Source organism: Hippopotamus amphibius, chromosome 7 (genome assembly GCF_030028045.1).
Source record: "Hippopotamus amphibius kiboko isolate mHipAmp2 chromosome 7, mHipAmp2.hap2, whole genome shotgun sequence".
Lineage (NCBI taxonomy): Eukaryota > Metazoa > Chordata > Mammalia > Artiodactyla > Hippopotamidae > Hippopotamus > Hippopotamus amphibius.
The window spans coordinates 71900801-72021974 of NC_080192.1; the positions used below are offsets into that span (position 1 = coordinate 71900801).

The 121174-nt window shown below is 42.4% G+C and overlaps 4 protein-coding genes across 10 annotated transcripts; all 4 read right to left on the bottom strand.

Moving 5' to 3' along the window:
* Positions 1-14867: 14867 nt before the first annotated feature.
* On the bottom strand, positions 14868-22509 carry IL1F10 (interleukin 1 family member 10). The gene is made up of 5 exons (XM_057743662.1): positions 22502-22509; positions 17708-17767; positions 15782-15867; positions 15369-15496; positions 14868-15080 (listed from the first exon to the last, which is right to left on the bottom strand). Exons 2-5 carry the CDS (start codon positions 17737-17739, stop codon positions 14868-14870), a joined length of 459 nt encoding a protein of 152 aa, XP_057599645.1. The 5' UTR covers positions 17740-17767; positions 22502-22509.
* Positions 22510-26812: 4303 nt separating this feature from the next.
* Positions 26813-31017, bottom strand: IL36RN (interleukin 36 receptor antagonist). The gene is made up of 5 exons (XM_057743273.1): positions 30934-31017; positions 30714-30767; positions 29262-29347; positions 28113-28240; positions 26813-27945 (listed from the first exon to the last, which is right to left on the bottom strand). Exons 2-5 carry the CDS (start codon positions 30740-30742, stop codon positions 27721-27723), a joined length of 468 nt encoding a protein of 155 aa, XP_057599256.1. The 5' UTR covers positions 30743-30767; positions 30934-31017; the 3' UTR covers positions 26813-27720.
* A 20521-nt stretch (positions 31018-51538) lies between these two features.
* Positions 51539-101333, bottom strand: LOC130857317 (interleukin-36 alpha-like). 4 transcript variants are annotated; one of them, XM_057742870.1, is made up of 6 exons: positions 101196-101333; positions 62228-64328; positions 62004-62133; positions 61789-61902; positions 61479-61618; positions 51539-52698 (listed from the first exon to the last, which is right to left on the bottom strand). In XM_057742870.1, the coding sequence occupies exons 3-6, from the start codon at positions 62014-62016 to the stop codon at positions 52483-52485; spliced, it is 483 nt and encodes a 160-aa protein (XP_057598853.1). In that variant the 5' UTR covers positions 62017-62133; positions 62228-64328; positions 101196-101333; the 3' UTR covers positions 51539-52482. The 4 variants fall into 4 exon arrangements, with proteins under 4 accessions (XP_057598853.1, XP_057598854.1, XP_057598852.1 ...); XM_057742871.1 differs by having other exon boundaries at positions 51539-51793; positions 52482-52698; positions 62004-64328; XM_057742869.1 differs by having other exon boundaries at positions 62004-64328.
* Positions 93965-112128, bottom strand: LOC130857316 (interleukin-36 gamma-like). Of its 4 annotated transcripts, none has more exons than XM_057742865.1 (5): positions 112063-112128; positions 102591-102652; positions 102015-102122; positions 101196-101335; positions 93965-97278 (listed from the first exon to the last, which is right to left on the bottom strand). In XM_057742865.1, the coding sequence occupies exons 2-5, from the start codon at positions 102631-102633 to the stop codon at positions 97069-97071; spliced, it is 501 nt and encodes a 166-aa protein (XP_057598848.1). In that variant the 5' UTR covers positions 102634-102652; positions 112063-112128; the 3' UTR covers positions 93965-97068. The 4 variants fall into 4 exon arrangements, with proteins under 4 accessions (XP_057598848.1, XP_057598850.1, XP_057598851.1 ...); XM_057742867.1 differs by lacking the exon at positions 112063-112128 and adding an exon at positions 111872-111959; XM_057742868.1 differs by lacking the exon at positions 112063-112128 and adding an exon at positions 103187-103207.
* Positions 112129-121174: the final 9046 nt, after the last annotated feature.

Sequence of the window (121174 nt, forward strand, 5' to 3'; positions counted from 1 at the left end):
AAAAGATTTCTTAAGACTGAAGAAGGTCATTGGCACTTTTGTTTCAATGGCATCATGGAAAGATAAAAGCGTATGACTCTGTGACATTTATCATTTTAAAAGGAATTTGAATGTGTCTGTTTCATTCAATTTACTCGGATGAGAAATAGCAAAGTAGAAATTTCAAGTCAGATAGATTTTCTCCAGAACCTGTGCCTTTACCCAACAACCCATAATGTATCCCCACCCTGGTTGTTTTCCAGCCTGTCTTTCTCCATTAGCTCCTTCCTATAAGCTTTTACACTTGTTTAGACCTGTCACATCTTGAAAATTCTTCCCTTAGACCCATATCTCACTCTAGCTACACCCGAATCTCTCTCTTCCCCTGCACAACCAAATTTATTGCAAAATTGTTTCTACTCACTGTCTACTTATTCTCACCTTCCACTCACTCCTGAAGACCCTTCATTTTAATTTTTGCTCAGCCCCCTTCCAGGGTGTCCTAGCTCCTAGATCCGTTGGACACTTTTTAAACATGACCAGACTTGATGTGCTGTTAGTGTTTGACACTGTTGATTCTCACCTCAAACCCCTCTTTTCTCTACACGTCCATACTCTATATCTCATGGTCTTCCTTCTACCTCTGAAGCCCTCTCCTCCAAAGCCTCCAGGGAAGCTTCTGCATCTTCTGCCTGATTCTCAAATATCTCTCTGTCCTGACCATCTTCTCTGTTAGTTTTTCACTTATTATTTATTTATTTATCTATCTATTTATTTATTTGGCTGTGTTGGGTCTTCATTCCTGCGTGCGGGCTTTCTCTGGATGTGGCAAGCTGGGGCTACTCTTCGTTGTGGTGCACAGCCTTCTCAGTGCAGTGGCTTCTCTTGTTGAGGAGCATTGGCTCTAGGCGCACAGACATCAGTAGTTGTGGCACACAGGCTCAGTAGTTGTGGCACCCGGGCTCTAGAGCACAGCGTAGTTGTGGTGCATGGGTGTAGTCGCTCCTTGGCATGTGGGATCTTCTCGGACCAGAGATCGAACCCATGTCCCCTGCATTGGGAGGTGGATCCTTAACCACTGCCCTTCCAGGGAAGTCCCATCTTCTCTTTTAAACTAATCTCTCTCCCCATTTCATTCAACCCCTCAATTCCATTATCTTCTTTATGTTTAAAATTCTGAAATTTATATCCCCATCCCCATTCCTCTCCTGAACTCCAGATCTGCCCACTGCACACTTTTATCTGGATATTGATATACACCTGAAAATTCAACATGGTCAAAAGCAGATCTTATTCTCTTTTTTTTGGAAGAAAGCAACACTGGAGCAGGGAAAAACCACTTGAGAGGTTGTTGCCAACATCTGTTCTCCAGTCAGCAGCCAGAGCGACTATTTCAGGAGGCAAATCTGGTCATGTCATTCCCCTGCTTGAAATCCTCCATAGGGACCCCACGTTGCCCTCCTGTTGAAGACCAGGCTTTTCACATGTCTCATTGAGTTTCATAATCTGGTCCCTGTTTTCCTTTGAACCACATCCTTGCCTCATCCCCTTTCTTTATACACTTTGGTCCAGCCCCTTGTGGCTCCTTGAAGCTAATTAGCTAAAGGTTTCCTTTCCTGACTTTATTTTCATCAACTGGAAAGCCACTAGAGATACTGGATTTCTTTAGTACAAGGCACTTTATTGCCAGCTGCCCTAACATTGTCATAACAAAAATTAAAGAGTATGATATTAAAATGTGGGTAGTGCCCCCTGGAGCCAAGGGATAAAACCTGCATAACTGTATACAGTGATCCTAGCAGCTTTGTACTCAGTTATGAGCATATGGAAATGAAAATACCAGTCTTCATCCTTAGGAGCTCACATTCTGGTGCTATGTAATAAGAATGTTGATGAGGGCTTCCCTGGTGGCGCAGTAGTTAAGAATCCACCTGCCAATGCAGGGGACACAGTTTCGATCCCTGGTTCGGGAAGATCCCACATACCTCGGAGCGACTAAACCCGTGCACCACAGCTACTGAGCCTGTGCTCTAGAGCCCGCGAGCCACAACTGTTGAACCCACGTGCCACAACTACTAAAGTCTGCATGCCTAGAGCCCGTGCTCTGCAACAAGAGAAGCCCACGCACCACAATGAAGGGTAGCCCCCACTCACTGTAACTAGAGAAAGCCCAGGCACAGCAATGAAGGCCCAACACAGCAATAAATAAATAAATATTAAAGAAAAAAGAATGTTGATGAAAGGGGCAAGTGGCCACCTGCTGCCAGCAGAGTACTGGAGGTGAGTAAGAATGGGCTCAGCCACACCCGTATTCCCTTGCCAGGATGTCTTCAGGGCAGGAGTTCCCATCCCTTCGGTTACATGGTTGTCCAGGCCTAAGAAGTGCCACCTACAAGGTACAACAGAAGTGTACCCAAGGACAACAGAGTAAGGAGAGATACCTGACCTCCAGAACAGGAAGGGATATAACATCAGCCATGAACCATCACCCAAAAAACCATGACCCTGCCCAGCACTAGTCAATCCCAGGCAAAGCACCCCCTGCCCCTAGTGGAGTCTGTTCTAGTGAATTCTCAGACCCAAGCTTCCCTGAATTTCCATGCTGGTCACCCCCTTCGCCTCTCTCGCAGGGCATATGGGGAAGTAGTGACTGCTGAGCAGCCTCTCACAATGAGGATGATTTTCCATCTTCTGTGACTAATGAGCCCAAGCAGAGAATGACATATTGGGTCACATTTGAGGCACATATTTTTGTATAGGAGAGTTATGTTTTGATTCTCAACTTCCTATTTTAGTTATTCCTTTTTTGTCATGGAAACATACACATACAGTGTCGTGTACTCTGCGATCTAATTTCTGTGGAGCTGATGCTGAAGGAAGTTCAGCACACACTGGGGAACCAACTAGAGGCTTCCTAGAAATTCCGGGTTCCTCAGCTCAGCCGCATAGTTTTGTACCAGCCAATTGGAGGTGGGGACCCGGGAATCATTTTTAACTAGCTGATCCTGACATAAGTGGTCAAGAGAATTTGAGAACTTCTGGTGCTCTGAGGACAAGTTATAATGTAGCATAGGAAACGAACCCAAACTGTCTACAATGTGAACAGCATCCTTGGAGCTGTACAATGTGCAGGGGAGATGGTCTTGGATGAGGGTCAGGCTACTCTTGAGGATACTGGTGAAAATGTTCTTTGCATCTGTGGTTTGTTAGGATCATTCAAAGCCATTGATTAAGCTCTTACTGTTGTGCTCAACACTGAATTCAGGGTTTTGGAGAGTGAAAAAGAAGTAAGAATTTGAGGAGTCTGGTGTCAGGGAGGAAGGAATTTTCCTCAACTCTTCTAGGTTCTTCTGGCTGGTCTAAGAATTAAATTGACATGAGACTGATTAAGAGGAGAAAATCGTACAAAAGTTTGACAACATGTACACATGGGAGAGATCCAGGAAACCTGTGTAACTCACCAAAATGGCCAAAACTCTCACCCTAAATACCATCTTCAGCCAAAGACAAAAGAGGATGTTGAGAGTAGTGGTTCGGAAGTTCAAAGATGAGAGAGGCAATTGACATGGAGATGGAAAAGCAAATGTTTGGTAAATAAATGTTTGCTGGTCCTGCAGAGACAATGGGACACAGAGAGGAATTTTAACAAACAGACTTTGCTCAGTTCCTCCCTGTCTGTACCCCTAGTTCATACTCTAGTTATGTCACTATGGTGATGGCTCCCTTTATGGAACAGGTCCTTTTCCTACATTCTTTTAGGCAGCTAGGGGGAAGGTCAAAGTTTCTTCCAGAAGCTTTTTGGCCTTGATTGTTTTCAGCTCAAAATAATCCACATGCCCAAGAGACATTTGGGGGTGGTAAATTTGGCTCTCCTATGCCAGGAAGTCAAACCTTACACACATCTCCTAGCACAGAATGTAAAGCAGGATTCAGTAAATACACATGAAGGAAGAAAAGGAAAGGCGGGGGGCGGGAAGGAAGGAAACATCAGAAGAATAGCATAAGTACCTTTATTGCAATAAATGTGGCTGGGGCAACACACAGAATTGTGAAAAATAATAAATTGTTTTAAGTTAGTAAGTTTGGGATTGGTTGTTATACAGCAAGAGATAACTGAGACACCATGTAAAAGGCTTCAGATGTTGTCTGGGAGTCCTGGGTCCCCATCCACCCCCACTAGCCCTCCTCCTGGAAACTAGACCCTTCTCCACTACTCCCTCTCACTGCCACAGTCCTTCCGGACAAATCTAGATGGGTGTCCTGGTGCTATTCTCCATAGAGCCTGATGTCCAAATCAGATCATTGGGGACTATTATTTGAGTTTTCTGGGACTGCTCTCTATGGTGACCTGACTAAACCAGTAGCTTCTCAAACTTACTTGTGCATTTATTCCCATATCTGTTCAGAAATTGTTGGTGAGTGCCTGACACATCATAAAAACTTTTGCATGCTCATGAAATATGTGTACAAAACAGGCAAAAACCTGTTCCGCCTTGTGGAACTTGCATTCTAGTGGAAGGAGAAGGGGAAAAGTACTGATGAAATTCAGTACTTTTGGCAAGACAAGAAAAATTTTAACATTTTTAACAGAATATTTTCCTCTGCTCATTTTGGCCTCCTCCCTTCCCTTTAACGTGTATTATCCATCTGGATTAACCAGACCTCCTTAGGAGATAACATTCTTTCTTAATCTCATAAGCGGGCAGGTGACCCACTACTTGCTTTGTACGTGCAGATCTGGATTGTGTAAACTGTCAATGACGTGCAACCCTTTATCTCAAAAACATGTATCACTGTGCTTTGACCTGTGATGGGTGGAACAGTCCTCAGAACTTTCTGAAAGACTGTCTCCTAGATTATAATCTTCAGGTTGACCAGAGTAAAAGTTTCCATTTCTCTCTTAGATTGACTACTGATTAATTTTCGGTCAACAGAACAATAAATAAATAATAAATCATAGTTGTGTTAGAATGTGATAGGAGACTCAGGAGAGCTGAGGTTCAGAGAGGGGTCCATGTTGCAGTTTTAAATGAGGTGATCAGAGGAGGCTTCACTGAGGAAGTGAGACTTCCAGACAGAAGGCTAGTACAAAGGCCCTGGGGTGGTATCAAGTGAGGAGTGTGATGTGGCTGAAGCAGAGTAAATGGGGAGAAGTATATAGAATAGAACAGAGATAACTGTATTAGGGTTCTCCAGAAAGCTAGCTAGCTAGCTAGACAAATATATATATATATATATATATATATATATATGAAGATGAGTCAAAAATTATCCTCACTCTGGCTGTAGTATTTACAGAAGTTCTAACATAACTGGAGTGTGGATAATTTTTGACTAACCCTTGTAGATCTATATATCTATATTTATGTATCTATATATCTCTGTATCTATCTATATATCTATGGCTCCTCAAACAGTTGAGGAAGCCAAGGAGCCCCACAATCTGCTGGAGGACCAGGAAAGCTAATGGTATAATTTAATTTGAGTACAAAGCCCTGAGAACCATGGAGCCTGGAGTGGGGGTAGGGGGGACACACTGGACTCCAAAGGCCCTAGAATCAGGAGCTCCAAAGTTCAAGGACAGGGGAAGATGGACATCCCAGCTCAAGAGCAGGGACAGAAAATTCACCCTTCCTCAGCTTTTCTGTTGCATCCATGGCCTCAGTGGATGGGGTGATGCATGCCCACATTGGTGAGAGCATCTCCTTTACCCATTCTGCTGATTCAAGTGTTAATCTCTTCTAGAAACGCTCTCACTGACACAACCAGAAATAATGTTTAACCAGCTCTCTGGGCATCCCTTAATCCAGCGAAAGTTGACATATAAATTAACTGTCACAATAACCCATTTTCCCCATAAACCCATGAACATTCATTGGAATAGTGTCCCTGGAACCAGTCTGAGAAAAATTTATCTTGGAGACACCCGAGTCTGCAGTCTTGTGAGCAGACAGGCTCACGTGACTGTGCTATTTTGTGTCTTGGGTCCTATGAGTGATGAGCACTCAGAAAACATCTGCAGAAAATTGTCCAGTGTAGAAGAGCCTGGGCTAAAACTCCAGGCTGCCGGCCTCCTCTGTCACTCTAATTCTATGACCAGAGTCTGGGCAACGGTGTCCCAAGGGAGTTGGAGGGGATGAGTGTAGGAGGGGATGATTCATTGCAGTGTCTCTGTCACAGGGAGACAGGCTGACCCACAGTAGATACGAAATGCTGGAGGGATTAATTTAGTTGCTCACACAACTCCAGATCCAAAAGGTATTGCGGGGGAAATTGATCTTTGTCGCCACCTGCAGCCCAGAGGCCCCACTGCAGGCTCCCAGCCTCAGAAACGGGTCCATGGGGTGCAGATCCTGGAGTGCTGGAGTCTGTGCCTATTGAGGGGGTGGAGATTGGAATTTATTTAGGGGATAGATAGACTTTCTGTTTTGGTCAAATCACTAGCAAACCCTTTTAATTATACAAATGTAAAATCTGACCGGAAATGTAGTCAAATAACTCAAATGCCAGTGCTTCTAAGACATTAACTTTTCTGCCTATGTTCAGCATGTTCCTTTCCATCATGTGCATTTATGAAATGGTTGCATATTGTCGCAGAATGCTGTGACTGAGCAGGACGTTATGGGGCCTTCCCTGGACAGATGACCACCCCTACCCCCCGATGTCCTCCGCTTGCTTCTTTCTTTCTTTCTTTTTTAAATTATTTATTTATTTTATTTTTTACTTATTGGCTGCATTGGGTCTTCATTGCAGTGCACGGGCTTTCTGTAGTTGTAGAGAGCAGGGGCTACTCTTCATTGCAGTGCACGGGCTTCTTATTGAGGGGGCTTCTCATTGTGGCGCACAGGCTCTAAGTACGTGGGCTTCAGTAGTTGCAGCACATGGGCTCAGTAGTTGTGGCTCACAGGCTCCAGAGTGCAGGCTCAGTTGTTGTGGCACACAAGCTTAGTTGCTCCATTGCTTGTGGGATCTTCCTGGACCAGGGCTTGAACCTATGTCCCCTGAATTGACAGGTAGATTCTTAACCACTGTGCCACCAGGGAAGCCCTGCTTTCTTCTTGTTTGTGAGAAAAACTTTAGCCTCCTAGGCTTTCCCCAAGTTCCAAGCAATAAATTTAATTGAGAAGTGAGAAAATGCAGAACACAAAGGAAAACAGTCAAGCAAGACAAATAATAATAGTTTAGCCATTAAATAAAATCAAGGATTTTATTTCCTCTTTAAGGGCTACAGATAATATTTTAAGCCATATCCTTTGAGCTGTTTTGCAGATACTGAAACCCCCACCAGGCGAAAGACATTAACTGCATGCTGACCACAGGCACATGGACCCCAGAACCATTGGAATCAGAAGATCATGTTGACTCCCAGTTGCCTCACCACCAACAAATCAGAAGAATGTCCACAAGCTGGTCATGTACCCTGTAACCCCCTTCCTCACTCAACCTTTAAAAACTTTTCCCTGAAAGCCTTCAGGGAGTTCAAGCCTTTTGAGCATTAGCTACCTGGACTCCTTGCTTGGCACCCTGCAATAAACACTGCATTTTGCTTCACCACAACCTGGTGTCAATAGATTGGCTTTACTATGCACTGGTGAGCGGGCCTAATACGATCTAGGAAAATTCGGTTTCCACTAGAGTGTTCTTTTCCACTTTTTCCTCCCTAAATCTGGGTTTAGACAGCCCCAGGACTGCCATGTGTTGTGTAGTCTGAGTTCTGTGTGTGATGTTTGTTTGTTTTTAATTTTTATTAGAATACAGTTGGTTTACAATGTTGTGTTAGTTTCAAGTGTACAGTGAAGTGAATCATATACATATATCCACTCTTTTTTTTTTTAGATTCTTTTCCTATATAGGACATTACAGAGTATTGAGTAGAGTTCCCTGTGCTGTACAGCAGATTCTTATTAGTTATCTATTTTGTATATAGTAGCATATATGTCAGTCCCAATCTCCCAATCTATCCCTCCCCTCTCCCTTATACCCTGGTAACCATAAGTTTGTTTTCTCCATCTGTGACTCTACTTCTGTTTTGTAAATAAGTTCATTTGTGCCCCCCCTTTTTTTAGATTCCACATATAAGCAATATCATATGATATTTGTCTTTCTGTGTCTGACTTACTTCACTTGGTATGACAATCTCTAGGTCCATCCATGTTGCTGCAAATGGTATTATGTTTTTTCATTTTTTGTTTTTTATGGTTGAATAATATTCCAATGTATATATGTACCACATCTTCTTTATGCATTCCTCTATCCATGGACATTTAGGTTGCTTCCTGTGTGTGATGTTTTTAGCACTTGTTTGTAAGGGCTATAGTAATATGGGGCAATATTGTGTGCATGGGATGACAAGATGAAAATTTGGGTCACAAAAGAAGTGTAATAGATTGTCAACCCATGTGGCTTAGGACATACAAGTTACAGGAGACCCTGAACACATCACCCTCTTGTGTAAAGTTGCTTCAGATCTTCTCAGAATAAAGATAAATTCCTCTATGCATCAGCCACTGCCTGTATCTGGAGCTTTTTGTCAACACACATAGGCATACATGCAGACACAGGTTCACGAATGCATACATGCACATCATACACAGGCACACATGTATGTGCATGTGTATACACTCATGCCCTAACACACACAGCTATGCTCAGGACTTCCTTCAAGCCTATGTGTGGTTGTCTCCTCTGCCTGCCCCCACACCCCACCCCTGCCCCTCACTTGGCTGGCCCCCATACATACCTCACTTCCTCTAAACACTCACCTGACCCTCTGGGATGGGACCACCCAGTAACCCAGCTCCCTCATGCTACTTTCATGAGAGGTTACCACACTGTGTTCTACTCACCTGTTTACTAGTTTCTGGCTCAGGACCTACCAGTTCAGTTCACTCTGAGATGTAAATAGTGGATAAGACCTAAAGTGTGCCTCTCTCAGGAATTTACATAATAACAGCTCTGATGGGCTGGTTATGGAATGAAGCCTTTGGCATCGTCATCAGGAAGGAGGAAGAATTTCAGGGACAAGACTTGGGAGGGGGGAGAATATATTCCTGGCATCCCTGAACTGTGTCTATCAGAAGCTGCTTCCATTTCTTACTCTTAAATCCCCAGGGTCAGAACATCCCATTGTTATTTCTACCCGAGCCCTACAGAATTTCAATGCAAGGCTCCATGAGTGCTGTTTGGAGTGTTTTCCAGTCATTCCATAGAAAGCAGTCAATGGATATTGACTTTTATTCATAATGTCTGGTCTCCCTGACTATACCATGTGTCTTTAAAGGGCAGGGACTGTGTCTTCTAAATCTCTTGTATCCTCTTCCTCTCTGAAGCATTCACACAGAATTGACACATATTAGATGCCCCAAGTGTTTTTTACTTAAATAGAGAAAGTGATCCAACTTATCTTTGCTAGCCCTTCTCTTGTGAACTGTGTTCACCACCCACCCAGGCATACCCAGGCCTCCTCCTGCTCCTGGTCCTGCTCCAAGCTGGGGGAGTTGAGTTACCCCCGGTGAAAGAGATGAGCTGCTCTGGGAAAATGTAGCAGGGTTCAAGACAACCTTGGAACCACAGCATCAAAGCTGATCCCAGGGCAGGGATAACAGGAGGCAGGTAGCACGAGAGGCAGAGCAAAGAGGAGGCTGAGATGAACAGAAGCCCTAGTAACAGCTGGATCGGTCCAGTGTTGACTTCAGGGGCCCAGGCTTAAAATCTGGGTCCTATTTGAAATACTTGGATGATTCCTACAGGCCTCCTACTTCACTCCTTTACCAGGCATCTACAATCAAGCCCCACCTATCTTCCCACCTTAATTTTTGGCAACTTCTCAGCCACTAGCCTTGGGTCCCTGCAAGTGGATGACTCATCATGCCCCATGTGTACTCGGAGCTCTCCTGCATCACACCTTCCCTGGCTGCTCCCTCTGCTTAGAAATGCCCATCCACACATTCTGTGTCTGGAAATTATTTTTTTTTTAGGCCCAGATTATATGTTCCTTCCTTTTTGAAGGCCCATCCAGCCCTCTCTACCAGCTGCACCTCCATGCCGCAGTGGCGTCCGTCTACCTTGCTGCCATAGTTGTCCTCACACTGTATCCCAAATGTCCAACAAGAACCAAGTGATCGTCCACTAATTTGTCCAATACTTTGCACTTACTCAGCACCTTCGATGTACCAGCAGCTGCTCTGGGCACTGGTGACCCAAAATTGAACAGAACATGCCCCCCAAAGCATAGAGTAGTCCCAGTACATAAATACGTAATTATGATGTGATAGCCAAGTGATAAAGTAATGGGGCACATGCACGCCATGGAGAGGCTGGGAAAGAATCTAAATTTGTTAGAGCCATAAAGCTCAGCATGTCTCTCCTTTGCTTAAAATCTCCCCATAACATTGCTTTGTGTTAAAAAATAAATAGAAAAAAATAAATAAATAGAAACCTTTATTTGCCTTCAGCACCTGCCCCCCATGATCCAACCCCTGTTCCTCTTGCCCACCTCCTAACCTGCTCCAGGCTCCAGCCCCCCAGCCTTCCTCTGTCACTCCAAAAATTCAGAGTCACCTCCCCTGACTGCCCTCTCTAATGTTGCCATTGCATACCTACTGCTCTCACCCTCTCTCATGTAAATTGCCCTTGTTTGTTTTCTTATTCTTGTATTTGCTTGTTTAGTGTTTCTCCCACTCAATTATGAGCTCCAAGGAAGCTTAGTTTTGTTGCTCCTAGAATAAGAGTGGAATAAAAATTTGTGGAATGATCTTGCCACTACTATTCAACATAGTTTTGGAAGTCCTTGCCACAGCAATCAGAGAAGAAAAGGAAATAAAAGGAACCCAAATTGGAAAAGAAGTAAAACTGTCACTGTTCACAGATGACATGATACTACACATAGAAAATCCTAAAGATACTACCAGAAAACTACTTGAGCTAATCAATGAATTTGGTAAAGTTACAGTATACAAAATTAACACACAGAAACCTCTTGTATTTCTATACACTAACAATGAAAGATCAGAAAGAGAAATTAAGGAAACAATGCTATTCACCACTGCAACAAAAAGAATAAAATACCTAGGAATAAACCTAACTAAGGAAGTAAAAGACCTGTCCTCAGAAAACTATAAGACGCTAATGAAAGAAATCAAAGAGGACACAAACAGATGGAGAGATATACCATGTTCTTGGATTGGAAGAATCAACATTGTGAAAATTATACTACTCAAAGAAATCTACACATTCAATGCAATCCCTATCAAATTACCAATGGCATTTTTCACACAACTAGAACAAGAGATTTTACAATTTGTATGGAAATGCAAAAGACCACAAATAGCCAAAGAAATCTTGAGGGGAAAAAATGGAGCTGGAGGAAGTAGACTCCCTGACTTCAGACTATACTACAAATCTACAGTGATCAAGACAGTATGGTACTGGCACAAAAACAGAAATATAGATCTATGTAATAGGATAGAAAGCCCAGAGATATACACAGGTCAACTAATCTATGACAAAGGAGGCAAAGATATACAATGAAGAAAAGACAGCCTCTTCAGTAAGTGGTACTGGGAAAACTGGACAGCTACAAATAAAAGAATGAAATTAGAACACTCCCTAACACCATACACAAAAATAAACTCAAAATGGATTAAAGACCTAAATGTAAGGCCAGACACTATAAAACTCCTAGAGGAAAACATAGGAAGAACACTCTTTGACATAAATCACAGCAAGATCTTTTTTGACCCACCTCCTAGAGTAATGGAAATAAAAACAAAAATAAATAAGTGGGACCTAATGAAACTTATAAGCTTTTGCACAGCAAAAGAAACTATAAGCAAGATGAAAAGACAACCCTCAGAATGGGAGAAAATATTTGCAAACAAAGCAACTGACAAAGGATTAATCTCCAAAATATATAAAGTTCATGCAGCTCAATATCAAAAAAACAAACAACTCAATCAAAAAATGGGCAGAAGACCTAAATAGGCATTTCTCCAAAGAAGACATATGAATGGCCAAGAAGCACATGAAAAGCTGCTCAACATCACTAATTATTAGAGAAATGCAAATCAAAACTACAATGAGGTATCACCTCACACCAGTGAGAATGGGCATCATCAGAAAATCTACAACAGTAAATGCTGGAGAGGGTGTAGAGAAAAGGGAACGCTCTTGCACTGTTGGTGGGAATGTAAATTGATACAGCCACTATGGAGAACAGTATGGAGGTTCCATTAAAAACTAAAAATAGAGTTACCATATGATCCAACAATCCCACCACTGGGCATATACCCAGAGAACCCCATAATGCAAAAAGACGCATGCACTCCAATGTTCATTGCAGCACTATTTACAATAGCCAGGACATGGAAGCAACCTAAATGTCCAAAAGATGAATGGGTAAAGAAGATGTGGTATGTATATACAATGAAATACTACTCAGCTGTAAAAAGGAACGAAGTTGGGACATTTGTAGAGTCATGGATGGACCTAGAGACTGTCATACAGAGTGAAGTGAGTCAGAAAGAGGAAAACAAATATCATATATTAACACATGTATGCGGAATATAGAAAAATGGTACAAATCAACCAGTTTGCAAGGCAGAAATAGAGACCCAGATGTAGAGAACAAACATATGGACACCAAGTGGGAAAAGTGGGGGTGTTGGGGTGGGATGAATTGGGAGATTGGGATTACCATACATACATTACTAATAAGAAAACAAATATCAAATTGTACACTTTAAATATTGTTTATTGTATGTCAATTATATCTCAATAAAAGTTCTTAAAGAAAAAAAGAAAGGAATATGTATTTGAAAGGAAAAAAATGTGTTATGAGTGGTTCATTGTGACAAATATCTTTGAAAATTCAGGGTTTTTTTCCTGAAGTTAGTTTTGACATTAGCATCTTAGCTACTACATATGCTTCTAAACATTAGAAATTCCTGACACTTTCAATCCTCTCAGCACTCCTAATATATTACTGGGTAGGGAAGGATTGATTTTCTTTTTTTCTGTCATAATCTTATTTAATTTTAAATATTTTAAAACTAGTGCTGGAATATGAACTCATAAGCCTCTTTTCTTCTCACTGTGGATAGTATTTAATTTATAAATTCTTTAGTAATCAGTTTACTTTACTCAGTGTTTCAAATATTTTCCAAAATTTCAAAAATAAAAGATTTTAAAAATTATATTGTAATTATTAATGGACAAGTCATTCTCAGTAGAGTAATATACAATAAAGATAAATTAAAAGTTAGTTTTATCATCAAGGGACAACTGCTTTTAAAGGTGTTTACAAATAATTCCTGTTGTATCTTGTATATATGCATATATACTTGTGACACAAACACAAAATCAATAAATTTGTATACTCTTTTTTCTCTTTATTTATTTATTTATTTTAAAAATTTATTTATTTATTTATTTATTTTGGGGGGGTACACCAAGTTCAATCAACTGTTTTTATACACATATCCCCGTATTCCCTCCCTCCCTTGTCTCCCCCCACCCTCCCTCAAGTCCCCCCGACCCTCCCCGTCCCAGTCCTCTAAGGCATCTTCCATCCTCGAGTTGAAAAAAAGAAAAATTTGTGAAACGACATTAAGGTCAAATAGACCACGTGTACATGGACAACCTACGTGACCTTCAGCAAGTTAAGTATGTCACTTCTTTTAGTCCAGTCTCCTTACCTGTCAAATGCAGGTAAGAATACTTGCCTTGCAGGGTCATTGTGAGGGTGAAGACACACTGTTCTTAACTGTCCTGGCCCACAGTAGATATTGGACAGATGCTGATACCACAGGCTGATACCACAGCAGAGGTACCACAGGCTCTCTGCTCTAGCTTGTCTGACCATAGATCCTCTATGAAATGGAGAGGGATTTGGGACTCTGAGGAGTATCAGTTCTAACTACAAACTCTCAGTTGAAGTCCAACCCTGAATTCCCAACTGTAACCAGTCAGCTCACCCATTCCCCAGTAACCTTAAACTCAGTACATCCAGTCCAAACTCACTGCCTTACCATCACTGCTCCTCCTTGGTCCTCACACATCAACACTAGGCGGCAATGGTACCGGTCAATTGGTTGGATGACTGATTCATTGTGACGTATCTTGCAGGAAAATCATGACCTGAACTAAAACTGAAATTGTAAGCAGCTCAAGGCATTGTCCCTAGACAGAGGAGGAGAGCTGGGTTCTGCCTGGAGCTTCTTGGTTGTTTCTAGAAGCTCTGGAGCAGAGGGACCAGAGGAGAAGCCATAGCCAGGCTTCCAAAATTGACTCACCAAGTTACCCAGTCCCTTTGCATTGAATACTGCACACAGAGGTCCACTAAGTCCCTTTATTAGTTGCCTACAGCTGCTATAACAAATTACCACAAACGAAATGGCTTAGAACAATGCAAATTTATTATTTTACTGTTCTAGAGATCAGAAGTCTGAAATGGGTTTCACTGGACTAAAGTCAAGTTGTTGGCAGGGCTGTGTTCCTTCTGGAAGCTCTAGGGGAGAACCCATCCCCTGCACTTTCCCAGCTTCTAGGAACCACATTCATTGGCATTCATTGGCTCACAGCCCTTTCCTCTATCTTCAAATTTAGCAGCATAACATCTTCCAATGTCTCTCTGACTCTTACCTCTGGACTCCCTCATATGAGAACACTGGTGACTGGTTACCTTGGGCCCTCTGGGATAATCCAAGATGGATCAGCCTTGACTTAAGCACATTTGCAAAGTCCCTTTTGCCATACAAGGTATCATATTCACGGGTTCTGGGGATTAGGATGTGGACTTCTTTGGGGGGCCATTATTTTGCTTACCACAGACCCTGAGCAGGATGAGCTTGGCTTGGGGGCACCAGGCTGGAATCCAGTTTCCTGCCTCTCTACCTACTCTGTTCAAAGTAGAACTCGGTGCAGGCTGAGGGCTCACTCTCCTTGGTGAGTCGTAAGGGTTTATGGGGCTCAGCCGAGCCACAGAGAAACCAGCCAGGCCAGGCAGCGGCCTCGAGCCTGAAGGCAGGGCCCGAGCTTCTCTGGAAGAAGGTGAAGCAGGTGGCCTGTTCACCACCCTTGTACAGGTCCTCGATGTTCACGTCCTGTGGGGGCAATGCAGGGGCTGCTGGCTGAGGCTGCTAACTGAGTGTCACCCCTCGAGGTTTGGCCAGCAAGGGACTTGATAGGGTGGTTCTTTCCCTGGGGAATTACCCTCTGAAGGTTCTGGAGGGAAGGGTCTGGGCACTGGGTGCAAGAAAAGATGGTGGAAACCTGAGCAAGAGGGACGTGTGGATCTGGCCAAAATCCACAGATAAGCACAGAGATGCCAGAGCACTCTGGAGGCCAGGCCAGGTCTGCAGGGTCCCCCAGAACAGGGTGCGGTCTCTCACCTCCAGCTGCAGGGAAGGCCCCTCCCCTGTCTCCACACATGCCAGGCAATGACTGCCTCCCTGGATCTCCAGGAAGATGGGGAAATTGGTGTGGTCCAGGCCTCTATTGGGGAGTATGCAGATCGTCTCTGGGAGGGAGGAGAGAAGAGAGCCAGGAGATGAGGGGACCCTAGATCGCAGGCTCTTGAGTGAGCCAAGCCTCGGACAGGAAGGACCTGGGCCAAGGCACAGCTGGCCTGGCTCCTGCACACAGGCTTCAGGGCAAGCTGGGACTCTTGCAGGGGTCCTGACCCCTCAGTAGGAGAGGTCTTCCTGCCTTTCCTTTTGCCATCACTGGAGGCAGGAGAGGAGGAAGAGTCTGGGGTAGATGGGGCTTGCGTGAGTCTCAGGGGGTCAAGGCCCCAGATACTCGCCTGCACGGCAGTTGTGTTCACTGGGATCTCCCACCAGGAGCTGGCCGTATCTCGTGTACAGAGCCTTCTGATCTGCATCCTTAATTCTGGAACAGGAAGCAACGCTGACGCCTGCCCCCTGCATGCACCACTGAGCCCCACAGCTCTTCCGCCCCACACTGTGAATGACCACACAGAGCACTGGGAGCTCTTCTCCTTCTGCAGGTGAGAAGTGGGGGTGCTACTCCACCCAAGAGCAGGTTAAGACCAGGTCAGCCAGGTCTCTGATTTTTCAGAGACCGCACCTCTGTCTTTACCAGGCTTGGCCCCTGTTGGGCCCTTGGGGGTGGTGACAGGAACCTGCGTCTTTTCACTGAGATGTAGAGTTTTCCTGATGCTCCAGCCCTTTTCTGTGCCCCTCTTGGGAAATGTCCTAATGAGGTTCCAAGGTCTTTGGGATACGGTGAACCTTATCCCAGATTTTCTGGGCCCATCCAATTTTTCACATGTTTGTTCTCTTCATTAAAGTGATTCATTGAGTGTATAATAAAGCATGATTTGTTTTTCAGATATTTTAAAGGCTTTTTATAGAAGAAAATCCACAAATGAGGGGGGAAAATTCCTATGTGACGGTAAGTGTGCCAGCCTGGCCACCCTGCTCCGGTGAGTGTGCACGTGTCTGTGGGCCGGGGTGGGCCAAGCTATGGGTGCCAAATACAGGTGGTCAGCAGAGAGCCAGAGCAGGGCCCGATGACAGCCACTGGGGTTGCCCGTGATTCTAATGATCTGCCTGGGAGCGTAGACACGTGCCAGGGAGGCTGAGAAGAAACTGTGATGAGTCTGGGCAGCCTCAAAGCCACGCCCATGCTGTTAGCCCATTGCTGGTTGGTTTCAGAGATGGTCATCAGCTGCTCTCAGGCCTGGGGAGCCCTCCTTACGTTCAAGGGCAGAACCTCCTGGTCAACACCACCACCTCCAGGAGATACTTCTCTCTCAATAACAGCTAATTTATAATATCCTTAGCTAATGACTGTATGTGGTTAAAGCAGGTCCCCTTGTACAATAAAAATGAAGATCTGAAAAGAGCCTGGGTTGCCAGCTGCCCTTCTCCCTCCAACCTGGACAACCAGAAACTGTGGGTAACTCACCTGCCAGCAATATTCTGTTTAGGGACCAGAACCCAGGCTAGATACCCCAGAGAGTTGACATCTGTTTTGTCATTTGCGTGCTCCATGCCCTTGTGTCTTGTCTTCCCAGCCACCTTGTACCTTCCCGGAGGCCCTGACTTCCCCCCAACCCCCACTCCACCATGTCTAGGAGAGGATGGGCCCATGGAGAAGCTTTGGAAATGCATCCCAGGTGTCAATCCTATTTTATTTTTATTATGGCTTAACTCATTCCCTGAAAGGCTTGAGATAGTTTACAACAAAAAATCACAGACAATAAAGTGGTAAACTAAAAGTAAAGACTCAAATGTCAAATGAGATAAAATGCAAGTAAGAGTTGGAAGTCCAGAACGGGAGTAAAAGGCACAGAAGCTAACACATAAAGATGCTGTCCCTGAGATTTGAAATTATCTCTGAGCTTTTAGAGAGAGGAGGCTGGAGTACCCCAGAGAATGCGGAGTCTGAGTCCTGGTCCTGTGTGACATCAGGTACTTTATAACCTCTTTGAGCCTCAGTTTCCAAATCTATAAAATGGGCTTAGTAATAATGTTCCCTCTGTAGACTTCTCAGGATGCAGGCAAGGCAGTAGAATAGCTGGCATCTTGCAGAAGCTCAGGAAAGAAAGCTATTGTGATTATGATGATGATTAAGCTTAATTATGGGATACTTGAGCTTTCTGGGGTGAGAAGGAAACTCATCTCTCTGACTCAGCCTTCTTTTCTCTTCCTCTGCCATCTCCAGACTCCCTGATTAGGAAAGAAAGGACTCCAGGAAGACTTACATGTAGTATCTTGCCATGGGGAGGGAGCACATTCCTGCAATCGGGGGTGACTGGTCCTTGCTAAGAAGGAAGGAGAAAACAGCTGTCAGAGGATGAATAGAAGATGTGGTGTATATACACAATGGAATATTACTCAGCCGTAAAAGAATGGAATAATGCCATTTGCAGCAACATGGATGAACCTAGAGATTATCATACTAAGTAAGCCAGACAGAGAAATACAAATGTCACATAATATCACCTATATGTGGAGTCTTAAAAAATGATACAAATGAACTTATTTACAAAACAGAAATAGACTCACAAACATAGAAAACAAACTTATGGTTACCAAAGGGGAAAGGAGGGGCATATATTAGGAGTCTGGGGTTAAAATATACACACTACTATGTATAAAATAGGTAACCAACATGGTAGATAATCTACTGTATGACACAGGGAACTACATTCAATATCTCAATATTGGTGATATATATTTAACCAATATTGATTGGTTAAAAGAAAGAAAAGTTTAAAAGAAGAAAAAGAAAAAGGCTGTCAGATAAGGAGGGCGTGGAGCTGGGAAGCAGACGCCCTAAGAGCCCAAATTACCCAATCACAGGGTGGAAAGTTCTCACAAGATTCTTATCTATAAGTGGCCTGCCAGAATCCACCAAGGGCTCCCCAGCCCGGCAAGCTCCAGGAGGCTGTGAGTCGCCCGCGTTTGGGGCCATCTAGGAACAAGTCGAGCTGGCAGAGGTGTGAGCTGTGACTGTGCGTTGGTGCTGGTTCTGGCAAACAGGATGACAGATTTCCCAAAGAGTTTAGCCAGGAGTCCTTCCTGGGGCTGAGACGGGGGTGGATGCGCTCTAGACTCACAGTTTGAGGATGAACCTGGCTGAAACCCTGTCCCACTCCCCAGCCTGGCCTTAGAGTCAAAATCCTGCCCTCTTCTAAACAGCGCTACTAGGAGGAACCTCCAGTCTGCAGCTGGGGCGGGCAGGGTCTCCCTTCAGTTAGCATCATCTAAGGAACGGACCGTTCCGCCAAGACGGTGTTCTATGAGAGACCATGCATACTCCCCCATTTTGTTCCAGATGGAAAAGAGCGCAGGCTTGAGATATACAGACTTGTGTTTTGGGGAAGGAATGATGTAAAAACTGAAGCCAGTGTCCCTATACAGACCCCAGATCACAGAGCTTCACAGGGCTCTGCTCTTTCCGGTTGGATCATCTGGCCCTAGAGCTATTCCCTGAAATGATCCAGCATGGAAAGAAACCCAGAGGTTTCAGGGCATGAGGGTAGTAGGAGTTGAAGAATAGCCCAGAAAATAAATACAAGCATGGCTAGGGCTGAGGCTTACAGAGTAGACCTGATTCTCTCACCAAGGAAGAAGAGAAAGAGAAAAGATAAAGCAGAAAAGAAGAGGAAGTGGGAGAAAGGGAGGAATGAAGAAGCAGGGCTCAGAGAGGGAGAGAGTGACACTGAGGGACATTTTGGGAAGCAGGTAAGGAGGAGCAGATTGATGCTGATGGCAGGACTTCCAGCCATCTCAGTATCCCTGAGCAACATGGCCTGGATCTTAGAAGAAGGATGACTGTAGCCAAAGTGGCTTTTAGTACTGGATCTGCCACTTGATCACCTTGGACAAGTCATTTCCTATTCCTCAGCTTTGCAGTGGGAATTTAAGGGTTGGTGAGAGCAAAGGATCACAGGACACCGACAGCAGTACAAATTCTGGATGGATGTTAAAACATTCTATGCACTTTGTAGTTTCATTTGTCGCCCTTATTCTAATGGAAAATAATAAATTGCCCAAATGAAATAAGATGTTCATGGCATCATTTTTTTATAATACCAAGAAGTTGGAAATAATCTACCTGCCCAATAATAGGTGTTTGGTTAAAAAATTATGGCAAACTTTGTAAATAAGAAAGTATGTGTACATTAAAGACAATATTGTAGAAGAACATTTTATGATATAAAAATGGTCAAAAGCACAGGTTATAAATAACGTGTGCATTATGATTCTGTTTATATCTACCCACATACATAGAAACAAAAATGCTCAATATTTTATAGCACTTATCTATGGCTGACATGATTATGGGTGGTTTTTATTTATTTTAACATTTCAACATTTTTCCTTATATGAATATGATTTTCCTTTGCAGCATATGGTAAGTTTTAATTTTTTTTAAGTGAAGTGTTCAGGGGCTTCCTAGGTGGTGCAGTGGTTAAGAATCTGCCTGCCAATGCAGGGGACACGGGTTCGATCTCTGCTCCAGAAAGATCCCACATGCTGCGGAGCAACTAAGCCCATGCATCACAACTATTGAGCCTGGACTTTAGAGCCCATGAACCACAACTATTGAGCCCATGTGCCGCAACTACTGAAGCCCACATGGCTAGAGCCCGTGGGGCAACAAGAGAAGGGCAACAAGAGAAGCCAAGGCAATGAGGAGCCCGTGCACCACAACAAAGATTAGTCCCCGCTCGCCACAACTAGAGAAAGCCCGCATGCAGCAACGAAGACCCAACACAGCCAATAAATAAATAAATAAATTTATAAAAATAAATAAATAAATAAACTAACAGTGAAAAGATAGACTATGTTAAAAAAAAAATGAAGTATTCGATTAAAGTCATTGGCTTTCCAACATGTGCCTGACCATCGAATAACCTGGGGAACTCTTGAGAAGTACTATTTCCTGGGCTGAAGGTTCTTGAAATGACTCAGTGATCAACTGGGCTTGGGATCACTCTCTGATGAACTCATGTATCACCTGCAGCTCTTGTTAAAATACAGATTCTGATTCCCTAGGTCTGGGGTGGGACCTCATGAAGCTGCAGTCCATTCATTTCCACAGCTGCAATGATCATCTTTCTCTAATGCCTTCCAAGTCCAGACTGAACATCCTCCTTTACTTCCAGCAGCCTACAGGACACCACCCTTTGGATATCCTGCATCATACCCAACCAAATGCATCTAATGTCAAGTTCATCTTCTCCTCCTCCCAGCCCATTCATCCCTCCCAGTTTCATTTCTCTCACTGCCATAATCTTCCTCTAGACAGTGAGATTCAAAACCCAAGAACTGTTGACAACTTCTCCCATTTTTCCTGACTCTATGTCAGATTTATCAACAGGTCTCCATAAATTGCTTCTTTAAAATATAACTTTGTTTCTTCATAACCATTAGAATTGTACCTGTATTCCAGCCCAACCTATGTGAGGCTCCTGGACCCATATTCTAAGTACTGCTTTCATCACATCCCCACCCAGTTGTAGAATCTACATTGGCTTCGCATTGTATGATACACTCATCTAAGTGTATCTCACTTCTCTGTGGACACCAAACCACCTCCCAGGCAATGAAACTTCTTTCCTATCTTCTCAGTGGGCATACTCAAAGTCATCTTTGATTTCCCTACTCAAAAGTCATCCCTCCTCATCATTGTCCATTCAGATCTTTTGGCATTAAGGTCACTGGACAGGGCATTATTATCTATAGGTTCAGTATCTAGTTCTGACAAGTTAATTATCAGCTCAGAGAAACAGCTCAGACATACAAGGTCATGCCACTTAACCTCTGATCTTCAGTTTCAACATCAGTAAAATCATGCAATTAGAGTATGTGGTTATTAAGATTCTTTCAAGATCAGACTATCAAAGATTCCATGACTCAGAGTTTAAAGACTCTTTTCTTTACCATTACAACCCTACTCTGAACTCCCATTAAATTTCACTGTGTTATTTATTGTTTTACATATAGACACTTGTTTCCCTTATAAAAATTAACAAGCTCTTGAAGCCACAAAGCATAGATTATAACTCTCTCCAGTTGCCCCAACTGAGACACATTGGTGCTTATGAGCAGGACATAGAAACACACACCGCAAATTCGGATGGCAAGGTTGGTTTTAGACCTAACTCTGCTACCAATTTGTTTTGCCACCTTGGAAAGTGCCTTTTTTTGTCCTTAGGCCTCTAATTTCTTGTCATTAGAATGAGAGTTTGGACAAGGTCAATATTTTTCAAACCTATTTTAAGTTTCACAAGGAAATTTTACCCAGAAACCTAATGAAAGTTAAATGGATAAAAGGCACCTGCTTTTGCAGAAGCAGAGAATGATGGTGACACAGGCACCCAGCTAGCACTGAGTCCTGAACCAGGCACTGGGTGTGTGTGCCAATCCCAATCTCCCAATTCATCCCTACCCCTCTTCCCCCTTCGTAACCAAACACTCTACTATATATAAAATAAATAACTAATAAGAACCTACTGTAGAGCACAGGGAACTCTACTCAGTACTCTGTAATGACCTATATGGGAAAAGAATCTAAAAAAGAGTGTATGTATGAATACGTGTAACTCACTTTGCTGTACAGCAGAAACTAACACAGCAATGTGAATCAATTACACTCCAATAAAAATTAATTTAAAAAATTTCTTAATTAAAAAATAAAGTAGAAATAATGTACACTGAAAAAATAAAGTCACTGGAGCATCTCTAAAAAAGCTCAAGCTTCACCAAACATTGTTGAATACCACTGGGCTAGATGATTTCTTCTGACATTACTTTCTAAAATCTGTGGTCCTAAATATTTAAAAATCTTGACTTAACCTATACCTCCTCCTCAAATTTCTTCTATGTGTCCCTAGACTTTTTTAGCATCCCATGGTGATCTATGTAGAAGATACCTTGCTAACTAGAGAGCTTGCCAGGAGGAGTTAAAGGGAGGTGGCCTATCAAAGCTATTGACAGAGGGAGAAGAAAAGAGAGAAAGAGAGAATACTGTCTCCACCACTGACCTGCAGATCCTGGGCCCCTGGAATCTCCAAATGATTTCTGCAGGGCATCTGCACAGAGTTTATATTGCCTGGTAAGGGTGGGTCAGCCTGCAGCAATCTTTATAATTGGCTCCAGGAGATGGGGAAGAAGGGCCTTTGGCACAGTATTGATAATAAGAAGGTAGAGAGCTTTGATGAGTATTGAAAGGGGAGAGAGTCACCCATAAAGCCTTGGTAGAAGCCAGGGGCTAGGGCCCCACCCATAGGTATTGTCATTGATACTGTTATTGGTGGTTTTGGCAGCCAGATAAATGATGCTGAGGTCAGACATCTTCACATCATCTTCCCTTTGGTGACCCATGGAGCTCCATCCTAGTCACAGGGAGGCAGAAGAGGCAAGAGTGAGTGTGTCTGAAGGGCCTAAGGATAGCCTGTTTTCTGTAGTCAGCCTGTAGCCAGCAAGGCAATGTAAGAATGGGAATTGATGGGGTTGTGAGTATGGCCCTGTTTGAAAAGATGAGAGGTACATCTCTGTTTTTCAACAGGTTCTATTAGTTGATACCAGCTTGATGAGATGGAATGTCTAAGGAAACCCACTACAAACAGAAGACATTGACCTTATATTCATCCTGGGACTGATCATGTGCCCTGTGCCCTGGACTATGAGGGCACATGGCACAGTGGCATCAGGGCAGGGCTGAAGAACACTCAGGCATCTGGTTGACATTACTTAATTCAGTCCACCCATCCACCCATCTGTCCACCCATCCACCCATCTGTCCATCCATCCATCTACCCATCCATCCATCAGTGCACCCATCAGTGCATCCATCCATCCATCCATCCATCCATCCACCTACTCACAAGGGGCAGAGACACTTGGGCATAGTATTCTCTGGGGACCAACTGCCTTATTGTAATTCTCCCTCACAGATCATATACAAAGTTCCATAAAGGGCTTGGTGAGGATGTGGGAGAGGTCAGTCCAATACCCAGATGTCTGCAGAGTGAGAGATGAGAAAAGATGGACAGAGATGGGAACAGATTTCTGTTTTCTAAAGCCAATAGTCATTCTTCACCCCCCTCCCAATCTCTTGTCCCCTCAATGGAAAAGGCCAAAGCATAGAGCACTATACCAGGTAATCAATGAGTGTTTACTGAGCATTTACAAGGCCCTGTGACAAAGGCACACAACACTGTGGTCCCTGTTGTTAAGTAGCTTTACAGCCCAGCTGGGGAGCTAAGTCATAAACACTTGAAAAGACCAGACTCTCTAATCAGTGGGCCAAGGGAATATTGGAGATGATAGAGACAGAGAACCTCACTGAGTAAAAAGATAAATTCCTAGAACTGAGAGGGCCTTAGCCCTTTACATGGTTCCTCCTTTTTCAACTACTCATGTCAGCTTATCCCTGCTAAAGCCCTTTTGAATTCTCTCATCCTACAAATGTTGAAGCAATAACTTCAGGCTAGAGACATCTTCAAGAATGAGGTAAAATTTCAGCTGCTCCCTGCAGGGTGGGTCCACTGACATGGGCGGAGGAGACAGAAAGAATATTCCAAGGTGGAGGAAGAATTTCCGCATTCGACACTCACTGGATTCCAATTATTTGCCAAACATTATTCGAGGTGCTTGGAAACAAAACTGATACAGCCTTGACCTTCAGGTGATTTTATGGGCCTCAGACTCCAAGTCAGTTTATCACAAGGAGGGGGAGTTAGAGGTGAGCACAAAGTACTGTCAGAGCAGGTGACCAGGGATCTCCACTTGGCAAAACCTCCTCAGAGGAGGTGACAATATGAGACGAAGGCTGGGCCTGTAGGCAGAAGGATAGTGTGAACTGGGTCTGTTTTCGGCAGCCCCTAGAGGCCCGTGGTAGCAGCTGTGCTGACTGCTGCCCAAGGACTAGAACTGCATCTGGGCTGCAGCTGCTGACGTCCCCAGAGACAGACCCTCTGGCCTGGCTTCTCCCTTGATGGTCCTTCAGCAGTAGCTGAACCTGCCAGGCTGGTTGGACTGGTGAGGTGCAGGAATTCCTGAGGCTTCAATTTGGGTCCCTCCTCTGGCTTCTGCTCTCATTCTCCAGGGTTTAGGCAGAGACCCTGGAGTCATTGTCCCTGGCACATGTGTCTGAAGGTGCAAACGTAGCCAAGGAAGATCTAAACCTTGTGAGAACAAAGAATATTCAACCAACTTGGCATGATCAGCTTTTATTTAATTTTTTTTTTTAAGCTCTATTTGGAATAGAATTGCTTTACACTGTTGTGTCAGTTTTTGCTGTACACCAAAGTGAATCAGCTGTATTTATGCACATATCCCCATATCCCCTCCCTCCCGCGACTTCCTCCCACCCTCCCTATCCCAGCCCTCTAAGTCATCACCCATCATCGAGTTGATTTCCCTGTGTTATGCAGCAGCTTCCCACTAGCTATCTATTCTACAGTTGGTAGTGTATATATGTCAATGCTACTCTCTCACTTGGTCCCAGCTTCCCCTTCGCTCCCCCCACTGCCGTGTCCTCAAGTCCATTCTCTACACCTGCATCTTTATTCTTGCCCTGTCACTGGGTTCAGCTTTTAAATCGGATGTTTGGGGAAATAGAAGGGCTGGTGTTCATTTTGAGAAGAACTGGAGAAAACTGCAATCATAATAAAATAAATAATTTCTTTCTCTTCCCCTGCATACTAATTATCTATTGCTGTACAACAAGTGACCCCAAACCTTAACAGCTTAACACAGGAACACTTACTTTCTCACAGTTTCTGAGGCCTGGGAGTCTAGAGCAGCTGAGCTGGGTGATTCTGCTTCCAAGTCTCTCACTAGGTTGCAGTCAGCCAGGGCTGCATCACCTGAAGGCCTGCCCGGGCTGGAGGAGCTACCTCTAAGCTCACTCGTGTGGCAGTTGGCAGGAGGCTTCATTTTTCACCAACAGGTCTCCTTACAGGGCAGCTTACACATGGTAGCTGGCTTCCCTCCCCCCACCCCCGAGCCAGTGAACAAAGAAACAGACCGAGACAGAAGCCACAGTGTCTTTTATAACCTAATCTCAGAAGGGGCATAATGTCACTTCTGCCGTATTCTATTGGTCACAGAGACAGCTCTGGTCCAGTGTGGGTGGGGGCACACAGGGGGTGTGAATACCAAGAGGTGACGATCGCTGGCTGCCGTCTTCATCCCCTAGGGCTGCCCTAACCTATTTCCACAAGCCCGGTGTCTTAAAACAACAGAAATTTATTTTCTCACAGTTCGGGTGATAAGAAGGCCCCCGTACTCCCTCTGAAGGCTCTGGGGAAGAACTTGTCTCCTCACTTCTGATGGTGCCCCAATTACCGGCACACCTTGTCTGGCGTCACCATGCTCAGCTTCCGTCTTCTCATGGCCTCCTTCTCTGGGTTTCTCTCTTCTTTACAAGGGCAGCATCCCTACCGGATTTAGGGTTCCCCCTCATACAGCATGACCTCTTAACTAATTGCAGCTATGAAGACCCTACCTCCAAACAAGGTGTGAATGAAAAATATCGCCTGTCATATCAGTAAACAAAGGATGCTGCAGGCATCCAGCCATCACATGACAGCTTCCCCGACAGTGAGCCCTGAAAGAACTCAGGATGGAGACAGAGGGCCCACAGCTGCAGCCACCCCTGACAGTACACCCTGAGGAAACGCTGGATGAGAAAACACAGGATACTGGGCCAGAGGGCTGAGGTGCACATCAAAGGAATGATTTCCGTGAGCCCGGCCTCTGGCATCTTCCCATACATAGAAAAGCACTAAATTCCTTAACTTGAGATGTCTGATTTTCTTTAATTAACAGTAATCTTTTGATGTTCCGACTACCTGGTCTTTCTTGCAAAACCTCTTATGTATTCTGGCTCCCCCTTGCCTCTTTGGAGCAGTCCCACAGAGCTATCTGAGAGTCCTGGGTCCCCGGCGTGAAGCCCTTAGAATGCCCACTGAATAAAACTCTCAACTTTAGGTTGTGCATTTTTTTCAGTCAACAAAGGTCACAGTCTGAGGTTCCCAGAAGGACATGAATTGTGAGCAATACTATTCAACCAGCCCACGAGACCCCTGGGAGGCTGGATCCCATCTCTTGGAACCTCAGAAGACTGTGACCAATCCAGATCAAAGCACAGGACTGTTCTTTCTATAAATTCCTCCCCCAGGAGATTCCAGCCACACTAACCCATCGCTAACTCCTCCGTAGCTCGGCTGAGATCTGTTTTCTGATTCCTGCTGCCACCAACCAGAGCAATAGAAATTCAGTTCAATTCCAAGTTCATTCCGGGGGAGTGGAAGCTGAGCACGATCAGAAATAATGTCCGCTTCCGCTTATTCAAACTTAACTTTTTTTTATTATTACAAGTACTCCGTCTTTATTGTGGAACACTTACAAAATACAGATAAATAAAAAGAACTAAAAGAAAAATCATGTCCAATACCACCAGGCTGACATTGCTAAAATGGAAGTAAACTCTTTCAGACTTTTGTTTCTATGCAGAAATATATAAATAGGTTTTTTGTTGTTGTTAAAACGAATTATAATTTGTAACTTGTTCTTCTCACTCAATATGTCATGAACATCTTTCCATGTGAATAGGCATCAGCATCTTGGGTTTTAATTGTACTGGGTTTCAAAAGGTATGACACGTCCATCTTCCATATTCTGAGTTGGAGCCATTTCCTCCGAAACCACCACCCTCTCCTGCCTGTGGCTACAGCATGAGGGCAGAAATGGAAAAGGTACCATATCATGGCAGCCGAATTAAAGAGAAGGTGGAGGGTCTGGGTCTTGGGTCCCTAACTCTGACCACTCTCCCTCTTCTGCACTGTGCGGACCTCATGTGGATGGCTGGTGGCCCTAATAGGCTCCACTAGGGATGGGTTGGCCTGTGGGGCTCAGGGCCACCAGGTAAGTTACCACAAAACATGAAGGATTCCCACTGCTCTCCTGACCCTGACCCCTTCAGGGGTTTATCTTAGAGGTTTTACCTTTTTGCAAGGTTTCACACCAGTAGTGCCACTCAACAGAAAAGGAAACTGTGGACTAAGCCCCAAATCTCAGAGGGATTTACCCAAACTGGGAAACAGGTGGAGGAAAAGTGGCCATGTGCCCAGCCCCTCCAAGCGGGGGGGGGGGGGCCTGAGAGCAGAGGCGGGGTGATCACCACGGGTGTCCTCCTACACTTCCCGCCCCTGCCTGAGCTGGCTGGCCCCAGGAGCCCTCAGGGCATGTGGCCCTAGTCACACTGCTGGAAGTAGAAGTCGGTGATGGGGTTGTCCCAGCTGCTGTCCTTCGGGAGCTGGGTGAGTCGGAGAGGCTGGTCTGCCTCGGGCACAGTGCAGAGAAACCAGCCTGGGTAGGCAGCCGACTCGAAGTTGGAGGTGAGCCCCGTGTCCCGCCGGTAGAAGGTGAATCTCTTGGACTCCTCGGCACTGTGGTAGAGCTCCATGATATTCACCGGCTGCAAGCAGAGAGTACCGCAGGTGAAGGGCAGGAGCTGGCCCCAAGGCACAGGCAGGCAGAGCCACAATCAACAGAACCCTGGAGGGAGAGACGCCCAGACTGCCGTGGAATCAGTATCTTTGACTTAGTGAAGCCACGTGGTGAAAATGCCCCAACAGGACCCACCTCTAGTTTCAGAGTTGGTTCCTGCCCCATCCCACACGACAGGCACTGGCTCCCGCCCTGGACGCCCAGGATGACTGGAGAGAGGTTGGCATCCAGAGACCGATTGGGAACAACGCTGATCTCCTCACCTAGAGGAAGAAAGCGGATGCAGGGATCTTGGCCACCCTTCCTTCCATCATCCACATCAGGCATCCTGTCCCCAGGCTGGACAGAAGGGGAACCTCGTAGCAGCCGTCTAGTAGGGAAGGGTGGTCTCCTGCCAGGTGGCCCAGTGGACATCAAGGCACATAGCACACGATACCACCTCCTACTCCCATGCCCACTCCCTTATCCAGGGTCAAAACTTCAAGTGTTCTCCAAGCCTCAAGGGAGCTTTGACCATCTCTTTTAATGCCTCTCAACCCCCAGCCTCTTTTCTGTAACCTGTCTTGATAAGCCTCCCATTAGAGTTAGTTGGTATCTTTCTACCCGCTGTGAGATTCCTGAGAACAGACAAGGGTCTTATTCCTCTCTGTCATACACACAATCCCTCCATCACACACACATGTGCATGCACACACACACACACACACACTCAACCTCACAGAGGGCTCTGCCTGGCCCCAGCACCCAGGAAGGATGTTCCAGGTGAGAAGCTGTGTGCTGCTTTAGAGAGCAGGTCCAGTCACGCTCTGTGGGGCAGAGTCAACGAGCGCAAGGCCAGACGGTGCCGCCTGCTCCTCTGCCTCCCACCACGCTGGGACCAAGGACCCTCCGAGCACTGAGGGCACCCAGAGTAAAGGGGCAGAAACCCACTCCCACGTGGGACTAAAGGTGTAAAGAGCTTGCGTCCATGCTCTACTCAGCACTGGCTCCCAGAAAAAAGGATTTGGACCCATGTCCATCTATGAGGAAATGACAAAACAACCATCTTGGAAAATAATCCCACCCTCTTGCCTAGCGGGTTCTGGTGGTCCTGGGGCAAAGCACCATGCTGGAAGGTGTGGTATTTCATTTGTCCTTGCTCATAGTCAGGTTTTATGATGCCCCATCTACCGTGTCACACCCAGGGTTTGTTGGCTTATGTCAATGTTTTTAAGCCCTCTACAGGCCCCCTCCTCTCAGAGTGTACAGAGATCTAGGGAAATAGGATCTTGTCTTGCCACCAACCTTTAATGACCTTCCCTGCTTGCAGCCCTCCGGCTAGAAGCTGGTTATCATGCAGGTAAAGCACCTTCAGGGCTGCATCCTTCATTCTGAAACATCAGGACACTAAGTTAGGGGAGGACGGTGCTCCTTCTTGCCTGGGCTCTGGAGAGTCCCCCCAGTCTCAGGTACTGTCGCTCTCTCTTCCCACTGAGCTGGAAGTAATGGCACAACCTTCTCTCACAGGCCTGCGGCTCCTGCGTACCACCGAGACAACCCCACGGCCTCCCATCTGAGGCTGGGATTTGCCCCTTCACCCTATTCAATCTTTTCTACACTAACCAGACTCTTCCATGTGTCATGTTGGAAAAGAAACTGAACTGTGAGTCAGAGTCCTGGGTTCTCGTCCTGGCTCTGCCACCATCATTGCTGAGTCACAACAGACAAGTCATTCACTTTCTCTGGGCCTGAGTCTACACATTGCTAGACTAAGAAGATAGATGGGATAGATGCTGCCCAGGCCTCTTCAGGATTAAAATGCTCCTTGGTTGACTTCCGCCTTGACTTCCGCTTGGTGCCTTTACCTCCACTTGGCCATATGGTCCCTACTATGTGAGGAATTTCTTTACATTTAAAATTCTTTCATTTTGCTTTTCAAATTTATTTCAACTTTATGACCTCAGTTGATTTTCTGACATCCTGTGAAGTGAAAGATTTATTCTAAAGGGGGTTCCTCCAGATGTTATATGGAAAAAAAGTACTCTGTATACAAACTGGTTCAACGTTGGCTAAGCACAATTAAATCTCGACTTTAAAGTGACCAATATGCTGAGTTGTGCTATGGTCCTCTTTTAAGGAGATCTAGAAACCAGTATTTCCCACATTTCCTTGACCGAAGAGCACCACTGTATAAAGCCACTTGTAGGACTGGGGTTCCACAGAACACACTTTGGGAAAAGCTGTACTAGACTCTGAGCTCAGTGAGAGCAAGACACCTTTCATTCACTGTTGTAAAAGTCCAGATCATTGCAGAGTGTGTGGCTCAGCACATGCCAGTGGACAGACAGACTGACTGACAGCAGAGTTTTGTTTGCTGCTGCTGTTTTTTCCAAAAGGGCAGCAATGAGGTAGCGGCTGGACTGACATCATGTCACTGCAGTGGGTGGTAACCGCAGGGCTCCAAGCTGGGCCTCCTAACTCCGGTTCTCGCTAGGATGGACGAGGCCACAGACCCATCTCATCAGGGAAGCCCCAGGAGGGGGCCTGCCCCTGTCTGAGGAGGCTGGCAGGACTTCTGGAAGGGCGGGGAGTTGCCCTTCACACCTTCTCAGCTGCCCACCCCACCTGTGAGAGCCCCAGCTTGGGACAATCACAGCCCCCCTCCCCAGAAACGCTGGACAACAGGTCTCCCTGGAACTTGTCCTCCCCCCCCCCGCCCCCAGAGGACACGGCCCAATCAGAGGCTCAGATACTCACCGGAAGCACAGCGCCCCGCTCAGGACCATCTCGAGCTTCAGTGCGTAGACTCTCCTATTTTGAGACAACAGAAAATCTTAGGTGGAGATAGAGGCTGAGCTGGCAGGGGCCAGGGTAGCAAGCAGCCTCCTGAGCCCCCCAGCGTGTGAACAGCCCCCACGGAGCAGGGGATTCTAGGCCTGGGGTCAGGAGAGGTGAAGCCCAGCTCCCCAGAGGACACCTCAGAATGCTCCTTTCTCCTGGCAGGGCCCGTGCTGTCTGCCTGCTCTGCCGAGGTTGCCTCAGCCCTTTTAATGATGCCCTAGGGAGGGGCCCCTGAAACTGCCTCAGCCAGCAGGAGGAGCAGGACTTCCAGAGTGACTTCACACCCCTGTAAGCTTCCAGAAACACCTGCTGCTCACTGTCTCCCTCAGGGAGGGAAGCTTCTGGAGGCAGTCCGCTTCCAGCAATTCTGAAGGACGTCCAGGGGCTTTCCAGCTCTTAGTGATCACTCAGCTCCTGGACATCTGACCCTTCCAGACCCAAGGGTAGCATGCAGAGAGCAGCTCAAGGAAAGCAGCTTTTAGAACAACCCCCTTTCCTCCTTCCTCCTTTTCCTCCTTCCCTCTCTCCCTCTTTTGTTCCTTCCCTCCTTCCTTTCCCTCTTTCCTGCCTTCTTTCCTCCCTCCCTCTCTTCCTTCCTTCCTTGTTTCCTTCCTTTCTGCCTTTGCCAGGACTATGGGAAATGCTGGAGGTGGAGCTCTCCTGCTTAGGGGATGTTCAGTCTACGCATTCATTGTCGAAAAACCTGAAAATCCAGATTGACAAACAAAACAAAACACGTGAATACTTATCTCCATTGCTCACTTCATCAGCAAACCAAGGACAACAGTTTTTCCTGCACACATACACACCTGTAACAATCACAGCTTCACACATGACTGCATCCCAGAACCTACACTCATTTCAACATGCTTTTTTCATGTGGTCACATAACAAAATCTCTTTGCCTACCAAGTATAATGATGTCAGAACATTGTCTAGCCTTACAGTATTTCATTCTACAAATGCAACACTATTTATTTATAGCAATCAGTTATTATTAGTCCTTACTGTTATTATTATTATGTGTTATTGAAAATTATGTTGTGACAAACATCTTTGTATCAGCATCTTTGTTGGTGTGGCTCATCCTTTCCCTTGGAAATAAAACCTAGCTTGGGCCATCTATGATTGCTCTTTCTTCAGTACCTAACTGGTAAAATAATGATTGTGTAGCAATTCGTGCAGTTTCTATCCATCCATACAGTCTCTGTGATGGATCTAAATGAAAGGTGAGGGTCAGTGCCTAATAATACTTTAATTATGTCTCGAGCACCACTGATCATCACTTACTGTTAAGGCATACATTTTAAAGAAATTGTGTTCAGGCTCATGGGCTAAAATGTCCTTAAAGTGTTCAAAAATAAATAAAATATCAAGCTGTTCAAAGGGTGGAAAAATAACTCATCCCTCATAATGCCACTAATGTGATAAACACCTTTCAAAAAATGTAGAGGCTTATGCAAAGTTGCTGAATTGGCCATAAACTGACCATACAGAAATGACACTATTTGTGCAAATAGTTACAACAGAGAACAAAGCAAAAAAGAAACTCCAGAAATTGGCTAATAGGCATCGTGGCTTTAAGCAAACAGGCTTTCATTTGCAAAATGATAATAGAGAAGTAGACGTTGTTTCCCCTAAAAAGGTAAAATGCCATCTGCCCAGGTTGCCCTCTCTGATTCCCTGACCCCAGTGAATTGCACCTGTGTGACCACAGGATGCTGCCGTGGTGCTTCATCAAGCTGTGTTCTCATTCTGCTAATAAAGAATGAAGCCAGTATGTGGCCCAACCCCCTGAGGTACTGGGGATGTCTCCACCAGCTTCATCTACTCTGCGATGTGCATAGCAGGGGATGGATACAGAGCGGATGGACAGGACAATGAATGGATGAACCAAGAAGGTGAAAGTGAGAAAAATAAAACAAACACCTGTTAAGAAAAGTTCTCCAAACTTGAAAATAAAACACAATGACATCATGTACTCTCAATGTCATACTGGAGCATCCTGAAAGTAGTCCCACCAACAATTGCTCAGTTCTCTGGGGAACGTCTGTCTTTGTTTGATTTATTAATTACCATGGATTAGATATCAAACTCTGTGAAGTTATATGTGAACTAAGAGAAGATTGATAAATTGCAAGTTATTTCTGCCTGATAGAAAAGATAGCCCCAAAGGGTCCAATTGTATTGCCTTGAAATTCATTAAGCAGTTTTTTTTTTCTATCTAAGCCAATCTATTCCATCATTTCTTTCCTGACTGATCATATAAGCCTCTGTTCCTTGACTTATCTTTGGAACCAGCTTTATCATCCTGCCAGTTCCTTCATTTATTAATAAAGATAAATCATTGACACATGCTCCCTATGTGTTAGTATGAGTCATGGTTTGGGTTTTTTGAAAATTAAACTGGCATTACCTAAAATAATATTATTTTGCCCCAGACTCACACACCATATGCGGTGGTTTTAAAATATGTCCACAGATTCTTTGATACTCTCCTTCCTTTGAGTGTGGCTGGACTTCGTGACTTGTTTCTAAATCATATACTATATGGTGGAAGTGGTAGCACGCCACTTCTGAGGCTAGACGGTAGAAGGCATTGTAGCTTCCCCCGAATCTTTCTTGAGCCACTCACCTGGGAGAAGCCAGCTACTGTGTCATAAGCAGCCAGTGGAGTGGCCCACGTGGTGAGGAACTCAGACCTCTTGCCAATAGCTCACTTGCAGACCTTCCAGCCCCACTGGAGCCTTCAGACAATGCAGCCCTGGCTGACATCGTGACAGCAACTCCATGAGAAACCCTGAGTCAGACCACCCAGCCATCGCCACTTTTCAGATTCCCGATTCTGAGGATCTATGTGAAATAATAGATGTTTGTTGTTTTAAGCTGCTAAGTTTGGGGATAATTTCTTACGCAGCAAAACGTAACTAATACACCTTGTCATCACGACTGGCAGTTTCTACTCCTGTTGTTTTTTCTTTCTCCAGTCTTCAGTGAGTACCCTCCCTTCTGAGGAAACAGCTCAATTCTTCATGGACTTTATATGACCACGGAGGTGCCCAGGAGCTGCCCCAGCCTGCAGAGGGATAATGTTCCCCTAGATGACCTCTCACCACCCTTGGGAGAGTAGCAGTGCCCTGGAGGTGAGTGTGGCTCCTGATCTTGATGAAGAGTTGGGGGTTAAATAGCACAAGTGTACACACCTGTATCAGCACATAAGCACACATTCACAAGTGGTTTATTATAGTAAAATGGTAGTTTTTTATTAAGAAGATAAATTTAACAATAATTAAAATAACCAGTATTCATTTGGTGTTCACTATGTCCCCAGAACTATGTTTAGTGGTTGGCCTGAATTTTCTAATTTTGTGCTCAGAACTTTCCTGGGTGGTAAATACCATTATTATGTCTCACTTAAGGATGTGGAAACCAAGCATAGAATGTTTAACTGTTGCCTGATATTGGACCTATACTTGGGGTCCCAGTATAGGAGTCAGAACCAAACCCAGGAAACCCAAGTCCAAAGCCATTGACCCCAAGACACAACTCAGCAGTCAGAGTGATCCTTTCATAATCTGAGTCAGATCGCATCACCCCTCTGCTCCCCGAGTCTCTGGGAGTAAAAGGCAAGTCTTCCCCACACTTCCAAAGCCCCACAAAATCAGGCTCTTATTAACTCTTGATCTCATCCTTTTACCACCCCATGCAGTACGTTCAAGCCACGTGAACCTCTTGCTCTTTCTTGAACAAGTGAGGCATGCCCCTATCTCAGGGCCTTTGCACTGGCTGTTCTCTCAGCCTGGAAAGCTCTTCTCCAAGATATCAACATGGCTCACTCCCTTACTCCTTAAAGTCTTTGCTAAACTGTCACCTTCTCAATGAGACCTACACTCACCCTCCCATGCTTCTCTATCCTGCTCCCACATTCCCCTTTCCACGCTCCATTTCTTTGCAAAGCACTCACCACTTGTAAGCACACTGAATAATTCAGGTGTGTTTTATGTGCATCATTTATCAGCTGCCCTGCCAATCCTGCTGGAAGATAAGCTCATTCAAAGGCAGGTGTTTTCTGTTTATTTTGTTCATTGGCATATTCTAGGCACTTAAGGTGGTGCCTAGTATACAGTAAGCCTTCAGTAAATAATGTTGCATTGACATTGACACTGAATGGATTACATGCTGTGTCACATAGGAAAGGCCAGAGAATGGTCTAACATTCTGTTCTCAGTTACGATCTAATTTCTCAGAGAGTTTTGATACTTCTGACTCTTCTTCTTCCTCCTCTTCTTCTGACTCTTCATTTTTTTGACTCAGCAGTTAAGACCATGGTGGACGAACTTTGGCCTGTGGGCTAAGATGAGCCCACCATTCGTTTTATTGGAACACAGCCTTACTCATTTGTTTACACAGTGTATGAACGCCTCTGTACTACAATAACAGCAATGAATATTTGCGACAGAAACTGCATAGTTTGCAAAACCTAAGATATTTAGTACCTTGCCCTTGAGAGAAAAAGTTTGCTGAACTCTGGTCAAGACTGTCTGGATTCAAGTCCTAAATCTGTCACTTACTAGCATGTGTCTTTGGTCAAGTTATTTAACCTTTCTCTGTTTTGAAGTCCTCATCTGTGAAATGGGGATAAAAATAGCACTACTTATTACTCAGCCATAAAAAGGAATGAAATTGGGTCATTTGTAGAGACGTGGATGGGCCTAGGGACTGTCAATACAGAGTGAAGTGAGTCAGAAAGAGAAAAACACATGTGGAATCTAGAAAAATGGTACAGATGAGCCTGTTTGCAAGGCAGAAATAGAGACACAGATGTAGAGGACAAACGTGTGGACACCAAGGAGGGGAAGGGAGAGGTGAGATGAGCTGGGAGATTGGGATTGACATATGTACACCAATACGTGCAAAATAGATAACTAATGAGGACCTGTTGTATCGCACAGGGAACTCTACCCAGTGCTTTGTGGTGGCCTAAATGGGAAAGAAATTCAAAAAAGAGGGGCTATATGTGTACATGTAGCTGATTCACTTCACTGTACAGTAGAAACTAACACAACACTGTAAAACAACTATATCCCAATTAAAAAAAAATCAGTGCTTACTCAGGGGTGGTTGTTAAGAGTAAATGAGTTAATGTACGTGAGGTGTTTAGAACAGTGCCAGGCACATAGTAGGCGCTTAAATGTCAGCTCTGTCATCACCAGCCACAGCAGCAGCAGCAGCTACATGGCCTTGGGAAATTTGCTTCATCTCTCTGATGTGATGATTCATCTCACCTCCTTTCTGTTTCTCTACAAAGACGAGAGTAATAGCCACCTCACTGGGTTGTCACGAGGACTGACTGAGACAGAGTCTGTGAAGAGCACGGTGGGCACGTGGCACAAACCCACAGACACCGGCTTCCTGCCCTCTCTGTGTTTCCCTGTCTCCTGCATTCCTCCCCAGGTACTTAGAGAGGAAACTGGGAACATAGCAGAGGCCAAGTTCACATTCACCTAAATCTGAGGCTGGTTCAAGACCCAGCACTTCCTTGCATGCGCTAATCTGCTTAGCTGGGCCAGTGAGGGAGAAAGCCCTTCCAAGCTACTTACAAGAAGGTTAACATTTGCTGCAAATTCCCTGTGCCCGGCACCATCTCAAAAGCAGTGCAGGCATTGTGCCAGGGCTCCTGTGAGAAAAGGGCTATTATTCTTATTCGCATCTGGCTGATAAGACAAAATGAGGCTTAGAGAGTTTGGGTCACAAGGTCACAAACTAGTAAGAGTTGGAGCCAGTATTGGTACCTTGGCAGTTCGATTCCAGACTAACTCACCCGATCCCCCACAGTGAACAAAGAAACCAGGGAATTCGTACAGATTCAAGCAATAGAGGAAAGGAGGGCAGAGCAGGAGGCTAGGGGACCTCCCTACCAGGGGTCTGTTTGCAGGAAGGACCAAGTCTCGAGAACAGCAGGGGCTTCAGAAAAGACAATGGAAACCACTGGTCCAGAGACAAAGGGCTCCACCGATACAGATAATACAGTGGCAGACATCAAGATGGCAGGGATTCCTCACTCCTTGGGGTGATTTCTGGCTTAGAACATCCATGAAGGCCCCGCCTGGCACAGGAGAGACCGTGGTGATGGACAGACACAGTCTCCAGGGAGCCCTGAGCAGAGAGGAATCTCAGACATGACTTGGGACTCCCACCCCAACTCCAGCCACATCCTGCGGTCACCGTGGGAGCGACAGGGGGGAAGGTGCCCCAGGGCTCTCAGCACATCTGAGGAACACTGGGCTCCTGTGAAATCACAGGGAGGTTTGAGGTCCGGGCACTGCAGCTGAGTGCTGAGCCAGAGCCGTGTCACTTTGCTTTTCCCCGCTTAGTCCTGTGTAATCTTCCAGGGTGGGCGGGCTGGGGACTGGCCCGTTCTACAAGCTGGGATCAGAGAGTGTGTGGGTGACCCACGCACGAGGCAGGGTGAGGCCCAGGACCTGTGTGTGTCACACCCACAGGCAGTTTCTCCCGACTGAGTCAGCGAGGGCAGGGCCAGAGCCACTGGCAACCTCCTTACCTCAACGTCAGGGGAGACCCTCCCGAGCAGGTCCAGGTTCTTCCCTCGTCTGTACCGCAGAGGCTTCCAGGGGACTCCCCTCCTGCGGGTTGTGTGGTTTGGCCACTGCTGGACTGCTATCTGCGGAACAGCTAGGACTTGAGCCAGATTCTGGACCCGAGTGTGAAACTGGAATTAAACCAAAAACATGGACGGGAGAAGCCAGCAGTTCAGGAAGAGTGCTGGTCTGGCCGCATTCTCCCTGCTCCCTGGGCCCTCCCCTCCTCCTGCGTATCAGCAGCGAGGCTCTGTGTGCATGGCTATGACCTCACCAGAGAGGGCGCTCTCGGCCAGGCTGGATCAGGCAGGCCACACTTGGATGCCTTTTTTTTTTAATAAATGTATGTTTAGTTTTTTTTAAGATGAATTAATTAATTTATTTATTAATGTATGTATGTATGTATGTATGTATGTATTTAATTTTGGCTGCAATGGGTCTTCGTTGCTGTGCACCGGCTTTCTCTAGTTGTGGTGAGCAGGGCTACTCTTTGTTGTGGTGCGTCGGCTTCTCATTGCAGTGGTTTCTCTTGCTGCAGAGCACGGGCTCTAGGCATGTGGGCTTCAGTAGTTGTGGCATGAAGGCTCAATAGTTGTGGCTCTCGGGCTTAGTTGCTCCACGGCACATGGGATCTTCACGGACTAGGGCTCAAACCCCTGTCCCCTGCATTGGCAGGTGGATTCTTAACCGCTGCGCCACCAGGGAAGCCCTGCTCCACACTTTCAGACATCCTGCGACCAATCCATGTAGTCTTTGCTCCTTTACAGCAAGGACTTGGAGCAGTGAGCACCCACAGCAAAACTAGGCAGGGCAAGGGGAGCTGCATGAGGGCTCCCCGGGAGGAAGCCCTAAGACCTCCTTAGCTCTGTCAGTGATGCTTGGCACACAGAGGGTAAAATTATCCCCTTTCTGAGCTCCTCAAGAACGGGGAATATTTCTTTTCTCTCCCCACCCCCCCATATATATATATATATAATCATATATATATATATATATATATTTGCTGTTGTGGTAACAATTATTACATAGGTTTTGAACATTGTCTTTTCTAATTTTTAAAAATTATTATTATATTTAATTGTGACGACATACACATAACAGAATGTATCATCTTAACTACTTTTAAGTGTACAGCTCAGTGGCATTAAACACATTCACACTGTTGTGCAACCATCATCACCCTCCATCTCCAGAATTTTTCATCTTGCAAAACTGAACCTTTGTGTTCAGTAACTCAGTAACTCCCCATTTCTCCCTCCCCTCAGCCCCTGGCCCCCACCATTCTACATCTGTCTCTGAATCTGACTACCCTAAGTACCTTATTTAAGCGGAATCATACGGTGTTTGTCCTTTTGTGACTGGCTTATTTCACTTACCACAATGTCCTCAACCATGTTGTAGCATGTGTGAGAATTTCCTCTTTTATTTTGTATTTTTTCAGACATTTTTAGAACCGTTGTTTTGTTTGTTTGTTTGGCCGTGCCACACGGCATGTGGGATCTTTATTCCCCAACCAGGGATCGAACCCATGTCCCCTGCAGTAGAAGCTCAGAGTCTTAACCACTGGACTGCAAGGGAAGTCCCCCACTCCTTCCTTTTTAAGACTAAATAATATTCCATTGTATGGATACACCACACCTTATTTATCCATTTATCAATAGATGGACACTGGGGTTTCCTCCATTTTTTGGCTACTGTGAGTAATACTGCTACGAACATGGGTATTCAAATATCTATTCAAGTCCCTGCTTTCAGTTTTTTGGGGGTATATTCCCAGAAGTGAATTGTTGGTTCATATAGTAATTCTATTTTTCATTTTTTGAGGAAATGCCATACTGTTTTCCACAGTGGCTGCATTTTACAATCCCACCAAAAGTACACAAGTGTTCCAATTTCTCCACATCCTCACCTATACTTGTTATTTTCTGTTGTGTAAGTTGTTTTTAATAGCCATCCTGACAAGTGTGAGATGGTATCTTGTGATTTTGATTTGCATTTCCCTAGTAACTAGATGCTGAGCATTTTTTTTCAAGTTCTTACTGGCCATTTGTATATCTTCAGAGAAATTCAAAAGACAATATAAATCCTTTTTAATCAGATTTTTTTTTGGTAGTTGAGTTGTAGTTATATATTCTGGATATTAAACTCTAATCAAATATATGATTCCCAATCAGTGGATTTCCTTTTCATTCTTTTAGTCAAAGGGCATTTGATAGTGTTCTTTGATGTACATAAGGTGTTTGTGTGTATTTTTATGTAGCCCCATTTATCTATTTTTTCTTTTATTGTCTTTTGGTCTCATATCCAAGATATCATTGCCAAATCCAACATCATGAAGCTTCCCCCTGTGTCTTCTTCTAAGTGTTTTATAGTTTAGCTCTTACATTCTAGTCTTTGATCCATTTTGAGTTAATTTTTGTATATGGTGTAAGGAATGGATCCAATTTCATTCTTTTGCAATGTAGACATCTAGTTTTCCCATCACCATTTGCTGAAATGATTGTCCTTTCCCCACGGAATGGTCTTGGCACCCTTGTGAAAATCATTTGACCATCTATACGAGGGTTTGTTTCTCTTCTATTCCATTTGTTTATATGTCTATCTTTATGCCAGTACCACACTTTTGATTACTGCAACTTTACTGTAAGTTTTGAAATTAGGAAATGTGAGGCTTCTTTCTTCTTTTCAAGATTGTTTTGTATGACTATCACTTTTATCAGAAAGATAATAGAAGCTCATTGTTGAAAATTGAAAAAATTCTTGTACCAGGGTATCCAACAATGAGACTTATTTTACTTCACTGTAATTTATTATATTTCATTTCATTGCATTTCATTAAGTATAAGAAATTGACACATTAGCAAATTGACAAGCACTTTTGTTTCTGATGATGAGAAAACCGATCTGCCCTGCAGATATTGAGCATTTATTTATTTTTTAATTTATTTATTTTATTTTTTATTTATTGGCTGCATTGGGTCTTCGTTGCTGTGCACGGGCTTTCTCTAGTTGCAGCGAGCGGGGGCTACTCTTCATTGCAGTGCTTGGGCTTCTTATTGCAGTGGCTTCTCTTATTGCAGAGCATGGGGTCTAGGCACACAGGCTTCAGCAGTTGTGGCATGTGGGCTCAACAGTTGTGGCTCATGGCTCTAGAGCACAGGCTCAGTAGTTGTGGCTCATGGGTTTAGCTGCTGTGCAGCACATGGGATCTTCCTGGCCCAGGGCTCGAACCCGTGTCCCATGCATTGGCAGGTGGATTCTTAACCACTGTGCCGCTAGGGAAGATAGTCCTGGCTATCTGCCTTTTAATATGCCCCAATTTGCTGGGAACTGTTTAGTTTTACTCCTGTTACTTCAGTATAAGTATTAATAGTATGTCTTTATGTGTGCTTTTTTAGTGTCCTGGTGTGGATAATAAATTTAATACATTTCCTTTCATCAGGATTACAAATGTATTTTGTTGGGTCTATCCTGTGGTTTTATTTTAGGTTTTCTGCCTACCATAATTTTTGTTATGCTACATTCATGCTTTTTGTTTGCTTTATTTTTTGTTTGTTTGTTTCATTTAATTTTTTTAATGTGTTAGAAGTATATAATCCTATTTTTATTTTTATACTAGCTAACAAATTTTTGATACACATATTTAAACTTACTTTTCAATTGCTCTAAAAATTTACATTTACTTAACAATTCAGCATGTTATATTCTACAAGACCTAACTGAGGACTAATTTTATGTGCTTTAAATAAATTAGATTTTTATTTCTTTTAAGAAAGTGAGGGATTAAGATATTCAGGCCAATTGAGACCACAGGTCAGAAAACTATGGCCCGAGGACCAAATCTGGCTCACTAGTTATTTTAATACAGTCTATGAGCTAAGAACATTTTTCACATTTTTAAATGAGTGAAATAAATTTTTAAAAGAATATTTCATAACAGTAAAATGTATATGAATTTCAATTTTCAGTGTTCATAAAAAAGGTTTATTGTAACACAGCATTGTTCATTGACTTATGCATTGTCTATGCCTATTTTGTGATGCTACTTTAACGGGGTTGAGTAGCTGTCATGTGGCTGACAAAGCCTAAAATATTTACTATTTGGCCCTTCACAGAAAAAGTTTGCTCATCCCTAGACCCCAGTCAAATGTTGCCTCTCTGTGCTTCCTTAGCTCGGGTACACATTGTCCACTTTTTATGTAGTGGGGAACCTAGGCCTGCTTCCCCCCACCAGGTTGATAACAGACAAAGGGCAAGAAATGATCTTAGTGATTTCGTTTCTCTCCATACCTGAGCACCACCCTCTACATTCAGACTATATCATGCTATAGACATCTATTTGAATTATCACCTACCAGCATTCCAACTTTGATCTGGTGTTTCTGATAACACTTTCATCTGCATGTGAATTCTCTCTCCAGATACGCAGTAAAATCTTAAGACTACATCGTGTACAATGAAAGGCTGAATCATACTGCATTACATAGTGGCTAATCTGAGGCTCTGTCTATAAATGTAAATGCGGCTTCTGTAGTATTAAAATGTACTGAGTTCTGCTTCCAGCAAGATGGTGTAACAAAAACCAAATTTAACTTCCCACCTGAATCAACTTAAAAAAAAAAAAAAGAACAAAATCTATGAAACAATAGTTTTAAAACACTGAACATCAGCTAGTGAAGGACAGTGATCCCTGAGAGGAAACAAATGAGGTGACTCAATAATTATCCCAGCTTTGGAGGAGAAACCCAGGCAGGGCCCTGCATTCTTTCTGAGTAGAGAAGATGGAATTTTTCAGTCCATGCAGATAAAGGTAGTTAGAGATCATAAAATAGAGTAGGGAAGGGCTGTATAGAAAAAGAATCCAGAAGATCCAGAGGGGGTCCCCATTGCATAGTCACCAGAGTGCTGATGAGTGCGTGTAGGTGAGGAACCTAACCAAGACTGGAGATTAAAACATTCTGAAAGATTAGTGGGAACAATACCTGTTCCTACTAACAAGGAGGGACAAAAATATATATGTAAAAAAATAATGGCGAACTGTTTTCCAAATTTGATGAAAGCTATGAACCCACAAATCCAATGAACCCATGCACATAAAACATAAAGAAAACTACACCAGGAACATCATAATTAAGTTTCAGAAAAAAACAGTGATAGTGAGAAAATCTTAAATGCAGCCAGAGGAGAAAAGATATGTTACATACCTAGAAACAATAATAAGGATGACAGCAGATTTTCTTGTGTCAGAAAGAATGCAAATGAGAAGGCAAGAGAGCAACATATTTGAAGTATTAAAAGAAAAACTGTCAACTATATTTTTACAGTTGTATACTTATAACTAGCAAAGATATTTTCCAAAAATAAAGGTGAAGTAAAGATCTCTTCATACACACACAGAAATGAAAGGGTACCCATGTGGGAATGTGGATATTCCCAAGAAATGAAAAACACTGAAAATTGTAACTACATTTATAAATATACAAGATTTTTAACTTAAGATTTAAATTTACTTATTTAAATTTATTTAAAATTTATTTATTTATTTAAAAATTTTAATGTCAGATTATAACATAGGTATTAATAAAATGGATGATAAGAAATAGCATTAAGTCTAGGAGAAACAAATGGAAGTATGTTATCTACTTGAAGGTAGGCTGGTAAATTAAGGACGGATAGTATAAACCATAAAGCAACCACTAAAATAACAATAATGTGGGATCATCTTATTATTGCAAATATTTTCTGTGTTTCTATACAAACATATGAGCATAGTAATTTACTAAACTAATCATTTCATTTATCTAAACCAAAAATCTAAATAATAAGATAAAATCTCGATTAGATTTGAAAAGTAAAGTCTATTATTTGGTTAATTGAATTTTTTTTCAATTTTTAAATTCTGAGTTTTATTTTTATTTTTTTTAAGTTCTTTATTGGGATATAATTGCTTTACACTCTTGTACCAGCTTTTGAGGTACACCAAAGTGAATCAGCTGTATTTATACATATATCCCCATATCCCCTCCCTCCTGCAATTCCCTCCCACCCTCCCTGTCCTGGCCTTCTAAGGCATCACCCATCATCAAGTTGATCTCCCTTTGTTAATAGAGCAACTTCCCACTAGCTATCTATTTTACAGTTGGTAGTGTAAATATGTCTGTGCTACTCTCTCACTTCATCACAGCTTCCCCTTCACCCCCTGCCCCCCCAACCCCATGTCCTCCAGGATCATAAACCTATTACTTTTATTCAGTAACATAGTAAACGAAATTGAAATTTCATCTCATTGTACTTCTCTCATTAGCTGTACAACCACTCACCTTAAGCGCCAAAGTAGTCTGGCCCTGGATTTCTGTGCAGCAGAGACAGAGATTTTGGTCCTTGATTCCCAGGTAATACGGAGTACTGTTTCCTTTATTGTAGAAGTCCGTGTCTGTACATTCTATTAAGGTAACAGTGACCGGAAACAGAGGGAAAATGGAAATAGGTGCCAGGCCCCAAGCAGTGGAGAGGCCAGTCCTTCTGGTCTGACACTCAGTTAGTCCTCCTGCCAGGGGGGTTGCTAAGCAGCTGGGACTTCCCCCCAGAAGGCTCCCCCCACTAGCCACGTGTCAGAGACCCTTCATCATTGTCTGAAACCCATTTCCTTTTTCTTCCTTAATATCGGAACTCCAGCTGTCACCAGGGCACATTACCTCCCCAAAATAAAAACAAATTTCCCACCACACTTACAGCTAACTTTAACCATATGCTTTAAGTTGTAGCCCATGTGATAGGAGTGGAACTGTGGTGTGAGATTTCTAAAAATGTTCTCTAAAAGTAGTTGACTTGGCTGGGAGGAACTTTTTTTCTTATACCTTGTGTCTTCATACTTAGATGAGGTAGAGGTGACCTTGAAGTTGGTAAAGCAGAATGCTAGAATCCTTGGACTCTGGTGGGATCAAGAAGGCACCATACTGGCCTCGGCCTGCCTTCTCAGGCTTCCTTTTCATGAGAAAGAAAGAAACGTCTATCGTATTTAAGTCCCAGTTGGATAGATATTCTGTCACTATCAGTTGAATTTAATTCCCAATTAATTTAGTAGATGATTCCCAAGAGCCTGGGTATTCTACATCTATCCTTCTGGGCAGGGGACAGGGAATTTATCCATTCAACTTTCTTTATCAGAGTGTTCACTCGAGACAAGGCCCTGGAGATTTAGCTGAGAACAAGAGAGACGTCATTATTGTTGCCATGGAAAATGAGACTAAATCATGTAAGCAGAGAAATGACCAGAACCACGATAAATGGCAACACCGCTTTGGGGAAAGTGACCAAGGCCTGGAACAGTAGGAGAGAGACCAAACTAAGAGAGAGAAACCAAGAAAGATCTCTCTGCAGAAGTGAAGCTCAGACCAAGACCTTAAAGCTAAGAGGAAGCTAGTGTACAAAGAAATGGGAATACGGTGGTGCAGGGGGTTGGATGAGGAGTGTTGACAGGGAAAGGAAATGTAAAGACCCTTACATGGCAAAGAGCTTGGTAAGTTCAAGTCTCTAAAAGGAGACTGGTGTGTCTGAGATCTCCCCACTGCCCCCTTTCCCTCACCTCCCACCCCCAAAACACCAATACATGGGAACAATATTCTTCAATTAACACAGTAAGAAGGTCACTCTTGATCCTTTGTGATGGCTGGATGGGAGGCTACACAAGTATAGTGGGAGGAAGGGCAGTGAGGAAGTGATACAGTAGTCCAGGTGAAAGATGACATTACCTCAGAAATAAGGCACGTTTTGCACATAGACTCATCAGTCTCTGATGATGGATTATATGGAGATTGAGGAAAAGGAGGAATAGAGGTATTTCCTGTATTTCTGGCTCCAGCAGACAGGGTGATGGTAGTGCCACCAATGAAGATGGAGTCGACTGGGTCTGTGAACAGTTCTGAGGAGTCAGATCCACAGTTCCACTTGGGCCAGATGTAGTTAGAGATGTCTGAGAGGACATCAAAGGACATGCGTAGGATTTTCAGAGGAGACATCTGGGTTGGAAGCATAAATGCCAGGATGAAGAGGCAAAACATCAACCCAAGAGATCAGCTCTCAGTCCCTTCAGAGGGGTAGTATGATGACTGCAGACTGAGTGCTGAAAATCCCCAACATTTGGATATTTTATAGAGAAAGTGGAGTCAGAAAGGAGAATGCAAAAGAGGAGCCAGTGAACTACAGAGAATGTCCTTATCAAAGGAGAAGATGGAGAGTGTTCAAGAAAGAAAGAGTTATCAATTATGCTGACTGCTGCTAAGGAACCAAATGTGAGGACAGAGAAGTGGGTCTGGTGACCTTGGAAAGAGAAACTGGGGGGGAGTGGGCAAAGAACAGTTCAGAAGTTTTATTGTTTGGTGTAAGTGTGAACAGGAGGGAAAATAGAGACAAGTTGAATAAATAACTCTTCCATGACTATGATTATATGCAGAGCAGTATTTTGGTAGCCATATAGGAGAATAGAATGGTTGCAGAAATGAAATGTGCAAATGCAGAGAAGGTTTTTAGTATTAGGCTTGGAAATGTTATATCAGAGCAGATCTCTCAATGATAGAAAGAATTCAGTAGACAGATAAAGACAGGATATGCCAGGAAGAGAGGAATTAAATCAAACATCGAAGGAACAAACAAGAAAGGAAAGAAGCTGATTTGGATTGACTTTTTTCAGCTTTATTGAGGTATAATTGACATGCGATGGATTGATGGGAGGAAGGAATATTCCCCCATTATTAGACGAGAGGACAGCAAATTAGAAAAGTGTAGGTATGAAAATGGGAAGATGGAATTTAAATCCGAGGACAGAGGTAGCAACAGTTGAAATTTAAAAACGAGAAAGTCCAAGGAGAAGGTCAGCTGCTAATTGAATGAATAATCCCTTCTTAACTGAGGACGTTTTCTTTCGGTAAGAAGAACTGCCAATCCATCACACCCTCATTTCTGGGTATGGGTGTCCTTTGTGTGAGGGAACCATTTTGCTCTTTCTTGCCCTTCTTGGGGACATCAAGCTGGTTCCCAGTTCCCAGAAGCTGGTTCCCAGGCTCACACAAACTCAGCCCCATCCCCAGTGGAGTTGATGTCCCTTCAAGAGGCAACACAGTGGTTTGATTGTCACTCACCAGGTTTGACATTGCTGCCAAAAGGAACTGCTGTTAAAGACTTTCCTTTTAGGACCCACACCATTTGCTGAGAATCAAGAATAAGACGGTAATTGGGAATTACCTTTGCTGCCAGATGACAGAAAAACACAAAATGCACATGAGGTTATTATAAACTCCAGGACTCCGATTGCATCCTGGTAATAAATGCTTTTGAATTCCTAGGGGTAGATTTACTGCTCTGACAAAGAGTGACTATAGGAGAAAGGAATGGGAAATAAGGCAGGAGCTGGTTTGTGAATCAAAGCATCTGAAAGGAGTTCCATGCATTCATAGTCCCAAGAGATTTTCAAGATTTACCCTTTTTTTCTAGGGTCATCAGTGACTTATCTTTGATTAACAGTCTCTGGGTAGTAACAAAATCAAATATATTTAAATCAGTCACCAATGTGTTGTTTGTTTCTTCTTTACTCTCTTTATCAAAATCAATAAGCAGTTCTAAATATACATCATAAGAAAAGAGCTCAATAAGATTTTCAAATGCAGGTTTTGTGATCCGAGTATTTTAGCAAGAACAGATACATTTGCAGCTTGAACAAATGATAGAGGCCCTTGTACCCTATGTCTTCCCAGAGGGCAGATGGAAATATTCCCAAGCTGGTTTGTGATTCACCACTTACACTCAAGTATAAACTCCAGGTGATCTTTAGGGCTTTCCATGAAGAGAACAAGGTAGATCAGATGGTGCAGAGGTTGTGGTCCATGGTTCTTGTGGGGGAAGGGGAAAGAAAAATATGTTATCCATTTCTCTCCCCTACCCCAGAATTCTGTGTAAAAAATTTTTTGAGAAAGCTTTCCTGAGAGCCTATGTTATCAATAGATACACATTTGAGACTAAGGATGGGAAAAGCATGTTCCTGGGCCATAAAACCCCAGATGGAAACTCTCATCACTGTCACGGCTGGGTGGTCCTGGCTCTCCAGGCTGCAGTGGCCCTAGGATGCCCTCCATCCATCACATCTGGGATTGTTAGGAGGTTCCGGCACATCAGCTCAGGCACCTTCTAGTGCAGCGAGTCTCTGGATTTAGAGGAAGGAAGGAAGGAAGAATGTGTGCCTTTCTCCATTTTGCCCTCCATACAGCTGGTGAGCCACCAAATCTCCTGACTTCAAGCTTTAGCATCCTAAATAATGGGCAGCTGCCCTGTCTCTCTCACTCCCGTCACCCCCACCCCTCATCCAAAGAGGCATCTCTAAGGATCCTGCACAAGAACATCCATGGGCCCCATGAGGTGTTTTGACTATTGGGGGACATCTGTCTCTGGACTTCCAGTTAGGGCCCCAAGACAGTTCTGCAAGAAGACCACAAACACCCCACAATGAGAACAAGTTGTTCACTGCCTCAGGACCCACAGTGCCTGATTCTAGGGTCATCCCCAGAAAGGGAGTAAGCAAACCACCACCTGCACCATTGGCAGCAGTCCCAGCTCCTGTGACACACTGTGTCTTGGACCAAAGCCTCCAGAGGCTCCTCAAGGCTGGACACAGAGTAACGAAAGAAGGCTCCCAACACATGGCTTCTGAGCAGCAGGAATTACGTTTGTCCAAAGAGATGCTCTTGTCCTTGAGTCCAATGTTAAAGCTCCACCTGCATCCAAGAGCCCTGTAAAGCTGCCCAGGACTCCCAGGCCTTTAAATGAGCAAGGAAAGAGTTATTTCCTGGCTCTGGGCTTGCCCACTTTGGCAAGAAAGCTAGTCCAGAACAGAGGTCCCGTGAGTCTTCAATGGGTAACTGGGTGCAACACAGATGTGGCTGGACTGGGGTCCTGGAGAAACCAGAAAGGAGTAAATGCCAGGAAACACCAATGAGGAAATACAGAAAAGGCCAGATGCTGAGTTAAGAAGGAGAGAAGGAAGGAGGAGAGCTTCCTTCTGGACTGCTTTGGAGGCAGAGGTGTGGCTCTCTTGATTCACTGACTGTGGGAGCCACAGGCCCATTCACATCTAATATGGGGTAATTTACAGTCCTCCTTTCAGAGTTTTTCATAACCAATACTGAGAGCTCATTCGGTATCTGATGGAGATTTACCTGATTCATCTTTTCATCCTCACAACAACCCTTTAGGGGCCTTTCATCTTTATTTCCTATGGAAGAAAACTGTCCCTGAGAGATAACAAAACTTACCCAAAGTCACATAGCTACTAAGAAATTTAGCTAAGTTAAAACCCAAGTCTTTCTGTTCTTAACCACTATGTGATGTGTTTCCTTTGGGTCATGGTCTCCTGCACCTTGTGTTAATGGAGACACATAGGAGGCCTTGTGTTCGGTGGTGGATGTTAAAAAACTGCACTGTGTCCAAGAAGGAGACGCACATAGTGGGAGGAAACTTAGAGGTCTTCTGGCTTCCTACCTCTGCATTAGGAATCAGACAGCCTCAACACTGGTGGTGAAATGGAATCATTACCCTTGAAACCCATGTTGTTGGTCAGTCCTAAATGTTAAAAACAAAACAAAACAAAACAAAAAAAAACCCTATTCATTCTATGCCAAAATTTGCTTCCATATAACTCACAAGCACTGATCAGGGTTCTGTTCTGTGAACCCCATCAGTGGTGAAATCCACTACTGACTCTCTCCCTAGGAGTACTGCAGTAGCCCCTAACTGGTCTCCCTGCTTCTGTTCTTACCTCCCTAGAGTTCAACTTCCAGCCAGCAGTGAGCAAGATCAAAGATGTCAATGTCCTACTCAGAACTCTTCAATGACTTCACATCACAGTCACAAAGCTCTCACCATGGTTCACACAAGTACACATAACCTCGCCCTTGCTTGTCTCTCCACATGACTTCTATCCCTGCCCTTCCGATCCTGCCTGCTCTAGCTGCACTGGGATCTTGCTAATTCTCCCACCAAGAGAGCTCATCCTCGTAGGGAGCCTCTTCTGTTTCTCTGCAGGAATGGGCTTCCCCAGATCATTATGGGGTCCACCCCCACAGTTCTATGCGTTTGCAAAAAAACCAACCTCTAAATGATGTCTTCCCTGACTGCCCTATCTCCAAGAGCCCCCTCACTCATGCTCTGATTTCTAATTCTTCTCTATTATTTTCTTTATAAAATGTATGTCTGCGTGACCTTATCTGTGTATGTACATACATATGCATGTATTGTCCTCACCACCAAAAGGCCAGCTCTGTGGGACCAAGGAACTTGTCTGTCTCGTTAACTACATCCTTAATGGCTGGAATAGTGTCTAGTCCACTTTTGGGACTAATAAAAATTTGTTAAATAAGCAAAGGAATGAATGGAGTATCCTATGAATAAGAGGAAGACTGGGAAGAGAGAAAGGGAGAGAGCTGCCTTGTAGGGGCATCACTTGAGGTGAGGGGTGAAGTTCCTGCCCTCTTTATGGAGAAATGTCAGAGGCTGCTCTCCTAACCCATATCAGGAATAGAGTACCCCAGGAGAATTTCTCAAACAGATAGAGAAGACTGGGAGCTTCACCTTCAGCTGGATAACTGATATACCTGAAGACACTCGGACTCACCCTGGTTCCTCAACCAGGGTACAGTGTGTAGAGAGGGAGTTCCTGGGGAGCCTGACATGGGTTCCAGCCTTGCACCCAGGAGACCATACACCCCAGTTGGTCCAAGAGCAACCAGTTTATGTCCTTCATCTCAGTGTGATTCTTTTTTTTTTTTTTTTTGGCTGTGCCATGTGGCTTGCAGGATCTTAGTTCCCCTCAACCAGGGATCAACCCCAGGCCCCAGCAGTGAAAACACTGAGTCCTAACCACTGAATCACCAGGGAATTCCCCCAGTATGATTCTTAATAGAGCTCCTTTCAGTCTCTTAGGAGTCTTGGTCACCACAGCCCTAGGGAAATTACCAACATAAGGAAAGGCAGAGGAGAAACAGGTCTATCTTTTTGTAGGAACCATGAGATATGGAAAGCTCAGGGATTGCTGTGCTATCTATCACCAGGAAGAAATCTAATTCCGGACACTGATGTGGCCACTCAAATGCTGAAAGGTGGAAGATATTAGGATGGGATGAGGGAGTTGGGCCAATGCCTGTGGGGCCCAGGAAGTCATCAATGTGTTTGGAAAAATAGTATCTCCACATCTTTCTCCAAATCTTGGGACAGGTAAAAATATAACAGAAAGTAAAAATCACAAGACGACATGGATTAAAAATCACCATATTGGGGAATTCCCTGGTGGTGCAGCAGTGGTTACACCTGCCAGTGCAGGACACATGGGTTTGATCCCTGCTCCGGGAAGATCCCACATGCTGCGGAGCAAATAAGCCCATGCACCACAACTACTGAGCCTGCGCTCTAGAGTCCTTGTGCCACAACTACTGAACCCACGTGCTGCAACTACTGAAGCCTGTGTACCTAAAGCCCATGCTCCATAATAAGAGAAGCCACTGCACTGAGAAGCCCATGCCCCGCAATGAAAAGTAGCCCCCACTTGCCACAACTAGAGAAAGCCCACGTGCAGCAACAAAGACCCAATGCGACCCAAAAAAACAAAAAAAGAAATCACCATATTGCAGACAATGAAGTTTACTGACATGTGCAAAGAAATGTTATTTCATAAAAAGGTAGAAGAAGACAAATTTGTAAGAAATATGCTCTAGATAAATGGGAGCCATGTCAGATTATGGCTTGTGAGTTTATGGAAAAGACCCACAGGAGACTCTCAGAAATCCTTGCCGGGATGGGATGGGGGAGCTTTTCAGTTAGCTGTGCACTAGCATTACACACTGAAATATGAAGTACGATTTCTATTAATGATGCTTTTTTGTACCACCCACCCTAGTAGTGGGGCTGGGGGAAACCTGAGTTTAGGAAGACACCACCTTCCCCAACTATCCTACTGGGTTCTTCTTAGAAATGGGAGACTTCATGGGAATGTGCTTTACGAACAATAAAACTCCTTATGAATGCAAGGAATCAATATTATGATCATGAAATCCCGTTAAAGTCATTCCACTCATAACAGAGAAACTGAGAGGACAAAATTTTTATTTCACAAATTTAACACTCCATAAGATCCAATGATAATGCTTTAGGTGAAAGTTTCATAAACACCACTAGTTCTTCATTCAAACCAGCAGAACATACAACTTCACTGAGACACAAACCACAGCCAGGAGGGGCTCAGCTTACTTTGTGGTCTTTTCTTTTATGGAACTTCCATGTCTGCTTCTTCCCACCAGGAGTCAAAAGATCTTGATGTAACACCACGGAGCAATGTGTCTGAAAATCTAGAGATCTGGACTCCAGATGAAAGAATCATCACCTTTATTTATTATTTGACGTATCATTAGCAAGGATATTAAGTAGAGTTTTATTATTTTTGTCAAGTTGTCATAATTTAGCTACATGCCCATAGCAAAGACCCTCAATTTCCCTGGACTGTTTTTCATATGGCCCCTGGGAGAGCACATATAGCCCCTGGGAGAACACATATAGCTTGGCCCACTGTTGCATGGATGTTAGGTCATTGCATGGATGTACGGAGGCCAGTAAGGTACCCTTGGGTGAACAGCCCAGCCACAGATTCTTCCTTCCTTCTACACTAAGACTTGACTGCTTACTCCCCTTTTAATCTGGTTTGTACTTTCAAAAATTGAACACATAGGGGACTTCTCTGGGAGTCCAGTGGTTAGGACTCTGCACTTCTACTGCAGGGAGCATGGATTCAATTCCTGGTCAGGGAGCTAAGATCCTGTATGCCCCCCAACCCCCCCCAAAAAAAATGGACGTAATTCTGGCAACTCTGCCTTCCCTTGTTGAATGCTTGTATAACAGCATTCATCTCAGAAGAACTTGTTTCTTTCTTTCTTTTTTAATTAAAGTATAGTTGATTCACAGTGTTGTGCTTCAGAAGCACTTGGAGAGCTAGAATGGAGGAAACCAAGACAACATTCTCTGCGAGGAGAACAACCCCCAACCCTAGACCAACCTTAAGGCTGAAGTACAGTGAGCCCAAAGTTAGTGGTGTAGGCTTGCCCCAATTCTTGGGTAATAATGAGAGGACAGCCTCCATTGGAGCAGGAGGCGATGAACCAGCCAGGAAAGGCCACGGACTCAAAGGTGGAGGTACTGCCACTCTGTTCATAGTAGAAGAGAAAGGGCTTCACAGGCTCAGGTTGGCGGTACAGATCCATTATGTTCTGTTCCTGAAGGGCGAGAAGGAAGGCCCATGGAGAAACATAACTGTTAGGGTTGTTCCACATTCTTTACACACTAACAGTTCCTATCTAACCAAGATAGGCTTGTCCATTCATTGAAACAGGCCTGGGAACCTCTGTTTCATATTATACCATTAAAAATTATAAGCCCCGGGAAAAAAGGTGGCGGCGAAGTAGAGAGACGTGGAGTGCATCCCTCTCCACAGATGCATTGGCAATGCACAGAAGGCCGCAGTCATTCCCACAGAGAACCAGCTGAACACCAGCAGACGGCCTCGGACACCAGAAAGGGCTGCGGGGAGCCCGACATAGCCGGTAGGGAGACATCTACAAGGGCTCAAAGAGGGTGAAGCGGTGGAGCTGTGGCAGACGGAAGGGAGTGAGAAACATACGGAGGGTCCTCAGCGCAGCTCAGCGTTCCCGGACCGAGACATCGATCCGCAGCTGAACGGAGGGTCCAGGAGCGGGAGCGTGGGAACCGGAGAGCTGGTTCAGGGTGAGAAACATTGTTGCCGGTAGGGTGATGGACCGAGAGGACAGGAGGGAGGAGGTCCGCGGAGAGGAGTGCCCGTCCCTGAGAGCTGCCCGGCCATGATGGCGGCTGGAGGCTGTGGGCTCACGGGCGGGGGGGAGGAGCCACGCGCATAGCCTCTCCCTCTCTTTCTGCGCCTCTGCAACAGGCAGTGGAGAGACGCCCTGCGGGCCACCTAAAGCGCTCAGGGATAACAAGCACCCTCAGGCACTCGGGCAGGGCTAGATTAAAACCCCTTGCAACCGCCAGCAGCAGGGAGGCTGCCGAGAGAAAAAAAAAAAAAAAACAACAGCATCAAAAAGAAAAAAACCCCGAGAGAGGCCCAACTCTAAGACTTTCTGTTTACGCCTGAGCCACCGGCGTCCCTCTGCAACAGGCACCTCCAAGCCCGACTGAAACAACAGTGCGCCACTGCTCACTCACTCCCAGGAGAAGGAGCCACTATTGTGCCCTCTCCCTCCCCACACACCGACGCTTACAGACGAACAATAAAGGAACCTCTGCTGGTCACAGAATAACGCAAAAAAACCCCAAGGCAAGGAGAAGGGCACTTACAGCTGAGACGCTAAGGAAACAGAAATAGTAGTATCAATACCTATTGAACTGGTCCATTCTGGGATCAGTTCTGGATTTTTTTTTTTCTTCTTTTTCTCTCTCTCTTTTTTTTTTTTTTTTTTTCTTTGTTAAATACGATCTTAAGCCCTAAGGGATCTACAAGTTTTATAACATAATTTTTTAATGATATTTTTTATTCTTTTTTTTTTTTTTTTGCCTTTTTATATACTTCTATATCTAGCTAAGTTTTTGGTAGTACGGACAATATATCTCTCATACTTTCCTTTCATCCCTATCTTTTATACATTTCTATTTCTTTCTTTTTATTTGCATATTTCCAACCACATTACGCTCTTCTGTTCCCCTTTCTTCCAGCCATTTTGTTTATTTTATCTTAACATACTTATAAGCAACACTATCGGTCTGCTCAGACTCCTTGCTCTGTTCTCTAGATGATGCACTGCCTTGGTATTTAATATTAGGCTTTTGTCTTTATCTTAGTTCTTAGTACACTTGTCTAACTACATTCTGAGAATCTCCATTCTCTCTGGTGGTACCCTAGCTCTTTTCTATATTTGATCCTAGCTTACAAAATCTCCCTGGATTGATGTTTGTATGTGTAGGGTGTTATTTGTTTGTTTGTTTGCTTTTGCTTTTGTCTCTGATTTGTTCTGTTTCAGTTGTCAATTTCTGTTGGGCTTCTCTTTGAATATCTGATAGCACACTGGGGTTCTGTCAGGTGTTTCTAGAGCCTTATGTCCTAACGGATTCAGTAATTGTGTGTCTTATATATGTATGTGTTTCCTAGACTTAATATTCATTTAATCCAATACTTGGACATTCATCTGAGGCTTGGACAGTCTTCTATAAACACCTCTATCACCAGGACAGGCAACCCCAAAAGCTTGGACAACCATGAGGAAACAAAGAAACACCATGCAGGCAAAGGAGCAGGAAAAAAACCCACAAGACCAAATAAATGAAGAGGAAATAGGAAAAATGCCTGAAAAAGAATTTAGAGTAATGATAGTAAAAATGATACAAAATCTTGATAACAAAATAGAGAAAGTACAAGAAACAGTTCATAAGAACTCAGAAAAACAAACAGCAACGGATAACAAAATAACTGAAATTAAAAATACTCTAGATGGTATAACCAGCAGAATGACTGAGGCAGAAGAAAGAATAAGTGAGTTGGAAGATAGAATGGGGGAAATAAACGCCACAGAGCAGGAAAAAGAAAAAAGAATAAAAAGACTAGAAGACAGTCTCAGAGACCTCAGTGATAACATTAAGCGTACCAACATTCGCATTATAGGCATCCCAGAAGAAGAAGAAAACAAGAAAGGGTCTGAGAAAATATTTGAAGAGGTTATAGTGGAAAACTTCCCCAACATGGGAAAGGAAATAATTAACCAAGTCCAAGAAGCACAGAGAGTCCCATACAGAATAAACCCAAGAAGAAATACACCAAGACACATATTAATCAAACTAATGACAATTAAACACAAAGAAAAAATATTAAAAGCAGCAAGAGAAAAGCAACAAACAACATATAAGGGAAAACCCATCAGGATAACAGCTGACCTTTCTACAGAAACTCTGTAGGCCAGGAGGGACTGGCAGGATATACTGAAAGTCCTGAAAGAGAGAAACCTACAGCCAAGAATACTCTACCCAGCAAGAATCTCATTCAGATTTGATGGAGAAATCAAAAGCTTTCCAGACAAGCAAAAGTTAAGAGAATTCAGCACCACCAAACCAGCCTTACAACAAGTGCTGAAGGAACTTCTCTAAGTAGGAAACACAAGAAAAGGAAAACACCTGCAAATACAAACCCAAAACAATTAAGAAAATGGTAATTGGAACACACATGTCAATAATCACTTTAAATGTAAATGGATTAAATGCTCCAACCAAAAGACACAGACAGGCTGAATGGATACAAAAACAAGACCCTTCTATATGCTGCCTACAAGAAACCCACTTCAGACCAAGGGATACATATAGACTGAAAGTAAAGGGATGGAAAAAGATATTCCATGCAAATGGAAGTCAAAAGAAAGCTGGAGTAGCAATACTCATATCAGACAAATTAGACTTTAAAGTAAAGACTATTAAAAGAGAGAAGCAAGGACACTACGTAATGATCAAGGGATCCATTCAAGAAGAACATATCACAATGGTAAATATCTATGCCCCCAATAGAGGAGCACCTCAATACATAAGGCAAATGCTAACAGCTCTAAAAGGGGACATCGACAGTAACACAATAATAGTGGGAGACTTGAACACCCCACTTACATCAATGGACAGATCATCCAAACAGAAAATAAATAAAGACACACAAGCTTTACATGACACATTAGACCATCTCGACTTAATTGATATTTATAGGACATTCCATCCAAAAACTACAGACTATACTTTCTTCTCAAGTGCACACAGAACATTCTCCAGGATAGATCACATCTTGGGTCACAGATCAAACCTTGGCAAATTCAAGAAAATTGAAATCATATCAAGCATCTTCTCAGACCACAATGCCATGAGATTAGATATCAATTACAGGAAAAAAACTGCAAAAAATACAAACACATGGAGGCTAAACAATTCACTCTTAAACAACCAAGGAATCACTAAAGAAATCAAAGAGGAAATCAAAAAATATCTAGAAATAAATGACAATGAAAACACAACAACCCAAAACCTATGGGATGCAGCAAAAGCAGTTCTAAAAGGGAAGTTTATAGCACTACAGTCCTACCTTAAGAAACAAGAAAATTATCGAATAAACAACCTAACCTTACACCTAAAACAACTAGAGAAAGAAGAACAAAGAAACCCCAAAGTGAGCAGAAGGAAAGATATCATAAAGACCAGAGCAGAAATAAATGAGAAAGAAAGGAAAGAAACCAAAAGAAAAATAAATAAAACTAAAAGCTGGTTCTTTGAGAAGATTAACAAAATTGATAAACCATTAGCCAGACTCATCAAGAAAAAAAGGGAGAAGATGCAAATTAGAATTAGAGATGAAAAAGGAGAAGTAACAACGGACACCTCAGAAATACAAAACATCATGAAAGACTACTACAAGCAACTATATGCCAATCAATTGGATAACCTGGAAGAAATGGATATATTCTTAGAAAAATACAATCTTCCAAGACTGAACCAGGAAGAAATAGAAACCATGAACAGACCCATCACAAGTATGGAAATTGAGGCAGTGATTAAAAATCTCCCAACAAACAAAAACCCAGGGCCAGATGGGTTCATGGGCAAATTCTATCAAATGTTTCGAGAAGAGTTAACACCTACCCTTCTCAAACTCTTCCAAAATATTGCAGAAGGCAGAACACTCCCAAACTCATTCTACGAGGCTACCACCACCCTGATACCAAAACCAGGCAAAGATGTCACAAAAAAAGAAAACTACAGACCAATATCACTGATGAATATAGATGCAAAAATCCTCAACAAAATACTAGCTAACAGACTCCAACAGCACATTAAAAAAATCATACACCATGATCAAGTGGGGTTTATCCCTGGGATGCAAGGATTCTTCAATATATGCAAATCAATCAACGTGATACATCATATCAACAGATTGAAGGATAAAAACCATATGATCATTTCAATAGATGCAGAAAAAGCTTTTGACAAAGTCCAACATCCATTTATGATAAAAGCTCTCCAGAAAATGGGCATAGAAGGAAATTACCTCAACATAATAAAAGCCATATATGAAAAACCAAAAGCCAACATCATTCTCAATGGGGAAAAACTGGAAGAATTCCCTCTAAGAACAGGAACAAGACAAGGGTGTCCACTCTCACCACTATTATTCAACATAGTTTTGGAAGTTTTAGCCACAGCAATCAGAGAAGAAAAAGAAATCAAAGGAATCCAAATTGGAAAAGAAGAAGTAAAATTGTCACTCTTTGCAGATGACATATTATATATAGAAAACCCTAAAGACTCTACCAGAAAACTGCTAGCACTAATTGATGAGTTGAGTAAAGTAGCAGGATACAAAATTAATGCACAGAAATCTCTTGCATTCCTTTACACTAACAACAAAAGAGCAGAAAGAGAAATTAAGGAAACTCTCCCATTCACCATTACAACAAAAAGAATCAAATACCTAGGAATAAACCTGCCTAAGGAGGCAAAAGATCTGTATGCAGAAAACTTTAAGACATTGATGAAAGAAATCAAAGACGACACAAACAGATGGAGGGACATACCATGTTCCTGGATTGGAAGAATCAACATCGTGAAAATGTCTGTACTACCCAAAGCAATTTACAGATTCAGCGCAATCCCGATCAAATTACCAATGGCATTTTTCACAGAACTAGAGCAAGAAATCTTATGATTTGTATGGAAATGCAAAAGACCCCGAATAGCCAAAGCAATCTTGAGAAGGAAAAATGGAGTTGGTAGAATCAGGCTTCCTGACTTCAAACTATACTACAAGGCCATAGTGATCAAGACAGTATGGTACTGGCACAAAAATAGAAAGGAAGATCAATGGAATAGAATAGAGAACTCAGAAGTAAGCCCAAACACATATGGGCACCTTATCTTTGACAAAGGAGGCACGAGTATACAATGGGAAAAAGACAGCCTCTTCAATAAGTGGTGCTGGGAAAATTGGACAGCAACATGTAAAAGAATGAAATTCGAACACTTCCTAACACCATACACAAAAATAAACTCCAAATGGATTAAAGACCTACATGTAAGGCCAGATACTATAAAACTCCTAGAGGAAAACATAGGCAGAACACTCTATGACATCCATCAAAGCAAGATCCTTTTTGACCCACCTCCTAGAATCATGGAAATAAAATCAAGAATAAACAAATGGGACCTCATGAAACTTAAAAGCTTTTGCACAGTGAAAGGAACCATAAACAAGACTAAAAGGCAACCCTCAGAATGGGAAAAAATAATTGCCTATGAAACAACGGACAAAGGATTAACCTCCAAAATATACAAGCAGCTCATGAAGCTTAATACCAAAAAAGCAAATAACTCAATCCACAAATGGGCAGAAGACCTAAATAGACATTTCTCCAAAGAAGACATACAGAAGGCCAACAAACACATGAAAAGATGCTCAACATCACTCATCATCAGAGAAATGCAAGTCAAAGCCACAATGAGGTATCACCTCACACCAGTCAGAACAGTGATTATCAAAAAATCTAGAAACAATAAATGTTGGAGAGGGTGTGGAGAAAAGGGAACTCTCCTGCACTGTTGGTGGGAATGTAAGTTGGTACAGCCACTATGGAAAACAATTTGGAGGTTCCTTAAAAAACTACAAATAGAACTACCATATGATCCAGTAATCCCACTCCTGGGCATATACCCAAAGAAAACCATAATCCCAAAAGAAACTTGTACCATAATGTTTATTGCAGCACTATTTACAATAGCCAGGACATGGAAGCAACCGAAATGCCCATCAACAAATGAATGGATACAGAAGATGTGGCATATATATACAATGGAATATTACTCAGCTATGAAAAGGGGTGAGATGGAGCTATATGTCATGAGGTGGATAGACCTAGAGTCTGTCATACATAGTGAAGTAAGTCAGAAAGAGAAGGACAAATATTGTATGCTAACTCACATATACGGAATCTAAAAATGGTACTGATGAACTCAGTGACAAGAACAAGGATGCGGATACAGAGAATGGACTGGAGAACTCGAGGTATGGGAGGGGGCGGGGGGTGAAGGGGAAACTGAGACAAAGCGAGAGAGTAGCACAGACATATATATACTACCAACTGTAAAATAGTCAGTGGGAAGTTGTTGTATAACAAAGGCAGTTCAACTTGAGGATGGAAGATGCCTTAGAGGACTGGGGTGGGGAGGGTGGGGGGGACTCAAGGTGGGGAGTCAAGGAAGGGAGGGAATATGGGGATATGTGTAAAAAAACAGATGATTGAACCTGGTGTACCCCCAAAAAAATTTAAAAAAATAAAAAAAAAGCTGTTTATCACAAAAAAAAAATTATAAGCCCCAAATACTTTACAAATGTTAAGTTTAGGAGTGACATCTTAGACCCCCAATTTCAGTAGTTCTTACTGTGAAGCTTTGGAGGAAAATTGTTGACATCAAAGTTTTTGAGAATACAAAGCACAGCTTCAGCCATTACCTGTTGCTTAGAAATGGACAAACCCAAGGAATATTTACATAACAGTTACCATGAATTTCGAATTTAAACAGAATTGTTTAATGTCAGGTGTCTCCAACCTCAGAACTATTGACTTTCAGGGTGGGATAATCCTTTGCTGTCAGGAGCTGTCTTGTGTATGGTGGGACGTATAGCAGCATTCCTGGCTTCTACCCACCAGAGATCAGTAACACATCCCCCAGCCCTCAGCTGTGGCAACCAAAAATATCTCCAGACATCGACAAATTTCTGGGGAGCAAATTGCCCCTCCTTGAAAACCACTGTTGTATATACTGTCATCAAATTGAGTGTCTGCCTATGCCTGTTTAATGAAAAGGATCAAGAGATTTCCTAAAGCACACAGAGGCCTGGTTTGTGATCTTCCTGTAACTTAAAATATTTTTGAATAACGTAGAATAGCAATTATTAAAATGTTTGTTACAGAGAATTGTTTGTTCACTTAAAGTTGAAAACTATCTCTTGTCAAAAAGATATTTTAATTTCCTCATCTAGCTAGTCCCACATAGCTGATTCTACCCATACACATACAGTTGGCCCTCCCTATCCGTGGGTTCTGCATCCTTGGAGTCAACCAACTGAGGACTAAAAATATTTGGAAAAAACAAAAAATTCCAGAAAGTTCCATAAAGCAAAACTTGGATTTGCTGTGTGCTGGCAACTATTTACATAGTGTTTACATTGTATTAGGTATTATAAGTAATCTAGAGATGATTTGAAGTATATGAGAGGATGTGCATAGGTTACATGACTATATAGGATATATAAGGAATTTGAATGTCCACTTTGGTATCCATGGCAGGTAGGAGGTCCTGCAACAACTCCCCTGCAGATACCAAGTGACAATTGTGTGTGTATGTACATATATACACATATATATTCTACTATATGTTTTTTTTTATTGGAGTATAATTGCTTTATAATGTTGCGTTAGTTTCTGCTGCACAGTGAAGTGAATCAGCTATGTGTATACCTATATCCCCTCTCTCTTGGACCTCCCTCCCACCCCACCCCCATCTCACCCATCTAGGTCATCACAGAGCACTGAGCTGAGCTTCCAGTGCTTTACAACAGGTTCCCACTAGCTATCTATTTTACACATGGTAGTATATATATGTCAGTCCTAATCTCCCAATTCATCTACTATATATTCTATATCTACATTTATTCTGTTGGAGTCAGGAATAAATCTAAAAGCCTTCCTCTTTGCTGAATTATTTTTTAAGCAAAATAAATCACTTTAGTAGATTAGTTTCAAAACACCCCTGCAGTTTTTTCTTATTCTTTCATAATATATGCAACCCCAAAAGAACCAAAAATAAATATGCATAAGGATGATAAATAACTTGTCCTTTAAAAGATTCTAAAAGGCTAGAGTTTCCATCGAATGAGTACTTTGTGAAGTAAATGAGCTCCTCCCTCCTAGCCAAGCATGGACAAGACCTCATTTTCCATGCTCACCTTAAGCTGCAATGTGGGCTCCCCCTTGTCCTCCGTGCAGAATAGGCAGAGCTCTGGCTCCTTCAGTCCCAGGTAGACGGGATTCCCTCTGTCCTTCTCAAGAGTCTCCATACAATTGCATGAGATTAAGGTAACAGTGACTGGGAACACAACATAGTCACAGAACAACACTCTGATCACCCTCTAGTTCATTATTGCCTATAAGATAAGCCCAGTTAACAAGTCTATTCACAGTGAACAAAAATCTATGCCCACAACAAACAACAGTACTGGCCAAAGGGACTGCCTTTGATAGACCTCGGCTACTCACCTGGATCTATATAGTTCTTCCTTGGGACTGCTTTGAGGGTCTGGCCTTGAAGTACCCACACCAGATGATTGACATCCTGAATATTCCCCTGAACAGGGTGTGCCTTGGATAATACTGTAAAGAAAGTCAAAATGCAAATGTAAGGATGAGGGTACAAAATATCCCCCCTTTCCAATTTTTTACCCTTCCATGTAGATCTTTTCCTGAATTCTTACCTTTATTATCCATTGTTGATGATGATGTTTTAGAACTGTCAAGGCGTGAAGACTTTTATGTGCAGACTGACCCCACGAGAGGACCTGAGTCAGTCCCAAGCCACAGTCTGACCCTGAGTCAGAAGAAGAGCTGGTGACCAGCCCAACAATGACCTCAGTAAGAATCTACACTCCCAGAATTCACCTCCCTCCCTCACCTGCTCACCTTCTTGGATGTAGCCTACCTGTAGCAGAAGCAGCTGTACCTATGAATCTTGTTTAGCCTAAACCAAGAGCCTTAAGAAAACAGGAGTACCAGGGCCAGAGGCCCACAAGCAAGAGAAGATCAAAGGTCAGCAAGCTTTGCAGCTACAGAGGACCCGGTATTCCTACCACTATGGACTATGGTTTCCTCTGTACTCAGATGCTCTGATGAACTCCAATAGTGTCCAAGCCTTAGATCCACATCAGGAAGGGAGGAGGTTCTGCCTCACTGGGGCTCGGATTGTACCTTGAGCATTTGTCAGTTCCTGGTGCCAGGGGATTCAGTGAGGCTTTATATAAAGAAATGTCAACTGGGGCAGGGTTGTGACCTGTCCATGCACCATGAAAAATGAGGCATGTTAAGCATCTGAGAGCAACCACCAGGAAATATAGTCATCAACAGCGAGTTTGAGGAAAGAAGCATTATGGGACTGCCCCATGGCCGATGACTAAACTCTGATGCTGCAAAATGACACACCATAATGCTACTCCTAAGAGTGAAAACAACAACAGGTGCAAGGTAGACTGAGAAAGGGATGGGTCCTCTAAGACCTGTGTAGTTTCTAACCACTCCTGGTCCAGTCACCATATCCCCTGCCAATCTCAGATGAAAAACAAAAAAAACACCCCAGTATATGCTCCTCCAGCTTTTCAGAGCCAGTGTGCATGCTGCTTCTCCACTCAAGGGAGCCTTACCTGGCGCAAGGTCAGCTCCTGCTCATCTTGCCCCTCATGGACTCTAGATTAGTGGGGAAGTGAGGTTGACTCCCTGATACTCCAATGCCCTGAGCTAGCACGCATGCATTAGGTTTTCCACAAAGGGAAGCTGAGGTAGTGCTGGCGAGACTCTGCCCCATCCTTTCAGCCCATCTGAGTTCACTTTCTCTGTGACGGTTGCCAGCACCTCTCAGCTCCATACCTCAAGGGCTTGCATCTCAAGGGCAATCTCAACCAGTTGGGGAAGGGACTGGTGAATAAATGTCCCAGCCTCTTCAGCCTCCGGTGGGATGATGATAATGTTTCTCAGGGGGTTCCTAGCTACCTCATCAGCCTACTTGGCCACATAAAGACACCCTCGTGTTCACACCCTATACCCTTCCAAGGGATTCTTGCTTCTCAATATTGTCCTAGGTAGCCCCATAGCTGTCCCCTAAGGAGTGTGGAGTCATGAATCACCTACAATTAAATGTACAGCAGGTTTCCTCAGTCAAAACTGGGACTCAGAATTATGCTGAGTCTATAAAGAGGTCCTGTCCTGAGTATCCATTAGCCTGAGTTGATTTCCATGCTCTAAGAAGAAAGTCCAGAGCTTATGACATCACCCTCATTCTCCTTATATAGGACTGGATACACTTGGATATCTTAAGGGGAGAGGCTCAATGTCCTGCCATCAGGTGCAAAGAAGCAAACATCCAGGACACATTAGTATGGATGCTGCATATACTAATGCAAACCCATTCACGACCACAGCTGAAAAGATATGTGTCCTTTCAGATTCCTTATTTCTTCCTATAAATACATGGAGCTCTATATGGTCTGGGAACTTAGCCCATGGTGCCATTAGCAGAGGTGATGGGGGCTTCAGTGATACCAGATAACCCAAGACCTCTATGTATCTCTCCCTAGCGTGGCAGTGACATCCTTCATAGCCAAGGGGGTGGATGCTCCTAAGAAGGGAAACTGAGTTAAATATGATGAAGGAAACTTCTGTTTCTGCTAGAAAAGAACTCCATAAGAATACAGTTTAGGAACATAGCTTCCTCTTTCTCTTTAGCTAACCAGAACTGGAATTGCCTTGGGGTTTAATTCCTTTGTCCATCCGTATCTATCCTTCACTTCTTAATTTAAAGTCTAATATAGTCACCTCAGCCCCACAAATCCTTCCCAACTCTGATAGCATAATTCCCACCACTCAATTTGGCTATTGTTCACATATTGCCAAATTGTCACATGGAACTGTCCTCGTTCTGTACATCCTTAAGGTTCAAAGTGTGGTCCATGGAGCAGCACCACTGGCATCATCCAACTGTTTCTCACAAATGCAGAATCTCAGGCTCTACCCCAGATGAACAGAATCAGGACCTGAAATAAAAGAGCATTAAAACTACAATATGTTCCCTGCTGATATAGAACACACCCATGCCAGCACTCTAGTCACATCAGTATAAAAAGAAAGAAGTCAGGATTCAGGGGCTGCCTTTGGCTGGGGAGTGAACAAACAAATCAGATCTAGATCCACCCTCACCTTTCCTCATTCTCTGGGACCCATGAAGTAGGCTGTCTTGACACTGAAAAGGGTGGGGGAAGAAGAGAGTAGTAAAGAAAAGAAGTCATTCCTGGAAGGCTGTGGCCATGGACAGACCCTAACAAGAATTTCCACTTTGAGTACTTACAGTTTGATTGCACCAGGAGCTCTCAAACTGTACTTGGTTTAATTTAGGTCAAATACTTTCTACCAGAAGGAAAGAGAAAGGCTCTCTAGGGGAGAGCAGGGCCAATCAAATAATTTTCCAAAGACAACAAGCTATAAGGAGTTGAAGGTTACTAGGCATATAAGCAAACAAGATCATAAGAATAAGAACAAAAGGAAAGAGAAAGAAAGAAAGAAAGAAAGAAAGAAAGAAAGAAAGAAAGAAAGAAAGAAAGAAAGAAAGAAAGAAAGAGAAAGGGAAGATAGAAAGGGAGGAAGGGAGGAAGGAAGGGAGGAAAGGAAGGAAGGAAGGAAGGAAGGAAGGAAGGAAGGAAGGAAGGAAGGAAGAAAGGAAGGAAGGAGGAAAGAGTAAAGGACAGAAAGAAGAAAGACAAGATAGAAACATACACACAGAGATATCAGATTTTGTAACTATAATACACAGTGCTTAAAACAACTCTTATAGATATGTTTAAAAAATAAATGATAAAAATAAGAACATTTTTCTAGAACAGCAAATTTATGAAAAGTGGAAAATTTAGAAATCAAATAGTGTCTCTTGAACTGTAAAATACAGTAAGCAAAATACAATAAGCCAATATGTGTATTTGGCAACAGACAGCACACAACAGAAGAATTAGAAAATGATGTCATCAAAGTGGTGGTTTAGGAATTTCTAGGGCTTGTCCCCTCCCATAAACATCAATCTGAACAACTCTCCATGCATGAAAATACCTTCACAAAAGCTAAGGATTCCAGGTAAGAGATTACAGCACTTGGGTGGAGCACAGAAGTAGGAAAAGATGCATTGAAGAAGGTAGGAAAGACGGTTTTGCATTACTCCCATCACCCCTCCCCTTTGGAGAGAGACATCCAACCTATGGGAGAAGGAGGTGAAGTAAGGACCAGATTTCACAGTGGACTCCACCAACAGCCCACCCCGGCACCAGACCACCTCCTGTGGCCCCAGGCTCTTGGCTGACCCTGACATCAGGCCAGTTCCTATGGCCCCAGGTTACAAGCCCACCCAGCACCAGGCAGGCTCCCATGAACCCAGGTTCCAGGCAGGCTCCTGACCCTCCCTAGCACCAGGCTGACTCCATGGACCCAGGCTCCCAGCCTACCCCAGCACCAGGATGGCTTCTACAGACCTAAACTCCAGATGAGTTTCCGTGAAACTAAGCTCTTGGCCTGTACCAGTGCAAGGCTTGTATAATTTTCACCAGGGTCCAGACAGGCTCTTGTGGATCCAGGCTCCTGACTCACCTCACCACCAGGCAGCCCCCATGGACTCAGGCTATAGGCAGGCTACCCTGGACTAGGTTCTAGGTAGGCTCATATGGAGACAGGCTGCCAGCCCAGCCCAGCATTTCACTGCCCCCACAGCCCCAGCTTTCAGACTGACTCCCAATTCTCCAACTTCCAGATTGGCCCCATGGATTCAACCTCCAGGTTGGCCCCATGAGCCCTGGAACTATAGGATACAGGATGATTCCTATGCTGAGTTTTCAGACTCACCCAAATGCCAGGGTGACCCAGGTAGCTCAGCTTCCAGGCCAGCTCCTGTGAACCCAGATTCCAGGACTGTCCCAGTAACAGGCCAGATCCTATGGAGCCAGATGCCAGGCCCACCCAGTGGTCCCAAGCACCTAACTGGCCTGCACAGATCCAGGATCCAGGCCCACCCACAAAGACTCAGATTCCAGGCTTACCACCACAGGCTCAGGCACCTGGCCAGCCTCTGTGACCTCAGGCACAAGGACAGCCCTTGTGGATCCAAGCACTAGGTATGGACACCTGCTGACCTAGGCACCAGACCTGCCTGTCCAAGGACTTCAGCAGAAAGCCCACCCATTAAAACCACCAGATGCCTCACTCAGGATCTCTGGACAGGCTGACCGGGGAAGGGCTTTCCCTTCCAAAGCTAGACTGCAAAGCCTGGAAGAGGCAACTACTTCTTTAAATGCAGAGACAACAGTGAAGGCCACAGGATCACAACTAATCAACAAAACATACCACCACAAAGGAAACTAATAAAGTTCCAATGACTGGCCCTAAAGAAGAGGAGATAATTCCCTAGTGATGCACTAGTTAAGAACCTGCCTGCCAATGCAGGGGACAAGTAATACTGAATCATTCTCTAATGAAATTCAGTAAACTACAAGTACACACAGACAACAAAACAAATTTAGAAAAATAATGCACTTTTAAAAATCGAGTCCAACAAAGAAACAGAAACCATTAAATATCAATAAAAACAAACAGAAATCCTAGAGTTGAAGGACTCTTCAACTCTGTAATGACTGATATGAAGAATTCCATAGACAGCTTCAACAACAGGCTTCATCTAACAAGAAATTAGAGCAATAGAAGACAGCCCATTTGAAATTATTCAGTCAGAGGAAATAAGGAAAAATAATAATTAAAAATAGAGACAAAGGCTTCTATTTCAAGATAGTGGTGCACTAAGATCCTGAACTTACATCCCATGGACACAACATATCTGCAGCTGTATATGAAATACTTTCCTCTGAAAAAGACCTGAAAACTACCTGAACAGTGCATCCACAACAAAGGATAAAAGGGTCATAATTTATATGGATAGGAGGGGTAGAGACTTGGTGTCACCAAAAATCCTGCTTAGGCATAGCAACTCACAAGTGGGAGATCTCAAAAGAATACGGAGCTTTACCCTGAAGAGTGAGGTGTTTGTGCTCTACATCAGACACCCCAAACCCTTGGGATCTATGACAGAGAGATGAGCCCACAAATCTTTTGGCTTTAAAAATCAACAGGGTTTATATCCAGAAGAACCATAAAGCTGCAGGAAATGGAGAATCTGCTCCTTTTTTAAAAAACCTTTTTTTTTTAATTTCTGGCTGTGTTGGGTCTTTTTGGCTGAGCGGGCTTTCTCTAGCTGCTGTGACCAAGGGCTACTCTTTGTTGCAGTGCACAGGTTTCGCACTGCAGTAGCTTCTCTTGTTATAGAGCACAGGCTCTAGGTATGCAGGCTTCAGTAGTGGCAGCATACAGGCTCTGTAGTTGTAGTGAATGGGATTTGTTGCTCCATGGCATGTAGAATCTTCCTGGATTAGGGATCACATCCTTGTCCCCAACATTGATAGGCATATTCTTAACCACTGCACCACTAGGAAAGTCCCAGAGAACCTGCTCTTAAAGGGCTCATGCACCAACTCACCTGCCCTGTGACTTCACACAGGAGTGGCATTTAAAGGGCAGATAAACTGTGTGTAGAGAAAATCCAATAGCTTGTCTTGGGGTGACTCCCAGAGAGGCGGGAACCTGCTGAGACTCTCTCTGGGGATGGAGGCACTGGTAGGCATCATCACTGAGTTCTCTTTCTGCCTTTCTAGTGTCAGCACTGGTGAGCACCATTTTGGTACTCTCCCTCTCACCTGCCAGACCCATTACACACACCACACCATAGCATGCCCCAGCTGTGGCCCTGCTACATCTAGCAATTTCCCACAGCCCACAGAGGGATGTCTTTTGATTGCCTAGCTCTGGTGGCCAGGGAAGTAGTGCATCTGGGTCCCATGGACCATCTCTGCACAGGGCCACTCCTTAAAGACTAGAAGAGGTGGCTGTTTCACCTAATAATACATAGGAACAGACACAGGGAGTTAAGCAAAATGAAGAGACAGAAAAATAAGTTCCAAATGAAAACACAATATAAAACATCAGAAAAAGACCTTAATGAAACAGAGAGAAGTAATCTACCTGATAAAAAGTTGAAAGTAATGGTCATAAAGATGCTTATGAAATTTGAGAGAAGAATAGATGAACACAGTGAGAACTTTAGCAAAGAGACAGAAAATATTAGAATGTATGAAACAGAAATCACAGAGCTGAAGAATACAATAGTTTAACAGAAAAAAATACACTAGAGGGGTTAAACAGCACACCAGATGAAGTAGAAGAACAGATCAGTGACTTCAAAGAGAGGATACTGGAAATCACCCAAACAGAGCAGCAAAAAGAAAAAATGAATTTTTAAAAGTGAATATAGCTTAAGAGACTGATGGGACAACAGCAAGCAGAATAGCAACCTCATTGTAGTGCTCCCATAAGAAAGTGAAAACGGGGCAGAAAGCTTATTTAAAGAAATAATGGTTGAAAACCTCTAACCTCTAACTTTAATACCCACTTATATTAGTGAATAGATCATCCAGACACAAAGTCAATAAGGAAACATCAGCCTTAAACAACACATTAGGCCATGTAGAATTAATAGGTATATGCAGATCATTACATCCAAAATCAGGAGAATACATTCTTCTCAAGTGCACATGGAGCATTCTCCACAACATACCATGTTAACCACAAAACAAGTTTCATAACATTTAATATTGAAATCATGTAAGCATCTTTTCCTATCACAATGGTATGAAACTAGAAATCAATTACAAGAAGAAAATTGGAAAAATCATGCGTTAATCATTTAACTCTAGCATAAAGGTTACAGAGCAAAATTATTAAAAATAACTCTAGAGTAGCCCAGGTGGGTGGAGGGCTGGACGCATCTAACAGCCCTTTCAGTGCTAATCCAAATTCTGAAAGGTTAGGGAGAAGAAAGATGGCGGTGAAGTAGAAGGATGTGGAATGCATCCCTCTTCACAGATGCATCAGAAATACACCAAAAGATGCAATAATTCCTACAAAGAACCAGATGAACACCAGAAAAGACATTGGACCCCAGAAAGGACTGCAAATATCCCAACATAACTGGGACAAGCAACCTCTGAAGTCTGGACTACTCCATCAGACGTCAAGTAGGAGGCTCTGGGGAGGGACCACTGAATCCAGGATGCTACACTACTAGAGAGTCCTCAGACACAGGGAAGATTAATTGCAGAGAACTCTCACAGGGCCCTGTATCAGAGTCTAACACTTGGCTTCATCCAACTATCTACAACTGGCAGTGCTGGACACCTCACACCAAACTACAAACAAGACAGGAACACAAACCCACCCATCAGCACACAGACTATTTAAAGCAATATTAACCTCACAGATACCCTAAAACACATCACCTGACATGGCCCTGCTCATCAGAGAGAAAAGACACAGAGCCATACACCAGAAAGCAGACACCAGACCCCCTCACCAGGAAGCCTACTCAAGATGCTGAACCAACCCCATCACGGGGCAGAGAACAGAAACAAGAGGAATTACTACTAGGCAGCATACGGAAAGGAGACAGGAAATCATATAAATTAGACAAAATGAGAAAACAAAGAAACACCATGCAGGCAAAGGAGCAGGAAAAAAACCCACAAGACCAAATAAATGAAGAGGAAATAGGAAAATTGCCTGAAAAAGAATTCAGAGTAATGATAGTAAAGATGATACAAAATCTTGATAACAAAATACAGGAAATACAAGAAACAGTTAACAAATACTTAGAAGAACTAAAGAGCAAGCAAACAGTAATGGACAATGAAATAACAGAAATTAAAAATGCTCTAGATGCTATAAACAGCAGAATAACTGAGGCAGAAGAACGAATAAGTGAGTTAGAAGATAGAATGGGGGAAATAACTGCCACAGAGCAGGAAAGAGAAAAAAGAATAAAAAGAATGGAAGACAGTCTCAGAGACCTTGGTGACAACATTGAGTGCACCAACATTCAAATCATAAGGATCCCAGAAAAAGAAGAAAAAAAGGAAAGGGTTGAGAAAAATATTTGAAGAGGCTATACTGGAAAACTTCCCCAACATGGGAAAGGAAATAATTAATCAAGTCCAAGAAGTGCAGAGAGTTCCATACAGAATAAACCCAAGGAGAAATATGCCGAGGCACATATTAATGAAACTAATGAAAATTAAACACAAAGAAAAAATAGTAAAAGCAGCAAGAAGAAAGCAACAAATAACATATAAGGAAAAACCCATAAGGATAACAGCTGATCTTTCTGCAGAAACTCTGCACTCCAGAAGGGAATGGCAGGATATCCTGAAAGTCCTGAAAGAGAAAAATCTACAGCCAAGAATACTCTACCCAGAAAGAGTCTCATTCAGATTCGATGGAGAAATCAAAAGCTTTACAGACAAGTAAAAGTTAAGAGAATTCAGCACCACCAAACAAGCCTTACAACAATTGCTAAAGGAACTTTTCTAAGTAGGAAACACAGAGAAGGAAAAGATCTACAAAAACAAACCCAAAACACTTAAGAAGATGGTAATCAGATCACACGTCAATAATCACCTTAAATGTAAACGGATTAAATGCTCCAACCAAAAGACACAGACTGGCTTAATGGATATAAAAACAAGACCTTTCTATATGCTGCCTACAAGAAACACACTTCAGACCAAGGGACACATATAGACTGAAAGTAAAGGGATGGGAAAAGATATTCCATGCAAATGGAAGTCAAAAGAAAGCTGGAGTAGCAATACTCATATCAGAAAAATTAGACTTTAAAGTAAAGACTATTAAAAGAGAGAAGCAAGGACACTACATAATGATCAAGGGACCAATCCAATAAGAACATATAACAATTGTAAATATCTATGCACCCAACATAGGAGCACCAAAATACATAAGGCAAATGCTAACAGCCATAACAGGGGAAATCAACAGTAACACAATAATAGTAAGAGACTTTAACACCCCACTTACATCAATGGACAGATCATCCAAACAGAAAATAAATAAGGACACAAGCTTTAAATGACACATTAGATCATCTCGACTTAATTGATATTTATAGGACATTCCATCTAAAAACCACAGAATACACTTTCTTCTCAAGGGCACATGGAACATTTTCCAGGATAGATCACATCTTGGGTCACAAATCAAGCCTCAGTAAGTTCAAGAAAATTGAAATCATATCAAGCATCTTCTCCGACCACAACACCATGAGACTAGATATCAATTATAGGAAGAAAACTGTAAAAAATACAACAACATGGAGGCTAAACAATATGCTATTAAACAACCGAGAAATCACTAAAGAAATCAAAGAGGAAATCAAAAAATATCTAGAAACAGGTCATAATGAAAACACAACAACCCAAAACCTATGGGACACAGCAAAAGCAGTTCGAAGAGGGAAGTTTATAGCAATACAGTCCTACCTCAAGAAACAAGAAAAATATCGAATAAACAACCTAAACTTACACCTAAACCAATTAGAGAAAGAAGAACAAAAAAACCCCAAAATGAGCAGAACGAAAGAAATCATAAAGATCAGAGTAGAAATAAATGAAAAAGAAATGAAGGAAACAATAGCAAAGATCAATGAAACTAAAAGCTGGTTCTTTGAGAAGATAAACAAAATTGGTAAATCATTAGCCAGACTCATCAGGAAAAAAAAGGGAGAAGATGCAAATCAACAGATTTAGAAATGAAAAAGGAGAAGTAACAACTGACACTACAGAAATACAAAAGATCATGAGAGACTACTACAAGCAACCATATGCCAGTAGATTGGATAATCTGGAAGAAATGGGTAAATTCTTAGAAAAGTTCAATCTTCCAAGACTGAACCAGGAAGAAACAGAAAATATGAACAGATGAATCACAAGCACTGAAATTGAGACTGTGATTAAAAATCTCCCAACAACAAAAACCCAGGGCCAGATGGCTTCACAGATGAATTCTAACAAACTTTTTGAGAAGAGCTAACACCTATCCTTCTCAAACTCTTCCAAAATATAGTAGAAGGAGGAACACTCCCAAACACATTCTGTGGGGCCACCATCACCCTAATTCCAATAACAGGCAAAAAAGTCACAAAAAAAGAAAATTACAGGCCAACATCACTGATGAATATAGATGCAAAAATTCTCAACAAAATACTAGCAAACAGAATCCAATAGCACATTAAAAAGATCATATGCCATGATCAAGTGGGGTTTATACCTGGAATGTAAGGATTCTTCAATATATGCAAATCAATCAATGTGATACATCATGTTAACAAACTGAAGGATAAAACCACATGATCATCTCAATAGAGGCAGAAAAAGCTTTTGACAAAATTCAACATCCATTTACGAAAAAAAATCTCCAGAAAGTGGGCATAGATGAAATTACCTCAACATAGTAAAAGCCATATATGACAAACCAAGACCCAAAATCATTATAAACGAAGAAAAACTGAAAGCATTCTAAAAAGAGGAACAAGACAAGTGTACCCACTCTCACCATTATTATTCAACATAGTTTTGGAAGTTTTGGCCACAGCAATGAGAGAAGAAAAAGATAAAAAAGAATCCAAACTGGAAAAGAAGAATTAAAATTGTCACTCTTTGCAGATGATATGATATTATACATACAAAACCCTAAAGATGCCACCAGAAAACTGCTAGCACTAATTGATGAACTTAGTAAAGAAGCAGGATACAAAATTAATGCACAGAAATCTCTTGCATTCCTATACACTATCAACAAAAGAGCAGAAAGAGAAATTAAGGAAACTCTCCCATTTACCATTGCAACAAAAAGAATAAAATATCTAGGAATAAACCTGCCTAAGGAGGCAAAAGACCTATATGCAGAAAAGTATAAGACCCTGCTGAAAAACATCAAAGGTGATACAAACAGATGGAGGAACATAACATGTTCTTGAATTGGAAGAATCAACATTGTTAAAATGACTATACTACCCAAAGAAATTTACAGATTCAATGCAATCCCTATCAAATTACCAACAGCATTTTTCACAGAATTAGAACAAGAAATCTTACAAAGGCAATCTTGAGAAGGAAAAACGAAGCTGGTGGAATCAGGCTTCCTGACTTCAAACTATACTACAAGGCTACAGTGATCAAGACAGTATGGTACTGGCACAAAAATAAAAAGGAAGATCAATGGAACAGAATTGAGAACCCAGAGATTAATCCATGAACAAATGGGCACCTTATCTTTGACAAAGGAGGCAAGAGTATACAATGGAAAAAAGCCAGCCTTTTCAATAAGTGGTGCTGGGAAAATTGGTCAGCTACATGTAGAAGAATGAAATTAGAACACTTCCTAAAACCATACACAAAAATAAACTCAAAATGGATTAAAGACCTAAATGTAAGGCCAAACACTATAAAACTCTTAGAGGAAAACACAGGCAGAACACTCTATGACATATATCAAACCAAGATCCTTTTTGACCCACCTCCCAGAATAATGGAAATAAAATCAAAAATAAACAAATGAGACCTAATGAAACTTAAAATCTTTTGGACAGCAAAAGAAACCATTAACAAGACAAGAAGACAGCCCTCAGTATGGGAGAAAATATTTGCCAATGAAGCAACTGAGAAAGGATTAATCTCCAAAATATACAAGCAGCTCATGCAGCTTAATACCAAAAAAGCAAATAACCCAATCCACAAATGGGCAGAAGACCTAAATAGATATTTCTCCAAAGATGACATGGAGATGGCTAAGAAACACATGAAAAGATGCAAAACATCACTAATCATTAGAGAAAAGCAAGGCAAAGCCACACTGGTCAGAATGGCCATTATCAAAAAATCTAGAAAGAATAAATGCTGGAGAGGGTGTGGAGGAAAGGGAACCCTCCTGCACTGTTGGTGGGAATGTAAATTGGTACAGCCACTATGAAAAACAGTAGGGAGGTTCCTTAAAAACTAAAAATAGAACTACCATATGACCCAGCAACTGCACTACTGGGCATATACCCAGAGAAAACCATAATCCAAAAAGAAACATGTACCACAATGTTCATTGCAGCACTATTTACAATAGCTGACACATGGAAGCAACCTAAATGCCCAGAAACAGATGAAAGGATAAAGAAGATGTGGCACACATATACCATGGAATATTACTCAGCCATAAAAAAGGAATGAAATTGAGTTATTTGGAGTGAGGTGGATAGACCTGGAGCCTGTCATACAGAGCAAAGTAAGCCAGAAAGAGAAAAACAAATACTGTATGCTAACTCATATATATGGAATCTAAAAAAACAGTACTGATGAACCCAGTGTTAGAGCAAGAATAAAGATGCAAATGCAGAGAACTGACTTGAGGACACAGGCTGGGGGGCAAAGGGGAAGCTGGGATGAAGTGAGAGAGTAGCAGTGGCATATACACACTACCAAATGTAAAATAGATAGCTAGGGGGAAGCAGCTGCATAACACAGGGAGATCAACTGGATGATGGGTGATGACTTAGAGTGCTGGGTTAAGGAGTGTGGGAGGGAGTCACAGGATGGAGGGGATATGGAGTTATATGTATAAATACAGCTGATTCACTTTCTTGTACAGCAAAGACTAGCACAACAGTATAAAGCAATACTCCAATAAAGAGCTTAAAAAAAAAAAAATCATGTGTTTGGGCAAAATTTAGATTTGGTAAGTTAAACCCATTCCCCTCAAAATTCCAACTCACTGGGTTTAGAGCAATGCCTAGGATGAAAGAGATGCATATGGTAATGTACGGAGACAGAGCATGGAGCTCCCATACTCTCTGAGGGTGCCATTCTCTCAAGATATCCACATGTTCACTAGCCCAGAACTTCTCCAAACCCCCCCCCTTTTTTTTTTTTTTTTGGTTTATTCGTTTTGTATTTGTTTTGTTTTGTTCTGGCTGTGTTGGGTTTTCTTTGCTGAATGTGGGCTTTCTCTAGTTGTGGCTAGTGGGGGCTAAACTTTGCAGTGGTGTGCAGGCTTCTCAGTGCCGTGTATTCTCTTGTTGCAGAGTTGGGCTCTAGGCCCCTGAATTTCAGTACTTGTGGGGTCAGTAGTTACAGCAGGCAGGCTTTAGAGCACAGGCTCAGTAGTTGTGGCACATGCGCTTACTTGCTCCAAAGCATGTGGGATCTGGGATCTTCCTGGACCAGGGATCGAACCCGTGTCCCCTGCATTGGCAGGTGGATTATTAGCCACTGTACCACCAGGGAAGTCCCTCTTGGGGTTTTTATGCAGGCGTCATTACATGGGTATGATTGATTAGATCATTGGCCATTGGAAATTGATTCCACCTCCAGCCTCTCTCCCTTCCCTGGATGTCAAGGGTGGATGGCACTGAACGTTTCAAACCCTCTAATCAAATAGTTGATTTTCATGGAAAGCAGTAAAACTCACCTCCTTAACCTAACAAGAGACACCTTTATTGCCGTCAACACTAGGACATTCCAAGGATTTTTGGAGCTCTGAGCCAGGAATTGGGACAAAGACCAAACATATATTTCTTAATACAAATCCAAACACATGGTTCCATATTGGCTGGGCTGTGTCCTAAAGAGGTAAAATAATATTCAGATGAGTGCTTGAGATATCAGGAGGCAGGGTTCCCTGTATGGGCTTTTCCCTTAGCACTGGGAAATGTCCCTCTGTCCTATGGAGTGGTAACCAAATCTCCCTCCCAGGCTACAGGGAAAGAGCCACGTGTCATCTGCAGGGGTTGGGGGTGGAGTGGGAGTGGGCAGGGAAGACAGAAAAGGTCAGCTCTCAGCATTGCAGTGGTGAACCATGCCCTACCCACACCTTTTGTAAACCAGCTCATAGAGGGGCCACCATCATTGGTGTGACCCCTTCCCAGGAGCTGGTGAGGCCTGGGAAAACACTGCCTCCATTTAGGAGAAAATTTTGTTTTGGGAAGTAGAAAGATCAGAGCTAAGAGGACTGGTGACAAATTTTATTTTTCTATGTGGAAAACTCAGGCTGTGTTCATGGTCTTTTAAAAATGATGTTTTCCAGAAACAGACTCACAGACATAGAAAACAGTCTTGTGGTTGCCTAGGAGGATGGGGAGGGAGGGAGGGATGGAATGGAAGTTTAGGATTAGCCAATGCAAACAATTATATATAGAATGGATAAACAACAAGGTCCTACTGTATAGCACAGGGAACTCTATTCAATATTCTGTGATAAAATACAATGGAAAAGAATATGATAAATAATGTACACACACACACACAAACACACACAGACATACACACACACATACACAAGGGTGAGTCAATAATTATCTGCTCTAAGACAGTGTGGCCAACAGAAGTTTTAATATAATTGGAGTGGGGATACTTTTTGAGTCACCCTCATATACACATATATATATGTTTAAATGAACCACTTTCATGTACAGTAGACATTAACACAACATGTAAATCAATCATACTTCAATAAAACAAATTTAAAAATGTTTTCAAATATGTTGTCAGTTGTCTAAGCATTATCATTTGAATTTAAAATACTTCTCATTTGTCAATAGGACTCTTTCTGTTTTAAGCAAATTGTGATTGTTAATTATTCCAGTGGGCTGGAGATATAGGATGAGAAGTGGCCCTATTTTTTCCTCAATGAGAGGATATACCATTGCTCTGCCTGCAGGACCTCTCCCTGAGATTGTCTACATTAATGCTCAAGTCTATGGAGAGGGACAAAATGTTTTCATTCTTCCCTGATCTATGTTTTGGGATTGTAATAACAGAGTATTTATACTTAAAACTATCATAAATGATTATTTCCACATGTGGTCACAATACTCTGGTTTTCACTGTCCCCCTTCTCTACTACCTATTCTGGATTCCCCTTATCTTCAGCTATCACCATGGGACAGGGGTCCACAACCTTTAGGAGCTAATGCCTGATCATATGAGGTAGAGATGATGTAATAATAATAGAAAAAAGTGCACAATAAATGTAATGCACTTGAATCATCCTGAAACAATCCTCCCCACCCTCAGTCCTTGGAAAGATTGTCTTCCATGAAAATGGTCCCTGGTGCCAAAAAGGTTGGGCACTGCTGCCTTGGGAAGTCTCAGTGGCTTTCCTGCTGTTCTAACCAAAACCCTCATTCATCAGGAGTCCGACCATTTGGTAATTGTCTTCTACTCAAGCTGAGGTTGTTGTGTGTATTTATTCACACTTACAAGTAGGCAAAGGAATATCAAGGGGTACCCAGGTAGATCACCTGAGTTCCTCAAATATTACAAGTGTATTGCTTCCTGCCTTCATGTGTAAAAGGGACTCTACCTCCTCTTGCATGTTCTGCATCCTGAAGGATGGCTTCCCACCCTCCCAGAGTATTGCCACTTAGAGGTACATTAGTTATACCTTCAGGAGGCCACCCAGTGCTCCATGAAGTTGACCACTTCCGGATGGAACAATGGATCCAGCGAAGGAGTGGAGTTGGTTCATCCTGGCTTGCAAAGGCCCAATGTTGCACTTTCAGATTTTGCAAGTGAGTTTGTAGTTTGAAATTGCCCAGGGTGGGAATATTTACACCATAGAAATGGACAAATACTACAAGTCATGGCTTAGGTTTTGTTTCTTTTCTTTCTAGGAAGTCAATAGTTAAAAATTTACCAGCATACTACAGAGTGGATTCATAGGTCATGGGCCTGCTTTAGCCTCTCCTTCAACATAAGATGAATTCCTTGCTTGGATGCTCTCTTGTGTGGAGTCCATTCCCGTAGATGAAGCATCTCGTAATAGTGGTGATGGCTGAGGCTCTGAAGGCAGGAAAGGCATATGTATCAATCTCTGTGAGGGTAAATGCTGCCCTTTCAAGACAGAAGAGATGTGATGTAGTAACTTTCCATCCTGAGATTAATTCATTTCCTTGAAGAATATTGCCACATCAGGGGCTCAGCTTTGGTCTCTGTCACTAGTAAGTTGTGCAGTCATCCTTGGTAATGCATTGTATTGGGCCCTATAGATTTCTTTTCTTGTATTGTCCTTATCCAGCTTTGGTGTCACAATAATGCTAGCCTAGTAAAATGACTTTGGGATTGTTTCCACCTCTTCAGTTTTTTGGGAAGAGTTTGAAGAGTTAACTCTTTAAATGTTTGGTAGAACTCACCAGTGAAACCATCTGGTAAGTTGGCAAGTTGTATGCCTAGGAGTTTTTTATATTTGTTTAATTTCTTGTTTATAGTGCCCTCTTGTTATCCTTTGTATTTATGTGATGTAAGTTGTAATGTCTTCTCTATCATTTATGATTTGATTTGAGTCCTCTCTTTTTTTTCTTTTGCTTAATTAGTCTAGCTAAATATTTGTCAATTATGTTTATCTTTCCAAAAAACGAATTCCTAGTTTCATTGATTTTTTTGGTTGTTTTTCTGGTCTCTATTTCATTTATTTCTGCTCTGATCTTTGTAATTTTCTTTCTTCTATGAACATTGAGTTCAGCTTGCTCTTCTTTTTCTAGTTCCTTGAGAAAAAAAGCTAAGTTTTTTATTTGAAGTCTTTCTCTTAATGTGTTTATCGTTATACACTTTCCTCTTAGCACTGCTTTAGCTGCATCCCAGAAGTTTTGTTATATTGTGCTGCCATTTTTGTTTGATTCCCTTTTGATTTTTTTCTTTGACCCTTTAGTTATTCAGGTGCATGTTGTTTAATTTCCACATATTTGTTATTTTCCACTTTTACTCCTGTTATTGATTTCCTGACCACTGTGGTCAGGAAAGATACTTGGTATGGTTTTAATATTCCTACATTTGTTAAGGATCATTTTGTGACCTAACATATGATCTATCTTGGAGAATATCTGTGTGTGCTTGGGAAGAATGTGTATTCTGCTTCTATTGGATGGAATGTTCTGAATATGTCTGTTAGGTTCACTTGGTCTAAACTGTCTTTGAAGTCCACTGTTTCCTTATTGATTTTCTCTCTGGATCATCTATCCATTGTGAAAATGGGGTATTGAAATGCCCTACTATTTTTGAATTTTTGTCTATTTTTCTCTTCCGAATGGTTAGTATTTGCTGAATATGTTTGGTACTCTGATGTTGGGTGTGTGTGTGTGTGTGTGTGTGTGTGTGTGTATCTGATTATTCTATGCTCTTGATGAATTAACCCCTCTATTATTATATAATAACCTTCCTTCTCTTTTGTTACAGTTTCTCATTTAAAATCTATTTTGTTTGATATAACTATAGCCAGCCTTGCTCTTTTTTGATTTTCATTTGCATGGGATCTCTTTTTTCATTTCTTTACCATGAGTGTATGTTTGTTCTTATAATTATCGTGAGTGTCTTGTCGACAGTACATAGTTGGGTCTCGTTTTTTTGTCCATTCAGGTATATTATGATTTTTAATTGGATTATTTAATCCATTTAAACTTAAAGTAATGATTGATAGGTAAGAATGTACTAATGCTATCTTATTAATTATATTCTTGCTCTTTCATAATTTCTTATTCCTTTCTTTCTCTCTTGCTGATTTCTTTTGTCAATTGATGATTTTCCATACTGGTATGATTTAACTCTTTCCTTTTATCATTTGTGCATTGATTGGGGGTTTTTGTTTTGTGGTTACCATGAGGCTTACTTAAGCATCCTGTAGATACAATAGCCTATTTTAAGCTGAAGCTAACAAATTCAGTAATATACAAAACTCGACCCTTTTATTCCTGTTCCAATATTTTATGTTTTTGATGTCTCAATTTACATCTTTTTATATTGTGTATCCATTAAGAAATTATTGTAATTAGAGTTGTTTTTAATAATTTTGCTCTTTAACCTTTACCATAGAGTTAAATGATAGACACATGCTTTTTTCCAGTTTTCTTCTTGTAATTGATTTCTAGTTTCATTCCATTGTGATAGGAAAAGATGTTTATATGATTTCTATCTCCTTAAATGTTCTGAGACTTGTTTTGTGGCTAACATAATATGTTCTGTAGATTGTGCCATGTGCACTTGAGAAGAATGTGTATTCAGCTGATCTTGGATGGTATGATCTATATATATCTATTAATCCTATGTGACAATGTGTTGTTTAAGGCTGAAGTTTCCTCACTGACTTTGTCTGGATGATCTATTCATTAATATAAGTGGGTTCTTCAAGACTCCTACTGGTATTGTTTTGCTGTTAATTTCTCGCTTTAGGTTTGCAGTATTTGCTTTATATATTTATGTGTTCCTATGTCAGTTGTATACATATTTACATATGTTATATCCTATCATTGGATTGAACACTTTATTGTTATGTAATGCCCTTCTTTGTCCTGTATTACAGTGTTTGTTTTGAGGTCTATTTTTCAGATATAAAGATAGCTACCCCAGCTTTCTTTTGTTTCCATTTGCATAGAATATCTTTTTCTATTCCTTCACTTTTAGTCTGTGTGTGTCCTTATATCTGAAGTGACTCTCTTACATACAAGATGTGTAAGGGATCTTGCTTTTTTCTCCATTCAGCTACTCTATGTCTTTTGATTGAAGAGGGTAGTCTATTTGCATTTAAAGTAATTATTGATAGGTACTTATTTATTTCCATATTGTTAATTGTTTTCCAATGGTTTTTGTACTTCCTCTCTGCCCTTTTCTTCCTCTAGTGTCCTCTTCCCTCGTTTGGGGACTTTCTTTAGTGTAATGTTTAGATGCCTTTCATATACTTTTTGCATATCTATTGTACAGTTTTGCTTTGTGGTTTCCATGAAGTTCACATGTAATGTTATATATATATGGGTGTGTGTATGTATATATGTAGTGCATATGTGTATATATGTATGTACATATATTTTATATATAAATGTATATACATGTATATAATATATATGTATTTGTGAATTAAAATGTGTTCAAACTGAATTTGCTAACAACTTAATATATTTTGAAGTTGATAGCAACTTACGTTTGAACACATTCTGAAAACTCTACATTTGTATCCCCTACTCCATGCCATGTTTTTCATGTCATATTTTGTATATTTGATCTTATAGTTTATATATTTTATTTTGAGTATCCTTCAACCAATTGTTATAGTCATAGTTAATGTACTACTTTCCTTTTCCTTTTAACCTTCATAGTAGCTTTATAATAGGTTATAATAACAGATAATGGTTAATCCCCTACCTTTCCTATATATTTGTCTTTACGAGTGAGATTTTGATCTTCATATATTTTCTTGTTACAAGTTTGTACTTTTTCTTTTCTGCTTAAAGAAGTACTTTAACATTTCTCTTAGGGACATTATAGTGGTGACAAACTCTTTTATCTTTTGCTTATCTGGAAATCTCTTAATCTTTCTTTTGATTCTGAATGATAACTTTGCCAGCATTCTTCCTTTTAGTAATTTGAATGTATCACATCATTCTCTTAGGCCCCACACAGTTTCTGCTGAAGTCAGCTGATAGTCTTCAGGGAGTTCCTTTGTATGTAACAAGTTGTTTTTCTCTTGCTGTTTTTCAGATTCTCTTTAATTTTGACATTTTCATTATTACATGTGCTGGTGTAGATCTCCTTGTGTTCATCTTATTTGGAGCAAAGAGCTGCCTTGTCCTGGATATCTGTTTCCTTCCTCAGGTTAGAGGTTTTCAGTCACTATTTCTTCAAATAATGTTTCTGTGCCTTTATCTCTTTCTTCTTCTGGGACCACTACAATGTGGATGTGATTCTGCTTGCTGTTGTCCCATCAGTCTCTTAAGCTATATTCACTTTTAAAAATTCATTTTTTCTTTTTGCTGCTCTGTTTGGGTGATTTCCAGTATCCTCTCTTTGAAGTCACTGATCTGTTCTTCTACTTCATCTGGTGTGCTGTTTAACCCCTCTAGTGTATTTTTTTCTGTTAAACTATTGTATTCTTCAGCTCTGTGATTTCTGTTTCATACATTCTAATATTTTCTGTCTCTTTGCTAAAGTTCTCACTGTGTTCATCTATTCTTCTCTCAAATTTCATAAGCATCTTTATGACCATTACTTTCAACTTTTTATCAGGTAGATTACTTCTCTCTGTTTCATTAAGGTCTTTTTCTGATGTTTTATATTGTGTTTTCATTTGGAACTTATTTTTCTGTCTCTTCATTTTGCTTAACTCCCTGTGTCTGTTCCTATGTATTATTAGGTGAAACGGCCTCCTCTTCTAGTCTTTAAGCAGTGGCCCTGTGCAGAGATGGTCCATGGGACCCAGATGCACTACTTCCCTGGCCACCAGAGCTAGGCAATCAAAAGACATCCCTCTGTGGGCTGTGGGAAATTGCTAGATGTAGCAGGGCCACAGCTGGGGCATGCTATGGTGTGGTGTGTGTAATGGGTCTGGCAGGTGAGAGGGAGAGTCCCAAAATGACACCCTCCAGTGCTGACACTAGCAAGGAAGAGAACATAACGATGATGCTCACCAGTGCCTCCATCCCCAGAGAGAGTCTCAGCAGGTTCCTGCCTGTGTGGGAGTCACCCCAAGACAAGCAAGTGGATTTCCTTCACATATACTGTCACTCCTTTGTGAGGACACAGGGCAAGTGAGTCAGTGCATGAGCCCTTTAAGAGCAGGTTCTCTGGGACTTCTTTACTGATGCAGTGGTTAACAATCTGCCTGCCAATGCAGGGGACAAAGGTTTGATCCCTGATCCAGGAAGAGCCCACATGCCATGGAGCAACTAATCCCATGCCATATAACTACTGAGCCCATGTGCTGCAACTATAGCAGCCTGCATGCCTAGAGCCCATGTTCTGTAACAAGAGAAGCCACTGCAATGAGAAGCCCACACACCACAATGAAGAGTAGACCCCACTCGCCACAGCTAGAGAAAGCCCATGCAGAGCAACAAAGACCCAACACAGCCAAAAGCTATAGTTTTCATGCAAAGGAAGCCTAAGAAGAGCAAGGCTGGCCGTAGTTATATCAGACAAAATAGAATTTAAGGTAAAAACTGCAACAAGAGGAAAGCAAGGTCATTATATAATGATAAAGGGGCTAATTCATCCAAAGCATAGAATAATTGAGCATATATATAAACACTATATATATATATATATCCAACATCATGTATATACCCAACATCAGAGTACCAAACATATGCAACAAATACTAACTATTCTGAAGAGAAAAATAGGCAATAATGCAATACGAGTAGGGAACTTCAATACCCCATTTTCACAATGGATAGATTATCCAGAGAGAAAATCAATAAGGAAACAGTGGACTTCAACGACAATTTAGACCAAGTGAACCTAACAGACATATTCAGAATATTCCATCCAACAAAAGCAAAATACACATTCTTCCCAAGCACACACAGATATTCTCCAAGATAGATCATATGTTAGGTCACAAAATGATCCTTAACAAATGTAGGAGTATTAAAATCATACAAAGTATCCTTCCAGACCACAATGGTGAGGAAATCAATAACAGGAGTAAAAGTGGAAAATAACAAATATGTGGAAATGAAACAACATGCACCTGAATAACTATTGGGTCAAAGAAAAAAATCAAAAGGGAAATTTTAAAATACTTTGAACCATGGGCTTCCTAGGTGGCACAGTGGTTAAGAATCCGCCTGCCAATGTAGAAGTCACAGGTTCGATCCCAGCTCCAGGAAGATCCCACATGCCACGGAGCAACTAAGCCCGTGTGCCAAAAAAAAATAAAAATAAAAATAAAATAAAATACTTTGAACCAAACAAAAATGGAAGCACAATATAAACAAAACTTCTGGGATGCAGCTAAAGCAATGCTAAGAAGAAAGTTTATGATGATAAACACATTAAGAAAAGAGAAATGTTTCAAATAAAAAACTTATCTCTATATCACAAGGAACTAGAAAAAGAAGAGCAAGCTAAGTCCAATGTTTACAGAAGAAAGAAAATTACAAAGATCAGAGCAGAAATAAATGAAACAGAGATGAGAAAACCAATCAAAAAGATCAATGAAACTAGGAATTTTTTTTTGGAAAGATAAACATAATTGACAAATATTTAGCTAGACTAATTAACAAAAAGAGAGAGGACTCATATCAAATAATAAATGAAGGAGATGACATTAAAACTTACATCACATAAATACAAAGGATAACAAGAAACCACAATAAACAAATATACACCAACAAACATAACAACTAGAAGAAATTCCTAAAAACAGACAACTTGCCAAATTACCAGATGATTTCACTGATGAACTCTCCAAAACATTTAAAGAATTAACTACTCAAACTTTTCCCAAAAATTGAAGAGGTGGAAACAATTCCAAACTCATTTTACTAGGCTAGCATTATTGTGACACCAAAGCTGGATAAGGACAATACAAGAAAAGAAATCTATAGGGCCCAATACAATGCATTACCAAGGATGACTGCACAACTTACTAGTGACAGAGACCAAAGCTGAGCCCCTGATGTGGCAATATTCTTCAAGGAAATGAATTAATCTCAGGATGGAAAGTTACTACATCACATCTCTTCCGTCTTGAAAGGGCAGCATTTACCCTCACAGAGATTGATACATATGCCTTTCCTGCCTTCAGAGCCTCAGCCATCACCATTATTACGAGATGCCTCATCTACGGGAATGGACTCCCACACAAGAGAGCATCCAAGCAAGGAATTCATCTTATGTTGAAGGAGAGGCTAAAGCAGGCCCATGACCTATGAATCCACTCTGTAGTATGCTGGTAAATTTTTAACTATTGACTTCCTAGAAAGAAAAGAAACAAAACCTAAGCCATGACTTGTAGTATTTGTCCATTTCTATGGTGTAAATATTCCCACCCTGGGCAATTTCAAACTACAAACTCACTTGCAAAATCTGAAAGTGCAACATTGGGCCTTTGCAAGCCAGGATGAACCAACTCCACTCCTTCGCTGGATCCATTGTTCCATCCGGAAGTGGTCAACTTCATGGAGCACTGGGTGGCCTCCTGAAGGTACAACTAATGTACCTCTAAGTGGCAATACTCTGGGAGGGTGGGAAGCCATCCTTCAGGATGCAGAACATGCAAGAGGAGGTAGAGTCCCTTTTACACATGAAGGCAGGAAGCAATACACTTGTAATATTTGAGGAACTCAGGTGATCTGCTTGGGTACTCTTGATATTCCTTTGCTTACTTGTAACTGTGAATAAATATATGCAGCAACCTCAGCTTAAGAAGTATACAAATACCAAATGGTCAGACACTTCAGGAATGAGGATACTGGTTAGAACAGCAGGAAAGCCACTGAGACCTCCCAATGCAGCAATCCCCAACCACTATTGCACCAGGGACCATTTTCATGGAAGATAATTTTTCCAAGGATTGGGGTGGGAGGGATGGTTTCCAGATGATTCAAGTGCATTATATTTATTGTGCACTATGTTTCTATTATTATTACACCAGCTCCACCTCACGTCATCAGGCATTAGCTCCTGAAGGTTGGGGACCCCTGACCCAAGGTGATAGCTGAGGATAAGGGGAATCCAGAGTAGGTAGTAGAGAAGCGGATAATGAAAACCAGGTACAGCCCTGTGACCAATTGGGGAAACAGGGACAGTAGCCCATCCATTAACATGCTGCTTCTCTGTTTCCTCTCAGGAAATAAGACCCGTGGGAATCAAGGTGGGTCTGCTCCCAGACACATGTAGAGGAGGTGATTCACACAGCACAAGGGTGGAGTGCAGTGACCAGAGAGGTGTTCCTCTCAGGTCTCCCTTTCAGAGACTCTGTTACAGGTCAGCAGACAGCTCAGGCTGCCACAACTTCAGATCCACTGCAGTGTTCCTGCCAAAGCTACTCTCCCTGGGCGGCTCCCAGCCGAAGTCTGAGAGCAGCAGGGGGACTAGAGCCAGGCCTTCTTCAGGACACAGAAGGCTCTACACATACATTTTGCTCTGGGGCTCCTCATCTGTCAGGTCAAGTCTTTCTCAGTTTCCACAGCTGCACTGCCGACTGAGCCTCTTCCTCGCACTCTTTCTTCCTTCTTTGCTATCTCGGGTGTCAGTCCTGCATTATGATTTGAAGCCTCTTCCTGATGACCCCAATCCCTCCTCCCATATCTTTTACATGCATTTCTCCCAGTAAATGTCTTGCATGTCTTATTTCACCTCAGTGTCTTCTCTTCAGAGCACCCACACTGACATCACAGAACCATGAACGAATCTCAGGAACATGAGGCAAGCCGTAAAAGAATACAAGCAATATGATTTCACTTACATACAACCTAAAAGCATGAAAAACTAATTAACATATTTTCTTTGCATTTACTAGTTTATTATTAGGGATACAACTCGGGAATAGCAAAATGGAAAAGTTGCACAGGGCAAGATCTATGGGAAGGGCAGGCAGGTGACAGGACTTTCATGCTGTCTCTGAGTGCATTACCCGCCCAGCACCTTCACAAGATCACCAACTTAGAAGCTCCCAGGATTTAGAATTTTCTTTTTAACATCTGTGTTATGGACCTATACATTTGTGGTAAAACTATAACAAAATGCAAGGGAATAATAACCATTAAATTTAGGATGACAGTTACACCTGTGGGAAGGAAGGGAAGGTGATAGAATGGAAAATGAACACACAGGTGTGCTAAAGGGCTTCTATTTCTTCAGCTGAGGGATGAGTTCATGTTGGGCCTTTTTAATTATATCTTGGAATCATTTCCTGTAAATATTCCCTATACATACTCAATATTTATATTAACCTATGGAAAGTGGGCCCTGAAAACAGTTCCTGAATTTTCTGAAATAATCACAATAATACAACAATAATGTCTATCTTTTATTGTTTACCATAATTTTATTCCTTCATTACATTCTCATAACAATTTCTTAAAAGCCATACATAACAATTATTTTAAAAGCCATGTGTAACACAAATAAACAAAAACCTAAAAGACTAGTTATTTAACAGGTAGAAAGAAATCAGACATCAGTTTATAAAAAGATCAAAAATGAATTCAGTCATATTGGAAAGCCAGTAATGCTTTCATATACATTCTACAAAGAGAAAAAATAAAATCATTTATGAAAGTTTTATGTATAAATATTCAAATATTACAATCCCAAAACATGGATCAGTGAAGAATGAAAACATTTTGTCCCTCTCCATAGACTTGGACATTAATGTAGACAACCTCCGGGGAGAGGTCCTGCAGGCAGAGCGATGGTACATCCTCTCAGTGAGGAAAAAGAAGGGCCACTTCCCATCCTATAGCCTCCAGCCCACTGGCAAAATTAACAATCACAATTTGCTTAAAACAGAAAGAGCTCTATTGACAAAGGAGAAGCATTTTAAATTCAAATGATAAGGGTTAGACAACTGATAACATACTTGAAAACATTTTAAAATTTGTTTTATTGAAGTATAAATGATTTACAAGTTGTGTTAGTTTCTGCTGTACATCAAAGTGATTCATTGATACATATATATGTATATACAAGGGCGAGTCAAAAATTATCCCCACTCCAGTTATACTAAAACTTTTGTTGGCCACACTGTCTTAGTGCAGATAATTTTTGACTCACTCTCGTGTGTGTGTGTGTGTGTGTGTGTGTGTGTGTGTGTGTGTGTGTGTGTGTGTGTGTGTGTGTCTGTGTGTGTGTACATTATTTTTCATATTCTTTTCCATTGTATTTTTTTAAGAACTTTTATTGAGATACAGTTAACAGACAATAAAGAGCATATATTTAGATTGTCCAATTTGGTATTCCAATCTCCTAATTCATTCCCCCCCCAACCCTCCCTGCTTTTCCCACTTGATGTCCATATGTTTGTTCTCTACATCTGCGTCTCTATTTCTGCCTTGCATTTCCTCTTTCATAGTTGTTAGCACTTGTCTTATGTATTGAGGTGCTCCTATAGTGGGTGCATATATAGTTATAATTGTTATCTCCTCTTTTTGGATGGATCCCTTGATCTTTATGGAATGTCCTTTCTTGTCTCTTGTAACAATTTTTATTTTAAAGTCTATTTTATCTGATATGAGTATTGCTACTCCAGCTTTCTTTTGATTTTCATTTCCATGGAATATCTTTTTCCATCCTTTCACTTTCCATCTGTATGTGTCCCTAGGCCTTAATTGGGTCTCTTGTAGATAGCACATATATGGGTCTTGTTTTCGTATCCATTCAGCCAGTCTGTGTCTTTTGGATAGTGCATTTATTCCATTTCCATTCAAGGTAATTATCAATATATATGTTCCTATTACCATTTTCCTAATTGATTTGCTTTTGTTTTTGTAGGTCCTTTTCTTCTCTTCTGTTTCCCACTTAGAGAAGTTCCTTTGGCATTTGTTGTAGGGCTGGTTTGGTGGTGTTGAATTCTCTTTGCCATTGCTTGTCTGTAAGGATTTTGATTTCTCCATCGAATCTGAATGAGATCCTTGCTGGGTAAGGTATTCTTGGTTGTAGGTTCTTCCCTTCCATCACTTTAAATATATCATGCCACTTCCTTCTGGCTTGCAGAGTTCCTGCTGAGAAATCAGCTGTTAACCTTATGGGAGTTCCCTTATATGTTATTTGTAGTCTTTCCCTTGTTGCTTTTAATAACACTTCTCTGCCTTTAATTTTTGTCAATTTGACTACTATATGTCTTGGCGTGTTTCTCCACAGGTTTATCCTGCCTGGATCTCTCTGAGCTTCCTGGACTTGGGTAGCTATTTCCTTTCCCATGTTAGGGAAGTTTTTAACTATAATATCTTCCAATATTTTCTTGGGTCCTTTCTCTCTCTCTTCTCCTTCTGGGACCCCTATAATGTGAACGTTGGTGTGTTTAACATTGTCCCAGAGATCTCTTGGGCTGTCCTCAGCTGTTTTCATTCTTTTTTGTTTATTCTTTTCTGCATCAGTGATTATCACCATTCTGTCTTCCAGGTCACTTATTCGCCCTTCTGCCTCAGTTAATCTGCTATTGGTTCCTTCTAGTGTATTTTTCATTTCAGTTATTGTGTTGCATATCTCTGTTTGTTTGCTCTTTATTTCTTCTAGGTCTTTGGTAAACTTTTCAATCTTTGCATCCAGTCCTTTTTCAAAGTCCTAGATCATCTTCACCATCATTATTCTGAATTCTTTTTCTGTAAGGGTGCCTATCTCCTCTTCATTTAGTTGTTTTTCTGGGGTTTTCTCCAGTCCCTTCATCTGGTACAAAGTCCTTTGATTTTCCATTTCCTCAATCTTTCTGTGGTTGTGGTTTTCAGTTCCACAATAAGAAATACTGCTGATACTGCTTGATATTGCTGTCTGCCCTCTTGTGGAGGAAGCTATCAAGGAGGCTTATGTGTGCTGCCTGATGGGAGGGACTGATTGTGGGTAGGGCTGGTTGGGTGGAGTTCAGAAAGACTTTAACCCAATTTGGTGGGTAGAGCTCAGTAAAACCTTAGTCTGCCTGTCTGTTAATGGGTGAGGCTGTGTTCCCACCTTGTTGGTTGTTTGGCCCGAGGCTATCTAGCACTGGATCTTACAGGCTCTCTGGTGGGGCTAATGGTGGACTCTGGGAGGGCTCATGCCAATGAGCACTTCCCAGAACCCCTGCCACCAGTGCCCTTGTCTCCTTGGTGAGCCACAGCTGCCCCCCACTTCTGCAGGCAACCCTCCAACAGCAGCAGGTAGTGTGGTTAAGTCTCCTATGGGGTCACTGCTCCCTCTCCCTGGGTCCTGGTGAAAACACTTTTTTGTGTGCCCTCCAAGAGTGGAGTCTCTGTTTCCCCCAATCCTGTGGAGGTCCTGCAGTCAAATCCCTCTGGCTTTCAAAGTCTGATTCTCTGGGGATTCCTCCTCCCATTGCTGGACTCCCAGGTTGGGAAGCCTTATGTGGGGCTCAGAACCCTCACTTTAGTGGGTGGACTTCTGCAGTATAACAGTTCTCCAGTTTGTGAGTCACACACGCAGCACCCCTCCTACAGTCTCATTGTGGCTTCTCCCTAGTCTCTGGATGTGGGGTGTCTTTTTTGGTGAGTTCCAGTGTCTTTCTGGCGATGATTGTTCAGCAGTTAGTTGTAATTCTAGTGCTCTTACAAGAGAGAGTGAGTGCACGTCCTCCGACTCGGCCATCTTGACCCTATCTCTTCCATGTATTTTATCACAGGATCTTGAATAGCATTTCCTGTGCTATACAGTAGGGCCTTGTTGTTATCCACTCTCTATATAATAGTTTGTATTGGCTAATCCTAAACTTCCATTCCATCCCTCTCCCTCTCCCCCTCTGCGTTAGCAACCAGAACTCTGTTCTCTATGTCTGTGAGTCTGTTTCTGGAAAACATCATTTTTAAAAACCATGAACACAGTCTGTTTTCCACATAGAAAAATAAAATTTGTCACCAGTCCTCTTAGCTCTGATCTTTCTACTTCCCAAAACAAAATTTTCTCCCAGATGGAGCCAGTGTTTTCCCAGGTCTCACCAGCTCCTAGGAAGGCATCACACCAACGATGGTGACCTCTCTATGAGCTGGCTTATGAAAGCTATGGGTAGGGTGCAGTTCACCACTGCAATGCTGAGAGCTGGCCTTTCCTGTCCTCCCTGCCCACTCCCATTCCACCCCCAACCCCTGCAGATGGCACATGCCTCTTCCCCTGTAGCCTGGGAGGGAGATTTGGTTACCACTCCATAGGACAGAGGGACATTTCCCAGTGCTAAGGGAAAAGCCCATACAGGGAAACCTGCCTCCTGATATCTCAAGCACTCATCTGAATATTATTTTACCTCTTTAGGACACAGCCCAGCCAATATGGAACCATGTGTTTGGATTTGTATTAAGAAATATATATTTGGTCTTTGTCCCCATTCCTGGCTCAGAGCTCCAAAAACGTTTGGAATGTCCTAAGTGTTGAGAGCAATAAAGGTGTCTCTTGTTAGGTTAAGGAGGTGAGTTTTATTGCTTTCCATGAAAATCAACTATTTGATTAGAGGGTTTGAAACGTTCAGTGCCACCCACCATTGACCTCCAGGGAAGGGAGAGAGGCTGGAGGTGGAATCAATTTCCAATGGCAATGATCTAATCAATCATACCCATGTAATGACACCTGCATAAAAACCCCAAGAGGGACTTCCCTGGTGGTACAGTGGCTAAGAATCCACCCGCCAATGCAGGGCACATGGGTTCGATCCCTGGTCCAGGAAGATCCCAGATCCCACGTGCTTTGAAGCGACTAAGCCCATGCAGCACAACAACTGAGCCCCGGTGCTGCAATTACTGAAGTCTGTGTGCCTAGAGCCCATGCTCTGCAATAAGAGAAGCCACCACTGAGAGGCTTGTGCACTGCAATGTAGTGTAGCCCCCACTCACCACAACTAGAAAAAGTCCTAGTGCAACAACAAAGACCCAACACAGTCAAAACCAAATAGAGACACACACACCCACAAAAACAAAAACAAAAAGAGAAGATGAAGAAGAATAGGGTTTGGAGACATTCTGGGCTGGTGGACATGTGGAGATCTTGAGAGAATGGCACCTTCAGGGAGCATGGCCACTCCATGCTCTGTCCCCATACCTGGCCATATGCATCTCTTTCATCTTAGGCCCTATTCTAAACCTAGCAAGCTGCAGTTCTGAGGGGAATGGGCTTAACTTACTAGGTCTAAATTTTACCCAGACACCTGAGCTTTTAGTTTACACCCCAGGTGATTCTCATATTGCTTCAAGGTTGAGAAACAGGTGCACGATAGAGCTCAGCACTAATGTCATTGCATAATGATGCTTAGGTGGCCAGGAGGGCTCCACCTGGGGTGGGTCATCTGCTGACACCCTGCTAGATGAGGACAGCCCCAATGATGGGTGTGAGGTGTCTCATATTTGCTGTCTTGCTGATTTCTCCCACAGTGTTTCATAATATCCCAAGTCCAGGAGACAGAACTTGAAGGACCCAAGATCAAAAGTATCATTATTTCCAGTTCAAATACTCAATGTCAGTGCCACTTTCGGCAAGTCACAGCCACACCATGCACCCCTCTTTCCTCACCCATAAAATGAAAAGGCTAGAAGAGGTGATATCATTAAGAAAAACTATGCAATTCCTGGGAGAGGAGGAGGAGGAAGGTGAAAAAAGTGAGAGAGCAGCATTGACATATATACACTACCAAATGTAAAATAGATAGCTAGTGGGAGGTTGCGGCATAACACAGGGAGATAAACTCGATGAAGGGTGATGACTTAGAGGTCTGGGATAAGAAAGGTGGGAAGGAGTCACAGGAGGGAGGGGATATATGGATATATGTATAAATACAGCTGATTCATTTTGGTGTACAGCAAAAACTGGCACAAGGGTGTAAAGCAATTATATTCCAATAAAAAGCTTTAAAAAATAGTACTGATGAATCCCATGGCAGGGCAAGAATAAAGGTGCTGTTGTAGAGAATGGGCTTAAGGACATTGGCAGGGGTGGGGGGAAGCTGGGATGAAGTGAGAGAGTAGCATTGACATATATACACTACCAAATGTAAAACAGAGAGCTAGTGGGAAGCTGCTGCATAAGACAGGGAGATCAATTAGATGATTGGTAAAGGCTTAGAGGATTGGGAGGGAGGCACAAGAGGGAGGGGATATGGGGATATATGTATAAATACAGCTGATTCACTTTGGTGTACAGCAGAAACTGCCACAACAATGTAAAGCAATATTACCCCAATAAAGATCTGAAAAAAAAAAATATCCAATTCCTGGAAGAGGAGGTGGGAGAAGGTGAAAAAATTATTGTGTGCTGTTTATTTTTAATTGAAATGGAGTTGATTTACAGAATGTTTCAGGTATACAGGAAAGTGATTCAGTTATATATTTACAGATACAGATACCTATGTCTATATATATATAGATATTCTTTTTCAGATTCTTTTCCATTATAGATTATTACAAGATACTTCCCTGTGTATACAGTAGGTCCTTATTGGTTATCTATTACACATATAGTAGTGTATCGGTTAACCCCAAATTCCCAATTTACCCCTCCTCCCTTTCCCCGTTGGTAGCCATAAGTTTGTTTTCTATGTTTATGAGTCTATTTATGTTTTGTAAATAAGTTCACTTGTAACATTTTGTAGATTCCACATATGAGGGATAGCATATGATATTTGTCTTTAATCTCTACATCCATCCATGTTGCTGCAAATGGCATTATTTCATTCTTTTTTATAGCTGAGTAAGATTCCATTGTGTGTATAGACCACATCTTCTTCATCCATTCATCTGTTGATGGACGTCCATGATGCTTCCATGTCTTGGCTGTTGTAAACAATGCTGCTATGAATATCGGGGTGCATGTTTCTTTTCGAATTAGAATTTTCATTTGTTCTGGATATAAACCCAGGAGCAGGATTGCAAGATCATATGGTAACTTTATTTTTAGTTTTCTAAGGAAGCTTCATTCTGTTTTCCATAGCAGCTGCACCTATTTACATTCCCACCAACAGTGTAGGAAGGTCCCCTTTCCTCTATTGCGTGCTTTGCAATATCATGCTAGAGCATTATCTACCAGGCCCACCCAAGCTTCATCTTACTCTCGACAAATACCACTTTGTTTGACTCACTACTTACTGTTAACTTGTAGAAAATAAAGAGCATGTGACTTTTGGCCAATGGAGATGCCAATGACACACGTCTGATAGAAAAGATAGTGTACAAAGTTTGCACTTTAAAAAAAAGAAGTAAAGCATATACCTAGACACATGGAGGAAAACAGAAAAGGAGCTGTGAAAGACTAAGCAGTTGCTTCATGAAATAGAAAGCAGTTGGCTGAAAAATAAGACTGAGGCAGGAGAATATTGCTTTTTTTTTTTTTTTTTAATTTATTTTATTTTTTTATTTTTTTGGGGGTACACCAGGTTCAATCAACTGTTTTTATACACATATCCCCATATTCCCTCCCTAGGAGAATATTGCTTTTAACCATAGACATGCACTCTTTTGGTAAAAATCTTCATTTAAATAACTTTCTAAAGTCTAAGAAGTAAAAACTGATGTTTCATTGACATGAAGAATGATCCATTACAACCATCGCTCTCAGGGTTTGGGGGCAGCATCCTTAGTCCCCATGCCCAGCCGTTCATGAGTCAAGGGACAGTGTCTTCAGGAAACAGCCTTTGCCCTTTCAGCAATGCTGGTGCAAGAAGATGTGAGCCCCAAAGCAGCTCGACAGGAAAACATCCCACTCAACTGTGTTCTCTGTACTTGTGATTTTGGTGGCAAGGTTCTTAATTCCCCCACTGGAATCCAAAAGGCCCTCTCCCACTGCATCAAGGCCCTCTGTGGGCATTTACTTGCTAAAAAGCCAAAGGAACTCACTCCTTCAATGAACATTGGCCTGGAGCTCACGGGACTCAAATGTAAGAGTATTTGATACAGCAAACATGTGACAATCAGGAGTGCACCAGGGAATCCTCAGAAAATGAGGTTGCTACTCACAGGGGCCTTCCAATATTTCATACCCTGTGCCATGTTGTGTATGGCAGCTGTCCCCATCCTTTTTGGCACCAGGGACCAGTTTCATGGAAGACAATTTTTCCATGGCTGGGGTGGGAGTCGGGGGGGTGATGGTTCAGGCAGTACTGTTAAGGATGAGGAGCGACAGATGAAGCTTCCCTCGCTTGCCCACCGCTCTCCTCCCGCCGTGTGCCCTGCTCCTAACAGGCCACAGACTGGTACAGGTCCACGGCCTGGGGGTTGGGGGCCCCTGGTTTGTGATATTGCTCAAATGTGACGGGTAAACAAGGGGTGCATAGAAGTCTGCTCTCTGGGTTTCACAAGCTATGAGATAATTATGTTTTCATTTATGTTTGCTGTTGGCTTGTTTGTTTGCTTGTTTGTTCGTTTGTTTTTTGGCCAGCCCACATGGCATGAGGGATCTTACTTCCACGACCAGGGGTTGAACCCGGGCCCACAGCAGTGAAAGGGCCGAGTCCTAATCAATGGACCACCAGGGAAGTCTTTATGTTTTCATTTGGATTACACTCTAAATGAGTTATCAGAATCTCTTCTGGATGACTAGAATGACTGCCTTAACCCAAGCCCAGCCACATGGCACCAGGATGCATATTACAGCTTTGCGTGAGCTCCTATATGTGCCAAGTGACTATACAGGGTGTCATAGCGCCTTCATGAACAAAGATTTCACAGTAGAGAAAGGAGATGGGAAACCTGAATCATTACACAGCCTGGTACGATGCAGATGCCATAGCACTCAGAACCACAATCATGTTACAAGTGAATGTGTCATCAGATCCCAATTGTCAGAGCAATCGATAATGTAACAATGTAAATTGGCAGATGAGGCAACCTGTCACCATGTATTAGCAGTGAGTGTAGTACTATATATCCAGTCACTAAGTCTTCTATTTGATATTCCAGAACTAATTAGCTTACTGCTCACTTTAATGTTGACTATTATAAACTGCATGCTAAACATATATTTCACTGAAGAAGAAAATTATTGCAAATCAAGAAACACTGCATTGAAGCGATGCTTACTGAGCGCTAACTAATGTACCTAGTAGAGTATGTGGTCTCATCGTCCGAAAGCTTTTTTAAAACATTTAAGCTACTGGTGCTATTTCGTTGACTGTATTTAAGCAAACATAATTTTCTGCCTTTGTAGTATCAGAGTCAAAATAAGAAATCTATGGGATACAGAACTAGATCTGACCTACAACGTTCCACAATTATACCCACAGTCAGTTATTTCATCTCATCAGAATATATCATGTGAAGCACAGCTGGTGGGAAATTTAGCCCCTCTGTTCCAAAAAAAGGCACATTTACTACAGATGTTTAAAGGCAGTGAGAATGTCTAAAAGGAAAAGAAAGCAAGGCTGTGAGACTACACAGAAAGTAGTCAAATCGGGGTGCCCTTTTACATGCACTCTCCCTCCCACCACTCTATCACTGTTGATAAGGGCCCTCCCCTCAGCTAAGCTCCAGGACAGGCTCACCCACTGCAGTGTCCTCATTCAATTCCTCTTGCTAATTTCAGTTTCCTTCTTGTTTCACTTTATATCTGTTTTAGCTTTCTTATTGTATAAACACATGGAGTTTATATTTCGTTTTATTTTATTTATTCATTTATTTTTGGCTGTGGTGGATCTTTGTTACTGTACACGGGCTTCTCATTGCGGTGTCTTCTCTTGTTGTGGAGAACGGGCTCTAGGCACACGGGCTCCTGTAGTTGTGGATCACAGGCTCTAGAGTGCAGGCTCAGTAGTTGTGGCACAAGGGCTTAAGTTGCTCTGTGGCATGTTGGATCTTCCCGGACCAGGGATTGAACTCATGTCCCCGGCATTGGCAGGTGGATTTGGTCTTATAGTAACAGATTAGAATTAGACAAAGTTATTTAATTAAGAATTGTTTTACTTTACAAGTTCCTAACCCTTAAAGGGATGTATTACACTCCTTGCAATATACTAGCAATGTATAGAGATTATGGGAAATAGAATCCCATTAGTAAAGGAAACAAAGCAAAACAAAAACAAAGATCAGCTCTGTGCTAGTCCCGGGATCTTGGGTAAGATTCATGAGCCCTGAGGCTTCTTCATAACCACACCTGGGAGAGGCTCCAACTGTTTTGTGGGTCCCAATGTCATCGCACAAATGGCTGGAGGGATGGACAGTTTCAGCTGAAAGGAGAGCCCACATTCTGCTTTTGAGTCCACGTTCTATTCCTTGGTTGCCACAAAGTCATTGCTTCTTCTCCAATTCATAAAATAAGATGAGAACAGCATCGATGTACAATGACGCTGAGATAATATCGATGAAAACACGCTGAGAACTTGAAATTATAAAACAAAGCTGCCACCTCTAGGCTGAGTTCAATCCTTGAAATCTATATGGAAGGCAGTATTGTACGTTGTCCCCAGCTCCGAAGTGAGAATGATGGGCTGGCCTCTCTCGGAGGAGGCGATGAAGCAGCCGGGAAAAGCCACAGACTCAAAGCTGGAGGTACTGCCTGTCTGGCTGTGGTAGAAAAGGAAGGGCTTCACCGGCTCAGCTTCGTTGTACAGATCCATTATCTTCCGGTCCTGAAACAGGACAGAAAATGCCAGAAGGAGCAGCACAGCCTGCTTGAGTAGTTCCAGCTTACTTATACACAAGCAATAAATGTTCCAAGTTGGAGCAACCAACCCTCTGCATCTATTAGAGCAGCCTAGAAAAGCACATTCCAAAGGAACAGCAGAGAGCGCACACATGAAATCTCACCTTTATGGCCCCCACCCTCAAGTCCAGAGTTGGCATGGAGTGACACAGGCACAGGTTCATGAACAAGTAGCCACCCTTGAATGACAAATTGGAACTCCTCACCCTAGAGGCCGCAGGGGACCCCACCACCCTTCCCCCAGGAAAAGTAAGGAGATGCAAATTTGCATCAGGAAGGCAAGGTCCTCCCTCACCAAAGCTGCATCCCTGAGAGCCCTGCTCCAGCAAGAACACATGCTCTGGCAAAGGACCACCAGGGTGTGGGGTACAAGAGTTTCCAATTAATTGTCAAACACATGAGAGAGGGCAAAGCCACGTAAAAGGTACAAGAGGGGCTAACAAATCAAAGGACTGGCACTGAAATGAAATAAAGTGTATAGAACAATCTGAAAAGGTTTTCTATATTGTACATAGAAGTATATTTGTAGATGTGTATATTCATATACTCACATATCATTATATTTAGGTAAGGTAAGTATTTCTAAGTAAATTACATTATGTCCACGATCTCCAAGGAGACACAGGAATGGTCCATAATTCAGCCACATTCCATCCTGAGTAGGGGGAATTTTCCCAAAAGATTCCTTTATTGAGTTAATGGCATCCAGTTAATCTACCCAATTCTTTGGGCAGCCAAAAACCTAGGTGTCATCCTTGATACTGCTTTCTTTGATTCTTCAACATCCAACCCAGCAGCAAGGCCTATGAACCCTATTTCCAAAATCTTTCCTGAATTGAGCCATTTCTCACTCCCTCCCCCACACCTGCTCCATCCCTACCACCCATTCTCCACAAAGCAATTGAGTGAACTGTGAACTGAAATAATTGAATAAATAAGATCATGTTACCTTCCAGCTTAAATGTCTTGAGTGATTTTCTTGGAATTATGACAAAATTCAAAGTCTTTAACAAAGACTGCAGGGTCGACATCATGCAGCTCTTGCCTACAGAGCTGAAAATGTACTGTGCAGTCCTCATCTTCTTAATCACACTCCACATTCACTCTGTCAGCAAAGCCCATTGACTCAATTCAAAATATTTCCAGAATCTGACCTTTTTCTTCCTACCTGCATGCTATCCCCATATCCGTCAGATCACACAGGATCGCCTCAAAGCCACTGACAGGAATTTCCCCCTTGTCCTTCACACTTGGCTCTCAAGTAACAGTCAAAATAATCCCTGGTGGTCCAGTGGTTAAGAATCCATCTTGCAATGAAATGCAGGGGATGTCGGTTGGATTCCTGGTTGGGAAACTAAGATCCAACATGCCACGGGGCATCTAAGGCCAATCACTGCAACTACTGAGCCTGCATGCCACAACTTCAGAGCCCACATGCAGCAGCTACTAAGTGCGGGCACTCTGTAGCCCACCAGCCACAACTAGAGAGATTCTGGTGCATTGCAAACGGAGAGCCTGCACGCTGCAATGGACAATCCCACTTGCTGCAAATAAACCCCGACACAGCCAATAACTAACCAACTAAGTAACTAACTAACTACCTACATACATGCATACATATATACCTTTTAAAAGATCTGTCCATTCATGTCACTCTTCTATTCAAAACATTCTAACAATGTGAATTGACTGAATTAATTGGTTGAAGGGTTAAAGTCCTTTTGAAGGTGGCCAAGGTCTTTCACCATCTGCCTTTCTCTGAACTCCACCTCCTCTCCAGCTCACTCCTGGTCCTTGAACTTGCCCTCACTGGACACTCTGCTGGCTCCCTCCTTTGCCTCCTCTCCTGTCTGCTAAAATCTCACCTTTGCAATAATGCCTGCTGTACTCTTTACCATGCAGCCAGACTCCAGCTGTTGCTGGTACTGGCAGTCTCTTCACCCGACTCTAATCGTTCTTTCCCAGGGAACACAACACCCTTTCACATGTCACAGATTCATCCATGATGATACCTCTTATGGACGACTTCTCTTCTCCCACTGGAATGCAAGGCCCAGGAGGGCAGGGCTCTTTGCCAACCTGTGCACTGATGACTCGCAAGTGCCCTCAACAGGCCGGCGGCCAGTAGGAACACATATATTTGCTGACTTGGATTATATTGGGTTGAACTAAGTTTAATTGCTGTAAACTGAAGTTTCAGAAACAAGTTTCTACTAATAGGCATTTATAAAGAAGAAAAACACAAAACCAACTAGAGAGCTTGACAATTAACATAGTAAAGATTGAAATTTCGGGAAATACAAGGTGAAGGATAATTTAGCAGACAGGGTGAAACGTAAAAGGTAATCATGACCTGGGATATTGAACCAACAAATTCTCCCAGAATGCAACATGAAAAAATAAAAGACAGAAAGAATGAAAAATTAGGTGAAGAAAAACATTTTATAAAAAAAATCATTTATTCTTTATATAATTTTGACATTTTCCTCTAAATGACAGTAGAGGAGGATTGTTATTTCCCAATACTTAAACCAGGGGCTGAACTAAGACGTTGTCTATTAGCGTATAGTGATCAATGTTTTCTTATTTGATGGGGAGTCTGAAAGGACATCCCTTAGGATTTGAGTTTTGTAAAATAATTCTAGCTGCTGTGGTACACTAGCTTTCATCAAAATTAAATTAATAGTTATTAAACATATATAGCTATAACTCTTATTAACCCATATCTCATCAGGATTGGATTTTAAGAAATGTGAATATGAGAAATAGCATATTTATACTATGGCTTTAGGAAAAGTTGTTATAAATGGTACGTTAAATTTGCCTCCTCTGAAAATTTATATCATCTTTCTCATGCAACTTACACAAACTGACAACTTTATGAATATTTCTACTGGAAGGTGTAAGTCAATTGGAATTTTTAAATTAGGGAAACTGAATTTTCAGAGAAATTTCTTATATTGTATCAAATTTTCATGGAAAGTTGTATTTTTATTATTTAAAACAAATAAATCTGAACTCCTGAGGGTCAAAAAAAAAGAAAAAAGAAAAATTAGGTGAGATATTGAAGGAAGATCTTGAATAACTGATGAATAGAAATTCAAAAAGGACAGAGGAGACAGAATGGAGAGAATATACTTGAATAAACATTTATAGAGATATGGATGGATCTAGAGTCTGTCATACAGAGTGAAGGACGTCAGAAAGAGAATATCTTATGTTAACATGGAATCTAGAAATGATGAACCTACTTGCAGGGCAGAAATAAAGAGGCAGACATGGGGAATGGTCCTGTGGACCCAGGGTTGGGGCAGGTGGGATGTATTGGGAGAGTGGGATTGATATACGTGTGCTGCCATGTGTAAAACAGATAGCTAGTGGGAAACTGCTGTACAGTGCAGGGAGCTCAGCTTGGTGCTCTGTGGTCACCTAGAGCATGGGATGGGGAGGTGGGGTGGGAGGGAGGTCCAAGAGGGAGGGATATATGTATACATATAGCTGATTCACTTCATTGTACAGCAGAAACTAACACAACATTGTAAAATATCTATACACCAACTTAAAAAAGAAAAAACATTGCTGAGAATGTCTGACTATTTAAGAAAGATGAGTCCTCAATGAGTAAGGGGCAGGATAAATCAAATTGAAGTCTATTGCATGCACATCACTCTAGAGGAGTGAGGGACACTGGAGGATATTTAAGAATATCCTCCTTAAGATCTTACCCTCCTTAAGAACAAGGAGGGGGTTTCCTTTTTAATTATAACATTAGACTTCCAAACAAATCAATTTCTTAGAAAAGAAATTAGGGTTTATTCTACTTTGTTTTTTTGAGTCACTCACCTTAAGCTGCAATTTGGGCTGTCCTCCGATGTCCTCACAACACAGACACATTTCTGGACTCTGGATTCCCAAATAAATGGGATTCCCTTTGTCTTTCTCAAGAGAGTCTGGATTCTTGTTTGTGATAATAGGGACAGGAACTGTTAGATAGGAGGGGATATGGTGTCAGTGCCCTTTTGAAGTCAGAAAAGACCAGGATCTTCCAGGCAAGGCTGGAAGAGACCTTAAGAGTATAATCCCTACCACACCAGACCCACAAAATGGCCAGCCCCATATCCATTCACTCATTCATTCATTCATTCATTCACATGAAGCACCAATCACTGCGCTAGGAAATGCAGCAAACACAAAGAGTTAAACAGGAGACAGACCCCACCCTAGAGATTTTCACACCTCTGCTTGAAAACCTGGAGGTGAGACGCTCCAACCCCAAGCAGCCACTCTGATCCTTGGAGAGCTCTGTTCATTGGCAAGTGTTGCCTACTGTGATGTTGAAATCTGCCTTCCTGTGCTATCCAACCAACTAGTCCTCTTAGGACACCAGAAGTCAAGGAGAACAAGCCATTCCTCTTCCCTAAGACAGGCCTTCAGGTCACTGAAAGCAGCTCTCCTGCTTCCCAGAACGCCGCTCCACTCTCTCTGCTCTCTTTGCCCTGGTCCCAGACACCCCTTCCCAAGCAGGTGTGGAATTCTTCCCCCTCCAACTGGGCCCTGTTATAAAGCCACACTTTTAATCAAAGTCAGGGTACCAGCATCCCATCCACACTGATGTGAGGGGGCTGCCTCCAAGGATCAACCACCTGATGACCTCTCACCTACCTGGAGCCACATTTTCACTCCGTGGAACTGCCACCAGGACCTGACGCTGAAAGGCCCACACCTGCTGTCTCAAGTCAGAGACTTCTGCAACCCGAGGTTTATCCATTGCTATTTAAATAGAAAAGAAATGTGATGAAATATGATTAAGGTTGCTTTGCCAGATGCTAGGAGAGAGATCATCTACTCTAGCCCTTCCGGAAGCATGGCTCAGGGTTTACACATCAAAACCAGCAGCTCTCACATGACACTTCAGCCAGACTTTATTTCCAGTAAAACTGTGGGCTCTGGTGAGGAGGACAAGGGCTGTAAGTGGTCTAAGAGGGTAAACCCTCATCCCCATAAGTACACATGTGTCAAGGTCCATCTACTGTCTTTGACAGCCACATTGTGCTTGGTCCCAGACCAGATCTGGAGTTGGAGCAGTGAATAAGAAATGGTCCTCATCCTCTCGGTCCAGTGGGAGATGGACAGCATTGGATGGTAAGATCCATATGCAAGAAGGAGCAGAGAAGTCTGGGGTGTCCAAAAGAGACAGGCATAAGCATCCCCGGTCTCCTGACCCCATCCACACATCACCTAATGGATGGATTCTTCCATGGTCTTTTGGAATGCCTGCCATAGCGAGGTTGTCTCAGCACCTGTGGGGACAGTGATAGGAGATGTGAGCCTCAGGAGACATTTCAAGACCCTCCAGGGACACTGGTTCTTAAGATCCTGATTCTGGGCAGGGAGCTGGGAAGCCTGGCCTGATACAAAGCCCTTGTCAGAAGATCTAGGCCACCGCCTGGGACAAAACCTCAAGGCAACCTCAGGGAAGGGCTATCAAGCAGAATTTTCCTCCACCCAGAGATCCAGCCAGGAACAGTATCCCCTTAGAGGTTCCAAGGCCAGGCATGACTTTTGACCTTCAATACCCCACAGCTCCCTGATGTCTGTGTCTCCTCTTCCCAGCAGCCTTCCCCACCAAATTCATGTGCCTGGGAAGAGGGGAGGGACCCAGGCCAAGGCAGCTCTGCCAGGATCCTAGCAGACCCCCAGTAAGAAGCAGCTACCCACACAGCACAAGACATGGACCTAGCCTGGCATGGCTCCACCCCTCACTGAGCCCTAAAGCACAGAAAAGATGGATGTATAAGAATCAAGGGACCTTTCAGCTATCCGCTGGCAAGAACCTTTATCAAAAGTGCAGGGGACTGAATCGCAGCTCCAGGCGCCCTTGAGAACAGTGATGGGCTCTGACAGAGTGGCCAGTATTTATCTGGAGAGCACAGGGAGGTGCCAGTTTCCTCAGTGGGGCGTGAGCATCTTATGACACGAAAGAGGAAAGCCAGATCTTCCTGCCAGAAGATGCCGTGAGACTCAGATGAAGAAATCACAGCATCCGCACAAGGCTGACCTGCCTGGGCTAGTCGAGAAGTAAGCACTGAGCCAAGCCTCAGCAACAGGGTTAACGACAGACCCTGGGTGACTCAGGAAGGAGAGACTGAGAGACTTCCCCACCCCAGTTCTCCTGCTGTGTCGCTCGGTGACTAGGACTGGACATACAGGCTCTAAGTGAAGAGAACCCATCACCTGGGGCCGGGAACTTTCATCACTGCAGTCCCACTTAAAAAGTGCTGTGATGCTCTGCAGAGCTCTCTCCTGCCCATTTTCAGTCAAATAGCCCCCCTTCCGGGCCACCACTTTCTGACTTCTGTTACCATAGATTAGTTTGATCTGGTTTTAAGCCTCAAACAAATGGAACTATAGACTCTGTAGTTTTTGGGTCTTGCATTTTTTTTCACACAGCATCATTCTTTTGAGATTCATCACTGCTGTTGTGTATATGAAAAGTTGTTCCTTGTGTTGCTGAATAGAATCCCATAGCACACCCCAATGGGTAATATGTCTGTAATTAAAATATTTGTGTTTAAATCTAAAAAAAAAAAAAAAAGTGCTGTGATGGCAAAATTAGCTGTGGGCTCAGGCATGAGCCATCTGGCATTCTCGGCCACCCAACCTTTCCACCTCAGGCCACCCCTGAATGGAGGGTTAGGCTAAAAGCTCCTCCCCCACTCTTTCTGTCCCTCCGAGATGCACCTCCATTCTCTTGGGAGCCACAGGCATTGAGCAACACACACTTAACTGAGATAATCTTGGTCCCTGCTGCCCCCAAATATAGTGGACTCCAGACCAGCCTAAGGACTAATGAGGTAGGTAGTGATTTCTCCAAAAACAGAGTCCCAGATGCCAACCTATCCCTCACTCTTTGTTCTAGTAATGCAGGACATTTTTAGGGCCTATACAAATGGTAAGTTATTTTTCTATATGTTTCTTACACACACACACACACACACACCATCTGCTGAGGTTACTTGTAAAAGTTTTCTAATACAAGTTAAGTTGACTGAAGTGAATTTCAGAAGGCAGCCTAGATGCACTTACAGCCTCATATTCATGTGGGGGGAAAAGTACTAAGAATAAGATAGAACCTTCTAGGCAAGCATCTCCATAAGTCCCTCTTACCAACCCTGAAAACAGCCTTCTTGCTCAACCTCTCATACATTTCACCCCCATCTCCTTTTTGGCCTTAGAGGGACATGGTCTTTTCCTGTTGAGGCCTCCATCCCATCTCATTTGGTGTCTAGAGTGTGCTTATGAATTTAGACACTTCTGTTCAAAGCCAAGTTCAGCCAGTGTCACCTCTTGAATCCCCTCCACCCAGCTAAAGAGTCTCTCCATTATGCATCAGTCAACATATCCCCTTTCTTGGGATGCTGACCACAAAACAGCATTGAAAAGGCCACATATTCTGGACCCCAAATTCCTTAGGTCTCTGTTTCAATCAGGATCCAGTCTGGAAAGCAGAACCCACACAAGCATCTGCAAACAAAGGGAACTGAACACAAGAAACTGGGAACACATATGTCAGAAGGCTGAAGAGTAAAAAGGAGTTGCCGAGGTATCCCAGATAGCACCCAATGTGGGAAGGAATCAAGAGGAAACAAAAGAATCTAGGAGCTCAAAGGAGGAAACTTGTAGGACTGATGCTTAGACCTCAGGAGGGGTTCTTCTGCCAAACTGATGCTCAGCCCTCGGAAAAGAGAATATAATCTTCTGGGGGCATAAACCACAACAGTGGAGATGATGGGTCAGCCCCGGAGATGCTCAGAGGACCCAAGGGACACAACTCAGGGAGCTGCATTTTCACTGATTCAAAGCCTTTGGGAGCAGGTTGGTTCCATCACATGCAAGAAAGCCATAGTGACTTAAAGAAGACAGAGGTCATTATGGTATTTTACAACTGCTGTGTGACTTCGGAAGAGACAGTGTTTTCTCTTCATTTCTTCAGCAGGCTTTATTATTCTGTTCTCCCAGCCTGATTAATGGCAAGGCTGATTTTTGCTTTCAGTCCTGAGCAAGTTTTGACTACTCTCAGATTTTGACCTTTTTCAGAGTCAATGGGCCTGAGTAGGGAAAAAAATGTTGACACTAAATTCTATTATTAATAGTTTTACTACATTTCACCTGAGTTCGTAAATTATTTAATGGGAGAATACATGTAAAACTGATGAATTCTGAATAAGGCTTGTATTTCAGTTAATAGTGCATATCAATGTCAATTTCCAGGGTTTGACAATGTACTATGTCTCTGTAAAATTAAGAAGATTATATATATATATGGCTTTTGGGAAAAAAAGGCGGGGGTGATGGGAATTCACTGGCAGTCCAGGTTAGGACTCCACACTCTCACTGCCGAGGGCCTGGGTTCAATCCCTGGTTGGGGAACTAAGATTCCACAAGCCATGCATCCAGAAAGAAAGAAAACAAAAAGAAAGACAAAAGAAAAGAAAGAAAAAGAAAGAAAGAAAGAAAGAAAGAAAGAAAGAAAGAAAGAAAGAAAGAAAGAAAGAAAGAAAGAAGGAAGGAAGGAAGGAAGGAAGGAAGGAAGGAAGGAAGGAAGGAAGGAAGAAAGAAAGAAAGAAAGAAGAAAGAAAGAAAGAAAGAAAGAAAGAAAGAAAGAAAGGGAAAAAAGAAGGAAAAAGCAAGCAAGCAGAAAGAGAGAGAGAGGGAGAGAGGAAAGAAGGAAGGAAGGAAGGAAGGAAAGAAGGGAAGGGGGGAAGGAAGAAAGGCAAGAAACATACCCATAGAGACATCAGATTTTGTAACTATTGTACACGGAGCATAAAACAACTGTCCTAAGCACTTTTAAGAAACAAATGACACCAATAAGAATATTTTTCTAGAACAGCAAATTTATGAAAAGTGGAAAATTTAGAAGGTAAACAGTATCTTTTGTACTGTAAAACACAATAAGCAAAATACAATAAGCCAATATGTGTATTTGGCAACAGACAGCACACAACAGAAGAATTAGAGAATGATGTTATCAAAGGGGTGGTTTAGGAATTTCTCGGGCTTGTCCTTTCCCAGGAACATCAGTTTCAATAACTCTCCATGCATGAAAATACCTTCACAAAAGCTAAGGATTCCAGGTAAGGGATTACAGCACTTGGGTGGAGCACAGAAATAGGAAAAGATGCACTGAAGAAGGTAGGAAAGACAGTTTTGCATTACTCCCATCACCCCTCCCCTTTGGAGAGAGACATCCAACCTATGGGAGAAGGAGGTGAAGTAAGGACCAGATTTCACAGTGGACTCCACCACTGGCACTTCCCAGCACCAGACCACCTCTTGTGGCCCCAGGCTCTTGGCTGACCCCAGCATCAGGCCAGTTCTCATGGCCCCAAGTTCCTGGTGGGTGTGCATAAAACCAGGCTACAAGCCCACCCCAGCACCAGGCAGGCTCCCATGAACCCAGGTTCCAGGCAGGCTCCTGACCCTCCCTAGCACCAGGCTGACTCCATGGACCCAGGCTCCCAGCCTACCCCAGCACCAGGATGGCTTCTACAGACTTAAACTCCAGATGAGTTTTCATGGAATTAAGCTCTTGGCCTGTACCAGTGCAAGTCTGGTACCATTGGCCCCACGGTCCAGGTAGATTCCTGTGGACGTAGGCTCCTTACTCATCTTAGCACCAGGCAGCCCCCATGGCCTCAGGCTTTAGACAGGCTACCCTGGACTAGGTTCTAGGCTCATATGGAGGCAGGTTCCCTGCCCAGCCCAGCATTTCACTGCCCCCACAGCCCCAGCTTTCAGACTGACTCCCAATTCTCCAACTTCCAGGCTGGCCCCATGAATTCAACCCCCAGGTTGGCCCCATGAGCCCTGGAACTATGGGCTAGAGGATGATTCCTGCAGCCCAAGTTTTCAGACTCATCCAAATGCCAGGGTGACCCAGGTAGCTCCAGCTTCCAGGCCAGCTCCTGTGAACACAGCCTCCAGGCCTGCCCCAGCACCAGGCCAGATCCTGTGGACCAGATGCCAGGCCCACCTCAGTGGTGCCCAGCAAATAACTGGCCTGCACAGATCCAGGATCAGGCCCACCCACACAGACTCATGTTCCAGGCTTATCACCACAGACTCAGGCACCTGGCCAGCTCCTGTAAACTCAAGCACAAAGGGAGGCCCAATGGATCCAAGCAAGAGGTTTGGCCACCTGCTGACCTAGGCACCAGACCTGCCTGCCCAAGGACTCCAGCAGCAAGCCCACCCATGGACACCACCAGAATCTCTGGACAGGCTGACTGGTGAAGGGCTTTCCCTTCCAAAGCCAACTGCAAAGACAGGAAGAGACAACAATTTCTTTAAATACACAGATTCCAATGAGGCCAAAAGGGTCACAAATCATCAAGACAACATGCCACAAAAAGCAAACTAATAAAGCTCCAATGACTGGCCCTAAATAAGAGGAGATAAATGGACGGATAAATAATTCTGAATAATCCTCTAAAGAAATTCAGTGAACTACAAGAATACACACACAATAAACCAAATTTAGAAAAATAATGCACTTTTAAAAAATGAGTCCAACAAAGAAACAGCAACCATTAAATAGCGATAAAAACAAACAGAAATCCTAGAGTTGAAGGACTCTTCAACTCTGCAATGACTGAGCTGAAGATTTCCATACACAGCTTCAATAACAGACTCAACCTAACAGAAGAAGGAATTAGAGCAACAGAGGACAGGTCATTTGAAATTATTCAGTCAGAGGAAATAAAGAAAAAAATAATAATTAAAAATAGAGACGAGGGCTACTATTTCAAGATGGTGGTGCACTAAGATCCTGAACTCACATCTCATGGACACAACACATCTGCAGCTGTATATGAAATACTTTCCTCTGAAAAAGACCTGAAAACTAACTGAGCAGTGCATCCACAACAAAGGATAAAAGGGCCACATTTATATGGGTAGGAGGGGCAGAGATTTGGTGTCACCAAAAACCCCGCTTTGGCATGGCAATCCACAAGTGGGAGAGATCTCAAAAGAATATGGAGCTTTACCCTGAAGAGTGAGGGGTTTGTGCTCCACATCAGTCACCCCAAACCTGGGGACCAATGCCAGAGAGATGAGCCCACAAAACTTTTGGCTTTGGAAAACAACAGGGTTTATGTCCAGAAGAAGCATAGAGCTTTAGGAACCTGCTCCTTTTTCTTTCTTTTCTTTTCCTTTTTTTTTTTTTTTTTTCTTTTCTTTTCTTTCCTTTTTACTTTCAGGCTATGTTGGGCCTTTGCAGTTGAGCAGGCTTTCACTAGTTGCATTGAGCAATGGCTACTTTTGGTTGGGGTGCAAGGGCTTCTTATTGCAGTGTCTTCCCTTGTTGTAAGCATGCATGCAGGTTTCAGTAGTTGCAGCACAGGGGATCAGTAGTTGTAGTACAAGGGATTAGTTGCTCCACAGCATATGGAATCCTCCTGGATTAGGGATCACACCCTTGTCCCCAACATTGACAGGCAGATTCTTAACCACTGCACCACTATGGAAGTCCCAGAGAACCTGCTCTTAAAGGGCTCATGCACTGACTCACTTGCCTTGTGACCTCACACAGGAGTGGCAGTTAAAGGGCAGATGGATTGTGTGGAGGAAATCCACTTGTTTGTCTTGGGGTGACTCCCAGCGTGGCAGGAACTTGCTGGGACTCTCTCTTTAGATGGAGGCATTGGTAGGCATCATCATTGAATTCTCTTTCTGCCTTGCTGCTGTCAGCACTGGTGGGTGCCACTTTGGCACTCTCCCTCTCACCTGCTAGAGCCAGGAGGCACACCACACCACACCATGCCCCAGCTGTGGCCCTGCTACATCTAGCAATTTCCCACAGCCCACACAGGGATGTCCCTTGATTGCCTATTTCTGGTGGCCAGGGAAGTAGTGCATCTGGGTCCCATGGATCATCTCTGCATAAGGCCACTGCTTTAATACTAGGAGAGGTAGCTGTTTCACCTAATATTTAATAGAAACAAACACAGAGAATCCAGCAAAATGGCAAGACAGAGGAATATGTTCCAAATGAAAAAATCAATATAAAAACATCAGAAAAAGATTCTAATGAAACAGAATAAGTAATTTAGCTGTTAAAAAGTTCAAAATAAAGGTCATAAAGATGCTTATGAAATCTGAGAGAAGAATAGATGAACACAGTGAGAACTTTAACAGAGACAGAAAGTACAAGAAAGTATGAAACAGATATCACAGAGCAGAAGAATACAATAGTTTAACAGAAAAAAATACACTGGAGAGGTTAAACAGCAGACCAGATGAAGTAGAAGAACAGATCAGTGACCTGGAAGAGATGGTACTGGAAATCACCCAAACTGAGCAACAAAAAGAAAACAGAATTTTTAAAAGTGAATATAGCTTAAGAGACCTGTGGGAAAACAACAAGCAGAATAGAATCCACATTGTAGTGGTCCCAGAAGAAAGGGAAAACGGGGCAGAAAACTTATTTGAAGAAATAATGGCTGAAATCTCTAACCTCTAACTTTGATGCCCCACTTATATTAATGAATAGATCATCCAGACACAAAGTCTATAAGGAAACATCAGCCTTAAACAACCCATTAGGCCTCATAGAATTAATAGATATATACAAATCATTCCATCCAAAATCAGCAGAATACCTTCTTCTCAAGTGCACATGGAACATTCTTCAGAACATATCATATGAACCACAAAACAAGTCTCACAATATTTAAGAAGATTGAAATCATGTAAGCAACTTTTCCTATCACAATGTTATGAAACTAGAAATCACTTACAAGAAGAAAACTGGAAAAACAATGTGTTAATCATTTAACACTAGTGTAAATGTTAGAGAGCAAAATTATTAAAAATAACTCTAATTATGATAATTTCTTAAACCATACACAATATAGAAGAGGAAAAATGACACATCAAAAGTACAAAATATTTCAACAGGAGTAGAAGTGTAAATGATCGAAGTTAAGTTGTTAGCTTAAAATAGGCTGTTCTATGTATAGGATGCTTAACTAAGCCTCATGGTAACCAAAAAACAAAAACCCACAGTATATACACAAAAAAATGATGGGAAAGAATTAAATCATACTAGTGCAGAAAATCATCAATTCACCAAAAAAGGAATCAAGAGCGAATGAAAGGAATAAGGCATTATGAAACAGAAAGAAAATAATTAATAAGATAACATTACTACATTCTTACCTATCAATAATTACTTTAGGTTTAAATGGATTAAATAATCGAATTAAAAATCATAATGTGCCTTAATGGACAAAAAACAAGACCCAACTATACACTGCCTACAATAGACTCACTCTAGTTTTAAGGACACATATATATACTCATCGTGAAGAAATGAAAAAGAGTCCCATGCAAATGGAAATCAAAAAAGAGCAAGGCTAGCTATAGTTATATCAAACAAAATAGATTTTAAGTCAGAAACTCTAACAAGAGACAAAGAAGATCATTATATAATGATAAAGGGGTTAACTCATCAAGAGCATAGATAATGCTCTGTATATGTATGTGTGTGTGTATATATATATATACTCAACATTACAGTACCAAACATATACAACAAATATTAACCATTCAGAAGAGAAAAAAAGACAATAATGCAACAAGAGTAGGGAATTTCAATACCCCATTTTCAAAATGGATAGATTATCCACAGAGAAAATCAATAAGGAAACAGGGGACTTGAATGACACTTTAGACCAAGTGACTCTAACAGACATATTCAGAATATTCCATCCAACAGAAATACAATACACATTCTTCTCAAGCAAACACAGATATTCTCCAAGATAGATCATATGTTAGCTCACAAAATGATCCTTAACAAATGTAGGAATATGAAAATCACACCAAGTATCCTCCCTGACCATAATGGTTGGGAAATCAATAACAGGAGTAAAAGTGGAAAATAACAAGTAGGTGGAAATTAAACAACATGCACCTGAATAACTAATGGCACAAAGAAAAAAATCAAAAGGGAAATTTTAAAATACTTTGAACCAAACAAAAATGGAAACAAAATATAACAAAACTTCTGGGATGCAGCAAAAGCAGTGCTAAGAGGAAAGCTTATGATGATAAACACATTAAGAAAAGAGAAAGATTTCAAATAGAGAAGTTAGCTTCATATCTCAAGGAACTAGATAAAGAAGAGCAAGCTAAGCCCAACGTTCACAGAAGAAAGAAAATTACAAAGATCAGAGCAGAAATAAATGAAATAGAGACCAGAAAAACAAACAAAAAGATAAATAAAAGTAAGAATTTGTTTTTCGGAAAGATAAACATAATTGACAAATTTTTAGCTAGACCAATTAAGAAAAAAAGACAGAGGACTCAAATCAAATCAAAAATGAAAGAGAAGACATAACAGCTTACATCACATAAATACGAAGGATCACTAGAGACCACTATAAACAAGTATACACCAACAAATTAAACAACTATAAAAAACTCCTAGAAATATGCAAGTTACAACTTACCAGATGATTTCCCTGGTGAATTCTACCAAACATTTAAAGAGTTAACTTTGCAAACTCTTCCAAAAAACTGAAGAGGTGCAAACAATCCCAAACTCATTTTACTAGGCTAGCATTATTGTGACACCAAAGCTGGATAAGGACAATACAAGAAAAGAAAACTATAGGGCCCAAAACAATATAGCCCCACTTACCAAGTATGACTGTGCAACTTACTAGCAACAGGGACCAATGCTGAGCCCATGATGTGGCAATATTCTTCAAGGAAACCAACTAATCTCAGGGTGGAAAGTTATTACATCACATCTCTTCCGTTTTGAAAGGGCAGCAGTTTGTCCTCACAGGGATTGATACATATGCCTTTCCTGCCTTCAGAGCCTCAGCCATCACCACTATTATGGGATGCCTGATCTACAGGCATGGACTCCCACACAAGAGAGCATCCAAGCAAGGAATTCATTTTATGTTGAAGGAGAGGCTAAAGCAGGCCCATGACCTATGAATCCACTCTGTAGTATGCTGGCAAATTTTTAGCTATTGACCTCCTAGAAAGAAAACAAACAAAATGTAAGCCATGACTTGTAGTATTTGTCCATTTCTATGGTGTAAATATTCCCACCCTGGGCAATTTCAAACTACAAACTCACTTGCAAAATCTGAAAGTGCAACATTGGGCGTTTGCAAGCCAGAATGAACCAACTCCACTCCTTCCCTGGATCCATTGTTCCATCCGGAAGTAGTCAACTTCATGGAGCACTGGGTGGCCTCCTGAAGGTACAACTAATGTACCTCTAAGTGGCAGTACCTTGGGAGCATGGGAAGCCATCTGTCAAGATGCAGCATATGCATGAGGAGGTAGAGTGCATTTTACACATGAAGGCAGGGAGTATTACACTTGCAATACTTGAGGAACTCAGGTGATCTGCTTGGGTACCTCTTGGTATTCCTTTGCCTACTTGTAAGTGTGAATAAATAAATACAGCAACCTCAGCTTGAGAAGAACACGATTACCAAATGATCAGATTCCTCAGGAATGAGGGTACTGGTTAGAACAACAGGAAAGCCACTGAGACCTCCCAATGCAGCAGTTCCCAACCACTATTGCACCAGGGACCATTTTCATGGAAGATAATTTTTCCAAGGACTGGGGTGGGAGGGATGGTTTCCAGATGATTCAAGTGCATTGCATTTATTGTGCACTATGTTTCTATTATTATTACACCAGCTCCACCTCACGTCATCAGGCATTAGCTCCTGAAGGTTGGGGACCCCTGACCCAAGGTGATAGCTGAGGATAAGGGGAATCCAGAGTAGGTAGTATAGAAAGGGACAGTGAAAACCAGGCATAGCCCTGTGACCAATTGGGGAAACAGGGACAGTAGCCCATCCATTAACATGCTGCTTCTCTGTTTCCTCTCAGGAAATAAGACCCATGGGAATCAAGGTGGGTCTGCTCCCAGACACATGTAGAGGAGGTGATTCACACAGCACAGGGGTGGAATGCAGTGACCAGAGAGGTGCTCCTCTCAGATCTCCCTTTCAGAGACTCTGTCACAGGTCAGCAGACAGCTCAGGCTGCCACAACTTCAGATCCACTGCAGTGTTCCTGCCAAAGCTACTCTCCCTGGGCGGCTCCCAGCCGATGTCTGAGAGCAGCAGGGGGACTAGAGCCAGGCCTTCTTCAGGACACAGAAGCCTCTACACATACATTTTGCTCTGGGGCTCCTCATCTGTCAGGTCAAGTCTTTCTCAGTTTCCACAGCTGCACTGCCGACTGAGCCTCTTCCTCGCACTCTTTCTTCCTTCTTTGCTATCTTGGGTGTCAGTCCTGCATTATGATTTGAAGCCTCTTCCTGATGACCCCAATCCCTCCTCCCATATCTTTTACATGCATTTCTCCCAGTAAATGTCTTGCATGTCTTATTTCACCTCAGTGTCTTCTCTTCAGAGCACCCACACTGACATCACAGAACCATGAACGAATCTCAGGAACATGAGGCAAGCCATAAAAGAATACAAGCAATATGATTTCACTTACATACAGCCTAAAAGCATGAAAAACTAATTAACATTTTTTTTTTTTGCATTTACTAGTTTATTATTAGGGATACAACTCAGGAATAGCCAAATGGTAAAGTTACATAGGGCAAGATCTATGGGAAGGGCGGGGGCAGGGTGGGGCAGGACTTTCATGCTGTCTCTGAGTGCATTACCCGCCCAGCACCTTCGCAGGTTCACCAGCTTAGAAGCTCTCAGGGTTTAGAATTTTCTTTTTAACATCTGTGTTATGGACCTATACATTTGTGGTAAAACTATAACAAAATGCAAGGGAATAATAACCATTAAATTTAGGATGACAGTTACACCTGTGGGAAGGAAGGGAAGGTGATAGAATGGAAAATGAACACACAGGTGTGCTAAAGGGCTTCTGTTTCTTCAGCTGAGGGATTAGTTCATGTGGATCCCTTGTAATTATATCTTGGAATCATTTCCTGTAAATATTCCCTATACCAACTCAATATCTATATTAGCCTATGGAAATTGGGCCCTGAAAACAGTTCCTGAATTTTCTGAAATAATAACAATAACACAATAATAATATCTATCTTTTATTGTTTACCATAAATATATTCCTTCATTACATTCTCATAACAATTTCTTAAAAGCCATACATAACAATTATTTTAAAAGCCATGTGTAAAACAAACAAAAAAAAAAGCTAAAAGATTAGTTATTTAACAGGTAGAAAGAAATCAGACATCAGTTTAAAAAAAGATCAAAAAAATTTATTCACATTGGAAAGCCAGTAATGCTTTCATATACATTCTACAAAGAGAAAAAATAAAATCATTTATGAAAGTTTTATGTATAAATATTCAAATATTACAATCCCAAAACATGGATCAGTGAAGAATGAAAACATTTTGTCCCTCTCCATAGACTTGGACATTAATGTAGACAACCTCCAGGAGAGGTCCTGCAGGCAGAGCGATGGTACATCCTCCCAATGAGGAAAAAGAAGGGCCACTTCCCATCCTATAGCCTCCAGCCCACTGGCAAAATTAACAATCACAGTGTGCTTAAAACAGAAAGAGCTCTATTGACAAAGGAGAAGTATTTTAAATTCAAATGATAAGGGTTAGACGACTGATAACATATTTGAAAACATTTTAAAATTTGTTTTATTGAAGTATAAATGATTTACAAGTTGTGTTAGTTTCTGCTGTACATCAAAGTGATTCATTGATACATATATATGTATATACAAGGGCGAGTCAAAAATTATCCCCACTCCAGTTATACTAAAACTTTTGTTGGCCACACTGTTTTAGTGCAGATAATTTTTGACTCACTCTCGTGTGTGTGTGCGTGTGTGTGTGTGTGTGTGTGTCTGTCTGTCTGTCTGTCTGTGTGTGTACATTATTTTTCATATTCTTTTCCATTGTGTTTTTTTAAGCACTTTTATTGAGATACAGTTAACAGACAATAAAGAGCATATATTTAGATTGTCCAATTTGGTATTCCAATCTCCTAATTCATTCCCCCCCAATCCTCCCCGCTTTCCCCACTTGATGTCCATATGTTTGTTCTCTACATCTGTGTCTCTATTTCTGCCTTGCTTTCCTCTTTCATAGTTGTTAGCGCTTGTCTTATGTATTGAGGTGCTCCTATAGTGGGTACATATATAGTTATAATTGTTATCTCCTCTTCTTGGATGGATCCCTTGATCTTTATGGAATGTCCTTTCTTGTCTCTTGTAACATTTTTTATTTTAAATTCTATTTTATCTGATATGAGTATTGCTACTCCAGCTTTCTTTTGATTTTCATTTCCATGGAATGTCTTTTTCCATCCCCTCACTTTCAGTCTGTATGTGTCCCTAGGTCTGAAGTGAGTCTCTTGGAGACAGCATATATAAGGGTCTTGTTTTTGTATCCATTCAGCCAGTCTGCGTCTTTTGGTTGGTGCATTTAGTCCATTTCCATTCAAGGTAATTATCAATATGTATGTTCCTATTACCATTTTCCTAATTGATTTGCTTTTGTTTTTGTAGGTCCTTTTCTTCTCTTATGTCTCCTGCTCAGAGAAGTTCCTTTGGCATTTGTTGTAGGGCTGGTTTGGTGGTGCTGAATTCTCTTAGCTGTTGCTTGTCTGGAAAGCTTTTGATTTCTCTGTCAAATCTGAATGAGATCCTTGCTGGGTAGAGTATTCTTGGTTGTAGATTCTTCCCTTTCATCACTTTAAATATATCATGCCACTTCCTTCTGGCTTGCAGAGTTCCTGCTGAGAAATCAGCTGTTAACCTTATGGGAGTTCCCCTATATGTTATTTGTAGTCTTTCCCTTGTTGCTTTTAATAACATTTCTCTGTCTTTAATTTTTGTCAATTTGACTACTATACATCTTGGTGTGTTTCTCCACCGGTTTATCCTGCCTGGGGTTCTCTGCACTTCCTGGACTTGGGTCACTATTTCCTTTCCCAAATTATAGAAGTTTTCAACTATAATATCTTCCAATATTTTCTTGGGTCCTTTCTCTCTCTCTTCTCCTTCTGGGACCCCTATAATGTGAACATTGGTGTGTTTAACATTGTCCCAGAGATCTCTTGGGCTGTCCTCAGCTGTTTTCATTCTTTTTTGTTTATTCTTTTCTGCATCAGTGATTATCACCATTCTGTCTTCCAGGTCACTTATTCGCCCTTCTGCCTCAGTTAATCTGCTATTGGTTCCTTCTAGTGTATTTTTCATTTCAGTTATTGTGTTGCATATCTCTGTTTGTTTGCTCTTTATTTCTTCTAGGTCTTTGGTAAACTTTTCAATCTTTGCATCCAGTCCTTTTTCAAAGTCCTAGATCATCTTCACCATCATTATTCTAAGTTCTTTTTCTGTAAGGGTGCCTATCTCCTCTTCATTTAGTTGTTTTCCTGGGGTTTTATCCTGTCCCTTCATCTGGTACAAAGTCCTCTGCTTTTCCATTTTCTCTGTCTTTCTGTGGCTGTGGTTTTCAGTTCCACAGTAAGAAATACTGCTGATACTTGATATTGCTGTCTGCTATCCTGTAGAGGAAGCCATCTAGGAGGCTTGTGCATGCTTCCTGATGGGCGGGACTGATGGTGGGTAGGGCTGGGTAGGTGGAGCTCAGTAAGATTTTAACCCTATTTGGTGAGTAAAGCTCAGTAAAACCTTAATCTGCCTGTCTGCTAATGGGTGGGGCTGTGTTCCCACCTTGTTGCTTGTTTGACCTGAGGCTACCTAGCACTGGATCTTACAGGCCTTCTGGTGGGGCTAATGGTGGACTCTGGGAAGGCTCACGCCAATGAGCACTTCCCAGAACCCCTGTCACCAGTGCCCCTGTCTCCTCGGTGAGCCACAGCTGCCCCCACCTCTGCAGGTAACCCTCCAACAGCAGCAGGTAGTCTGGTTAAGTCTCCTATGGCGTCAATGCCCCTTCCTCCTGAGTCCTGTTGAGCACACTTTTTTCTTTGCCCTCCAAGAGTGGAGTCTTTTTTTCCACCAGCCCTGTGGAGGTCCTGCAGTCAAATCCCTCTGGCTTTCAAAGTCTGATTCTCTGGGGATTCCTGCTCCCGTTGCTGGACTTCCATATTGGGAAGCCTGACGTGGGGCTCAGGACTGTCACTTTAGTGGGTGGACTTCTGCAGTATAACTGTTCCCCAGTTTGTGAGTCACTCACGCAGCATTTATGGGATATGATTTTAACACAATTTCACCCCTTCTACCATTTCATTGCGGCTTCTGCCTTGTCTCTGGATGTGGGGTGTCTTTTTTGGTGAGTTCCAGTGTCTTTCTGGTGATGATTGTTCAACAGTTAGTTGTAATTCCTGTGCTCTTACAAGAGGGAGTGAGTGCACATCCTCCTACTCCGCCATCTTGATCCTATCTCTTCCATTGTATTTTATCACAGGATCTTGAATAGTGTTCCCTGTGCTATACAGTAGCACCTTGTTGTTTATCCATTCTGTATGTAATTGTTTCCATTGGCTAATCCTAAACTTCCATTCCATCTTTCCCCCACTTCCCTTCTGCCTTGGCAACCAGAAATCTGTTCTCTACGTCTGTTAGTCTGTTTCTGGAAAACATCACTTTTAAAAGACCATGAACACAGCCTGAGTTTTCCACATAGAAAAATAAAATTTGTCACCAGTCCTCTTAGCTCTGATCTTTCTACTTCCCAAAACAAAATTTGCTCCCAAATGCAGCAAGTGTTTTCCCAGGCCTCACCAGCTCCTAGGAAGGGGTCACACCAACGATGGTGACCTCTCTATGAGCTGGCTTACACAAAGGTATGGGTAGGGCATGGTTCACCACTGCAATGCTGAGAGCTGGCCTTTCCTGTCCTCCCCGCCCACTCCCACTCCACCCCCAACCCCTGCAGATGGCACATGCCTCTTCCCATGTAGCTTGGAAGGGAGATTTGGTTACCAGCCCATAGGAAAGAGGGACATATCCCAGTGCTAATGGAGAAGCCCATACTAGGAACCCTGCCTCCTGATATCTCAAGCACTCATCTGAATATTATTTTACCTCTTTAGGACACAGACCAGCCAACATGGAAACATGTGTTGGGATTTGTAATAAGAAATATATGTTTGGTCTTTGTCCCCAATCCTGGCTCAGAGCTCCAAAACCCCTTGGAATGTCCTAAGTGTTGAGAGCAATAAAGGTGTCTCTTGTTAGGTTAAGGAGTTGAGTTTTTCTGCTTTCCATGAAAATCAACTATTTGATTAGAGGGTTTAAAGCATTCAGTGCCGCCCGCCCTGGACCTCCAGGGAAGGGAGAGAGGCTGGAGGTGGAATCAATTTCCAATGGCCAATGATCTAATCAATGATACCCATGTAATGACACCTGCATAAAAACCTCAAGAGAGACTTCCCTGGTGGCACAGTGGCTAAGAATCCACCTGCCAATGCAGCGGACACCGATTTGTTCCCTAATCCAGGAAGATCCCACATGCCAAGGAGCAACTGAGCCTGTGCAGCACAACTGCTGAGCCCCGGTGCTGCAATTACTGAAGTCTGTGTGCCTAGAGCCCATGCTCTGCAATAAGAGACGCCACCACCAAGAGGCTCACACACTGCAAGGACATGTAGCCCCCACTCACCACAACTAGAAAAAGTTCTAGAACAACGACAAAGACCCAACACAGCCAAAACCAAACACAGACACACATACACAAAAAAAGAAAAAGAAAAAGAAAAAGAAAAGAAAAGAGAATAGGGTATGGAGACATTCTGGGCGGGTGAACTTGTGGAGATCTTGAGAGAGTGGCACCCTCAGAGAGCATGGGCACTCCATGCTCTGTCCCCATACCTGGCCATATGCATCTCTTTCATCTTAGGCCCTGTTCTAAACCTAGCAAGCTGCAGTTCTGAGGGGAATGGGCTTAACTTACTAGGTCTAAATTTTGCCCAGACATCTGAGCTTTTGGTTTACACCCCAGGTGATTCTCATATTGCTTCAAGGTTGAGAAACAGGTGCACGATAGAGCTCAGCACTAATGTCATTGCATGATGATGCTTAGGTGGCCAGGAGGGCTCCACCTGGGGTGGGTCATCTGCTGACACTCTGCTAGATGAGGACAGCCCCAATGATGGGTGTGAGGTGTCTCATATTTGCTGTCTTGCTGATTTCTCCCACAGTGTTTCATAATATCCCAAGTCCAGGAGACAGAACTTGAAGGACCCAAGATCAAGAGTATCATTATTTCCAGTTCAAATACTCAATGTCAGTGCCACTTTCGGCAAGTCACAGCCACACCATGCACCTCCCTTTCTTCACCCATAAAATGAAAAGGCTAGAGGAGGTGATATCATTAAGAAAAACTATCCAATTCCTGGGAGAGGAGGCGGGGGAAGGTGAAAAAAAGTGAGAGAGCAGCATTGACATATATACACTACCAAATGTAAAATAAAGAGCTAGTGGGAAGCTGCTGCATAAAGCAGGGAGATAAACTCGATGAAGGGTGAAGATTTAGAGGGTTGGGAGAGAGGCACAAGAGGGAGGGTTATGGGAGTATATGTATAAATACAGCTGATTCACTTTGGTGTACAGCAGAAACTGCCACAACAATGTAAAGCAATATTACCCCAATAAAGACCTGAAAAAACAAAAAAGAAAACTCTCCATTTCCTAGGAGAGGAGGCGGGAAAAGGTGAAAAAAATTATTGTGTGCTTTTTTTTTTTTTAATTGAAATAGAGTTGATTTACAGAATGTTTCAGGTATACAGGAAAGTGATCCAGTTGTATATTTATAGATGCAGATACCTGTATCTATATATACAGATAGTCTTTTTCAGATTCTTTTCCATTATACGTTATTACAAGATACTTCCCTGTGTATGTAGTAGGTCCTTATGGGTTATTTATTTTATATATAGTAGCGTGTATTGGTTAATCCCAAATTCCCAATATTCCACTCCTCCCTTTCCCCATTGGTAACCGTAAGTTTGTTTTCTATGTTTATGAGTCTATGTTTAGTAAATAAGCTCATTTATAACATTTTTGTAGATTCCACATAAGAGGGATATCATATGATATTTGTCTTTAATCTCTACGTCCATCCATGTTGCTGCAAATGGCATTATTTCATTCTTTTTTATAGCTGAGTAAGATTCCATTGTGTGTATAGACCACATCTTCTTCATCCATTCATCTGTTGATGGACGTCCATGATGCTTCCATGTCTTGGCTGTTGTAAACAATGCTGCTATGAATATCGGGGTGCATGTTTCTTTTCGAATTAGAATTTTCATTTGTTCTGGATATAAACCCAGGAGCAGGATTGCAAGATCATATGGTAACTTTATTTTTAGTTTTCTAAGGAAGCTTCATTCTGTTTTCCATAGCAGCTGCACCTATTTACATTCCCACCAACAGTGTAGGAAGGTCCCCTTTCCTCTATTGCGTGCTTTGCAATATCATGCTAGAGCATTATCTACCAGGCCCACCCAAGCTTCATCTTACTCTCGACAAATACCACTTTGTTTGACTCACTACTTACTGTTAACTTGTAGAAAATAAAGAGCATGTGACTTTTGGCCAATGGAGATGCCAATGACACACGTCTGATAGAAAAGATAGTGTACAAAGTTTGCACTTTAAAAAAAAGAAGTAAAGCATATACCTAGACACATGGAGGAAAACAGAAAAGGAGCTGTGAAAGACTAAGCAGTTGCTTCATGAAATAGAAAGCAGTTGGCTGAAAAATAAGACTGAGGCAGGAGAATATTGCTTTTAACCATAGACATGTACTCTTTTGGTAAAAATCTTCATTTAAATAACTTTCTAAA

What these genes read in the sequence shown, in the direction of transcription:
- IL36RN (XM_057743273.1), bottom strand. Translation starts at nt 30,742, where the DNA reads ATGGTCCTGAGCGGGGCGCTGTGCTTCCG. An exon ending in AGCGGGGCGCTGTGCTTCCG is followed by an intron (nt 29,348 to 30,713) that starts GTGAGTATCTGA and finishes CTGATGTTTCAG; the next exon opens with AATGAAGGATGCAGCCCTGA. An exon ending in AGCAGGGAAGGTCATTAAAG is followed by an intron (nt 28,241 to 29,261) that starts GTTGGTGGCAAG and finishes TTCTTCCTCTAG; the next exon opens with GTGAGGAGATCAGCGTTGTT.
- LOC130857316 (XM_057742865.1), bottom strand. Translation starts at nt 102,633, where the DNA reads ATGGCAGGCATTCCAAAAGACCATGGAAGAATCCATCCATTAG. An exon ending in TGGAAGAATCCATCCATTAG is followed by an intron (nt 102,123 to 102,590) that starts GTGATGTGTGGA and finishes CTATTTAAATAG; the next exon opens with CAATGGATAAACCTCGGGTT. An exon ending in GAGTGAAAATGTGGCTCCAG is followed by an intron (nt 101,336 to 102,014) that starts GTAGGTGAGAGG and finishes CCTATCTAACAG; the next exon opens with TTCCTGTCCCTATTATCACA.
- LOC130857317 (XM_057742870.1), bottom strand. An exon ending in GAAGAACTATATAGATCCAG is followed by an intron (nt 61,619 to 61,788) that starts GTGAGTAGCCGA and finishes TTGTGTTCCCAG; the next exon opens with TCACTGTTACCTTAATCTCA. An exon ending in AGCCCACATTGCAGCTTAAG is followed by an intron (nt 52,699 to 61,478) that starts GTGAGCATGGAA and finishes CTCGCCCTTCAG; the next exon opens with GAACAGAACATAATGGATCT.
- IL1F10 (XM_057743662.1), bottom strand. Translation starts at nt 17,739, where the DNA reads ATGTGCTCCCTCCCCATGGCAAGATACTACAT. An exon ending in TGAACACAACTGCCGTGCAG is followed by an intron (nt 15,497 to 15,781) that starts GCGAGTATCTGG and finishes CCTCCCTCCCAG; the next exon opens with AGACGATCTGCATACTCCCC. An exon ending in GGCCTTCCCTGCAGCTGGAG is followed by an intron (nt 15,081 to 15,368) that starts GTGAGAGACCGC and finishes TTGCCCCCACAG; the next exon opens with GACGTGAACATCGAGGACCT.